Source organism: Hemitrygon akajei, unplaced genomic scaffold, assembly GCF_048418815.1.
Source record: "Hemitrygon akajei unplaced genomic scaffold, sHemAka1.3 Scf000076, whole genome shotgun sequence".
NCBI lineage: Eukaryota > Metazoa > Chordata > Chondrichthyes > Myliobatiformes > Dasyatidae > Hemitrygon > Hemitrygon akajei.
In genome coordinates, this window is record NW_027331962.1 from 482,912 (window position 1) to 627,090 (window position 144,179).

The window sequence follows — 144,179 nt, forward strand, 5'->3', positions numbered from 1 at the left end:
ATTATCCACAACACCTCCTACCGTAGTATCATCAGCATACTTACTAATCCAATTTACCACCCCATCATCCAGATCATTTATGTATATTACAAACAACATTGGGCCCAAAACAGATCCCTGAGGCACCCCGCTAGTCACCGGCCTCCATCCCGATAAACAATTATCCACCAGTACTCTCTGGCATCTCCCATCTAGCCACTGTTGAATCCATTTTATTACTCCAGCATTAATACCTAACGACTGAACCTTCTTAACTAACCTTCCATGTGGAACTTTGTCAAAGGCCTTGCTGAAGTCCATATTGACTACATCCACTGCCTTACCCTCGTCAACATTCCTCGTAACTACTTCAAAAAATTCAATAAGGTTTGTCAAACATGACCTTCCACGCACAAATCCATGCTGGCTACTCCTAATCAGATCCTGTCTATCCAGATAATTATAAATACTATCTCTAAGAATACTTTCCATTAATTTACCCACCACTGATGTCAAACTGACAGGTCTATAATTGCCAGGCTTACTTCTAGAACCCTTTTTAAACAATGGAACCACATGAGCAATACGCCAATCCTCCGGCACAATCCCTGTTTCTAATGACATCTGAAAGATCTCCGTCAGAGCTCCTGCTATCTCTACACAAACTTCCCTCAAGGTCCTGGGGAATATCCGGTCAGGACCCGGAGATTTATCCACTTTTAAATTTCTTAAAAGCGCCAGTACTTCCACCTCTTTAATTGTCCGAGTGTCGTTAATGTACCTGCCCCGACCACTTCCTCTGGCAGCTCCTTCCACAGACGGACGACCCGTATCCCTCTAAACCTTTCCTATCCGTGTCGCTGTCCGAGTGTCGTTAATGTACCTGCCTCGACCACTTCCTCCGGCAGCTCCTTCCACAGACGGACCACCCGTATCCCTCTAAACCTTTCCTATCCATGTCCCTGTCCTAGTGTCGTTAATGTACCTGCCCCGACCACTTCCTCTGGCAGCTCCTTCCACAGACGGACCACCCGTATCCCACTAAACCCTTCCTATCCGTGTCGCCGTCCGAGTGTCGTTAATGTACCTGCCTCGACCACTTCCTTCGGCAGCTCCTTCCACAGACGGACCACACGTATCCCTCTAAACCTTTCCTATCCATGTCCCAGTCCGAGTGTCATTAATGTATCTGCCCCGACCACTTCCACTGGCAGCTCCTTCCACAGACGGACCACCCGTATCCCACTAAACCTTTCCTATCCATGTCCCTGTCCCAGTGTCGTTAATGTACCTGCCTCGACCACTTCCTCCGGCAGCTCCTTCCACAGACGGACCACCCGTATCCCTCTAAACCTTTCCTATCCGTGTCCCTGTCCAAGTGTCGTTAATGTACCTGCCTCGACCACTTCCTCTGGCAGCTCCTTCCATAGACGGACCACCCGTATCCCTCTAAATCTTTCCTATCCGTGTCCCTGTCCGAGTGTCGTCAATGTACCTGCCTCGACCACTTCCTCCGGCAGATCCTTCCACAGACGGACCACACGTATCCCTCTAAACCTTTCCTATCCGTGTCCCTGTCTGAGTGTCGTTAATGTACCTGCATCGACCACTTCCTCTGGCATCTCCTTCCATAGACGGACCAACCGTATCCCTCTAAATCTTTCCTATCCGTGTCCCTGTCCGAGTGTCGTCAATGTACCTGCCCCGACCACTTCCTCTGGCAGCTCCTTCCATAGACGGACCACCCGTATCCCTCTAAATCTTTCCTATCCGTGTCGCTGTCCGAGTGTCGTTAATGTACCTGCCTCGACCACTTCCTCCGGCAGCTTCTTCCACAGACGGACCACCCGTATCCCTCTAAACCTTTCCTATCCATGTCCCTGTCCGAGTGTCGTTAATGTACCTGCCCCGACCACTTCCTCTGGCAGCTCCTTCCACAGACGGACGACCCGTATCCCTCTAAACCTTTCCTATCCGTGTCGCTGTCCGAGTGTCGTTAATGTACCTGCCTCGACCACTTCCTCCGGCAGCTCCTTCCACAGACGGACCACCCGTATCCCTCTAAACCTTTCCTATCCGTGTCCCTGTCTGAGTGTCGTTAATGTACCTGCCTCGACCACTTCCTCTGGCAGCTCCTTCCATAGACGGACCACCCGTATCCCTCTAAATCTATCCTATCCGTGTCCCTGTCCGAGTGTCGTTAATGTACCTGCCTCGACCACTTCCTCCGGCAGCTCCTTCCACAGACGGACCACCCGTATCCCTCTAAACCTTACCTATCCGTGTCCCTGTCTGAGTGTCGTTAATGTACCTGCCCCGACCACTTCCTCTGGCAGCTCCTTCCACAGACGGACCACCCGTATCCCTCTAAACCTTTCCTATCCGTGTCCCTGTCCGAGTGTCGTTAATGTACCTGCCTCGACCACATCCTCCGGCAGCTCCTTCCACAGACTGACCACCCGTATCCCTCAAAACCTTTCCTATCCATGTCCCTGTCCGAGTGTCGTTAATGTACCTGCCTCGACCACTTCCTCCGGCAGCTCCTTCCACAGACGGACCACCCGAATCCCTCTAAACCTTTCCTATCCATGTCCCTGTCCCAGTGTCGTTAATGTACCTGCCTCGACCACTTCCTCCGGCAGCTCCTTCCACAGACGGACCACCCGTATCCCTCTAAACCTTACCTATCCGTGTCCCTGTCTGCGTGTCGTTAATGTACCTGCCCCGACCACTTCCTCTGGCAGCTCCTTCCACAGACGGACCACCCGTATCCCTCTAAACCTTTCCTATCCGTGTCCCTGTCCGAGTGCCGTTAATGTACCTGCCTCGACCACATCCTCCGGCAGCTCCTTCCACAGACTGACCACCCGTATCCCTCAAAACCTTTCCTATCCATGTCCCTGTCCGAGTGTCGTTAATGTACCTGCCTCGACCACTTCCTCCGGCAGCTCCTTCCACAGACGGACCACCCGAATCCCTCTAAACCTTTCCTATCCATGTCCCTGTCCCAGTGTCGTTAATGTACCTGCCTCGACCACTTCCTCCGGCAGCTCCTTCCACAGACGGACGACCCGAATCCCTCTAAACCTTTCCTATCCATGTCCCAGTCCGAGTGTCGTTAATGTACCTGCCCCGACCACTTCCTCCGGCAGCTCCTTCCACAGACGGACCACCCGTATCCCTCTAAACCTTTCCTATCTGTGTCCCTGTCCGAGTGTCGTTAATGTACCTGCCTCGACCACTCCCTCCGGCAGCTCCTTCCACAGACGGACCACCTGTATCCCTCTAAACCTTTCCTATCCGTGTCCCTGTCCGAGTGTCGTTAATGTACCTGCCTCGACCACGTCCTCCGGCAGCTCCTTCCACAGACGGACCACCCGTATCCCTCGAAACCCTTCCTATCCATGTTCCAGTCCGAGTGTCGTTAATGTACCTGCCCCGACCACTTCCTCTGGCAGCTCCTTCCACAGACGGACCACCCGTATCCCTCTAAACCTTTCTTATCCGTGTCCCAGTCCGAGTGTCGTTAATGTACCTGCCCCGACCACTTCCTCTGGCAGCTCCTTCCACAGACGGACCACCCATATCCCTCTAAACCTTTCCTATCCATGTCCCTGTCCGAGTGTCGTTAATGTACCTTCCCCGACCACTTCCTCTGGCAGCTCCTTCCACAGACGGACCACCCGTATCCCTCTAAACCTTTCCTATGCGTGTCCCAGTCCGAGTGTCGTTAATGTACCTGCCTCGACCACTTACTTCGGCAGCTCCTTCCACAGACGGATCACGCGTATCCCTCTAAACCTTTCCTATCCGTGTCCCTGTCCGAGTGTCGTTAATGTACCCGCCTCGACCACTTCCTCCGGCAGCTCCTTCCACAGACGGACCACCCGTATCCCTCTAAACCTTTCCTATCCGTGTCCCTGTCCGATTGTCGTTAATGTACCTGCCCCGACCACTTCCTCCGGCAGCTCCTTCCACAGACGGATCACCCGTATCCCTCTAAACCCTTCCTATCCATGTTCCAGTCCGAGTGTCGTTAATGTACCTGCCCCGACCACTTCCTCTGGTAGCTCCTTCCACAGACGGACCACCCGTATCCCTCTAAACCTTTCCTATCCATGTCCCTGTCCGAGTGTCGTTAATGTACCTGCCCCGACCACTTCCTCTGGCAGCTCCTTCCACAGACGGACGACCCGTATCCCTCTAAACCTTTCCTATCCGTGTCCCTGTCCGAGTGTCGTTAATGTACCTGCCCCGACCCCTTCCTCTGGCAGCTCCTTCCACAGACGGACCACCCGTATCCCTCTAAACCTTTCTTATCCATGTCCCAGTCCGAGTGTCGTTAATGTACCTGCCCCGACCACTTTCTCTGGAAGCTCCTTCCACTGACGGTCCACCCGTATCCCTCTAAACCTTTCCTATCCGTGTCGCTGTCCGAGTGTCGTTAATGTACCTGCCTCGACCACTTCCTCTGGCAGCTCCTTCCATAGACGGACCACCCGTATCCCTCTAAATCTTTCCTATCCGTGTCCCTGTCCGAGTGTCGTCAATGTACCTGCCTCGACCACTTCCTCCGGCAGCTCCTTCCACAGATGGACCACCCGTATCCCTCTAAACCTTTCCTATCCGTGTCCCATTCCGAGTGTCATTAATGTTCCTGCCCCGACCACTTCCTCTGGCAGCTCCTTCCACAGACAGACGACCCGTATCCCTCTAAACCCTTCCTATCCGTGTCGCTGTCCGAGTGTCGTTTATGTACCGGCCTCGACTACTTCCTCCGGCAGCTCCTTCCACAGACGGACCACCCGTATCCCACTAAACCTTTCCTATCCATGTCCGTGTCCGAGTGTCGTTAATGTACCTGACCCGACCACTTCCTGTGGCAGCTCCTTCCACAGACTGACCACCCGTATCCCTCTAAACCTTTCTTATCCGTGTCCCAGTCCGAGTGTCGTTAATGTACCTGCCCCGACCACTTCCTCTGTCAGTTCCTTCCACAGACGGACCACCCGTATCCCTCTAAACCTTTCCTATCCCTGTCCCTGTCCGAGTGTCGTTAATGTACCTGCCTCGAATACGTCCTCCGGCAGCTCCTTCCACAGACGGACCACCCGTAGCCCTCTAAACCCTTCCTATCCATGTCCCAGTCCGAGTGTCGTTAATGTACCTGCCCCGACCACTTCCTCTGGCAGCTCCTTCCACAGACGGACCACCCGTATCCCTCTAAACCATAACCATATATCCATATAACAATCACAGCACGGAAACAGGCCATTCCGGCCCTCCTAGTCCGTGCCGAACTCTTAATCTCACCTAGTCCCACCTACCCGCACTCAGCCCATAACCCTCCACTCCTTTCCTATCCATATACCTATCCAATTTTACCTTAAGTGACACAACTGAACTGGCCTCTACTACTTCTACAGGAAGCTCATTCCACACAGCTATCACTCTCTGAGTAAAGAAATACCCCCTCGTGTTTCCCTTAAACTTTTGCCCCCTAACTCTCAAATCATGTCCTCTCGTTTGAATCTCCCCTACTCTCAATGGAAACAGCCTATTCACGTCAACTCTATCTATCCCTCTCAACATTTTAAATACCTCGATCAAATCCCCCCTCAACCTTCTACGCTCCAATGAATAGAGACCTAACTTGTTCAACCTTTCTCTGTAACTTAAGTGCTGAAACCCAGGTAACATCCTAGTAAATCGTCTCTGCACTCTCTCTAATTTATTGATATCTTTCCTATAATTCGGTGACCAGAACTGTACACAATATTCCAAATTTGGCCTTACCAATGCCTTGTACAATTTTAACATTACATCCCAACTTCTGTACTCAATGCTCTGATTTATAAAGGCCAGCGTTCCAAAAGCCTTCTTCACCACCCTATCTACATGAGACTCCACCTTCAGGGAACTATGCACTGTTATTCCTAGATCTCTCTGTTCCACTGCATTCCTCAATGCCCTACCATTTACCCTGTATGTTCTATTTGGATTATTCCTGCCAAAATGTAGAACCTCACACTTCTCAGCATTAAACTCCATCTGCCAACGTTCAGCCCATTCTTCTAACCGGCATAAATCTCCCTGCAAGCTTTGAAAACCCACCTTATTATCCACAACACCTCCTACCGTAGTATCATCAGCATACTTACTAATCCAATTTACCACCCCATCATCCAGATCATTTATGTATATTACAAACAACATTGGGCCCAAAACAGATCCCTGAGGCACCCCGCTAGTCACCGGCCTCCATCCCGATAAACAATTATCCACCAGTACTCTCTGGCATCTCCCATCTAGCCACTGTTGAATCCATTTTATTACTCCAGCATTAATACCTAACGACTGAACCTTCTTAACTAACCTTCCATGTGGAACTTTGTCAAAGGCCTTGCTGAAGTCCATATTGACTACATCCACTGCCTTACCCTCGTCAACATTCCTCGTAACTACTTCAAAAAATTCAATAAGGTTTGTCAAACATGACCTTCCACGCACAAATCCATGCTGGCTACTCCTAATCAGATCCTGTCTATCCAGATAATTATAAATACTATCTCTAAGAATACTTTCCATTAATTTACCCACCACTGATGTCAAACTGACAGGTCTATAATTGCCAGGCTTACTTCTAGAACCCTTTTTAAACAATGGAACCACATGAGCAATACGCCAATCCTCCGGCACAATCCCTGTTTCTAATGACATCTGAAAGATCTCCGTCAGAGCTCCTGCTATCTCTACACAAACTTCCCTCAAGGTCCTGGGGAATATCCGGTCAGGACCCGGAGATTTATCCACTTTTAAATTTCTTAAAAGCGCCAGTACTTCCACCTCTTTAATTGTCCGAGTGTCGTTAATGTACCTGCCCCGACCACTTCCTCTGGCAGCTCCTTCCACAGACGGACGACCCGGATCCCTCTAAACCTTTCCTATCCGTGTCGCTGTCCGAGTGTCGTTAATGTACCTGCCTCGACCACTTCCTCCGGCAGCTCCTTCCACAGACGGACCACCCGTATCCCTCTAAACCTTTCCTATCCATGTCCCTGTCCTAGTGTCGTTAATGTACCTGCCCCGACCACTTCCTCTGGCAGCTCCTTCCACAGACGGACCACCCGTATCCCTCTAAACCCTTCCTATCCGTGTCGCCGTCCGAGTGTCGTTAATGTACCTGCCTCGACCACTTCCTTCGGCAGCTCCTTCCACAGACGGACCACACGTATCCCTCTAAACCTTTCCTATCCATGTCCCAGTCCGAGTGTCATTAATGTATCTGCCCCGACCACTTCCTCTGGCAGCTCCTTCCACAGACGGACCACCCGTATCCCACTAAACCTTTCCTATCCATGTCCCTGTCCCAGTGTCGTTAATGTACCTGCCTCGACCACTTCCTCCGGCAGCTCCTTCCACAGACGGACCACCCGTATCCCTCTAAACCTTTCCTATCCGTGTCCCTGTCCAAGTGTCGTTAATGTACCTGCCTCGACCACTTCCTCTGGCAGCTCCTTCCATAGACGGACCACCCGTATCCCTCTAAATCTTTCCTATCCGTGTCCCTGTCCGAGTGTCGTCAATGTACCTGCCTCGACCACTTCCTCCGGCAGATCCTTCCACAGACGGACCACACGTATCCCTCTAAACCTTTCCTATCCGTGTCCCTGTCTGAGTGTCGTTAATGTACCTGCATCGACCACTTCCTCTGGCATCTCCTTCCATAGACGGACCAACCGTATCCCTCTAAATCTTTCCTATCCGTGTCCCTGTCCGAGTGTCGTCAATGTACCTGCCCCGACCACTTCCTCTGGCAGCTCCTTCCATAGACGGACCACCCGTATCCCTCTAAATCTTTCCTATCCGTGTCGCTGTCCGAGTGTCGTTAATGTACCTGCCTCGACCACTTCCTCCGGCAGCTTCTTCCACAGACGGACCACCCGTATCCCTCTAAACCTTTCCTATCCATGTCCCTGTCCGAGTGTCGTTAATGTACCTGCCCCGACCACTTCCTCTGGCAGCTCCTTCCACAGACGGACGACCCGTATCCCTCTAAACCTTTCCTATCCGTGTCGCTGTCCGAGTGTCGTTAATGTACCTGCCTCGACCACTTCCTCCGGCAGCTCCTTCCACAGACGGACCACCCGTATCCCTCTAAACCTTTCCTATCCCTGTCCCTGTCTGAGTGTCGTTAATGTACCTGCCTCGACCACTTCCTCTGGCAGCTCCTTCCATAGACGGACCACCCGTATCCCTCTAAATCTATCCTATCCGTGTCCCTGTCCGAGTGTCGTTAATGTACCTGCCTCGACCACTTCCTCCGGCAGCTCCTTCCACAGACGGACCACCCGTATCCCTCTAAACCTTACCTATCCGTGTCCCTGTCTGAGTGTCGTTAATGTACCTGCCCCGACCACTTCCTCTGGCAGCTCCTTCCACAGACGGACCACCCGTATCCCTCTAAATCTATCCTATCCGTGTCCCTGTCCGAGTGTCGTTAATGTACCTGCCTCGACCACTTCCTCCGGCAGCTCCTTCCACAGACGGACCACCCGTATCCCTCTAAATCTTTCCTATCCGTGTCCCTGTCCGAGTGTCGTCAATGTACCTGCCTCGACCACTTCCTCCGGCAGCTCCTTCCACAGACGGACCACCCGTATCCCTCTAAACCTTTCCTATCCCTGTCCCTGTCTGAGTGTCGTTAATGTACCTGCCTCGACCACTTCCTCTGGCAGCTCCTTCCATAGACGGACCACCCGTATCCCTCTAAATCTATCCTATCCGTGTCCCTGTCCGAGTGTCGTTAATGTACCTGCCTCGACCACTTCCTCCGGCAGCTCCTTCCACAGACGGACCACCCGTATCCCTCTAAACCTTTCCTATCCGTGTCCCTGTCTGAGTGTCGTTAATGTACCTGCCCCGACCACTTCCTCTGGCAGCTCCTTCCACAGACGGACCACCCGTATCCCTCTAAACCTTTCCTATCCGTGTCCCTGTCCGAGTGTCGTTAATGTACCTGCCTCGACCACATCCTCCGGCAGCTCCTTCCACAGACTGACCACCCGTATCCCTCAAAACCTTTCCTATCCATGTCCCTGTCCGAGTGTCGTTAATGTACCTGCCTCGACCACTTCCTCCGGCAGCTCCTTCCACAGACGGACCACCCGAATCCCTCTAAACCTTTCCTATCCATGTCCCTGTCCCAGTGTCGTTAATGTACCTGCCTCGACCACTTCCTCCGGCAGCTCCTTCCACAGACGGACCACCCGAATCCCTCTAAACCTTTCCTATCCATGTCCCAGTCCGAGTGTCGTTAATGTACCTGCCCCGACCACTTCCTCCGGCAGCTCCTTCCACAGACGGACCACCCGTATCCCTCTAAACCTTTCCTATCCGTGTCCCAGTCCGAGTGTCATTAATGTACCTGCCCCGACCACTTCCTCTGGCAGCTCCTTCCACAGACGGACCACCCGTATCCCTCTAAACCTTTCTTATCCGTGTCCCAGTCCGACTGTCGTTAATGTACCTGCCCCGACCACTTCCTCTGGCAGCTCCTTCCACAGACGGACCACCCGTATCCCTCTAAACCTTTCCTATCCGTGTCGCTGTCCGAGTGTCGTTAATGTACCTGCCTCGACCACTTCCTCCGGCAGTTCCTTCCACAGACGGACCACCCGTATCCCTCTAAACCTTTCCTATCCGTGTCGCTGTCCGAGTGTCGTTAATGTAGCTGCCCCGACCACTTCCTCTGTCAGCTCCTTCCACAGACGGACCACCCGTATCCCTCTAAACCTTTCATATCCGTGTCGCTGTCCGAGTGTCGTTAATGTACCTGCCTCGACCACTTCCTCCGGCAGCTCCTTCCACAGACGGACCACCCGTATCCCTCTAAACCTTTCCTATCCATGTCCCTGTCCGAGTGTCGTTAATGTACCTGCCCCGACCACTTCCTCTGGCAGCTCCTTCCACAGACGGACCACCCGTATCCCTCTAAACATTTCCTATCCATGTCCCTGTCCGAGTGTCGTTAATGTACCTGCCCCGACCACTTCCTCTGGCAGCTCCTTCCACAGACGGACCACACGTATCCCTCTAAACCTTTCTTATCCGTGTCCCAGTCCGAGTGTCGTTAATGTACCTGCCCCGACCACTTCCTCTGGCAGCTCCTTCCACAGACGGACCACCCGTATCCCTCTAAACCCTTCCTATCCGTGTCACCGTCCGAGTGTCGTTAATGTACCTGCTTCGACCACTTCCTCCGGCAGCTCCTTCCACAGACGGACCACCCGTATCCCTCTAAACCTTTCCTATCCATGTCCCTGTCCGAGTGTCGTTAATGTACCTGCCCCGACCACTTCCTGTGGCAGCTCCTTCCACAGACGGACCACCCATATCCCTCTAAACCTTTCCTATCCCTGTCCCTGTCCGAGTGTCGTTAATGTACCTGCCTCGAATACGTCCTCCGGCAGCTCCTTCCACAGACGGACCACCCGTAGCCCTCTAAACCCTTCCTATCCATGTCCCAGTCCGAGTGTCGTTAATGTACCTGCCCCGACCACTTCCTCTGGCAGCTCCTTCCACAGACGGACCACCCGTATCCCTCTAAACCATAACCATATATCCATATAACAATCACAGCACGGAAACAGGCCATTCCGGCCCTCCTAGTCCGTGCCGAACTCTTAATCTCACCTAGTCCCACCTACCCGCACTCAGCCCATAACCCTCCACTCCTTTCCTATCCATATACCTATCCAATTTTACCTTAAGTGACACAACTGAACTGGCCTCTACTACTTCTACAGGAAGCTCATTCCACACAGCTATCACTCTCTGAGTAAAGAAATACCCCCTCGTGTTTCCCTTAAACTTTTGCCCCCTAACTCTCAAATCATGTCCTCTCGTTTGAATCTCCCCTACTCTCAATGGAAACAGCCTATTCACGTCAACTCTATCTATCCCTCTCAACATTTTAAATACCTCGATCAAATCCCCCCTCAACCTTCTACGCTCCAATGAATAGAGACCTAACTTGTTCAACCTTTCTCTGTAACTTAAGTGCTGAAACCCAGGTAACATCCTAGTAAATCGTCTCTGCACTCTCTCTAATTTATTGATATCTTTCCTATAATTCGGTGACCAGAACTGTACACAATATTCCAAATTTGGCCTTACCAATGCCTTGTACAATTTTAACATTACATCCCAACTTCTGTACTCAATGCTCTGATTTATAAAGGCCAGCGTTCCAAAAGCCTTCTTCACCACCCTATCTACATGAGACTCCACCTTCAGGGAACTATGCACTGTTATTCCTAGATCTCTCTGTTCCACTGCATTCCTCAATGCCCTACCATTTACCCTGTATGTTCTATTTGGATTATTCCTGCCAAAATGTAGAACCTCACACTTCTCAGCATTAAACTCCATCTGCCAACGTTCAGCCCATTCTTCTAACCGGCATAAATCTCCCTGCAAGCTTTGAAAACCCACCTCATTATCCACAACACCTCCTACCGTAGTATCATCAGCATACTTACTAATCCAATTTACCACCCCATCATCCAGATCATTTATGTATATTACAAACAACATTGGGCCCAAAACAGATCCCTGAGGCACCCCGCTAGTCACCGGCCTCCATCCCGATAAACAATTATCCACCACTACTCTCTGGCATCTCCCATCTAGCCACTGTTGAATCCATTTTATTACTCCAGCATTAATACCTAACGACTGAACCTTCTTAACTAACCTTCCATGTGGAACTTTGTCAAAGGCCTTGCTGAAGTCCATATTGACTACATCCACTGCCTTACCCTCGTCAACATTCCTCGTAACTACTTCAAAAAATTCAATAAGGTTTGTCAAACATGACCTTCCACGCACAAATCCATGCTGGCTACTCCTAATCAGATCCTATCTATCCAGATAATTATAAATACTATCTCTAAGAATACTTTCCATTAATTTACCCACCACTGATGTCAAACTGACAGGTCTATAATTGCCAGGCTTACTTCTAGAACCCTTTTTAAACAATGGAACCACATGAGCAATACGCCAATCCTCCGGCACAATCCCTGTTTCTAATGACATCTGAAAGATCTCCGTCAGAGCTCCTGCTATCTCTACACAAACTTCCCTCAAGGTCCTGGGGAATATCCGGTCAGGACCCGGAGATTTATCCACTTTTAAATTTCTTAAAAGCGCCAGTACTTCCACCTCTTTAATTGTCCGAGTGTCGTTAATGTACCTGCCCCGACCACTTCCTCTGGCAGCTCCTTCCACAGACGGACGACCCGTATCCCTCTAAACCTTTCCTATCCGTGTCGCTGTCCGAGTGTCGTTAATGTACCTGCCTCGACCACTTCCTCCGGCAGCTCCTTCCACAGACGGACCACCCGTATCCCTCTAAACCTTTCCTATCCATGTCCCTGTCCTAGTGTCGTTAATGTACCTGCCCCGACCACTTCCTCTGGCAGCTCCTTCCACAGACGGACCACCCGTATCCCTCTAAACCCTTCCTATCCGTGTCGCCGTCCGAGTGTCGTTAATGTACCTGCCTCGACCACTTCCTTCGGCAGCTCCTTCCACAGACGGAGCACACGTATCCCTCTAAACCTTTCCTATTCATGTCCCAGTCCGAGTGTCATTAATGTATCTGCCCCGACCACTTCCTCTGGCAGCTCCTTCCACAGACGGACCACCCGTATCCCACTAAACCTTTCCTATCCATGTCCCTGTCCCAGTGTCGTTAATGTACCTGCCTCGACCACTTCCTCCGGCAGCTCCTTCCACAGACGGACCACCCGTATCCCTCTAAACCTTTCCTATCCGTGTCCCTGTCCAAGTGTCGTTAATGTACCTGCCTCGACCACTTCCTCTGGCAGCTCCTTCCATAGACGGACCACCCGTATCCCTCTAAATCTTTCCTATCCGTGTCCCTGTCCGAGTGTCGTCAATGTACCTGCCTCGACCACTTCCTCCGGCAGATCCTTCCACAGACGGACCACACGTATCCCTCTAAACCTTTCCTATCCGTGTCCCTGTCTGAGTGTCGTTAATGTACCTGCATCGACCACTTCCTCTGGCATCTCCTTCCATAGACGGACCACCCGTATCCCTCTAAATCTTTCCTATCCGTGTCCCTGTCCGAGTGTCGTCAATGTACCTGCCCCGACCACTTCCTCTGGCAGCTCCTTCCATAGACGGACCACCCGTATCCCTCTAAATCTTTCCTATCCGTGTCCCTGTCCGAGTGTCGTCAATGAACCTGCCTCGACCACTTCCTCCGGCAGATCCTTCCACAGACGGACCACACGTATCCCTCTAAACCTTTCCTATCCGTGTCCCTGTCTGAGTGTCGTTAATGTACCTGCATCGACCACTTCCTCTGGCATCTCCTTCCATAGACGGACCACCCGTATCCCTCTAAATCTTTCCTATCCGTGTCCCTGTCCGAGTGTCGTCAATGTACCTGCCTCGACCACTTCCTCCGGCAGATCCTTCCACAGACGGACCACACGTATCCCTCTAAACCTTTCCTATCCATGTCCCTGTCCGAGTGTCGTTAATGTACCTGCCCCGACCACTTCCTCTGGCAGCTCCTTCCACAGACGGACGACCCGTATCCCTCTAAACCTTTCCTATCCGTGTCGCTGTCCGAGTGTCGTTAATGTACCTGCCTCGACCACTTCCTCCGGCAGCTTCTTCCACAGACGGACCACCCGTATCCCTCTAAACCTTTCCTATCCATGTCCCTGTCCGAGTGTCGTTAATGTACCTGCCCCGACCACTTCCTCTGGCAGCTCCTTCCACAGACGGACCACCCGTATCCCTCTAAACCCTTCCTATCCGTGTCGCCGTCCGAGTGTCGTTAATGTACCTGCCTCGACCACTTCCTTCGGCAGCTCCTTCCACAGACGGACCACCCGTATCCGTCAAAACCTTTCCTAACCATATCCCAGTCCGAGTGTCATTAATGTATCTGCCCCGACCACTTCCTCTGGCAGCTCCTTCCACAGACGGACCACCCGTATCCCTCTAAACCTTTCCTATCCGTGTCCCTGTCCGAGTGTCGTTAATGTACCTGCCTCGACCACATCCTCCGGCAGCTCCTTCCACAGACAGACCACCCGTATCCCTCAAAACCTTTCCTATCCATGTCCCTGTCCGAGTGTCGTTAATGTGCCTGCCCCGACCACTTCCTCTGGCAGCTCCTTCCACAGACGGACCACCCGTATCCCTCTAAACCTTTCTTATCCGTGTCCCAGTCCGAGTGTCGTTAATGTAGCTGCCTCGACCACTTCCTCCGGCAGCTCCTTCCACAGACGGACCACCCGTATCCCTCTAAACCTTTCCTATCCGTGTCCCTGTCCGAGTGTCATTAATGTACCTGCCCCGACCACTTCCACCGGCAGCTCCTTCCACAGACGGACCACCCGTATCCCTCTAAACCTTTCCTATCCGTGTCCCTGTCTGAGTGTCGTTAATGTACCTGCATCGACCACTTCCTCTGGCATCTCCTTCCATAGACGGACCACCCGTATCCCTCTAAATCTTTCCTATCCGTGTCCCTGTCCGAGTGTCGTCAATGTACCTGCCTCGACCACTTCCTCCGGCAGATCCTTGCACAGACGGACCTCCCGTATCCCTCTAAACATTTCCTATCCATGTCCCTGTCCGAGTGTCGTTAATGTACCTGCCCCGACCACTTCCTCTGGCAGCTCCTTCCACAGACGGACCACCCGTATCCCTCTAAACCTTTCCTATCCGTGTCGCTGTCCGAGTGTCGTTAATGTAGCTGCCCCGACCACTTCCTCTGTCAGCTGCTTCCACAGACGGACCACCCGTATCCCTCTAAACCTTTCCTATCCGTGTCGCTGTCCGAGTGTCGTTAATGTACCTGCCTCGACCACTTCCTCCGGCAGCTCCTTCCACGGACCGACCACCCGTATCCCTCTAAACCTTTCCTATCCGTGTCCCTGTCTGAGTGTCGTTAATGTACCTGCCTCGACCACTTCCTCTGGCAGCTCCTTCCATAGACGGACCACCCGTATCCCTCTAAATCTTTCCTATCCGTGTCCCTGTCCGAGTGTCGTCAATGTACCTGCCCCGACCACTTCCTCTGGCAGCTCCTTCCACAGACGGACCACCCGTATCCCTCTAAACCTTTCCTATCCGTGTCCCTGTCCGAGTGTCGTTAATGTACCTGCCTCGACCACTTCCTCCGGCAGCTCCTTCCACAGACGGACCACCCGTATCCCTCTAAACCTTTCCTATCCCTGTCCCTGTCTGAGTGTCGTTAATGTACCTGCCTCGACCACTTCCTCTGGCTGCTCTTTCCATAGACTGACCACCCGTATCCCTCTAAATCTTTCCTATCCGTGTCCCTGTCCGAGTGTCGTTAATGTACCTGCCCCGACCACTTTCTCCGGCAGCTCCTTCCACAGACGGACCACCCGTATCCCTCTAAACCTTTCTTATCCGTGTCCCAGTCCGAGTGTCGTTAATGTACCTGCCCCGACCACTTCCTCTGGCAGCTCCTTCCACAGATGGACCACCCGTATCCCTCTAAACCTTTCCTATCCATGTCGCTGTCCGAGTGTCGTTAATGTACCTGCCTCGACCACTTCCTCCGGCAGCTCCTTCCACAGACGGACCACCCGTATCCCTCTAAAACTTTCCTATCCGTGTCCCTGTCTGAGTGTCGTTAATGTACCTGCCTCGACCACTTCCTCTGGCAGCTCCTTCCATAGACGGACCACCCGTATCCCTCTAAATCTTTCCTATCCATGTCCCTGTCCGTGTGTCGTTAATGTACCTGCCCCGACCACTTCCTCTGGCAGCTCCTTCCACAGACGGACGACCCGAATCCCTCTAAACCTTTCCTATCCGTGTCCCTGTCCGAGTGTCGTTAATGTACCTGCCTCGACCACTTCCTCCGGCAGCTCCTTCCACAGACGGACCACCCGTATCCCTCTAAAACTTTCCTATCCGTGTCCCTGTCCGAGTGTCGTTAATGTACCTGCCCCGACCACTTCCTCTGGCAGCTCCTTCCACAGACGGACCACCCGTATCCCTCTAAAGGTTTCCTATCCATGTCCCTGTCCGAGTGTCGTTAATGTACCTGCCCCGACCACTTCCTCTGGCAGCTCCTTCCACAGACGGACCACACGTATCCCTCTAAACCCTTCCTATCCGTGTCGCCGTCCGTGTGTCGTTAATGTACCTGCCTCGACCACTTCCTCCGGCAGCTCCTTGCACAGACGGACCACCCGTATCCCTCTAAACCTTTCCTATCCATGTCCCTGTCCGAGTGTCGTTAATGTACCTTCCCCGACCACTTCCTCTGGCAGCTCCTTCCACAGACGGACCACCCTCTGGGTGAATGAGTGTCCCCTCGGGTCCCCTTTTAAATCTCTAAAATCTGTGCCCTCTGGTTCAAGATTACCCGACCCTGTGGCAACGACTGTTCACATTCACCCTATCTGTGCCCCTCGTGGTTTTCACAGCACTGTCAGGTCACCCCTACTCTCCAGGGAATGAAGTCCCAACCTGCCCGAACTCTCTCCGTAACTCAGCCCCTCGAGTCCCGGCGACACCCTCGTCAATCCTCGTGAGCTCCCGCCATGCCAAACGCCGTTGTCACCGCCCCGTCTGCCTGCGACCCCGCTTCCAGGGAACCATAAATCCAGGAAAATCTTGGAATCTAGGAATAATAGTGCATAGTTCCCTGAAGGTGGAATCTCATGTCGATAGGGTGGTGAAGAAAGCTTTTGGTATGCTGGCCTTTATAAATCAGATCATTGAGTATAGGTGTTGGGATGTAATGTTAAAATTGTGCAAGGCATTGGTAAGGCCGAATTTGGAGTATTGTGTACAGTTCTGGTCACCGAATTATAGGAAATGTGTCAACAAAATAGAGAGAGTACAGAGGGGATTTACTAGAATGTAACCTGGGTTTCAGCAACTAAGTTACAGAGAACGGTTGAACAAGTTAGATCTTTATTTGTTGGAGCGTAGAAGGTTCAGGGGGGACGTGATAGAGGTATTTAACATTATGAGGGGGTTAGATATTGGAGTGGATAGGCTTTTTCCATTGAGATTAGGGGAGATTCAATCAATAGGACATGAGTTGAGAGTTAAGGGGCAAAAATTTAGGGGTAACACGCGGGGGAAGTTCTTTACTCAGAGAGTGGTAGCTTAGTGGAACGAGTTTCCAGTAGAAGTGGCAGAGACAGCTTCGATTTTGTCATTTAAAGTAAAATTGGATAGGTCTATGGACAGCAAAGGAATGGAGGGTTATGGGTTGAGTGCAGGTCGGTGGGTCTAGGTGAGAGTAAGCGTTCGGCACAGACTAGAAGTGCCGAGATGGCCTGTTTCCATGCTGTAATTGTTATATGGTTATAAACCAAAACTTGGCGTGTTCCGTTCATCAAAGGCTAAAGTTCTGCGTCTAAAGTTCACCCGCTCCCTCTTTCATCCCTCTCCGTCTCTCACCCTGTCCATGTCTCACCTTCTCTGTCTCTGCCCCCCTGTTTTCCACCATTCTCTCCCCTCCCTGTCCGACCTCTCTCATCTTCTGCCTCTCTCCTCTCTCTCTCCCCCATCTTACTTTCATCAACTGTCCTCTGCCACCTCTCATTTTCTCCCCCTTCCCTACCCTCATCTCTCTCCCACCCACCCCTCTCTTCCTCACCCATTGCCCAACTCTTCCTCCCGGTCTGGGTCTCCCCAGCTCCGCCTACCCCAATACCCACCCTCCCTTACCCTTCTCTCTTCCCCGGCCATCTCCACCCATGCCCCTCCTCCCTCTCTGTGTCTCCTCTCTGTCTCTCACCTCTCACTCTCACCCCATTTTTCTCTCCCCCCCTCCACTCCTCTCTTTCCGTCTGGCTCTCTCTCCCCCTCCCATGCTCCCTCCGCCAAACACCGAATCTCGCAGAGGTTTGTCAGCGAGATGACGGTGATCTTCCTGGTCAACTGCCTGGTCTCACGGCCATCGCCAACTGTAGGGACAGCACAGCACAGCGCCGCACAGCCTCCGGTGGAGAGTGGGATCTTCCTGTGCACGGGGGCGGTGTGTGTGGGCGGCGAGGAATGGGGCATGGGGACAAGAGATGGGGTAGGTGAACAGCGTGGGCAGGGCGCAAGAGCGCGCGAGGGGTAGAGAAAGAGATGCGGGCAGAAAAGGAATAAAAGGGTGGGGAGAGGGATAGAAAGAGGAGGATAGGGTGGGGAGAGAGAGGTGGGGGAAGAGATGGAGAGTGAAGAGGGGACAAAGCAGACAGACGGAGAGAGAGGCTGAGGGAGTGGGCAGTGGGTTTCATCTCCTCTCCTTAACTTATCTTTCTCCCCTCCCCTCCTCAATCTGACCCCTCACTCTAACCCACCCTGCAGAAAATGGTGGTGATCTACGCCAACCAGCCCGCACCGCCAGACCTCGCCTCAGTCTTCTCCGGCAAGCCGGCGCCCACTTCTGCCTTTGACGGGCCCCGGTGACGACACGTCCCCCTACTCCACGGGACAGCCTGAAGGGTTCGGACCGAGCGACCTGAGGCTCAACCCGAAAGAAAAATCAAAGCAGGACTTTCGAGACTGAGAAGGGGAGGGGAGAGTAACGGTGGTTACCTCTTCCCGTAGTCACATTCCGCCCCCGTGGGAACCCCCCAGTTCTTGCTCCCTTGTTACGAGTCGCCCTCTCCCACCCTCGGCTCCCGTCATTCCTGAAGTACTTCGCTCTCTGTCCCCTCTATCACCGCCCATCTCACCCCGGCTTGCGGCCATTTTGTGATGGCTACCATTGACAACCGCTCTCCCACCATTGTAGAATTTTCCTTTTCCTCACCTTCCACTCACTTCCATTTCTGTTTATTCAATCTCAACTCATCCTTCCTCCTCTCCTTTCCCTCGCTGCCCGATCTCCTGACTCTCCATTTAACCTTCTGCCGACAGCCATTGTGAGACAGTGTGAGACCCTCCATCCCACTTCCTCCACCACGAAGTGTGTCACACCCTCACACTCACCATCTTGTCACCCTCCATCCCATCCCATCACTCGCAAACCCCTTCCCTCCCCTCGCTGCTCGATGCTCTGCATCGTATGCTGTTTGGCTGCTAATTTGCGATGCCAACCCTCGCCTCTCCTCAACGCCCTCTCTCTCTCTGTTACCCAGTGAGTTACTCCCTACTCACCCTGTCACTCCTGACACCCTTTCCCCTCTCTGGCCCCTTGCCCTTTCTCCCGCCATCCACCACATTTTGGTGAACATTTTCTGATGGGAAATTTCGCTCCCCCACCCAATCCCTTCTCCCCCGTCCGTTGAGTGAGTCGCTCCCTTCTCCCTCGTTGAGACAATGAACTCCCCGACCCATCAGCCCTGACCGCGTCCCCGACCCCCGCTCCCCCTTTCTCCCGCCCACGCCCCACTTCTTTGCAGCTCGTCTTATTTGTGAAGGATATTCATCCGCCACTATTGAAAAAGTCACTCTCCCACACCCCCCATCCTGTCCAATCAGACCACTCTCTCCCGTCCCTTCACTCCTCCTCACCCCGTCTTTCTCTTCTCCATGTCGGCCACCAGTTTGTGACAGGAACTTTCGCCCCTCCCCTTTCCGTCTCCTATTGAGTCAGTGGCTTCGCCACGTTCACCGTCTCATCAGTCCACTCCTCGTCCCATCACTCCTTTTCCACCCAAACCCCTCACCCCTCCTCCCCAAAACCCACATGTATATGTCTATGTGTGAATATCTGAGATATATACATTAGTTTATTCAATGACAACATTATTAGAAATAGAACATATAAACAATATGGAAGACGATATAAAACACAAATTAAACTACTGTTATTACAATCAATAACACACTCGATCCCGGGATTGTATCCATGGACACCGCAAGTTCCCTCGCCATTCTGTGTGTGACAGTGGCCATTGTAAGTCAGTGCTCACTCCCTCCCTAGCGGCCATTTCAAGTGAAGCGTCGGACATCCCACCTTTCCCGGAAGTTCCGGGAGTCTCCCGCATATTGATAGTCGCTCCCTGACGAACAAGAATTATATACAATATCCCGGAAATCGATTTTTTTGAGAACGAGATTGAGAGAGAGTGAGAGACAGAAAGAGAGACAGACAGAGAGAGAGAGAGAGAGAGAGAGAGAGAGAGAGAGAGAGAGAGAGAGAGAGAGAGAGAGAGAGAGAGAGAGAGAGAGAGAGAGAGAGAGCGCCATGGCCGAGTATTCAAAAAAAAAAGAAAATACAAATCGTACTTCACCCCAGAAAGTGTACCCCTGCTTAATAGGGGTCAGGAATAATGACAGTGTCACTCTCTGCACTGTTTTCAACAGTGACTTTTCTATTGACCATGGTGGGTTTAACGGGTGTCATTCGTTCATTAGCATAGCTAACGCTATTTAAACTAGCTGGCTGGCTGCTAAGGAGCTGCTCCATTGCAGACATCCCACATCTCCCGGGAGTTCGGCGAGTCTCCCGCAAATTGATGCTGCTACCTCCCTGAAATGAGATGGAATTAATTGAGTGATGGAATGGTGCTTCACTGTGTGTTTGGCATTGCAAGTGTGTCTGACCCCGGGAGTGTGTGATGGGACGATGCGGAGGGAGATTCACTCTGTGTCTGACCCCGGGAGTGTGTGACGGGACGGTGCGGAGGGAGATTCACTCTGTGTCTGACCCTGGGAGTGTGTGACGGGACGGTGCGGAGGGAGATTCGCACTGTGTCTGACCCCGGGAGTGTGTGACGGGACGATGCGGAGGGAGATTCACTCTGTGTCTGACCCCGGGAGTGTGTGACGGGACGATGCGGAGGGAGATTCACTCTGTGTCTGACCCCGGGAGTGAGTGACGGGACGGTGCGGAGGGAGATTCACTCTGTGTCTGACCCCGGGAGTGAGTGACGGGACGGTGCGGAGGGAGATTCACTCTGTGTCTGACCCCGGGAGTGAGTGACGGGACGGTGCGGAGGGAGATTCACTCTGTGTCTGACCCCGGGAGTGAGTGACGGGACGGTGCGGAGGGAGATTCGCTCTGTGTCTGACCCCGGGAGTGTGTGACGGGACGGTGCGGAGGGAGATTCGCTCTGTGTCTGACCCTGGGAGTGTGTGACGGGACGGTGCGGAGGGAGATTCGCTCTGTGTCTGACCCTGGGAGTGTGTGACGGGACGGTGCGGAGGGAGATTCGCTCTGTGTCTGACCCCGGGAGTGAGTGACGGGACGGTGAGGAGGGAGATTCACTCTGTGTCTGACCCCGGGAGTGAGTGACGGGACGGTGCGGAGGGAGATTCACTCTGTGTCTGACCCCGGGAGTGAGTGACGGGACGGTGCGGAGGGAGATTCACTCTGTGTCTGACCCCGGGAGTGAGTGACGGGACGGTGCGGAGGGAGATTCACTCTGTGTCTGACCCCGGGAGTGAGTGACGGGACGGTGCGGAGGGAGAGTCACTCTGTGTCTGACCCCGGGAGTGAGTGACGGGACGGTGCGGAGGGAGATTCACTCTGTGTCTGACCCTGGGAGTGTGTGACGGGACGGTGCGGAGGGAGATTCGCTCTGTGTCTGACCCCGGGAGTGTGTGATGGGACGGTGTGGAGGGAGAGTCACTCTGTGTCTGACCCCGGGAGTGTGTGATGGGACGATGCGGAGGGAGATTCACTCTGTGTCTGACCCCGGGAGTGTGTGATGGGACGGTGTGGAGGGAGAGTCACTCTGTGTCTGACCCCGGGAGTGTGTGATGGGACGGTGCGGAGGGAGATTCACTCTGTGTCTGACCCCGGGAGTGTGTGATGGGACGGTGCGGAGGGAGATTCACTCTGTGTCTGACCCCGGGAGTGTGTGATGGGACGGTGCGGAGGGAGATTCACTCTGTGTCTGACCCCGGGAGTGTGTGATGGGATGCTGTGGAGGGAGAGTCACTCTGTGTCTGACCCCGGGAGTGTGTGATGGGACGGTGTGGAGGGAGAGTCACTCTGTGTCTGACCCCGGGAGTGTGTGATGGGACGGTGCGGAGGGAGATTCACTCTGTGTCTGACCCGGGAGTGTGTGATGGGACGCTGTGGAGGGAGAGTCACTCTGTGTCTGACCCCGGATTGTGTGATGGGACGGTTTGGAGGGAGATTCACTCTGTGTCTGACACCGGGAGTGTGTGATGGGACCGTGTGGAGGGGGATTCACTCTGTGTCTGACCCCGGGAGTGTGTGATGGGACGGTGCGGAGGGAGATTCACTCTGTGTCTGACCCCGGGAGTGTGTGATGGGACGGTGTGGAGGGAGATTCACTCTGTGTCTGACCCTGGGAGTGTGTTTTGGGACGGTGTGGAGGGAGATTCACTCTGTGTCTGACCCCGGGAGTGTGTGATGGGACGGTGTTGAGGGAAAATCACTCTATGTCAAGTGCCGGGTGTGTGTGATGGGACGGTTGGGAGGGAAATTCACTCTATGTCAGGTCCCGGGTGTGATAAATTTACAAATGTAAATCAAACCAGGATGAAGAGATCAATACTCCCCAATGCCATTCGGCTTTACAATTCAACCGCCAGGAGTAAGATATGTTAAAGTGCCGGGGTTTGTACTCAATGTATTTAATTAAACTACTTAAGAACTTTTTAAAAGCTATTATTAATGCTTTTTGAGAGGGTGATTTTAGATGCATATCATATGTTTACTGTTAAGTATTTTTATGTAATTAGTTTTGCTACAATAAGTGTATGGGACATTGGAAAAAATGTTGAATTTCCCCATGGGGATGAATAAAGTATCTATCTATCAATCTATCTATCTGGTGGAGATGAGATCCTGGGCTCCTAGTCTCTGCTTGTCCGACCTCCCTCAGCCTGGAACTGAGACGCTACTGTGTCAAAGTGAGGAGCTCCGACCCACTGTTGCAGTGCACAGGGTGTGGAGGGCAAGAGAAACCTCAAATAAAACTCGAGTCCGACACAAGACAGGAAGATACAGTGGTTTATTGATTTTTTATGAGAAATATAAATGAAACAATGTGTGAGCTGCTAACGTGCGGGAATAAATAATCTGCTCACAGTTACACACAATTAACTGACCGGCGACAAGGAGTGACCGGTTGAATAATCAGTCCCGTTTCTCACCGTCACTCTGCATCGGGGAACCGATGATTATAAAATCACACTTCAGGACCGTGTCCGGGATCGCTGCAGATCCAGGGTCACTGCCGAGGGATTTGTCCATTTAACATCATTATATCTGCCAGGCTGCCGAATGCACCGTCCTCAGCAAAGGGGGCAAAAGGATTCTCCCCCGGGATCATCCCTCCCACCCCGGGACACCGGTGTCTCAGACTGAACCCTGGACCCCGGGGTCTCACGTGGGGGAAGTCTCGTACACGCACATCCGGCGGAAGCTGCGCCGCCGGACAACAGGCGGAAATATGTCACTGCGGGACCGCTTCCGATGTCACCGAGCTCGGGACTGGTGCCGGTTCCGTTAAAACCGTTGGGAATCAGCCCCGGCGCGCGGCCATTAAAGGTAGGGCGGGAGTTAAAGGGGAGGGCGGGGAGTCGGCCAAAATGCCGCCATCCGGCAGGCGGGGATGTGTTCACACATTCAGATGTTCACAGATACACTCTCAGTCCGGGTCTGAGTTCCTGCAGAGATCCCAGTTCCTCCTTCCCGGTCGAACTGAACCGATTCCCCGCCAGCCTGAAACAGATGGGAGAATAAAGATGAAATAAACAGATGACACAACAGTGTCAGTAACAGGGGACCGGGGTTAATGTTTCAACAACACTCACAGACAAATATCACCAGAAAACCCGCGGATCCGCTGATATTTTATCACATTGAACATTAACACAAACACTCACCCGATCCACTCCAGACTCGGGAGGGTCAGTATGAGGCGGCGGAGAGCGGGGACAGATCCGTCTGTCAGAGAGTTTGATCCCAGGTCCAGATCCGTCAGTGATGGTTTTGTATTGAGAGCGGAGACGAGATCCTCGGCACCAGAATCTGTGAGACCGACATCCCACAGCCTGGAGATGAGAGAGAGTGAGGGTGAAGGACACAGAGAGACATGAGACGGTACAAATCCCCAGTGTTTATCAGTAACACAATTACTGATCACATTAATGTTCAGTGTCAGACACCCAGTAACTGTAAACACAATCTCCCACAGTCTGGTACTTACTCCAGTTTCTGTATTTTACACTCCTGGTTCCTCAGAGCCGCAGACACCAGTTTCACTCCTGAATCTTCCAGTTCATTACCATTCAGTCTAAACACAAACAGACAGATTGATGAACGTAGAGATTAAAACCGTGGGTCTGAGGCAATTTCTCTCACTCGGATATTTCAGCAAACATTAAACCCTTTATTAATTCACTGATCGTAGTTCCCATCACTGTCAATGTCCCTCACTGCCCAGCTCCAATGAATTCACCGAATGTCAGTAATTTCGTCTGTCGGTGTGACCCTGTAAACTCCACATATTCTCTCTCATTCCCTGATGGAGAGAAAAGGGTTCCTGACCGAAATGCAGAAATGTCAATGGAACACAGTGAAAGAGACCCACCCGAGCTAAAGGGACGGGGAAGAGAGATACCACAGGAATAAGAGGGATTGGGAACACAGGACCAACAGCGGGATGCGAAAGAGAGATCCCACAGGAAGAAGGGGGATGGGGGAGTGAGATCCCACAGGAGGATGAAGGAAGGAGAAGAGAGTTCCCACAGGAGGAATGCGGATGGGGAAGAGAAATCCCACAGGACGAAGGAGCATGGGGAAGTGAGATCCGACAGGAAGAGGGGGCATAGGAGCACAGGACTCCCAGGAGGAAGGGGGATGGGGAAGAGAGATCCCACAGGAGGAAGGGGTATGGGGAAGAGAGTTCACACTGGAGGAACGGGTAAGAGGAAGAGAGATCCCTCTGAAGGAAGGGGGATGGGGAAGAGAGATCCCACAGGAGGAAGGGGGATGGGGGAGAGAGAACCCACTGGAGGAAGGGGGTTGCGGAAGAGAGATTCCACAGGAGGAAGTGACGGGGAAGAGAGGACCCACTGGAGGAAGGGGGATGGGGAAGAGAGATCCGACAGGAAATGGGGGCATGGGAGCAGACTCACAGGAGGAAGGGGGCAGGGAAGAGAGATCCCTCAGAAGGAAGTGGGATCGGGAAGAGAGCTCCCACAGGAGGAAGGGGGATAGGGTAGAGGCATCCGACTGGAGGAAGGGGGATGGGGAAGAGAGATCCCACAGGAGGAAGAGGGATGGGGAAGAGAGATAGGATGAAAGTGGATGGAAAAGACAGCTCCCACAGGAGGTGGGGTGATGGGAACAGAGGCCCCACGGGAGGATGGGGGATGGGGAAGTGGGATCTCACAGGTGGAATGGGGGTGGGGATGTGAGCGCCCACAGGAGGAAATCGGATGGACGAGCGATCCCGAAGTAGGAAGGAGGATGGGGAAGAGATATCCCACAGGTGGAAGCAGAAAGGGGAACAGAGATCCCGCAAGAGGATTTGGGATGGGGAAAATGGATCCCACGGAAGGTAAGGGGATGGGGTAGAGAAACCCCCAGGAAGTGGGGGGGGGGATGGGAATAGAGGCCCTACACCGTGGATGGTTAGAGAGATCCCATGGGAGGAAGGGGGACGGGGTACAGAGATCCCACAGAAGGAAGGGGGATGGGGAAGAGAGATCCAACAGGAGGAAGGGGACGGGGAAGTGAGATCCCACAGGAGGAAGGGGATGGGGAAGACAGATCCTACAGGAGGAAGGGGGATGGGGAAGAGAGATCCCATAGGAGGAAGGGGGATGGGGAAGAGATCGCATAGGAGGATGTGGGTTGGGGAAGAGAGATCGTACAGGACGAAGGGGGATTTGGAAAAGAGGCCCAACAGGAAGAAGGGCGATCGGGAAAGGAGATCGCAGAGGAGGGTTAAGGAAGGGGAACATAAATCCCACAAGAGGAAGGGGGATTGGGAACAAAGGCCCAACAGCAGGAAGCGGCATGCGGAAGAGAGATACCTCAGGAAGAACAGATCCAACAGCAGGAAGGGGGAGTGGGGCAGAGAGCCCAGAGGATGAATGGGGGATGGGAAAGTGTGATACCACAGGTGGATTGCTGCCCGTGCCACGTGCTAGTGAGGCTGGAAATAATGCAGCTAAATACGTGGATGAGGGGATGGTGCATGATGGAGGGGTTCATGTTTCTGGACAATTGGGCTTTCTTCCAGGGGAGGTGAGACCAGTTCGAATTGGACAGTTTGCACCTGAACTGGAGGGGGACTAACATATTTGCCGGTAGGTTGGCAAGTTCTGCTCCGGGGGTTTTAAACAAGGTTGCAGGGGGAGGGGGCAGAGTGTAGAGCAGATAGTGATGTGGAGGAGGATAATGGTCATGCGAGGATTGCCTGTATAGACAGATATCAATGGTTTGTACGTGATAGAAATGTTCTCAGGTTCATCTATTTCAATGCAAGGAGTATTGTGTGTAAGGCAGATGAGTTTAGGGCGTGGATTGGCACATGATGATTTCGACATTATTGCTATTAGTATGACTTGGTTTGCAGGAGGGGCAGGACTGGCAGCTTCATGTTCCGAAGTTACGTTGTTTCAGACGTGATAGAGGGGGAGGGATGAAAGGGGGAGGAGTGGCATTACTAGTCAGGGAGAATCTCACAGCTGTGCGTAGACCAGACAGCCCGGAGGGCTCGTCTACAGAGGCCGTATGGGTGGAGCTGAGGAACGGGAAAGGAGTGACCACACTAATAGGATATTATTATATACGGTCCAACAGTCAGAGAGAATTGGAGGAGCAAATCTGTAGAGAGTTAGCACACCAATGTAAGAAACAGAAAGTTGTAATCGTAGGGGATTTTAACTTCCCACATATTGACCTGGACTCCCACTCTGTGAAAGGGTTAGATGGCGTGGAGTTTGTCAAATGTGTTCAGGAAAGTTTTCTAAATCAATATATTGAGGTACCAACGAGAGAGGGTGCAGTACCTGATCTCCTATTAGGGAATCAGACAGGTCAGGTGACAGAAGTATGTGTAAGCGAACATTTTGCGTCCAGTGACCATAATGTCATTAGTTTCAAGATAATTATGGGTAAGGATAGGACTGGTCCACCAGTTAAGGTTCTGAATTAGAGAAGGGCCAATTTTGTGGAAATGAGAGAGGATCTGGGAAGAGTGGATTGGGATAAGTTGTTTCTGTAAAGGATGTATTCAGTAAGTGGAGTTACTGAACTTCGCTTACATCCAGAGTTTGCATGTTCCTGCCAGGATTAAAGACAAAGTTAACAGGCACAGGGAACCTTGTTTTTCAAGGGATATTGGCGATCTGGTTAAGTAGGTGTTTAGCATTTGCAGGAAACAGGGAACAAATGAGATACTTGAAGAGTATAGAAAATGTAAGGGAATACTAAAGAAGGAAATCAGGAAGGCAAAAAGAAGACATGAGGTTGTGTTGGCAGATAATGTGAAGGTAAACCCGAAGGGTTTCTACAAGAATATTAAGAGCAAAAGGATAGTAAAGGAAAAAATTGGTCCCCGAGAAGATCAGAGAGGTCGTCTATGTGTGGAGCATCACGAGATGGGGAAGATCGTAAACAGTTTTATTGCGTCAGTGTCTATTCAGGAAACTGCAAAGCGGATATGGAATTAAAGGAAACAAACAGTAGTGTCATGGAACGCGGCCAGTGAGTGAATGGGCCTGTGAAGGAGTGGAAATTTGAGGCTTTGACTCGAGAGATTCTGGCAGTTTTGGCAGTTGGACTGTGCAAATCAAGACAACCAAGATTTGAATAGCTCAGACTCAGCAGAAAGCAGCTGATTGACCAAGCAGTTTGAAAAGCTCAAACAAATAAACAGAGGGGTAGCTCAAGCGGAGCGGCCTGTGGAAAGCGGCCAGTGAGTGAGTGGAGATTTGAGGCTTTGACAGGTCCTTACAATGCCTCCTGAGACGGTGATGTGCCTTTCCTGTGAGATGTGGCAGTCTTGGGGCAACTCCCCTCTCCCGCAGAGTCACATCTGCCAGAAGATGAGGAGTTGGTGCATGGGGCAGGGTTTTAGATTTTTGGACCATTGGGATCTCTTCTGGGGAAGGTGGGACCTGTACAGATTGGATGGGTTGCACCTGAACTCGAGGGGGAGCAATATCCTTGCTGTTAGATTTGCTAGCATGGTTCGGGAGTGTTTAAACTAATTTGCAAGGGGAATGGTACCCGGAGCGATAGAGCAGTGAAAGAAGTGCATGGAGTAAAGCCAGATCTGACACATAGAGAGGCTTTGAGGAAAGAACAGCAGAATAAAGGGTGTAAAGGCAGTAAGGTAGAAGGGCTAAAGTGCGTGTGCTTTAATGCAAGAAGCATCAGGAACAAAGGTGATGAACTGAGAGCTTGGATACATACATGGAATTATGATGTAGTGGCCATTACAGAGACTTGGCTGGCACCAGGACAGGAATGGATTCTCAATATTCCTGGATTTCAGTGCTTTAAAAGGGATCGAGAAGGGGGAAAGGGGGAGGACGGGTGGCATTACTGGTCAGGGATACTATTACAGCTGCAGAAAGGGTGGGTAATATAGCAGGATCCTCTTTTGAGTCAGTATGGGTGGAGGTCAGGAACAGGAAGGGAGCAGATACTCTACGGGGGTATCCTATAGGCCCCCTAGTTGCAGCAGAGATACCGAGGAGCAGATTGGGAGGCAGAATTTGGAAAGGTGCAAAAATAACAGGGCTGTTATCATGGGTGAATGTAACTTCCCTAATATTGATTGGCACTTGATTAGTTCCAAGGGTTTAGATGGGGCAGAGTTTGTTAAATGTGTCCTGGATGGATTCCTGTCTCAGTATGTTGACAGGCCGACGAGGGGGAATGCCATACTAGACCTAGTATTAGGTAACGAACCGGGTCAGGTCACAGATCTGTCAGTGGGTGAGCATCTGGGGGGCAGTGATCTCCGCTCCCTGCCTTTAGAATTATCATGGAAAAGGATAGAATCAGAGAGGACAGGAACATTTTTAATTGGGGAAGGGGAAATTATGAGGCTATAAGACCAGAACATGCGGGTGTGAATTGGGATGATGTTTTTGCAGGGAAATGTACTATGGACATGTCGTCGATGTTTAATGATCTCTTGCAGGATGTTAGGGATTAATTTGTCCCGCTGAGGAAGATAAAGACTGGTAGGGTGAAGGAACCATGGGTGACAAGTGAAGTGGAAAATCTAGTCAGGTGGAAGAAGGCAGCATACATGAGGTTTAGGAAGCAAGGATCAGATGGGTCTATTCAGGAAAATAGGGTAGCAAGAAAGGAGTTTAAGAAGGGGCTGAGAAGACCACGAAGGGGGCATGAGAAGGCTTTGGCGAGTAGGGCAAAGGAAAACCCGAAGGCATTCTTCAATTATGTGAGGAACAATAGGATGACAGGAGGGAAGGTAGGACAGATTAGAGATAAAGATGGGAAGATGTGCCTGGAGGCTGTGGAAGTGAGCGAGGTCCTCAATGAATACTTCTCTTCAGTATTCATCAATGAGAGGGAACCTGATGACGGTGAGGACAATATGAGTGAGGTTGATGTTCTGGAGCATGTTGATATTAATGGAGAGGATGTGTTGGAGTTGTTAGGACGGATAAGTCCCCGGGACCTGCCGGAATATTCCCCAGGCTGCTCCACGAGGCAAGGGAAGAGATTGCTGAAACACTGGCTAGGATCTTTATGTTCTCGATGTCCACGGAAATGGTACGGGAGGATTGGAGGGAGGCGAATGATTTCCCCTTGTTCAAAAAAGGTAGTAGGGATAGTCCAGGTAATTATAGATCAACGAGCCTTACGTCTGTGGTGGGAAAGCTGTTGGAAAAGATTCTTAGAGATAGGATCTATGGGCATTTAGAGTATCATGGTCTGATCAGGGACAGTCAGCATGGCTTTGTGAAGGGCAGATCGTGCCTAACAAGCCTGATAGAGTTCTTTGAGGAGGTGACCAGGCCTGTAGATGAGGGTAGTGCAATGGATGTGATCTACAAGGATTTTAGTAAGGCATTTGACAAGGTTTCACACGGTAGGCTTATTCAGAAAGTCAGAAGGCATAGGATCCAAGGAAGTTTGGCCAGGTGGATTCAGAGTTGGCTTGCCTGCAGAAGGCAGATGGTCATGGTGGAGGGAGTACATTCAGATTGGAGGGTTGTGACTAGTGGTGTCCCGCAAGGATCTGTTCTGGGACCTCTTCCTTTTGTGATTTTTATTAACGACATGGATGTGGGGGTAGAAGGGTGGGTTGGCAAGTTTGCAGACGACACAAAGGTTGGTGGTGTTATAGACAGTGTAGAGGATTGTCGAAGATTGCAGAGATACATTGATAGGATGCAGAAGTGGGCTGAGAAGTGGCAGATGGAGTTCAACCCGGAGAAGTGTGAGGTGGTACACTTCGGAAGGACAAACTCCAAGGCAGAGTACAAAGTAAATGGCAGGATAGTTGGTAGTGTCGAGGAGCAGAGGGATCAGGGGATACATGTCCACAGATCCCTGAAAGTTGCCTCACAGGTAGATAGGGTAGTTAAGAAAGCTTATGGGGTGTTAGCTTTCATAAGTCAAGGGATAGAATTTAAGAGACGCGATGTAATGATGCAGCTCTACAAAACTTTAGTTTAGAGAGTATGGATTATGATCAGAGATGAAGGGAACTAGGGCTTTACTCTTTGGAAAGAAGGAGGATGAGAGGAGACATGATAGAGGTGTACAAGATATTAAGAGGAATAGACAGATTGGACAGCCAGCGCCTCTTCCCCAGGGCACCACTGCTCAGTACACGAGGACGTGGCTTTAAGGTAAGGGGAGGGAAGTTCAAGGGGGATATTAGAGGAAGGTTTTTCACTCAGAGAGTGGTTGGTGCGTGGAATGCTCTGTCTGAGTCAGTGGTGGAGGCAGATACACTAGTGAAGTTTAAGAGACTACTAGACAGGCATATGGAAGAATTTAAAGTGGGCGGTTATATGGCAGGCTGGGTTTGAGGGTTAGCACAACATTGTGGGCCGAAGGGCCTGTACTATTCTATGTTTTATGGAACATATAGAGATTAAAGAGGAGGAGGTGCTTATTGCCTTACAGCAAATAAAGGTAAAAAATCCCCCAGGCCTGACATGATATTTTCTCGGACCTTGAGAGAGACTAGTGTAGAAATTGCAGGGGTCCTGGCAGAAATATTTAAAATGTCCTTCACCACAAGTGCGGTGCCGGAGGATTGGAGGGTAGCTCATGTTGTTCCGTTGTTTGAAAAAGGCTCCAAATGTGCACCAGGTAATTACAGGCCAGTGAGCCTGACATCGGGATTAGGTAAATTATTGGAAGGTGTTCTGAGAGATCGGATATACGAGGATTTGGACAACCAAGGGCTGATTAAAGATAGTCAGCATGGCTTTGTTCATGGCAGATCGTGTTTAATGAATCCTGTAGTGTTTTTCGAGGAGGTTACCAAGAATGCACATGAAGGAAAGGCTGTGGATGTTGTCTACATGAACTTTAGTAAGGTTTTTGACAAAGTCCCACATGGGAGGTTAGTTCAGAAGGTTCAGACAGTAGATACCCATGGAAAGGTTGTAGATTGGATTCGAAATTGGCTGTGTGTGAGAAGACAGAGAGTGGTAGTGGATCACTGCTTCTCAGACTGGAGGCCTGTGACTAGTGGTGTGTCTCAGGGATCTGTGCTGGGACCATTGTTGTTTGTTGCCTATATCAATGATCTAGATGATAGTGTGATTAATTGGATCAGCAAGTTTGCTGATGACACTAAGATTGGAGGCGTTGTGGACAGCGAGGAAGGCTTTCAAAGCTTGCAGAGGGATCTGGACCAACTGGCAACATGGGCCAGAAAATGGCAGATGGAATTTAATGCAGGCAAGTGTGAGGTGTTGCATTTTGTAAGGACAAATCAAGGTAGGACATACACAGTAAATGGTAGGGCACTGAGGAGTGCGCAGGAAGAAAGGGATCTGGGAGTTCAGATACACAATTCCCTGAAAATGGCGTCACAGGGAGACAGGGTTGTAAAGAAGGCTTTTGGCATCCTGGCATTCATAAATCAAAGTTGAGTATAGGAGTTGGAATGTTATGGTGAGGTTGTATAAGACATTGGTGAGGCCAAATTTGGAGTATTGTGTGCAGTTCTGGTCACTGAACTATAGGACGGATATCAGTAAGACTGAAAGTGAGCAGAAAAGATCTGCGAGGATGTTGCCGGCTCTTCAGGAGTTGAGTTACAAGGAAAGATTGAACAGGTTAGGACTGTATTCCTTGGAGCGCAGAAGAATGAGGGGAGATTTGATAGAAGTTTACACAATTACGAGGGGTATAGACAGGGTAGATGCGAATGGGCTCTTTCCACACGGATTAGGAGAGATAAATTACAAAAGGACTTTGCTTCAGGGTGAAAGGGGAAAGGTTTAGGGGGAACGTCCTCACTCAGAGAGTTGTGAGAGTGTGGAACGAGCTGCCATCTGATGTGGAAAATGCGGACACACTCTTAAGTTTTAAGAATAAATCTGATAGATGCATGGATGGGAGAGGTCTGGAGGGTTATGGACTGGGAGCAGGTCAATGGGACTAGCGGAATAAAGTTTTGGCACAGAGCAGAAGGGCCGAATGGCTTGTTTTCTGTGCTGTAGTGTTCTATGATTTTACAATTCTATGAAGGAATATGGGGAGGTCAGTTCCCACAGGAAGAAAGGGGATGGGGAAGAGAGATCCCACAGCAGGAAGGGGGATGGGGTAGAGAGATACCACAGGAGGAAGGGGGATGGGGAGGAGAGATCCAACAGGAGGGAGGCGGATGGAGAAATGAGATCACATAGGCGGATGGGGGATGAGAAGGGATACCACTGGAGGTAAGGGAATGGGGAAGAGAAATCCCACGGGAAGAAGGGGGATGGGGTAGAGAGATCCCACAGGTGGAAGGGGGATAGGGAAGAGAGATTCCACAGGAGGAAGGGGGATGGGGAAGAGAGATCCGACAGGAGGAAGGGGAATGGGGAGGAGAGATCCAACAGGAGGAAGGGGGATGGGGAAGTGAGATCCCACAGGATGAAGGGGGTTTGCGGAGAGAGATCCGGTAGGCGGATGGGGGATGGGAAGGGATACCACTGGAGGGAAGGGAATGTAGCAGAGAGAACCCACAGGAGGAATGGGGATGGGGACGAGATCCCTAAGAATCGAAGGGGGATTGGGATAAAAAATCCCACAGGAGGATTCCAAAGGTAAACGATAATCCTACAAGCCGAGAGGATGCAGAAAATTTTTGTACGTGTGTGTCGGGTCTGAACAGTGACCCAGAGGAGATGCGGCCTCGTCTCTGTGTATCTGGTAGTGAACAAAGTCACACACTATCAAGGGCAGGGGAGGACAATCTCACAATGGTATTTCTTTCCTTCTCACTGGGACAGTCTGCTGACAGTCTCTTGTCCCTCACCGGGAAGGGGGTGTGAATCTCCGACCTACCTACTGCAGTCAGTGTCGGTCTGGGTGTCAGTAACAGTGAGAAGGAACATTGTCAATGGACGTGTCACAGGCAGCAGGAAACACGGCCATTCTTGTGATTTACTACCATTAAACCAATGGTCGTTGTTCACTGATCTGATGAAGTCTCCATCATCCCTTCACAAGGAACCACGGAACCCTCCCGTCCTTGGGGAATTACTGACTGATCCCCTGGGCATTTGTCACAATTCTTCACAATCTGATTTATCACAGTTTAACCCAAATCCCTTTACATTGAAATGACACAATAGAACAGTTTCACAGTTCCGAGTGAGAGATAAATCAAGTTACCTCAACTCCTGGCACTTGTGCAGCCCGGGTCCCAGCCGCTGGATTCCTTCACACTGAATGTGGCAGTTATGCAGGTCGAAGTGTTTTATTGTATCACAGAGTCCGATGACATGAGACAGGACAGCGCAGTCAATCGGGTTCAACGTCATTCCACGGAATGAAAATGTTTCCACAGATCCCAGTGCGGCCTGAGCCAATCCACGATTCTGAGACTCAAACAGATAGTGCAATGTGTTCAGGAGCCTCCTTTTACCAGCTTCACTCCCCGTGTTTCTACTGTGGCGTTTAACCTCCTCTTTCACCCAGTCAATCACCCGGCAGGTTGTTTCATTAGGAAATGGACCCAGAAACTCCTCTAGGCCCCGAACTGTCTTTGGGTTGGAGAGACCAGCAACAAAACGGAGAAATACCTCAAATCGCCCATCCGTCGTGTTGTGGGCTTCAGTGAGGAATTTCAGGATACCCCCGGGATGTGGTTTCAGGAATTGTGCGACTGCAGCTACAAACTCTTGGATGGTGAGGTGTGGGAATGTGTACACCACACTCTGGGCAGAATCCTCTCTCTCCAAAAGCTCCATCAGGAACCCGGACAGGAACTGGGAAGGCTGCAGATTGTAGTTGATCAAATCTCCATCTGTAAACACAATCTTTTTCTCGGACACTCCTTTGAAGGCCATCTGACCAACCCTGAGTAACATATCACGGCGGTTCTCAATCTCACGGCCGTGGTTTTTCAGGATGTTATAAATATAGTAGGAGTACAGTTGGGTGATGGTCTTGGGAACTCGCTGTGGGTCCCTGACTCTTTGGGTGAAGAAGGGGCCCAGTGTCAGAGCGAGGATCCAGCAGTAGGAGGGGTTGTAGCTCATGGTGTACAGGATCTCATTCTCCTTCACGTGTTTGAAAACAGCTTCCGCCACCGACTGATCTTCAAAATGTTTGTTGAAATATGCCTTCCGTTCCTCATCAACAAATCCCAGGATTTCAGCCCAGAAACTGATCTCCGCCTTTTCCAATAAATGTAACGCAGTGGGACGGGTGGTCACCAGCACTGAACACCCTGGGAGCAGCTTGCCCTGGATTAAACTGTACACAATGTCCGACACTTCACACTTCCACTCGGGATCTGGGCACTGGTGCTTGGGTTCTGTTTCTCTCCGACTGTCCGCAAAATCGATTTTGTGTTTGATTTCATCTAAACCATCGAATATAAACAATAATCCCTCTGGGTTCTTCCAGACTTCTCTCAGAATATTCCCAAAGTAAGGATACTGATCCAGAACCAGTTCCTTCAGGTTTATTCGACAGTTAATACTGTTTAAATCTCGGAATTTGAAACTGAAAACAAACTGGAACTGTTGGTATATTTTCCCCATGGCCCAGTCATAAACAATCTTTTGTACCATCGTTGTTTTCCCGATCCCCGGGACTCCGGCCACTGCTGCTGAACTCCCAGATTTGGATTTACGCCGGGAAAAGCTGCTCTGGAACAACTGATCAGTCCGAATTTTTTCCAGCTGTCTGCGGAGTTGTTCCTCTCTATAATCCTCATGTTCTCTGCCTCTCGCCAGCAGCTCATGTTCCACCAGTGTCCGATCTCGAACAGTAGAAATGACCGTGAGCTCAGCGTATCGATCAGCCAGCTGGAAAACCTTCACCTTCTCCGTCATCAGGATCGTGTTCACTCCCAGGGTTTCAGTTTGTGCCCGCAGAGTCTCCTTGTGTTTCTGTTGAACATCTTCCATGGGAACAGAGAACATATTCAAAACGTTAAATGGCTCATCTGACAAAGAACTTTATAACGGTATTTCAGCATTCAGTGTTTGAGATTACATGAATAAATTCAATGCTTCCATGGACAGAAAGTAAAATTCTGTTCACAGACACGGAATGGACAGCAATGGATGTCCCTGAAAATGTCCAATCCTCATGTTCTGGTTCTAGTTATTTGTGAAGGTGAACATTCCCCTGATTGCACTTTCTGAGGAAGCTTAAACAAGCATCACTCCCCACTAACATCTTAACTACATTCTACAGAGGCGTGGTTGAGAGTGTGCTGACCTTTTGCATCACAACCTGGTACTCCAGCTGCAGTGCTGCCGACAAAAAAGCCTTGCAGGGGGTGGTTAGGGGAGCAGAGAAGGTTATTGGGGTCTCCCTACCTTCTGTCCAAGACCCCTTTCAACGTCGATGCCTCCAGAAGACACGGTACATCATTAAAAACCCCTCACACCCTCTCCATGAACTGTTTGTTCTTCTGTCATCAGGCAAACGTTACAGGAGCATCAAAACTAAAACCACAAGGCTACTAAACAGCTTCCTCCCACAGGCAGTCAGACTGCTAAATAGCTGCTCTACCTGACTCTGCTTTGGACACTTTTAACTTGGACCGGACACTTACAACTTGATTTAAAGCGACATGTGGCTGTTGTGTTTTACTATTTATTGTTGTGTTTATTATTTAGTGTTGCGTTTGTTATGTTATGATTGCACTGCTCCTGGGAAACGCTGTCTCATTCTGCCCTGAAGAGCTGATGTACGGTTGGAATGACAATAAAGTTTTTGAATCTTGAATATCCTATTGCAATCCTGACTGCACTCCCGTTACAACAACATTTCACTATATTTAAAGCATTGTTTGCCTCATTAACAGAGGATGTTAATGTTGATCTGGTGTGGAACTATGGAGAGCAGGACACTGTGCATTTTGGCCGATCTGCACACTGGGGAGTCACAGGTGTCCACTGCTCTTGCATCAAAACAGGAGCAGAATACGCGGGAAATACTCAAGTCGGGCAACTTCTTGGGGAGAATCACAGTGAAGTTGCGGATCGATAACCCATCGGAATGACAGGAATGAAAATGGGTAGTTTTCAATCGCAGTGATGGAGGATTGGTGGAAAGGTGGAATCTGTGTTAATGGAAGAAGCCACAAGCGTCTGTCTCAGTGATGTACATCGTGTCTGTGGGAGAGGGTGGTGAAGTCTTGGCAACTGCTACTCATCAGTCTTGCTGTGGGGGTGTGGGGCTCTGTCTAATGAGGCCTCCGTCTGTCAGAGTCGACCATGGATGTCCTGCCCCTGCAAGCCGGGACACTCCGATATGGAGAGGAAGCTTCTGCCGATGTAGCAAGCTCCCTCTCTCCATGCATCTGATGTACACAAAGGAACGGCAGAGACTGACACAGCTTGGCACCAGAGGTGTCGCAGGAGATGCCAGTCTGCGTTGAACACCATTTAACACTGACTCAGGGACTCCAGCTCCAGGCTTTTCCCACTGGATTTACTCCGAAACTCTTCCCCATGAGGGGTTACAGTTACAAGGCAGTGGAGGTTTGAGATCAGAGTTTTCTTGTTCCTGGGTGAGCTGCCAATCACAGCCGACAAGCCCCATCTGCCCAAAGTGACTGGTTGTAAGGCACCAGTAACCCGCCTCTGCCCCTTCTCCTGTCAGAAGAAACGCTTCCACCGGGATTAGTGGCTAAACCGCACGTGAAGGCCAAGAGCTGGACAGAGGCTACTCGCCACTGGGAGCATTTAATAGGTCGTGGCAGCTCATCCGCACTGTCACCCCCCCTACCCCCCCCCCCCGGCTATAACAATCTTAAGCAACCAATGGGCACTGTATTATTGACAATGAATCGGTAAATTGGTTTATTATTGTGACAGCCCCACTGTAAAATGGAAAACTTTTCTGCATGCGATCCAAATAGATCATTACATCACATCGGGGCAATGAGGTTGTACAAGGAAAAATGGAACAGAATAGTTCAGGGAAACAGTGCTTCAGTTGCCGAGAAAATGCAGTCCAGGCAGACGATAAGGTAGAAGGCCAAAGGATCATTGGGAGGTCAGCGTTGAGTTTTTTTGGGACTATGTTCCTAAACTGTAGAAATCAACACCTTAAACTACAGTACTGTGCAGAAGTCTGAGGTGTATATTAGGACTGACACATTTTGTCTTTTATTTTCCAGTTTGCACTTTATCCCGTTGTGATGCGGTTTGAACGGCATCCTCTGGATGAAAGGTGCTTTATAAATAAGTCATTATTATTATTATTATTGTTATTATTATTATTATTATTATTATTATTATTATTATTATTATTATTATTATTATTATTATTATTATTATTATTATTATTATTATTATTATTATCTTAGCCTAAACTGGTAAAACTTGAGGTACAGGCATAGCCAAGCACACTCATGTCTCAATTGATAGGAGATTTCAGACTATTCTCGTGGTGTATAGTGTTATGGGTTTTCGAAGATTTACACAAGTATCGCCGTGTGTGCCTAATTTATTAATACTATTCTGTAAAGCCTTTAGGATGATACCAGTTATTGATATTACGATTGGGATAAATAATACCCTGTTCGTGTTCCATAGTCTTTCATTTTGCCCTTTCAATTCAACATATTTCTGGTATTGTTTTTTACTAATTCATTTCTGTAAGTTATGTGTGTATGGAATGGCTATATATATTTCAAAAGTTGCTTTTGCTTGTTTATCCTGTAAAATTACATCCGAACGCAGATCATGTATTATCCTATCTGAAATCATGATCGGACGCAGTATGATATGAAGGACTCTAACTCTAAAAGTGGAGCAGGCTTGTACTTATTGTAGGTTATCGTGTTTTTCATCAGTTGTAGTTCAAGCAAGCTTTTTGGGAATGTTGTCCACCACTTGATTGTGCTTGTGCAAGTCATGAGATTCAGTTAAATTACTGCAGGATGTTGGAAAGTGTTGGATTGTTTCTGGTTTCCCTTGTAATTTTCAGCATTTATCGTCCTGAATCTATTGGTCGTTTATTCTGTATTATTGATAACGACATGTGTCAACAACCTTGTCCTGTATTGCTACAATGATCTCTTCTGTTTCTGGGAAGAGGTCTCCAACTCTGAGCCAGGGGCTCGACGCTTCCTTGTCGACATCTAATCGGCTCAGATCGTGGGGATGTCCTCCGTGGGGAGTCAGACTCTTCCATTGGTTAACGTTTTCTACTATTATGATAGTTTCTTCTCTTTTATGGGTTATGTTTTCATTTACGTTCAGTGATGTGTACCCCTTATCAGATTTGCATATGCTTGTATGGAGTGCTGAATCCTGCTAGCGTTATGAAAGTATGTCAATAGAGCTAATTGTGGATTTCAGAAAAGGCGAGATGAGGGAACACGACACACCAGTCCTCATAGAGGGATCTGATGTGGAAAGAGTGAGCAATTCCAAATTCCTGGCTGTCAATGTCTCCGAGTATCTAACCTGGACCCAATATATCGATACAGCTACAAAGAAGGCACAACAGTGGCTATAGTTCATCAGGAGTTTCCAACATCACTGGAATATTTCTACAGATGTAACTTGCAGAGTATTGTAACTGGTTGCATCACCGTCTGCTTCATGGGGACTACTGTACAGTATCGGATTAAGGCGCACACTCAACGATTCAGAACAACTTCATCTCTGCCATCCAGTTTCTGAATGGACATTGAACCCATCGATAGTGACTCACTAATCTCTTTTTAAATTTCTATTTCTACACTAATTTATTTTAATATTTCATATAATCACACAGACATGCACAGCTATATATGTTCAACTTCCAGGCCCTGAAGCCACTTCGCTGCTCAGCCAGATCCACCGTCTGACAGGCCACATGTCTCGCATGGATAACTCCAGGTTACCGAAAGCAGTACTCTACGGAGAACTCTCTCAGGGCAAGAGAGATCGTGGTGCCCCGCGCAGGAGGTACAGGGACCAAATTAAGCAGAGGCTCTCTCAGGTAAATATGGAGGTCAACGAGTGGCAGCCGCTGATCCACGGACAAGCCAGGAATTTTGAGGAACCCAGGAGCGACTGCTGAAAAGAAGAGGGGATGCAAGAAGGATCCAACTACCCAAGCGCCTGCAACCCAGCTGTCCCTCTGTCCCAACTGCTCCCGAGTCCACAGATCCAGAATTGGCCTCTACCGTCACCAACAATTTTGTCGTCATCCAGTACCACCACCCCCCCCTCACAGACACACAGACACAGACACACACACACCCACACACACACACACACACACACACACCCACTCACAGACAGACACACACACACACACCTATTTGGGAAGAGAACAGGATTTAGGGTATGTTTCATGATCATTAATGCTTGGTGGAACCCCGGAATGTCCATGCCCTCAAACCCTTTTGTTCCCCGGATCTGGAGTACCTGGTGCTGCTGTGTAAACCTTTCCGGCTGCCAAGGGAGTTCCCGGCTGTTATTATCACAGCTGTGTAATAACAACATCCCCCATTTGTGTGTTATTGTCACAGAGGGGAGATGATTTCCTTCAGAAATCGGTCAGTACTTCCAAAACCACAAAATTTGTATCAACAGTTCTGTGTGAACAGCACTTGCCGTGTGACCGACTGCTTACATTGCCGGTGATCAGCAGGAGCTCAAGAAATTCAGCTCCGATCTGTGCAAAGTCATCCAGGCAGCGAAACGACAATACAGAGATCGTATTCAGGCACAGCTCTCCACCAACAACACACACAGCTTATGGCAAGCTCCGCACCCCAATGCAGACTTCAGAGCTAAGTGCAGTGGTGCTGCCAACATCGCTGCCTGTCTCCCAGAGGATCTAAGTCTCTTTACGCTCGGTTCGATATCGCCAACACTGAGACCCCGAGGAGAGCCGACAAAGCGACCTGCACATTGGTCATCTCTGAGGCTGAAGTTCGCAGGTGTTTCCAACGAGTGGACAGTCGCAAGCCTGCGGGATCGGACGGCGTCCCAGGGCGGGTACTCAGGATGCGCGCGGCACAACTGGCAGGTGTATTTACGGATATTTTTAATCTCACCCTCTCCCAGTGTAGAGTTCCCTCCTGCTTCAAATCATCCACCATTGTTCCTGTACCTAAAACAATTAAGGCAACATGCCTGAACGTCTGGCGTCCTGTCGCACTCACCTCAATAATAAGCAAATGCTTTGAGAGACTGGTCAAGGACTGCATCTGCAGCTTGTTACCACCCACACTGGACCCCCTACAATTCACCTACCGACACAACCGATCAACAGATGACACAATAGCCACTGCTCTGCACACCTCCTTAAACATCTGGAGCAGAGGGATGCTTATGTGAGAATGATGTTATTAGACTACAGTTCAGCATTCAATACCATCATTCCCTCCAGGCTCGACAAGAAGCTCAGAGACCTCGGCCTTCACCCTGCCTTGTGCAGCTGGGTCCTGGATTTCCTGTCAGATCGCCAGCAAGTGGTAAGAGTGGGCTCTCTCACCTCTGCCCCTCTGACCCTCAACACAAGAGCCCCTCAGGGCTGTGTCCTAAGCACCCTCCTTTACTCTCTGTATGCGCATGACTGTTTCGCTACCCACAGCTCCAATCTGCTAATTAAATTTGCTGAGGATACTATATTTATTGGTCAAATCTCAAATAATAACGAGGCAGCCTACACAGAAGAAGTCACCACCCTGACACAGTGGTGACAAGAAAACAACTTCTCCCTCAATGTCGCAAAAACAAAGGAGCTGGATGCAATGTTGCAAAGACAAGAGGAATGGAGACGGGCTAACCCCTATTGACATCAATGGATCTGGGTTGAGAGAGTGAACAGCTTTAAGTTCCTCGGCATTCACATCACTGAGGACCTCACGTGGTCTGTACACATCAATTGTGTGGTGAAAAAAGGCACAACAGCACCTCCTTCACCTCAGATAGAACCATAGAATCATAGAACATTACAGCACAGAAACAGGCCTTTTGGCCCTTCTTGGCTGTGCCGAACCATTTTTCTGCTTAGTCCCACTGACATGCACCTGGCCCATATCCCTCCAAACCCCTCTCATCCATATACCTGTCCAAGTTTTTCTTAAATGTCAAAAGTGAGCTCGCATTCACCACTTCATCTGGCAGCTCATTCCACATTCCCACCACTCTCTGCGTGAAGAAGCACCTTCCCCAATGTTCCCTTTAAACTTTTCCCCCTTCACCCTTAACCCATGACCTCTGATTTCTTTTCTCCCCTAGCCTCAGTGGAAAAAGCCTGCTTGTATTCCCTCTATCTATACCCATCATGATTTTATACACCTCTATCAAATCACCTCTCATTCTCCTACATGCCAGGGGATAAAGTCCTAACCTATTCAAACTTTCCCTGTAACTCAGTTTCTCAAGTCCCGGCAACACCTTTGTAAACCTTCTCTGCACTCATTCAACCTTATTAATATCCTTCCTGCAATTAGGTGACCAAAACTGCATACAATACTCCACATTCGGTCTCACCAATGTCTTATCCAACCTCACCATTACGTACCAACTCTTATACTCAGTACTTTAATTTATAAAGGCCAATGTACCAAAAGCTCTCTTTACTACCCTATCTACTTGTGAAGCCACTTTTAGGGTATTATGTATCTATACTCCCAGATCCCTCCGTCCTACTGCCCTCCTCATCCTACCATTTACCTTGTATGTTCTAACTTGGTTTAACCTTCCGAAGTGCAATACCTCACACGTGTCCGCATTAAACTCCATCTGCCATTTTTCAGCCCATTCCTCCAACTGGTCCAAATCCCTCTGCAAGCTTTGAAAACCTTCCTCACTGTCCACTACACCTCCAATCTTTGTATCATCAGCAAATTTGCTGATCCAATTTGCCACATTCTCATCCAGATCATTGTCATATCATTTGTCATAGATGATCATCCAGATCATTTGTCATAGATGACAAATAACAATGGACCCAGCACTGATCCCTGTGGCACATCACTAGTCACAGGCCTCCACTCAGAATAGCAATCCTCCACTACCACTCTCTGGCTTCTTCCATTGAGCCAATGTCAAATCCAATTTACTACCTCTCCATGTATACCTAGCGACTGAATCTTCCTGTCTAACCTCCCATGCAGGACCTTGTCAAAGGCCTTACTGAAGTCCATGTATACAACATCCACTGCCTTCCCTTCATCCACTTTCCTGGTAACCTCCTCGATAAACTCTAATAGATTGGTTAAACATGATCTACCACGCACAAAGCCATATTGACTTTTTCTAATAAGTTCCTGTCTATCCAAATACCTGGAGATCCTATCTCTTAGTATTCCTTCCAATAATTTACCTACTACCGATGTCAAACATACCGGCCTATAATTTCACTATTTACTTTTTGAGCCTTTTTTAAACAACGGAACTACATGAGCTATTCTCCAATCCTCTGGCACCCGATCCGTGGATATCGACATAATATTTATGCCAGGGCCACTGCAATTTCAACATTAGACTCCTTCAAGGTCCGAGGGAATACCCTGTCAGGTCCCGGGGATTTATCTACTCTGATTTGCCTCAAGACAGCAAGCACCTCCTCCTCTTTAATCTGTATAAGTTCCATGACCTCCCTACTTGTTTGCCTTGTTTCCAGTTTCTCTAGTAAATACAGATGCAAAAAACCCATTTAATATCTCTCCCATTTCTTTTGGTTCCATACCTAACCGACCACTCTGATCTTCAAGAGGACCAATTTTATCCCTTATTATCATTTTGCTCTTAACATACCTGTAGAAGCTCTTAAAATTATCGTTCACCCTGACTGCCAAAGCAACCTCATGTCTTCTTTTAGCCCTCCTGATTTCTTTCTTAAGTATTTTCTTACTCTTTTTATACTCCTCAAGCATATTATTTCCTCCTTGTCGCCTATACATGTTATACATCTCCCTCTTCTTCTTTATCAGAGTTCCAATATCCCTCGATAGCCAAAGCTCCTTATTCTTATTCATTTTGCCTTTAACCCTGACAGGAACATACAAACTCTGCACTCTCAAAATTTCTCCTTTGAAGGTCTCCCACTTACCAATCACATCCTTGCCAGAGAACAACCTGTCCCAATCTACGATTTTTAGATCCCTTCTCATTTCTTCAAATTTGGCCCTTTTCAGGTTTAGAACGTCAACCCGAGGACCAGATCTATCTTTATCCAAGATCAAGTTGAAACTAATGATGTTATGATCACTGGAACCAAAGTGATCCCCTACACACACTTCCGTCACCTGCCCTAACTCATTTCCTAATAGGAGATCTAATATTGCATCCTCCCTAGTTGGTACATCTATATATTGATTTAGAAAACTTTCCTGAACACATTTTACAAACTCTAACCCATCTAGACGTTTAAAAGTATGGGAGTCCCAATCAATGTGTGGAAAATTAAAATCCTCTACAATCACAGATTTCTGTCTCCTGCAGTTGTCTGTTATCTCTTTGCAGATTTGCTCCTCCAATTCTCGCTGACTATTGGGTAGTCCATAATACAACCCTATTAATGTGGTCATACCTTCCTGTTTCTCAGCTCCACCCATACGGCCTCAGTAGACAAGCCACCTAATCTGTTCTGCCGAAGCACTGCTGTAATATATTCCCTGACTAGCAAAGCCACCACCCACCCTTCATCCCTCTGTCTCTATCACAGAAGAACACTGAATTAACTTCCCTTTCCCCTTCGCTCGCCTGATGGTAACCCAATTACCTGTGCCCTGTTCCTTAGGTGTAACTACCTCCCGGAAGCTACTATCTATAATCTGCTCAGTCTTTCGAATGATACGGAGGTCATCCAGCTCCTGCTCCAGTTCCCTAACACGGTCTGTTAGGAGCTGCAGCTGGATGCACTTCTGGCAGGTATCGTTGTCAGGGACACCAGAAGTCTCCCTGTCTTCCCACATCCTGCAAGAGGAGCATTCCAACATCCTGCCTGGCATATTCTCTAGTCTGAACAAAAAAAAAAGAAAAACAGAAAAACAGATGGTTGAGATGGCTGAGAACGGTTGGGATGGGCCCCTAAATGCTAACGATTTTCTATAGGGGCACAATTTTGTGCATCCTGACTGGCTGCATCACTGCCTGGTATGGGAACTGTACTTCTCTCAATCGCAGGACTCTGCAGAGAGTGGTGCGGGCAGCCCAGTGCATCGGTAGGTGTGAACTTGCTACTATTCAGGTCATTTCAGAGATAGGGGGCAAAAAGTGCCCGAAGGATCATTCTGGACCCAAGTGTCACCAAACACAAACTGTTCCAGCTGCTACCATCCGGGAAATGGTACCGCAGCGTAAAAGCCAGGACCAACAGGCTCCGTGACAGCTTCTTTCACCAGGCCATCAGACTGATTAATTCACGCTGATACAATTCTATTTCCACAATTGTATACATAAAAACAGACTCACTGCACACACTTTACTGTAATCGTGCTGCTGGTGGAGAAAAACAATTTTCACGACATGTGTCCATGATATTAACCCTGATCCTGAAAATTTTTATCTGGCTGTTGTCTCATTTTTTTAGATCTGTTATTCATCATCCTCATACTGTCCTCGTTCATATCAATCCAAGTGCGCTCCAGTGCACACGGTGTTTTCCAGAAATTGCTATTTAAGTTCTTTGTTTTTTTGCATATTTTCCAGATCTGTTTCAGACCAGGATATTTTACCAAAATTATACATCAATATGGGCACAGTGAGTGTTTACTACCTTTGTTATATTTTTACTGTTCAGCTCTGTTTGGCAGATTTTCTTGATCCTTGATGTAAATTCAAAGTTTGTTCAGCCTTGCAGTAAATTCAGATTTTCTTCAGCCTTGAAGTAAATTTTGTTGGAAGGTTTTCCTTTATCACACTATTATCCATTTTCTTTGCTTATTGATATCCTAAATATCCGTTTCATATTCTGTTACATTGCATCCTGATGCTCTGTTTGATATTCTACCGGCTCTATTGCATCTTTCTTTATGTTTAATCATGTTCTGTACTTTCCTAGTCTAAAGTTCATGCTTATATATTTGGAAATTAGTTCCATTATTTGAATTATTTGTTTCAGCTTTACTGCTGCAAGAGCAAATAATTTCAAATCATCAATGTATAGCTGTGTCAAGGTATAATTCGTATTTTCTTCTGATTAGATACCTGATTTTTATCTGTTTCAGTAAATTATGAGTGGGCTTAAAGCTAGACAAAACCACAGTGGGCTTAGTGAGTCGCTCTGGAAAATCCCTCCATTTATTTTGATAGTGGTCGTTGTTCCTCTGTGGTTGTTAATAGGATGATTATTTTACGCGAATGCTTCATCAGTTGTAGAAATTTCACAAGTATTGTATGAATTTTATATATATTTGGAACTTCTCTTAAACACAAGGAACAGAATCAGATGTGATTTCTTTTATTGACAATATAACACTGAAAGTTTTCTGCTTTCCACAGGGTTTGAAATAGAATTACATAATCTGTTATCTGTTGTTCAAACCCGAATGGTATTCTGTCTGCTCTCCTGTGAGTATATTGTGGTTATCTAGGTTGTTATCTGAGTTTTTATTAGTTACGAGATGTACGATGCTATAATTTTAGATATAAAATTGTCTTATTATTATTAAGAGCCAATAATAACATAGTAGGTGACCATTTAGTAGTCTTATAAATCCAGAATAAAGCTGTCGTTGAGACTGGTGGTACATACCCTCAGCCTTTTATATGTTCTGCCCCATGGGAGTATGACACAGAGGATGTATGAGGTGGTTTGGGGTTCAGTAGCAAGGCTTTGGCTCGGGTTTGTGTCTTGCCAGCTTGATTGAGTTCCTCCAGGAGGTGACAAAGGTGATGGATGAAGATACACATGGATATTGTCTACTTGTGTATTGGTACAGTGTTTGACAAAGTCCCACATGGGAGGCTCATACAGAATATTAACATGCTTGAGAACTGTGGGGAATTGTCCTGGCTGCCGGGGACACAAACTGGGAGAAATGTCTTGGCTGGCGGGTGGTGAATCTGTGAAATTATTGTCATAGACGGCTGAGGAAGACACTTCCTTGGATATATTTAAAATGCAGGTTGATATGTTCCTGATTAGGAAGAGTGTCAACGTTTACTGGGATAATGGGGTAGAGAGTAATTGAAGAGCAAATTCACTGAGCCGAATGGCTAAATTCTGCTCCTAGGTGTTATGGTTTCAGGGAGCATCTGGAGTATTGTATTCACTTCTGATTGTCCAGCTCTTGGAAGGATTGGAGAGGGTGCAGAACAGGTTCATCAGGATGTTGCCTGGGTTCGGTGGCATGTGCTACAAGTAGAGGTTTGATAAACTTGGTTTGTTTATTCTGGAGTTAGAATAGAGATCTGACTGAGGTGTACAACTTTGAGAGGTAAGAGTTTGGGGCATCAGCCTGTGTTTTGTTTGTTTATTTTTACGTAAGACTGGTGTCTAATACCAGAGGGCATTTGGTTAAGGTGAGATGGGGTAAATTTACAGCAATTGTGGGTAATTTTTTTAACAGAGTTGTGAGTGGCTAGAATTTACTGTCTGGGTCAACATGGCTTTGTGAAGGGTAGGTCGTACCTTACGAGGCTAATTGGGTTTTTTAAAGCGGTAACAAAAAGCAATTGACGGAGGTACGGTAGTAGTTGTGGTCTACATGGATTTTAGCAAGGCATTTGACAAGGTCTCTCGCGAGAGACTCATCCAGAAAATCATGAGGCACGGGGTAAGTGGAACCTTGGCTGTTTGGATAAAAAATTGGCTTAAAGGAAGAAAGCAGAGGGTAGTAGTGGAAGGAAAGTATTCTGCCTGGAGGTCGGTGACTAGTGGACTATTTGTGATTTTTATAAATGACCTGGATGTAGAGGTGGAAGAATGGGTGAGTAAATTTGTGGATGACATGAAGATTGGAGGAGTTGTGGATGGAGCTGTAGGTTGTCGAAGGTTACAAGAGGATATAGACAGGGTGCAGATTTGGGCAGAAAAGTGGCAGATGGGGTTCAATCCGGATAAGTGTGAGGTGACGCATTTTGGAAGGACAAACCAGAATGTTGAGTACAAGTTTAATCGTTGGTTACTTAAGAGCGTGGATGAACAGAGGGACCTTGGGGTTCAAATCCATACATCCCTTAAGGTCGCTGCACGGGTTGATAGGATAGTTAAGAACTCCTACGGGAGGCTAGGCTTCATTAATAGGGGGATTGAGTTCAAGAGTAGAGAGGACAAGTTGCAAATCTACAAATCTCTGGTGAGACCGCACTTAGAGTATTGTGTTCAATTCCGGTCACCTCATTATAGGAAGGATGTGGAAGCCATGGAGAGGATGCAGAGGAGATTTACCAGGATGTTGCCTGGTTTGGAGAACAAGTCATGTGAAGCAAGGTTAGCAGAGCTGGGACTTTTCTCTTTGGAGCGTAGAAGGTTGAGAGGGCACTTGATAGAGGTCTAAAAAATTATGAGAGGCATAGATAGGGTGGTTTGCTAGTACCTGTTTCCCTGGGCACCAACAGCAAACATTACAGGGCATATGTACAAAGTTAAGGGAGGGAAGTTTAGCGGAGACATCAGGGGTAAGTTTTTTACAGAGGGCTGTGGGTGCCTGGAACAACTTGCCAGGGATGGTGGTGGAGGCTAAAACATTAGGGGTATTTAAGAACCTCTTGGACAGGCACATGGATGAAAGAAAAATAGAGGGCCACGGGGTAGTGTGGGTTTAGTACTCTTTTTAAAGGAATACATGGGTCGGCACAACATCCAGGGCGGAAGAGCCTGTACTGTGCTGTAGTATTCTAGTGTCTAGAGTCTAGTGACTAGGGTCATGTCGGAGGCAACTATGTTATAGATGCTCCTAGTTATACATGAATGTGCAGGAAATGCAAGGAAATGCTCAACAATATAAGAAAAGATAGCAACATTCTTTTTACTTTCCCAGATATATAAAGAGTGGAAAAAGGGAGAGGGTCGATATCGGATCACTAGAAACTGCTGTTGTAGTTGCAGTAACGGGTGGAAAGGAAATGCCAGACAAACTCTGTGCAAGTCACTGGCAGAATTCCAAAAGGTAAAGAACATCAGCAAACAGAATTGCGTGTAGTGCTATTACAAAGGAAAAGGGGCTTGGAAGATGAAAGGTCTGAAGATAGAAAAGTCACCTGGACTGGGTCATACAGTGTATCAGGAGCCTGCCTAGGGTGTGTTGGGATTCCCAGAGCGTTAGGACCTGGAGTGTAGGCTTCATCAGAACCAACAGCTGGATTAATAGAAAAATACAATGTAGAATATTCAAGTTGCAAAGATAGATTCTTTGAATTGTTACTTGAATCCAGAGATCAGTAAATGATTAATGGCGAATTTTGATTCCCAGGCTTTGCCAAGTCACAGACTAACACTTGAGATGTGGTTTGAACTGTGCATTTGATCACTCACCTTTCAGCTGAGTTGGTAATTCCGATAAACCTTGGCCGATGTTCATGTATTCCTGTGGATCAGGACCTGTTTAAATATAAAAACAAAATCCATGGAAACAGAGCTAAAATAATTAAAATAACTAAAATGTTTATCTCAATGTGCCTTTGTGTTCAGTGGGTGGTTTTAACATACCGAGCTCCTGTATTTCCTTCAGTATCCTGTCCAGCTTCGGTAACTCAGTCCTCCACATCAGAAAGGATTCCCACATCGCCCTCCGGGCCCGGGAGCCTTTGCCATTCACCAAACTGAGGAAGAGTCTGGAACTCTCTGTCCGGTTTCCCTTCTCTGTCAATTCAGTGACTTTCTACAAAAGGAAACAATGGACTTATTGTGGAGCAGACAGACAGACATGGAGAATATGCAGGAAAGTATCTGTTCATGGTCCCAGTAGCTTCAGAACAGATGCAGTCACTGGGCTGCTGCCTCACCCTCTCTGTGTTCAGTCATTAACAGAGAAACAGTAACTGAAGGAAATTCTAAATCAATAGTGTGTAAGAATAAGGATTTACTGACACCCTGCAGTAGATGCAATGTGATTAATTTCCTTGATCTGTCAATGTGCAGCATTACATCAACAAGATGTGACAACAAGAACGGAAGAGAGGGGAGAGAGAGCAAAAACAAATGGATGGCGGGCATCACTGAATCGTGGCTGACAAAAGTTTATAGTTGGGTGCTTAAATCCAAGGATAAATATTGAATCGGAAGGATACGCAGGTAGTTGAAAGTGTTGGGTCGAAGCTGCTGTCATTAAAAATGAAAAGTCCTGAGAAACAGGTGATGTCGGATTAGACGATGTGGATGTTAAGAAACTGCTTAGGTAAAATGACCCTGATGGAAATTATATACAGGCATGTTAACAGTCGCCAGGATGTGGGCTACAAATTACAACGGGGGAGAGGAGAGGCATGGAAAAAGGTCAATGCTAAAATTGTCACGGGGAGTTTCAATATCCAGGTAGCTTTGGAAAATCAGGTCGGTGCTGAATCCCAAGTGAGGGAATTTATAGAATGCCTATGAGATGGCTTTTGAGAGAAGCCTATGGTTGAGCCCACTATAGGAAAGGCGGATCTGGATTCTGTGTTGTGTATTGCACCAGATTTGATTAGGGAGCTTCAGCTAAATAAATCCTTAAGAGGCAGTGATCATAAAATAGCAGAACTCAGCCAGCAGGTTGAAAGGGAGAAGGTAAAGTTAGAGGTATCAGTGCTACAGTAGAATAAAGGAATTACCTCGGCATGAGAGAGGAGCTGGGCAATAATAAATTCGAAAATGACACTAACAGGGACAATGGCAGAGCAGGAATGGCTGAAGTTTCTCAGAGGACAAACAATCACAATGATGAAGAATTATTCTAAAGGGAGGATGATCAACCGTGGCTGGCGAGGTAGTCAAAGCAGCACAAAAGCAAAGGAGTGGGCACAGAGTATTACAAAATATAGTAGAAAGCTGGAGGACTGGGATGTTTTTACAAATCAACAGAAGGCAATTCAAAAATCGTAAATAGAGAAAATATGAAATAGGAAGGTAGGCTAGAGAATGATGTAAAATAGCTTACCAAAACGTCCGTCTGATATATGAAGATTGAAAGAGAGGAGAGTGGATATTGGACCACTGGAAAATGACAGTGGAGAGGTACTGTCAGGGGACAAGGAAATGCCGGAAGATATTGGTCGACATTTTGCGTCAGTCCTCACTGTAAAAACACTAGAACGTGCCAGATATTTGAGAATGTCCGGTGGCAGAAGTGAGTGTATTTGCAATTATTGCGGAGAAGGCGCTCGGAAAGCTGAAAGTTCTGAAGATAGATGAGTCCAGATCAACTCACCCGATTGCTTCTGAAGGAGGAGGCTGAAGAGATTGTGGAGACATTAGTAATGATCACTCAAGAATCACTAGATTTTGGAATGGTTCCGGAGGACTGATCATTTTAAACTATAGGCCAGTTAGTCTGATCAGCGTTTGGGAAGATGTCAGCAGTCGATAATTGAGGATAAGGTTTCGGGGTATTCGGACGCACATGATAAGAAAAAGGCCAACATCCATGGAAGGGAATCCTGCCTGACAGTTGTAACAGAGAGAACAGCATGCTGGGTCGACAACGGAGAGTCAGTGCAAGTTGTTTACTTGGACTTCCCGAGGACCTTTGACCAGGTGTCCCACATAGACCGATGAAAAAATGGACACATCAGTGGCAATTGGAATGTAGTATAGTGAGGTACGTGGCCATATACTTTAGCAGAAATAATGAAGACGTAGACTATTTTTGAATCTGGGAGAAAATTCAGAAATCGGAGTTGTAAAGTGTCTCTGGAGACCTGGTGCAGGATTCCCGTGCAGTTTGAGTCCGTGTTCGGAAAGGCAAATACAATGTCAGCATTCATTTCGAGAGGATCAGAATATAAGAACAAGCACTGGCCAGTCCGCACTTGCATATTTTGATCCCCTGATCAGAGAAAATATGTGATGGCGTTGTGAAAAATCCAGAGAAGAATCTAAACTAACAGAACCTGTGATATTAAACCAGATTTTGATGGTAATGGTTCCTGGATGCACCTGTACTGGCCGGAGTGTGGAAGGATGAGGGGGAATCTAATTGTAACCTGTGGAATATCGAAAGACATTGAGAGGATGTGGAGATGTTGTTTTTACGTGGGGGAGTCTAGAACCAGACGGAACAGCCTCAGATTAGAGGGACATCCATTTAGAACAGAAATGAGGAGATTATTTAACCGAGGAGTAGTGAATCTGCAGAATCCATTGGCACTGACAGCTGCGGAGACCAGGTCATTGGGTATATTTAAAACAGAGGTTGGTACCTTCTTGACTAGTCTGGTCAGCAAAGTTCACTGGGAGAAGGCAGGAGAATGGGGTTGAGAGGGATAGTACATCACCCATGATGTAATGGCAGAGCAGAATCGATGAGCCTAATGGCCAATTGCGTTCTGATGCCTTATGGTCTTATGATGTGTAAAGACAAAAAGAAGATTAAGAAATGTCAGTGCGGCTATCTTATAATGGAGATGGTTACTGCCTGGCACTCATTCCGTAAAATGGTAATGACTTCCTGAATGCAGGCATGGGTTTCCGGATTAACTGAGGAATTATGAATTAATCATTGAATAGTCTTCAAGCAACATACACCTATGATGGAATTAAGATAACTGAATATGGATGGGCTTAGGACATCGCTCGGAGAAATAAGAGAGGCAGTGTTTAAGGGTAAGCACAACATTGTGGGCCGAAGGGCCTGTACTGTGCTGTACTGTTCTATGTTCTATGTTCTGTGTCCTGGATTTGAATGATTGATCTCCTCGAACAGATATCTGTAGGGAATTGGTAAGGTTTTCCATAACACGATTAATGGACAACAATTATGGAACAAATCCGCATAATTCCCTGATGGCCCACTGCACTGTGAAATAATCCCTGTTTCACTGCTACCAGGTCTGAGGAGTTACAGTTGTGAAGGAAATTTAACCAGTAAAGCAGACGTCTCCAGATGAGGAATTTATAGATCAGCATCATATTTACAGATTACCTCTTGCCTTTGGATAATGCCTGTGTGATTCATTACAGACAGCGCCAATGAATCCCAACGAGAACAGGGTTACTCACGGGTGTAACACACTTGATTTTCTAATACCACTCATGGCAGAATAGGTCAGATCTAGGACAAGACAATCACTGTTTGTGAGCTCCACGGAGAGTGACCTGAAATGGTGTGTCCCTGTCTCTCATTAGTCAGATATTCAGCAAGTTAGCAGATTTTGTTTTGTTTGCCCCTTCCCTTTCAGGAAATCCTATTGATCTTCTTCCCTTTCAGGACAACCTGTTGATTTCTTGGGATCATGAGATATCAGCCAGTCAGCAGATTTATTTTATGTTTTGTGCTTTCTTCTGCCCTTTTAGATCAAACTATTGATGTTTGTGGTCATAAGATATCAGCTTTGTGCGTGATCTTTCACATCTAATCAATCTCAGAGTTTTTCGAGGAAGTTACCAGGAAAGTTGATGAAGGCAAGGTTGTGGATGTTGTCTACATGGACTTCAGCACGGTATTTGACAAGGTCCCGTATAGGAGGTTGGTCTAGAAGATTCAGTCGCTTAGCATTCAAGATAAAGTAGTAAACTGGATTAGACACTAACTGTTTGGAAAGAATCCGGAGTGTCACTATAGACTGTTGCATTTCTGATTGGCGCCTGTATCTCGTGCAGTGTCACGGGGATCGGTGCTGTTCCCGTTGTTGTTTGTCATCTATATCAATGATCTGGATGAAATTACGCTTAACAGCATCAGCAAATTTGCTGATAACTCCAACATTGGGAAGGTTCAGTGGACAAAGAGAAAGATTACACGAGCTTGCAGTGAGGTCTGGACCAACTGGAGAATGGACTTTTAAGGGGCCGATGCAATTTAATGCAGACAGGTGCAAGATGTTGCACTTTGGATGGACCAATCAGGGTAGATCTTACACAGCGACCGGTAGAACAAAGTGATCTGGGAATACAGGTACATAAGCCATTGAAAGTGGCAGCAAATGTTGATAGGCTCTGAAAGAAAGTTTCTTAGCGCATTAACCTTGGTAAATGAAAATATCGTGTACGATGTGATGTTGTATAAGACGTTGGAGAGGCCTATGGAGAGACAGATGGAAATAAGTTTGAAAGAGTACAGAAAAAAACATTACAAGGATGTTACCTGGACTGGAAGACCTAAGTTATAAGAAAAGAGTGAACTGATTAGGACTTTATTCATTGGAACATGAAAGACTGAGCGGAGATTTGATAGAAGTGTACACAATAACATTGGGATTTAGATAGGATAAATGCAAGCAGGCATTTTGTACTGAGGTAAAGAGGTACTACAACAAGAGATTATCACTAAAGGCTGAAAGGTGAAAAGTTCAAACGGTACAAAGGTGAAACCGCTTTATTCAGAGGGTGGTGAGAGTGCGAAACTAGCTAGCAGGGCAAGTAGTGCAAGTGGTTAAGAGAATTCTGAATAGATGCATGCGTAATGAGCGTATAGAGAGCCATGGCCCGGTGCAGGTCAATGGGAATAAGTAGATTCAGTAGTCTGGCATGGAATAGATGGGCCAAAGGGCCTGTTTCTGTACTGTACTTTGCTGTGACTATGACAAGTCAGCCACACATTGTTTGGGAAGTCACGGATCCAAGACAAGCTGTGGTTAGCTGGTTTCCCTACCTCAGGTACCGCAGTGAAGCCGGTTGGCCCAATTGACAGTTTAATACTCATCCTGGATTAATGAGATGAGGTGAAGCTACCCGACGGTTCAGCCAAGATTTGAAATTAGTTTCAGACCGAATGCCTTTTGGAAGTCCAGATATGCAGCCACTGCTCTTACTTCACATTGATAAATACAGCAGGTGATACAAGAAAAGGTGATGCTAAACCAGCAGTTCCCAGTGCTCCCCACCTTAAAAACTGAAACCAGATCTGCGAGAGACGAGTCAGAGATCAAAGTCTCCATTCCCAAGTCGATCTCCTAAAACGTGCAGGAGATTAATGTTGATCACTATTCCCTCTGATACCAGCAGATCAGTGACAATACACGAACTGCACTCACCTCATTTTCTTCTCTACTGAAAAGTCCCTCCTCTGTCAGCTTCAAACCCAGTCTCTCAACCTTTTCTTCAATTGCTTGTTTGAGTCTGTCTCTGTAGAACTTTGTCAGTTGGTACAGTCGATATTCCTCCCCCTGTGCCAGGAGGTCAGAGATTGTAAACTGTGGCTCTGTGAATATAAAAAGGAAAATGTAGGCTTGAACTCAGATATCCCTCGTCTCCACCGCTCTCACCCAACTCAACAAAAAAACCGTGTCTTGAACCTGCCGACAGATACAAAACTGGATTAATTCTCCATCTCCAACACCATCACACTGAGCACGGGGTCCCCCTACGGCTGTGTGCACAGACCACTGCTGTTCATTCTGCTGACCCACGACTGTGCTGCAACACACAGCAAGAACGACGAGTCAGCTTACAGAGAGGAGGTGCAGCGGCTAACGGACTGGTGCAGAGCCAGCAGCCTGTCTCTGAATGTGAACAAAACAAATTTCTTGGTGTTCATCTAGCGGAGAATCTCACCTGGTCCCTCAACACCAGCTCCATAGCAAAGAAAGCCCAGCAGCGTCTCTACTTTCTGCGAAGGCTGAGGAAAGTCCATCTCCCACCCCCCATCCTCATCACATTCTACAGGGGTTGTATTGATAGCATCCTGAGCAGCTGCACCACTGCCTGGTTCGGAAATTGCACCATCTCAGATCGCAAGACCCTGCAGCGTTTAGTGAGATCACCTGGGAAGACCATCGGGGTCTCTCTTCTCGCCATTACGGACATTTACACCACACGCTGCATCCGTAAAGCCAGCAGCATTATAAAGGATCCATGCACCCCTCATACAATCTCTTCTCCCTCCTGCCATCTGGGAAAATGCACCGAAGCATTCGGGCTCTCACGGCCAGACTATGTAACAGTTTCTTCCCCCAAACTATCAGACTCCTCAGTACCCAGAGCCTGGCCTGACACCTTACTGCCCTATTGTCACGTATATTATTTATTGTAATGTCTGCACTGTTTTGTGCACTTTATGCAGTCCTAGATAGGTGTGTAGTTTAGTGTAGTTGTGTGTTTTTTTTTCTTTTCCTCTGTTGTTTTTTTTTACGTAGTTCAGTCTAGTTTTTGTAATGTGTCATGCAACACCATGGTCCTGAAAAGTGACTCATTTTTACTATGTACTGTATCAGCTGTTATGGTCGAAATGGCAATATAAAAGTGACTTGACTTGACTTGAATCTAACACTTGCCTTAAAGCCTACCCAACAATGTTCTAGGCATTGCGTAATAGAAGGACCACATTTAATATAAACCAGTCCACCCCCCATCAGACCCATTCACCTATTTAAATTTGGATGGGCATAAACGTTGGGACTGTCGGTAATATTCGCTTCCCAGAGATACTTTCTCCATCCTGGCGAATACATTTCCCCTGATGCACATCCCAGAAACACTCTCCTCTTCTGGACAGCTGCATTTCCTCCAATTCACATCCTGGAAATCCTCAGAGCAGGTAGTACATTTCCTGTAGTGGGGTAATGGCTGCCCAGTGCACCACATGTACCACACCCACACATTTCCCCTCTCCTCTGACCAACCCTCCAACAAGGCCTCACCTTAACCCTCCACCCTGCCGCATTCTGTGAGCACATCACCCTCATATTTCACTCACCCGCTCCTTCTTGGGGACTTGACAGTTCTGTGTTCAATGAGCTTCCGAGCCGACAGACAGTCGCCTCACTTGTGCCGGTTCCAGGGTCCTGATCGGTGTCTCTGACGTCACTGTCTCTGGGCTGACAGGCAGTCGCCTCCCTTGTGCCGGTTCCAGGGTCCTGATCAGTGTCTCTGACGTCACTGTCTCTGGGCTGACAGGCAGTCGCCTCACTTGTGCCGGTTCCAGGGTCCTGATCGGTGTCTCTGACGTCACTGTCTCCGGGCTGACAGACAGTCGCCTCACTTGTGCCGGTTCCAGGGTCCTGATCGGTGTCTCTGACGTCACTATCTCTTGGCTGAATTTTCTCCTCCTCATCTGCGGCCGGACCGCATTCCATTGGGACATCGCTCTCAATCTGACCCTGCTTTGGTACCTTGCTTCCCGTGTCCAGATCATCTTCCCTCGATGATCCGCTTGGTAAAATCCTCTTCAGTCGTTTCGCTACTCGTTTCCATTTCCCACCTGAAATAAATGATGAATTGCAGGTTATACAAGTATGATTTAGATCTGAGCAAAACTGATTCAGATTGCAATGGAGCCGAGACACGGGCTGACCAGATTTGGAGGGGAACTGTGCTGGTTAATGTGACCCGTACACCCTGTCAGGTGATCATCCCGATAAGCCGGTGACTCGACACATTTACTCCCAGTAAAATAGCAGGATAGGCACAGTAATACTAATCACAGCAGTTGAACGCACGGATGACCACGGGATCATAATGTACCGGTGTCCGGTGATACTGGGAAATATCACTGTGATTATCTTCCACAAGCTAAAATCTCCCTCGGTCACTAACTGTCACACAAAGACCAGCAACGGGATTACACATGGTCCAGTCTGCTGGATCACACATTCTCCAGTTGCTTTGTCACACGAGGGGCTGGAGACTGGACAAGGGGACTGGAGTTGCTTTCTCCAGTGCCCTTGGCCACCGACTGACCATTCCCTTGAGACGCACGTCCTCCGGTTCCCTGGGTCGCAGGCTGACCATTCCCTTGAGATCTATGCTGACCTATCCCCTGGTTGCCATCTTCTCCCCCACCTGCTGATCATCATGTAACAACTATGCATGTCATTGGCAAAGTCTTGGTTATAGAGTTTTGTGTGTAGTTGCAGTTGCTAATCTATAGGATGGAGGTGATGAAGCTGGAAAGTGTGTAGTGAAGAATGAACACTACGGTACTGGGCTAGGGTGTTGTTTTTTGTGTTATATGGTTGGGCTGGGACAGCTTGCCCTGGAGCTCAGGAGCTTGAAGGGAAACCTTACACACACACACACACACACACACACACACACACACACACACACACACACACACACACACACACACACACACACACACACACACACACACACACACACACACACACACACACACCAATCAGGGGTGCAGATAGGGTAGATGGTCACAGTCTTTTTGCCCGGGTAAGGAAGTCTGAGACTCGAGGGCAGAGATTTAAAAGGGACCAAAGGGGCATTTTTCACGTGGTGGCTGATGGGTATAAATTACATGCATCCAGAGGAGGCCGCAAACACAAATAAAATTACAGAATTGAGAACATGTGGGCAGGAAAAGGGGGAGAAGAAGTTTACGAGGGAAGTTTGGGAAAACTGCAGGAAAATGGGACATTTAGATCAGCATGAATTATATGGGCCAAAGGACCCGTTTCCAGGCTGGAGCATCGTTTTTTATTCCAGCTGGAATCTCAGATTTGAGCACAATCACAATGTCTACAGGTGACAGAGACATTTGGTCATTGGTTATGCCGGGTTTCCCAGCCAAGATCCTGGGAATTTAAATTCAGGTAGAAGATCATATCAAGAGGGAAATATTTAGAAACTCAGGTTCACCATTTCTCCACAGCCCAGACATTCACTGGGGTGTTAAAACTCCGAAGCAGATCACAAATGTATCTACAATGAGCTGCCTCCTGATCCTCAGCCATTCCCAGCACCGGCAATGATCTCCGCTCCGCTACAGAAAACAGATTTCGGTGACACCCCTCCTCCTTTGCGTAGCAGGCAAGAAAAACCAGGGGGGAGTTGGTAGCTTTCCTTCCAAAACCTGAAATGCTGTGTTATCATAGAATCTCGGGAATCCCGGAAATGCTCCTATCATCTGATTCTGAATTTTATAAATGAAAGTTGAGGATATCTTACACATCAAGGCCTGTCTGAAGGTGAAATGGACCCTGACCCTGAACATTCACATAAACCACAAGATCGCTGTCACATTCCTGTCTGTGTTTCACTCACGACCACCTGATTCAGGAGCCCCTGCTCCTTTCACTCAGCTGAAGCTTTGTATGGTGAGCGGAGTGATTCGACCATTACTGGTGTCAGGTCCCTGCGCTGGAACTGTTGGGTTGATCAATTACTCAAGGCCGCTTTACCAGTGGGATAAATGACACTGCTGGATTAAACTTTTCTATGCACTGTTAACACCTGTGTCAGTTTTTTCATCTGAACTATTGCGTACAAACGCAACAAAAGTTTAATTCAAAGATCCCTGTGATCATACCTTTGTCCATTCTGATTCTGACTGGCGATTGTTGATTGTCGTCGTCTTGATAACACTTTGGTCGCTCTGCAGGACGGCTCCACCTGCTGGTGAGGCTCTAAATTTCACAACAAGCAGACAGTGAGTCAGAGAGTACGACTACTTTGCAAATATGACAGTATTTCCATCCCCTGTAGCATTTGGCATGGGGACCAAACATTCCCTGTTAGTAACCACTTCCACACCATATCTGTCCACTGATACCTGGCGCATCTGCTGACAGAGTCACAGAGCAATAATGGCATCTTTCCAGCTGTGGACTTTTCTTCCAATAAATCTCTCACCGCAGGTCTAACTTTAACCAGAGAGATAATGAAGCACATTAACAATACAAAGGAGAAAAAAATATTTCTGCTCAATTTTTTCAAAAGCGAATCTCACTGAAATTTAAACGCTGAAGACAAATAAAAGAATCTCATTGAACAAATCTGTAATTGTCCCTCACACGTCACAAATCCTCATACGGGATATGAAGGACTCATCATTCAGTCATGATAAGATATCAGAGCAGAATGAAGTGATTCAGTCCATCGAGTCTCCTCCATCATTCAAACATGGTTGATTTTTTTTTTCGCCCCAATGCCATATTCCTGCGTCCTCTTATAAAGTGCTGGAATCTCGGTACATCAGATTGGATCTGTGGAACAAGACACTGTGGAAGACCCAGTATCAGAACTGGGATTATCCAAGATGATGCGTGATATGCTGAACGCTTAATTGCGCAATTTGGCCCAGATCTCATCCTTGCTCATACTTATAATGGGGGAGGTACTACACCCAGTGTTCTGAAAAGGTAGTAAAAGTGATTATCGGGGCATTAATAGTGATCTTTCGAGAAACGAAAAGGAAAAGCTCTTGAATTTATAGTAAATGGACCTTCTATGTATTCGCTGCTGAACGTTAGTTCTGTATTGTTAAGCACTTGAGCCTCATTGCCTCACAGTACGCTCTCACGGACAAGGCGAAATAATTATTAATTTTTCTTGCGTTATTCATTACTATTTCCTGGATACCAGAGAGGCTCCCGGTGAAACTGCTTTGTCCACTCTATTGACTTTTAACATCTCCTCTATAACAGGAAGCACGATAATGTACCATATTCAATCGTGATTAATATGCATAGAATGTAACATGGTTCGGTCTCCAATGTTCCCTCTAATTACTATTTTTGCAGCTACATGGATCAACCATTGCTCTGAGCCGGAAATTTTCACACGGACTGAGAAAAGCACAACATCGTAGATGTGTCCTCTTTTGTAAAATGCATCTATGAATATTTAAGGATGAAGACATACAAGAGAAAAACATTTTTTTATTTTCACACAGCCTCAAAAAAAGAACAACATCGTAGATATATCTTTTTTGTAATGTGTATCTAGGAATATTTAAAATGAAGACTGACAAGAAAGAAACATTAATTTGATTTAATGATTAATTAAAGGATAGGATTAAAATTCAGTACAAAAAAGAAAAACTTTCAGGTTTCATAAACGTTTATCCGACAGTGTTTAATTCCATCTGCGCTGCAACAAAGGCTCCGTTCGCGGGAGCATTTTGGTTACGCAGACGCGCAGTTTAGAGGGAACAGTGACGGGTCTCTCTCTCCAGATTACCCCCACCTTATAACAGTGTTTTGTCCACTGCCTTGACAGCGACAGGCTGTTGTTACAAACATGCAAATCATCAACAATCATGCCCAGATCTCATCCGTGTTCATATTCGAGATGGGTGAGGGTTTGCCTAAATGGGAAATGCACTAAATGGCCTCTTTGTTAGGTACAACTCTATACCAGCTTATTAATACGAATCTGTTAATCATCTGCCTGCAGCTCAAAGCATAAACACATTCAGGTATGGTCAACGAGTTCACTTGTTATTCAGGCCAAAAAACTGAATAGGAAATAAATGCGATGTAAGTGACGTTGACCGGAATATACACTGGAATTTAGAAGGATGAGAGGGGATCTGATTGAAACATATAAGATTATTAAGGGATTGGACACGCCAGAGGCAGGAAAATTGTTCCCGATGTTGGGGGAGCCCAGAATCAGAGGCCACAGTTTAAGGATAAGGGATAAGGGGTAGGCCATTTAGAACAGAGTTGAGGAAAAACCTTTTCACCCGGAGAGTTGTGGATCTATGGAATGCTCTGCCTCAGAAGACAATCGAGGCCAATTATCTGGATGCTTTCAAGAAAGAGTTAGATAGAGCTCTTAAAGATAGCGGAGGTAAGGGATATGGGTAGCAGGCAGGAACAGGGTACTGATGGTAGATTATCAGCCATGATCACATTGAATGGAAGTGCTGGTTCGAAGGGCCGTACGGCCTACTCCTGCACCTATTGTCTATTGTCTGTTGACCGTGGAGTGATGGCTGGTGCCAGACCGGGTGCGTGGATCAACCATTGCTCTGAGCCGGAAATTTTCACACAGCCTGAAAAAAGCACAACATCGTAGATGTGTCCTCTTTTGTAAAATGCATCTATGAATATTTTAGGATGAAGACCGACGAGAAAAAAACAAACATTCTTTTGATTTTAATTACTAAATAAAGTATAGGATAAAAATGCAGTACAAAAAGAAAAAACTTTTAGGTTTCATAAACGTTTATCCGACAGTGTTTAATTCCATCTGCTCTGCAACAAAGGCTCCGTTCGCGGGAGCATTTTGGTTTTGCAGACGCGCAGTTTAGAGGGAACAGTGACGGGTCTCTCTCTCCAGATTATCCCCACCTTATAACTGTGATTTGTCCACTGCCTTGCCAGCGACAGGCTGTTGTTACAAACATGCAAATCATCAGCAATCAGGCCCAGATCTCATCCGTGTTCATATTCGAGATGGGTGAGGGTTTGCCTAAATGGGAAATGCACTAAATGGCCTCTTTGTTAGGTACAACTCTATACCAGCTCATTGATACGAATCTGTTGATCATCTGCTTGCAACTCAAAGCACAAACACATGCAGATATGGTCAACGGGTTCAGTTGTTATTCAGGCCAAACATCTGAAGAGGAAATAAATGTGATGTAAGTGACGTTGACCGTGGAGTGATGGCTGGTGCCAGACCGGGTGGTCTGAGTGTTACGGAAACTGATCAGCAGCTTGGATTCTCAAGTATAAATCTCTCGGTTTACTGAGAATGGTCCGGAATCAAACCAAAGGAAAATCCAGTGAACAGCGGTTCTAAAGGCCCTGTTAATGAGAGAACTCAGTGAAATTGGGCAGACTGATTAAATCCGACAGGAAAGCGGCAAGAACTCAAATAACCACGCACTCCGACAGCGGAGTGCAAGAGAGCGTCACTGAGCACCTAACATAGAATGTGGACGGGGTGCAGCCGCAGTAAACACCGAGCATTCACTCAGTGTCACATCATTAGGTACAGGGGTACATAAAAACGTACCCCCTGAGTGTAGACTTCCATACTTTTATCAACTGTCAGTGAGATTTATTACAGGAATTTTTATCCTAAATATCACTGCCGGATATATAAAGTCTTTGTTAAAAATACACACACAAGCAGAATAAAACACACATATTCGTTAATCCGCGCAACCCTAAAGACAATATTGAACTGATAGAAACAATAGCATTACTAGGGCGACCAGTGGACGTAATAAAGCACCATAGCATTTCCCCTATGACCCTGTCCTTACCTGGTGCTGGACTCCTGATTCTGTTTCCAGCGAATCAGAGCATCTGAATTTTATGTCCCTACCAGTAAGTGAACACACCCTGAGCAATGTTCAGTTGATAACACGCTCATAAACCTGAACTTCAGCCTATTCAGCATGTAACGCCACACTCTGTTCCACAACGCTTGTGTTAAACCACATAAAAGCTTAATTTGCATGAACAAGTCACTCTTACAAGCGGTCTGAACCAGAATTAATACTACAGTGCAAGCGGTGCAGTAATTTCCTCTCTCGAGAATACTTGATCTGCTCTGGAGAGGAATCACAACCCGCATCCTGGTCTGGTTGGGTTGGCGTCGTCACTTCAATTTATTGTACCAGTTAGGGCCAGTTTATTGTCAGATTATAAACTCCAGCGACAGCTCAGGGCAAAGATCGCTGTGGGTTTATTGCACAGAGACAGCAGAAGGAAGGGCGCTCTCAACTCTGATGGAATATTATGTATTTGGAATAATGTTCTCTTTTGAACAGGAGGCATTCGTTTTCTCCAGATTTTACTGTGACCCCTCTGCCTGGAGCAGACTTCAAGGTCACCCCGTTTATAACGAGCCATCTTTAACTGTAGTCCGCAGTTGGACCATTGCAGTAATGGGCCGACTGGAGAGCAGCTGTCCCGAGATAACCATCTCCCAGAGATAACTACCGGTCAAAGTCGACAGCGAGATATGGACGCCCTTCCCCTTCAGTTTATTGCTCACTGACTGGAAACAAGTTGCCACATCAGAGTAGCAATCATATGGAATTATCATCATATCCCGCTGGCGAATTTGCCTGGCAACCCGTTCACTTCACACATACATCCACCAGCCTCGCATTTATTTTAAAGGAACTTGTACAGCTCCTCGTCAGAGAACGATGGGTAAAAACATTAATTTCACTGCATTTCTTCTCTGTCAGAGTGTGCTGTTGGTATGTTGAATTAGTAACAGGGCATTCGCCCCCTCAGTCCTGTTCCGTCATTCTCTGTGATCACAGGGGACAGTGATCTCAGTGACCCATCCCTGCCACCACCTAGACCAATTCACTCCCTTGCCTGTCAAAAATCTCTCCGCTGCGGAATTAAACTCACAGAAAATAATCCCTGCTTCTCGTTTCCTTTGAGGAAGAGCATTCTAAATACACACAAGCTCCACCACATAGAGTGTGGAATTAGTAACAGGACATTCACTCCCTCATCCTGTTCCGCCATTCTCTATGATCACAGCTGGACTGAGAACTCAGTGACACATCCCTGCGACCGTCTGCAACACTTCACTCCCCTGCCTGTCCAGAATCTGTGCATTGCGGAATTTAAAACATTGCAAACACCAAACTCTGCTTCTCATTTCCTTTGAAAGCAGTTCCATCTCATAACAATACCCCCATCTATCTTCACTTGTTACAGCTTCCCCTGGAACAGCAACTGAAAGTATTGATACGGTAGAAAAACTAGAAATACTTGCCGTGACAAGTGGGCTTATTGAAACACCATAACACAGCCCAGTACAGTCCCTGTTCTTACCTGGTGCTGGACTTCTGAGTCTGTTTCCAGTGAATCCGAGCATCTGAATTTTATTGGCCCGAACAGTAAGTGAACACACCCTGAGCAATGTTCAGTTGATAACTCGCTCATAAACCAGAACTTCAGTCTATTCAGCATGTAACGCAACCCCTTGTTCCACGACGCTTATCTTAAACCACATAAAAGCTTAATTTGCATGAACAAGTCACTCTTGCAAGCGGTCTGAACCAGAATTAATACTACAGTGCAAGCGGCGCAGTAATTACCTCTCTCGAGAATACTTGATCTGCTCTGGAGAGGAATCGCAACCCGCATCCTGGTCCGGTTGGGTTGGCGTCGTCACTTCAATTTATTGTACCAGTTCGGGCCAGTTTATTGTCAGATTATAAACTCCAGCGACAGCTCAGGGCAAAGATCGCTGTGGGTTTATTGCACAGAGACAGCAGAAGGAAGGGCGCTCTCAACTCTGATGGAATATTATGTATTTGGAATAATGTTCTCTTTTGAACAGGAGGCATTCCTTTTCTCCAGATTTAACTGCGCCCCCTCTGCCTGGAGCAGACTTCAAGGTCACCCTGTTTATAACGAGCCATCTTTAACAGTATTCCGCAGTTGGACCATTGCAGTAATGGGCCAACTGGAGAGCAGCTGTCCCGAGATAACCATCTCCCAGAGATAACTACCGGTCAAAGTCGACAGCAAGATAAGGACGCCCTTCTCCTTCAGCTTATTGCTCACTGACGGGAAACAGGTTACCACATCAGAGTAGCAATCATATTAAAATAGTGATCGTATCCCGCTGGCGAATTTGCCTGGCAACCTATTTACTTCACATATACATCCACCAGCATCGCATTTATTTTACAAGAACTTGTACCGTTCCTCGTCAGAGGACGATGGGTAAAAACATTAATTTCACTGCGTTTCTTGTCTGTCAGAGTGTGCTGCTGGTATGTTGAATTAGTAACAGGGCATTCGCCCCCTCAGTCCTGTTCCGTCATTCTCTATGATTACAGGGGACTGTGATCTCAGTGACACATCCCTGCCACCGACTAGACCAATTCACTCCCTTGCCTGTCAAAACTCTCTCCGCTGCGGAATTAAACTCACAGAAAATAATCCCTGCTTCTTGTTTCCTTGGAGGAAGAGAATTCCAAACATACACAAGTTCCACCATAGAGTGTGGAATTAGTAACAGGACATTCGTCCCCTCAGTCCTGTTCCGCCATTCTCTATGATCACAGCTGGACTGAGAACTCAGTGACACATCCCTGCGACCGTCTGCAACACTTCACTCTCTTGCCTGTCCAGAATCTGTGCCCTGCGGAATTTAAAACATTGAAAAAACTAAACCCCGGTTCTCATTTCCTTTGAAAACAGTTCCACCTCATAAAAATAACCTCATCTATCTTCACCTGTTTCAGCTTCCCCTGGAACAGCAACTGATAGTATTGATACGGTAGAAAAACTAGAAACACCTGCCGTGACAAGTGGGCTTATTGAAACACCATAACACAGCCCAGTACAGTCCCTGTTCTTACCTGGTGCTGGACTCCTGAGTCTGGTTTCAGTGAATCCGAGCATCTGAATTTTATGGCGCTACCAGTAAGTGAACACACCCTGAGCAATGTTCAGTTGATAACACGCTCATAAACCTGAGCTTCAGTCTATTCAGCATGTAACGCCACACCATGTTCCACAACGCTTGTAGTGAAAAACGCAAAAACTCGTTTCTAACATGTGGTTCGAGCCAAAAGTACGAGTTCACTGCCCGATGCAATGATTACCTTTCTCTCGAAAATTTGATCTGCTCCAGGGAGGGAGCACTACCCATATCCTGGTTCGGTTCTGTTGGTGTCGTCCCTTTGATTTATTGTTCGCCTTGGGACCAGTTTATTGCCGGGTTATAAACTCCAGGTACAGCTCAGGACAAAGATCGCTGCGGTTTTATTGCACACAGAGAGCAGAAGGAAGGGCGATTGTAAAATATTATGCATTTGGAGCCATTTATATATATTTTTTTCCTTTTGAACACTGGGCATTCCCTGAATCTACCCCGGCTGCCTGGAGCTGACTTGAAGGTCAGCCTGTTCAGAAAGAACCATTTTTAACAGAAGTCCGCAGTTGGTCCATTACAATAATGGGCCGATTGTGGAGCAACTGTGCCGAGATAACCATCTCCCAGAGATACCAACCGGTCAAAGTCAACAGAGAGATATGAACGCCCTTCCCCTTCAGATTATTGCTCGCTTACTGGAAACAAGTTACCATGTCAACCTAGAATCAGATGAAATTATGACCATATCCCGCTGGCCAATTTGGCAGGCATTGCACTTATTTTACAAATACATCTACCGTTCCTCGTCTGAGATCGAAGGGAAAACATCAAATGTTAAATACACCGGGTCCCTTATTTGTCAGAGTGTGTTACTGGCCTATTGAAGTCGTAACAGGACATTCGTCCCCTCAGTCCTGTTCCGCCATTCTCTATGATCACAGCTGGACCGTGATCTCAGTGACACATTCCTGCGACCGGCAGCAACACTTCACTCCGTTGCCTGTCGAGGATCTGTGCGCTGCCGAATTAACCACATTGAAAGAAAACTCTTCTTCTCTTTCCCTTTGAGGAAAAGAGGCACTAGTTCCACCTCAGTGGAAAAAAAAACTGTTTCCCCTTACAGCAGCAAACATGTTCCCCACATTCCTGTTCGGAATCCAGGTGATGTTCGATGTCTCCAGCATAAGCTTAATTCATTTATGTAACCACCAGGGGATAAAATCTCCTCACCTTCATCTAAATGACAGAGAATACAATCAACTCCCCGTCTTTATCGAGTTGCAGCGAACACAGAGTAGAGGTCAGCATTGATGCCGACGGGTAACAGCAGCAGATGCTCCCGGACATGCATTCAGTGGCCACATTATTAGGTACAGCAGGTACACAGTAAAGCGCCCACTGAGTGTAGAATTTGCTATTTTTGTCTACGGCCAGTAAGAATTATCACATTATTTGTTAATATAAATATCACGGTCAGATCTACCTCGTCTTCCCTGAAAAAACACATACAGAATAATCGAGCCCGCAGATCCGTAAAGCCGCGCGGTTTCAATGGTAATATTGATATGGTAGAAATATTAGAAATACTGCCGTTAGAAGTAGGCTTATTAAAACACCATAACATTCCCGAATACAGTCCATGTTCCTACCTGATGCAGGACTCCTAGCTCTAGTTTCCAGCGAATCCGAACATCTGACTTTTATGGCCCTAACAGTAAGTGAACACACTCTGAGCAATGTTCAGTTGATAACACGCTCATAAACCAGAACTTCAGTCTATTCAGCATGTAACGCTACACCCTGTTCCACAACGCTTGTGTTAAACCACACAAAGACTCACCTTGCTTGAATGAGTCTTTCTAACTTGTGGTCCGAACTAGAATTAATACTTCAGTGCGCGATATTTTACCAGCTCCAGAGAGGAATCATAACCCGCATCCTGGTTCCGTTCGGTTGGTGCCGTCGCTTTGATTTATTGTTCACCTTGTGACCAGTTTATTGTCAGATTATAAACTCCAGCGACAGCTCAGGGCAAAGATCCCTGTGGGTCTATTGCACAGAGTGAGCAGAAGCAAAGGCGCTCTCAACTCTGATGAAATATTATGCATTTGGAATAATGTTCTCTTTTGATCAGCGGACATTCCCTTTCTCCAGATTCAACTGTGCCCCTGTAACCTGGACCTGCACTGATTTAAGTTGGCCCATTGAAAAGCCATCTTTAACAGTTGCCCGCAGTTGTTACCTTTGGGTAATGGGCAATTGGGGAGCGGTTGTGCCGAGATTACCATCTCCCAGAGATAACAACCGGTCAAAGTCGACAGCAAGATACGGATGCCCTTCTCCTTCAGTTTATTGTTCACTCACTGGAAACAAATTGCAGGATCACAGCGCCATCATATGAAATTTAGACCATTTCCTGCTGGTGAATTTGCCTGATATCGCATTTACTTTATACATACAGCAACCGTTTTTCATCACTGAGTGATGGAAACATTCGAAACATTAAATTCACGGGGTCTCTTATTTGTCAGAAGTTGTTGCTGGCATATTGACTTAGTAGCAGGATGTTCGGCTATTTTTATTTGAAGAATGAACAAGCAGGATAGAGAGAGGTGAATACGTTGATGTTGGGTACTTGGATTTTCGAAAGGCCTGTGACAAGGTGCCACACTTGAGGCTGCTAAGCAAGCTAGGAGCCCATGGTATTACAGGAAATATCCTAGCATTGTTAAATCAGTGCCTGTTTGGTAGGAGGTCTTATGGTCTTATGGAAATGCAGCTTCCCTGGAGCTGGAGGAAAGAGGACACACCAACAGGTGGAACGGGCTGCGGGAAGACATGGTTTGTCAGGGCTGAAAACGAGCTGTATGTACCATAACCTTCAGACCGAATCGGAAAACCATTCTGAGGGTATTTGAAATGTCAGAAGCAGCGGAGATGTGATCGTATGAGTAGAGGACAGAGTCTGTGTCTCCATCAGACCCGCAGTGGGATGGTTCAAGTTACAATGTGCAATGATGAAAGCACAGTGTTTGGGGTCGGATTTAATCACCGATTCTGACACAGTCAGAGGGTTAGTTTTGCTGTATTGAAGCAACATTAATGGAAGAAGACACAGGGACTTCATCAGTTGCCAGTTGTTTAGCTGACGTGTCCAGTCTGTATGTTCCCTTGACAGAAACAGATATTCGCAGTGGGGACGAGTGGTACAGGCTGGTTTATTTCAAATTGGACAGGGATGTGGAGTTTTGAAATCAGTGCCCTGTGGTGCCACCATCGTTAATTTAGCGTGTCCAGAGTGGAGGGTCTCTTAGCACGGGAACAGCCTTTGGCCGGACATACCTGTTCTGACCATCCACTCACTGTCTACACTGGCCCCATTTATCAGCACTTGGCTCATAGCCGACTGTCTCTTGGCAGTTTCAATGCTCATCAGGATTATTCCCTGGATCATGTCTTGAATAATGCATCAATATGAGGTACTAGCCAGGTCTCTCGGAGTCTGCTGGTGTCTAGGCAGGTCACAAGAATATTGGTCAAGGCCCCAGCAATTTCTTCGCTTGCCTTTCTCTGTAACTTGGGTATATCCCGTCAGGCCCTGGAGAATTATACGCCTTGATGCGCTTTAAGAGACCCAACACTCTCTCCTTCTTTATTTCAAAATGCCCGAGCATACCAGTACTCTACGCACTGATCTCCCTATCCTCCGTGTCTTTCTCCTTGGTAAGCATTGATGTAAGTTACTCATTAAGGACCCACACACATTCTCGAGGGCTCTGTTTGATTCGACCTTCCTGAGCTTTACGTACTTCTCCTTTTCCTGCTTGACTAAATTCATCACTTCTCACGATATTTAAGGTTCTCTGACGCTGCCAATCTCGTCATTTCTTCATACTGGAATATAGCCGTCCTATACTCCGTGCAGATGGACTTTAAACACCCTCCTGATGTCAGTTATTGGCTTGCCAGAAACAGTTGTCTCCCATTAACTCTCCATAGTTCTCGCTTAGTGAATTAGTAATTTACCCTGATCCAATTCTTTACTCTCCCGCAAAGTCTACACTTACCTTCTCTATAGCTCTCTTAAACTTAAGGAGTTCTGCCCTAACCATTCACCCACCAAATGGTCGGGTATCTAGCTAGCATAAATACCCAACATCAGTTTCAGTACAGCTCCTGCTTTTGTTGGACTACCTACATACTGATTTAAAATGAAATCCCAGATAGAAAAAATAGGTGAATCGGGCAGCTTTTAATAATTAAAAGAAGGCAATTAAAAAAGGAATAAGCAGAGAAAAGGTGAAATATAAAGGCAAGCTAGCTAATAATAGAAAATAAGATACCGAAATAAAGTATCATAATGAAGCACAGTAATGTGTCATATTCAATCGTGATTAATATGCATTGAATCTAACATGGTCCAGTCTCCAATATTTCCACTAAATTACTATTTTTGCTGCTGTGTGGATCAGCCATTGTTCTGAGCCGGAAATCTTCACACGGCCTGAAGAAAGCGCTGCATCTCTGATATGTTCCTTTTTGTAATGCGCATCTATGAATATTTCGAATGGACTGACAAAGAATATATACTTTTGTCTTTATCTATTAATGGAAGGATGTGATAAATTATAGTGCAACAAAGAAAATCTCTCAGATTTCGTGAACTTTTTTCCAGCTGCATTATAATCCATCTGCGCTGCAACAAAGGCTCCGTGACGCGAGAATTTTAATCACAGCGCAGCCGCACACCGGCGCAGCTCAGAAGGGACAGTGACAGTCTCTCTCTCCAGGTTACCCCCAACTGCCTTGTCAGCGACAACCTGTTGTTGGAAACAGGAAAGTCGCACAAATCAGCACCACATCTCGCCCATATTCAAATTCGTGATAGTTGAGGGCCCCTATAAATGCTAAATGCACTAAATGGCCGTGTTATTAGTTACAACTGTACATCCGATCATTAATGGGAATCTGTTAATCGCGTGGCAGCAACTCAAAGGATAAAACATGCAGATATGTTCAAGGGGTTCAGTTGTTGTTCAGGCGAAACATCGGAATCTGGAATAAATGTGGTCTGAGTGACCTTGACCGTGGAATGATATCTGGTGCCAGACAGGGTAGCATGAGCATTACGGAAACTGATCATCTCCTTGGATTTTCACGCACAATTCGCTCGGTTGACAGCGAATGGTGCGAAAACAAAATGAAAGGAAATCCAGTGAGCAGCAGTTCTGAGGGTGAAAACGCCTCGTTAATGGGAGAGATCAAGGAGATTGACCAGACTGATTAAATCCGACAGGAAGGTGACAGTAACTTAAATAGCCATGCGCTCCAAAAGCCAGGGTGCAGAAGAGCGTCACTGAACGCCGAACATCGGATTTGGACGGGGTACAGCCGCGGTAAACCCCGAACGTGCACTCATTGGCCACAATATTAGGGACAGGAAGTAGATAAGAATTGCCCACTAAGTGTAGACGTCCATAATTTTAACAACGGCCAGAGAGATTTACTAATGGATTTTTTATATTTTAAATATCACTGCCAGATATACACCGTCTTTGCTCACAAAATTACACAGAATTAAAAAAAAACACGCATCCGTAAATCCAGGCAATCTTCAGGACAATATTGAACTGGTGGAAACTCTAGAAATACTACCGTAACAAGTGGGGTAATAAAACACCATAACAGCACGATTTTAGAATGTTAAAATACCCCATGACTATCGTAACGTTGTCCCTTTAACATACATTTTCTATCTCCCGTTGTAATTTTCAGACCATGTCATTACTACTGTGTGGGGGTCTGTATATAATCCCCATTAGGGTCTTTGTACCCTTGCAGTTTCCTAGCTCTACCCACAAGGATTCAAAACCTTCCTACCCTATGTCACCTCTTTCTAATAATTTGATTTCATTTTCACCAAGAGTCACGCCACCCTTTCTGCCGATCTGCCTGTCCTTTCGATACAGTGTGTATCATTGGATGTTAAACTCCCAGCTAAAATATTCTTTCAGCCACGATTCAGTGACGCCCACAATCTCATGCATGCCAATCTGTCAATATGCTGCATCCCTTTGTCTTCACCATCTACACCTCGGACTTCAACTACTGCACAGAGTCTTGCCATCTTCAAAAGTTTTCTGATGACTCTGCCATAGTCGGATGCATCAGCAAGGGAGATGAGGCTGAGTATAGAGCTACGGTGGGAAACTTCGTCACATGGTGTGAATAGAAACATCTGCAGCTTAATGTGAAAAAGACGAAGGAGCTGGTGGTGGACCTGAGGAGGGCTAAGGCACCAGTGACCCCTGTTTCCACCCAAGGGGTCAGTGTGGACATGGTGGAGGATTACAAATGCCTGGGGATACGAATTGACAATAAACTGGACTGATCAAAGAACACTGAGGCTGTCTACAAGAAGGGTCAGAGCCGTCTCTACTTCCTGAGGAGACTGAGGTCCTTTAACATCTGCCAGACGATGCTGAGGATGTTCTACGAGTCTGCGGTGGCCAGTGCTATCATGTTTGTTGTTGTGTGCTGGGGCAGCAGGCTGAGGGTAGCAGACACCAACAGAATCAACAAACTCATTCGTAAGGCCAGTGATGTTGTGAGGGCCAAACTGGACTCTCTGATGGTGTGTCTGAAAACAGGATGCTGTCCAAGTTGCATGCCATCTTGGACAATGTCTCCCATCCCATCCATAATGTACTGGTTAGGCACAGGAGTACATTCAATCGAGATTCAACACTGAGCGTCATAGGAAGTCATTCCTGCCTGTGGCCATCAAACTTTACAACTCCTCCCTCGGAGTGTCAGACACCCTGAGCCACTAGGTTGGTCCTGGAATTATTTCCACTTGGCATAATTACTATCATTATTTAATTATTTATGGTTATATATTGCCATATTTCTACACTGTTCTTGGTTGGTGCGACTGTAACAAAACCCAATTTCCCTCGAGATCAATAAAGTATGTCTGTCTGTCTGTCACGTCATGATACATGTTGGTACCAAAGATATAGGCAGGAAGAGGGATGAGGTCCTGAAGTGTGAGTTTCGGGAACTAGGCAGAAGGCTGAAGAACAGGACCTCAAGGGTGGCGTTCTCAGGATTGCTGCCAATGCTACGTGATGGTGATGGTAAGAATTGGATGAGTTGAATGCGTGGCTGAGGAGTTGGTGCAGGGGGCAGTGTTTTAGATTTTTGGATCACTGGGATCTCTTCTGGGGAAATCGGGACCTGTACAGATTGGATGGGTTGCACCGGAACTCAAGGGGGAGCAATATCCTTGCAGGTAGGTTTGCTAGCATGGTTCGGGAGGGTTGAAACTAAATTGCAAGGGGGAGTGGAACCCGGAGCGATACAGCAGTGAAGAAGTGCTTGGAGTAAAGCCAGATCTAACATATAGAGAGGCTTTCAGGAAAGAGAATCAGAATAAAGGGTGTAAAGGTAGTAAAGTAGAAGGGCTAAACTGTTTGTACTTTAATGCAAGAAGCATCAGGAACAAACGTGACTAACTGACAGCTGGGAGACATACATGGAATTATGATGTAGTGTCCATTACAGAGATTTGGTTGGCACCAGGACAGGAATGGATTCTCAATATTCCTGGATTTCAGTGCTTTAAAAGGGATAGACAGGGTGGGGGAGGGGAGGAGGGGTAGCATTACTGGTCAGGGATAAAATTACAGCTACAGAGAGGGTGGGTAATGTAGCAGCATCCTCTTTTGAGTCAGTATGGGTGGAAGTCAGGAACAGGAAGGAAGCAGTTACTCTAATGGGGGTATTCCTTAGGCATCCTGGTAGCAGCAGAGATACCGAGCAGCAAATTGGGAGGCAGATTTTGTAAAGGTTCAAAAATAATAGGGTTGTTATCATGGGTGACTTTAACTCCCCTAATATTGATTGGCACCTGATTAGTTCCAAGGGTTTAGATGGGTCAGAGTTTGTTAAGTGTGTCCAGGACGGATTCATGTCACAGTATGTTGACAGACCGACTGGGGGAATGCCATACTAGTTCTAGTATTAGGTAACGAACCGGGTCAGGTCACAGATCTCTCAGCGGCTGAGCATCTGGGGGACAGTGATCACCGCTCCCTGCCTTTAGCATTATGATGGAAAAGGATAGAATCAGAGAGGACAGGAAAAATTTTAATTGGGGACGGGCAAATTATGAAGCTATAAAGCTAGAACTGTGGGTGTGAATTGGGATGATGTTTTTGAAGGGAAATGTACTATGGACATGTCGACGATGTTGAAGAATCTCTTGAGGGATGTTAGGGATAACTTTGTCCCGGTGAGGAAGATAAAGAATTATAGGGTGTGTTATGAAGGATGAACAACTCTGATGGGCAGAAGGGTACAGAGTTGCCCATGTCTCCCCCACCCCCCACCGCCCCGGGAGAATTACAAACTGTTACTGTTACCACGCTGCTAATGAGAGAGAAAGAGAGGCAAGGGGGAAAACATACTGGGACTGGAACATTTGCTTCAGATAAGGGAGAGATAACACCGGGAGAGAGAGACTTGTTGTTCCACCATATTATGACTCCTGAAAGTCTTATGGCTCCGGAGAGGGCTCATTACTTGGTACCATTCTGTTCATTAAAATTCCTCAGTGGACAGCCGGACTGGGCTGGTTTGATGGACTAAGCCATTCAAAACTGATTGACACCTGAGACCCCGTGAGTAGGGATAAAAGTGAGGTCTGGGGAGACACCTCTCAGACACACCAGGAGACACACTATTGAGCACTGCTTGAGTGTTGGAACCCACGAGAAGGTGTGGGGCATCGGGGACCGAACAAAGGATCGGTCAATTTAACTCAGTGTTTTTTGCAGGGCCGGTGGGGGCTTGTGTATTTGCCCGCCCTTGCCTGGGTGACGAGTCCACCACAGAAGAACGGTCTAGCTGAAGGGCAGTGGGGTCATAACTGAATGGCCACAACTCATCGAAGAATCAAGAACGTAAAGGAAGGTTTGACTGACTGAAGTTGTCACTGTTCGCTCGCTCTCTCTCTCTCTCTCTCTAACAATTACAACAAAACCACCAACAACTAACTGAGCACGTATGAACTGAACTGAAGTTTATATTCACATATGACAATTCATTATCCCCTAGACATAGATAGAGCTTGTTTATTATTTATTATTATTATACCCACACTTTTGCTAACGTGTATTATCTACATATTTGCATTGTTGATATTGATTTGTATATTTTACTAATAAACATTGTTTGAAAATAGTACCACCAGACTCCAACGGATTCTTCTATCTTTGCTGTTAAGACACCCGGTTGCGGGGTACGTGACAAATTGGGGGCTCGACCGGGATCTGTTTAAAATGGGGGGCAACTGAATCGGGCTACAAGTCCATCATTTGATCTGGTTGCGTGGGTAACCAGACGGGAATTCTGCACTGATGGATATAGACAAATTTATAGAAAGCCCGACTTTGAAGGCGCTTGAGGAGGCCACAAATGCAGACTTGGTGACTATTGCAAAACGATTAAATCTCCCAGAGGTGAAGTCGTCAATGAAAAAGTGGGAGATACAGAGGGCCATAGCCCAGCACTATATATCGGTGGAGGTGTTTTCGGCTGGGGTATTGGATCTGTTCCCTGAGAAGTAACCAGACAAATTAAGGTTGGACACGGAACAGAAGAAAAGGGAGTATGAGCTCCAGCGAAAGGGAGTTGGAGGAAAGGAAAAGGGAGAGAGATAGGCAGCATGCGCTGGACATGGAGAGATTAAAGCAACAGGGAAAAGAGCGAGGGGAAGGCTCAATTGAGAAGTTTAATGTTAGTAGAGTTTAGGTTAGTACCTCTGTTCGATGAGACAGACGTTGATAGTTACTTCTTGCATTTTGAAAAGGTGGCAGTGAATCAGAAGTGGCCCAGAGATCAGTGGGTGGCGTTATTACAAAGTGTATTAAAAGGGAAAGCTAAACAGGCATATGCGGCGTTGTCCGGGGGGGAGTCTGAGGATTATGAGGAAGTAAAACAGGCTATCCTTCGGGCCTAAGAGTTGGTACCTGAAGCGTATAGACAAAAGTTCAGAGATTTAAATAAACTGTGGAATCAGACGTATGCAGAGTTTGCCTATGAAAAGGGTGTGCTCTTGGATCGCTGGTGTGCTGCAGAAAGGTGGAGGAGGAGTTCCATCGTTTCAGAGAGTTAATTCTGATTGAGAAATTTAAAGCTTATGTTTCGGTTAATATCCGGATATATCTGAACGAGACGAATAAGTCTATATCGGAATTTGCCAGGTTCGCAGATGAATATGCCCTAACCCACAAGACAAAGTTTACCCCAAATAAGAGTTACCAGAAAGGCAGTAGGGACCGTAGAGAAAGTCCACCGGCTAATGTAGAGAATAAGCCGGGAGCTAGTGGTAAAGATAAGGAGGAGGACAAGCAGGCTGGCAGGAAGGTTCCTGGCTTGACCTGTTATAATTGTGGAAAGGTTGATCATATTGCATCTAAGTGCTTTGCTCCGAAGAAGGAGACAGGAAAAGGGAAAACAGCAATCACGAGAGGTTGCATTAGCTGATCGATGAGGGAGGCAAGTGAAGACAGAGTACAAGAGGGCCGTGAGAAATTTATTTCGGAAGGGACAGTGTCTGTGAAAGAAGGAGAAACCCCAGTTCCTGTGAGAATCTGGAGGGATACTGGGGCTGACCAGTCAGTGATCCTAAGTAAGGTGCTAGATTTCGGTCCCGAAACTGGAGAGGTGGTATTAAGAGGTATAGGAAAAGGGACAGAAGCTGTACCTTTGCACAAGATCATTTTAAAATGTGACCTGTTATCTGGCCCGGTCGAAGTAGGGGTGCGGTCAGAATTACCAAGAGACGGCGTGGACGTCCTTCTTGGTAACGACTTAGCAGGTGGTGACGTGTGTTCAGCAGTGAAGCTGACAAGTAAGCCTGTGAGTGCTGAGGACCCGCCCATAGACTCTAAGATCTATCCCGCATGCGCGATCACTCGCAGCATGTCGAGAAAAGCGGCGGAGAAAGAGGACAGTTTAAATGAGTCCAGTGTTGATTTGGCTGAGACGTTTTTACCGACCCTGTACCAAGAGGGGTTAGGGGATGGTAAAGCGGAGAATAGGGAGGTGAAAGAGAATAAAGGAGAGGAGGAAGACCTACCCTTAGCAAGGAAGGAAATTATAAAGGCACAGAGTGAAGATGAGAAACAAATAAGGTAGTTAGAAGATCCAGGGTTGGACACGGATGATCTGTCTGGTTTGACAGAGCTGTTTTCAGCTGAAGAATTTCAATGTGTTCCCGATGATATAAAGGCAGTCCTAGATGAAAAGGATGCCGCTACCTTGAAGGAGTCTGCTCGGTTAGCAGATGAAGTTGTTTTAACCTGCAGGGTTGAGTTTACTCGGGATAGGAGTTGCCCAGAGAGTAACTGGGAGGATCAGGGGAACTTAGAATTTGAAAAAGGGACTGGTTTTGGAAGCCTAGAAGAGGCAGATGTCCCGTTTGCTTGTGTTCAGGATGTGGATGCACAGGGTACTGAACCTAGTATTGAAACTCAGGAAAAGGATGAGCTATCTGATTTAGTTGAAAAGGAATGCAGTACTTTTGGGTCAGATGGACTTGGTTCAGTGAAGAAAGGGTTAACCTAGGTACCAGTGGAAAGTGAAAATTCTCAGTTGTTTGTGTTAGAAGGTGTGTTAAAGGTTAGTGAGGAGATGAAAGCTGGTGATGTGAATATTATTGAAGGGAAAAGTATTGTTCCTGGACTATTGAATAAAGAAAATTTAAAGTCTGGATTGGTTTTAGAAGCAGTAACCAGGCTGAAGAAACAATGGTTTGTTAACAAGATGCCTGTGAATCAATTACAGTTTGTTTTGGAATTTAAAGGTAAACAATTCGCTGATGTTATTCAAAGATGTGATTTGGAGCGACAGAACCGAAAGTGTTGTTTTGACAAAGAGGGATCACTTGCAGATGTTAAACTGAAAACTAATAGAATGAAGGGTCCTGAAGATAAAATTAATGACTTGCTGAAAAATAAAGAATTGTGTGGAAGTTCAGAAAATGGGCTAAGTTTGGAAAACATTGGTGATAAGATAACTCCTATGAACGGAGTATGTGAAAGCCTATTCCACACTGGTGAGCAAGCTAACCACGTGAGAGTTAAGTGGAAAAGGGGCAAAGGTTAACAAAATGCCACTTTGAATAACAGGATCTGGTTTTGAGGGAATTTGACAAAGCATGTGAAAGATAAAAACACCATGGAAGATTGACTGTTAAGGTTAAAAGTAAAATAGAGATTGGTATTTGCACAAACTTCTGTAATGTACCACAATATAATTACACATGTATTGGTTCACATTTTGTAATATACACTTAAGCTAAGATCATAACCCTTTAAATTGGAGTCTGATGCTACAAGTGTTTGATATTCAGATACAACATATTAAAGGAAGTGACAATCTAATCGCTGATTGTTTATCTAGATGCTAAGTTGAAGGAATATCTGTATTGCTTTGCAGTTAAAACATTTCTGTATTTTGTTACTTTCTGTAATTCTGTAAGACGCTGTATTATTTAATTTTCCCCTTTGGTGAAAATTCCTAGAAGGATGGGGGTGCTATGAAGGATGAACAACTCTGATGGGCAGAAGGGTACAGAGTTGCCCATGTTCCGCCCCCCCCCCCTCCCCGGGAGAATCACTAACTGTTACTGTTACCACGGTGCTAATGAGAGAGAAAGAGAGACAAAGGGAAAACATACTGGGACTAGAACATTTGCTTCAGATAAGGGAGAGATAACACCGGGAGACAGAGACTTGTTGTTCCACCATATTATGACTCCTGTAAGACTTACGGCTCCGGAGAGGGCTGTTTACTTGGTACCATTCTGTTCATTAAAATTCCTCAGTGGAGGCCGGAGTGGGCTGGTTTGATGGACTAAGCCATTCAAAACTGATTGACACCTGAGACCCCCTGAGTAGGGATAAAAGTGAGGTCTGACACCCCTCAGACACACCAGGAGACACACTAGTGAGCACTGCTTGAGTGTTGGAACCCACGAGAAGGTGTGGGGCATCGGAGACCGAACAAAGGATCGGTCAGTTTAACAGTGTTTATAACAGGGCCGGTGGGGGCTTGTGTATGTGTCCGCCCTTGCCTGAGTGACGAATCCACCACAGAAGAACGGTCTAGCTGAAGGACAGAGGGGTCATACCTGAAAGGCCACAACAACACATCGACGGATCAAGATCGTAAAGGGAGGTTTGACTCACTGTAGCTGTCACTGTTCGCTCTCTCTCTCTCTCTCTCTCTCTCTCTCTCTCTCTCTCTCTCTCTCTCTCTCTCTCTCTCTCTCTCTCTCTCTCTCTCTCTCTCTCCCTCCCTAACAATTACAACAAAACCACCAACAACTACCTCACTACCTCAGCACGTATGAACTGAACTGAACTTTATATTCGCATATGACAATTCATTATCCCCTGGATATCGATAGAGCTTGTTTATTATTGATTATTATTATACCCACAATTTTAGGTTTAGAATTGCTAACGTGTATTATCTATATATTTGCATTGTTGATGTTGATTTGTATATTTTACTAATAAACACTGTTTGAAAATAGTACCACCAGACTCCAACGGATTCTTCTATCTTTGCTGGTCAGACACCCAGTTATGGGGTACGTAACAGGTGAAGGAACCAATAAGAGAGAACTTGATGATGGTAAGGGAGGGAGGGAGGGAGAGGGACAGGGAGAGAGAGAGAGAGAGAGAGAATTTGCCGACGTCCCTATCAGGATGCTGTAGGATACTTTACTTCTCATCAAATATCCCACTGGTTTCACCAAACTACTACGGATACAATCAAGTACATTGTTATTTAAAAAAAAAAACTGCAATGTATACACCACCCTGTAAACTCAGGTCATATCGAATTCTTCTCAGTCACTGAAAAAAAGCCAAGATCACAGACATTTCCTCACAGGACAACTCACACGGTGCGGATGTCTCTCTGTTAAACCTTCTTTTGATCTCCCACCTACCCACACACTTCTGACAGAAGGGTATCAACACTGCAGGCGGTGATCCACAACAAGTCTCAGCAACCGATTCTATAATGGAACCATCACATCTTTACACACCTCCCCGCTCCCACCCCGCCCCCCATAAACTGCAGTGTGAGCAGTTCTCATAATTTCGCTCTCTCTCAGTAGCTACCTACCGAAATGTCGTAAAGGGTAGACAGATAGTGTCGATCCCGCCTGCGATGGAATGAACAAAGCAAATCCTCAGTTCCCTCGGTCGGGGATCGGTAAAGCACCGAGTGTGGACGGATCGGCTTCCCGCTGTTGCAAGCGGTAGCCCGGGGACAGTTCCGAGATGCGGGAAGCTCGCACCTCCGGAGCCTTTGCTGATGATTCGGAGCTGGGCTGAAAGAGCGGCGTTTCCGATAACACCTCCAACTACACCGGTTTCCCGCGGGACATGCACAGGAAGTCGATGCATTCAATTAGCTGAAGGGAATTATTAATCCTTTCAAAAGCGATTCGCTGCAGTTCAATTGTTGAACAACTGAATAAGTTCTCAGTCTCATTTAAGTGGCTAACTGCCTTTGTGATGTTTATATTTCAGTAAAAAAAGCTTCTTACCTTGTACCGCGGCTCCAGATTCTGTTACCACCCTGTCCCAGTGAGGCTGTGTTACGGGTTCTGTAAGTAATGAACACACCCTGGTTAATGTTCAGTCAGCTCCTGGTGATAATCATTAACTAAACCCACAGCGTTATCAGCGGTTCTCTCCGTGTCCTATTCCTTAGCACAGGGTACGTTCTGTCTCCAAACAAACATCACCATGGAGGTGAAATGTGATCCCAGTGATTTTAGGAGTGGAATGTTTGTCGGTGCCAGACAGTGCAGTTTTCTAGGCAATAGACAATAGGTGCAGGAGTAGGCCGTTCCGCCCCTCGAGCCGGCACCGCCATTCAATGTGATCATGGCTGATCATTCACAATCATTACCCCGTTCCTGCTTTCTCCCCATATTCCTTGACTCCGCTATTTTTAAGAACTCTATCTAACTCTTTCTTGAAAGCATCCAGAAACTGGCCTCCACTGCCTTCTGAGGCAGAGCGTTCCATAGATCCACTACTCTCTGGGTGAAAAAGTTTTTCTTCAACTCTGTTCTAAATGGCCTCCCGCTTATTCTTAAACTTTGGCCTTTGGTTCTGGGCTCCAGACGGAACCTGGTTTCAGGTCCTCACACAACAGGAACTATTTTGTCCACGTCCCTATCAAACTCCGTGTATACTTTATGTCTCATCGAAGTTCCCACTCGTTTTACCAAATTTCCGCGGATACAGTCAAGTACATTGTTAATTTAAAAAAATGTAATGTCTCCCCTGTTTTAAGTCACACCACAAGTCAAGATCACAACAGAATCCTCATAGAAAAACTCACGGGGGTAGATATCTGTCTGGTAAACCTTCTTTTGATTTCCCACCTGCCCACTCGCATCTGACAGAAGGGAAACAGCACTGCAGACGGTGATCCATAACAGGTCTCGCCAACCGACTGTATAATGGAACCATCAACTCCTTACACCGCCTTCCCCCACGACGACCCCCGCCCCGGCTGTAATCTCCAGTATGGGTGGTTCCATACATTTGATCACGAACCGCAATGACGTCTAGGATGGAGAGATAGTGTCGATCCCGCCAGTGAAGGAATAAGCAAAGCCAATCCTCAGTTCCCTCGGTCGGGGATCGGTAAAGCCCCGAGTGTGGACGGATCGGCTTCCTGTTACTGCAAGCGGTAGCCCGGGGACAGTTACGAGATGCGGGAGGCTCGCACCTCCCGAGCCTTTGCTGGTGATTCAGAGCTGGGTTGAAAGAGCGGCGTTTCCGATAACACCATCGACGGCCTCGGTTTCCCGCGGGACCTGCACAGGAAGTCGATGCGTTCAATTAGCTGAAGGGAATTATTAATTCTTTCAAAAGCGATTCGCTACAGTTCTAATGTCGATCAACACAATACGTTATCAATCCCATCCAAGTGCTCATAACAGGGCTAATTATCTTTATGATGTTTATATTTCAGTATATAGAGCTTCTTACCGTGTACAACGGCTCCAGGTTCTGTTACCACCCTGTCCCGGTAAGGCTGTGTTCCGGGTTCTGTAAGTAATGAACACACCCTGGTTAATGTTCAGTCAGCTCCTGGTGATAATCATTAACTAAACCCACAGCGTTACCTGCGGTTCTCTCTGCGCCCTGTTCCTTAGCACAAGGTACGTTCTGTCTCCAGACAAACATCACCATGGAGATGAAATGCGATCTCAGTGATTTTGAGAGTGGAATGTTTGTCGGTGCCAGACGGTGCAGTTTTATTGACAATAGGCAATAGGTGCAGGGATAGGCCGTTCGGCCCTTCGAGCAAGCACTGCCATTCAGTGTGATCATGGCTGATCATCCATAATCATTACCCCGTTCCTGCTTTCTCCCCATATTCCTTGACTCCGCTATTTTTAAGAGCTCCACCTAACTCTTTCTTGAAAGCATCCAGAGAACTGGGCTCCACTGCCTTGTGAGGCAGAGCATTCCACATATCCACCACTCTCTGGGTGAACAAGGTTTTCCTCAATTCTGTTCTAAATGGCCTACCCCTTATTCTTAAACTGTGGCCTCTGGTTCTGGGCTCCCCCGACATCGGGAACATGTTTCTTGCCTCTAGCGTGTCCAAACCCTTAATAATCTTATATGTTTCAATCAGATCTTTCCCACTGAGGTTGGGTGGGACTGATGGTCATAGGTTAAGGGTGCAAGGTGAAATGATGAAGGGGAACATGAGTTTGGTGAGAGTGGAACAGGGTGTCTGTGGAAGTGACGAGCGCAGGATGGATTACAACATTTCAGAGAAGTTTGGATAAGTACTCGGACGGGAGTGGAGTGCAGGGCTATGGTCATGGTGCAAGTCGATGGGACTCGGTAGAATAGTTCAGCATGACTACACGGGCCGAGTGGCCTGTTTCTCCGTGTCTTTGGAAATTTCCACCCAGCCTACCACACGACACCATGGGATAAGATCTCCCTCCGCCCTGGGGATTTGTTCTTATTTACGGACATGAGAATATCCACATTATTTATGAAGAACAGCGGCAGAATTTCCCCTTCCCTTCAGTGAACACTGCAACTGTAATGACCGCTTTCCTGACGAATGATGACGGGAAGTATTACTTTTGTGTCCTCCCTCTACGTTTAGAACTTCTACTCTACGTTTAGATTGCACGTATCGTCCCCCTGCAGTACCAGCACTTCCCACCAGCGTTTCTATATCCAGGTTATGTTGGGGGGGAAAACCCTTCGCTTTAATCTTAATAACGTCAGCCAGGGAATTCCGTTCATCTGCAATGGATCATATTGACAGTTTCCTGATCTGCACAGGTTACCACGACTTCACGCAAACAATATTCTATAGATTCGGGTATTTCACGAACGAAAGCAAACTTTCACCATCGAGCGTGAGGATGAACAATTAATTTTATTGCATTTCTGGAACATGACTGAAATCACTGGCAGGCCTTCCTCCTTCAAAGTGACCCCACCACGTCAACATAAAGTGAACAGAACGATCACGTCAGCTGGTGGCGCATCACTGACCTCCAGATTAGTTATTGTTTTCTCTTTAAGTAATTTCTCTCACTTTCACTGAAACTGGTTGATATGCATCAAGCCCGGACCTCTCTGACCCTGTAACTCAGTAACTCTTTCTCTGAAGCTTTCTGCTCCTTTTGGGGCCGTTTGTGTTCTCCTCCTGACCTCTCTCGCTCGGCGTCAGCTCTTTCCCGGTATTCCGGGACTTCCTGTTGTAACCTCTCTCGCTCGGCGTCAGCTCTTTGCCGGTGTTCCAGGACTTCCTGTTGTAACCTCTCTCGCTCGGTGTCAGCTCTTTGCCGATATTCCAGGACTTCCTGTTGTAACCTGTCTCGCTCGGCGTCAGCTCTTTGCCGGTGTTCCAGGACTTCCTGTTGTAACCTCTCTCGCTCGGTGTCAGCTCTTTGCCGATATTCCAGGACTTCCTGTTGTAACCTGTCTCGCTAGGCTTCTGCTTTATGTTGACATTCGTTTTCCCTCTCTAATCTGTGCCATTCTGCCTTGATCGTAATAGTTAATTTGTAGCTCTTCCAGAAATTTAGTTGGTGTATTTTAAACTATGTAGTTAGCTTTTAACTGGTAGTCTTTTGTGTCCTGATTTGAAAATAAAATACAGCATTAGGTTATTCACAATAGATAGTATAGAGTATGTTTCACACTATTAAGAAAATTTAGTATCATTTAACAACGTAAAATATAGTTTTAGTGAGGGTACTTACAGATCGTTTTGAATCAAAAATTTATGAGTATGCCAATCTCATAAGTATCATTTGTACGTAGGATTTCTATCCAATCCGTTGAAAAGTTATTAAATTTAATCATGAATAGCTCATACACAAATAGTTTGGGGACCAGGGCATGGGTAATGTCAAAACCAGCATTCTCAGGCACAGCACAGCCAGAGAGGAAAATATTTATAGAACATTAAAGAGAAGTGAATTTATTCAAGGCCAAGAACTGCACTGGCAGCAGTATGAAGCCATTTGGTAACATTTTTCTAACTATTTGTCAACATTTATCTCATTTTATTAACTTTAACAATCTTAATAAAACTTAGGGTGATCTTAAATGAATAAGTATTAGTTAACAAAACTTAAAGAAATTGCTCTTAAAATCTGAGGGAACATTTTTCAAAACTATTTCAGGAATTTATATTGTTAGACTAAAATAGACATTAGAATCAAGCCTGTTTTTTTCCTCACTGGTTAGACTACAACCTGCTTATAAAATTAGCACATTCTTTATTACTTTTATTCTACTGATAAAACCAAGGATCTTAATTACCATTATCTAAAGAGCTTTCTTAAAATGTCCAGTCATCTTCAATGATTGCTGTACATACATCCTCAGACTTTACTGTTCCTGCATCACTATTAGACTTGTACCATGTGGGTCAAATTGTTGCTCCTCACAGATCAGAAAACAAGATACCTGAGCATCAACATTGTTCATTACTGACTTATTACAAAACTGAGGTATGGGCTTGAATACTCTAGGACTCAATTCACACCAATGTTAGCAAATAACACATTTCTATGGACAATGCTCCGAAATAAATTACAGAAAAAAATAGATTAAATTTACCTGTCAAAGGTAAGATCTTTGCAAGGAAAAGATTCTCTTCAATATGTAATGTTGAAGCATTGTAAACTTAAACCTTGGTTTAGATTGCACTTCTTACATTCATAAAAAAAAGTTCAGATGTATCAAAATAGCAAAATCTCTAGTTTTCTGTTGAGAACTCAATTAATTTTGATGATCGATGGATAATTATATTTATAGGAGTTTAATATTAGTGCCACATCTCCGATTTAATGAGAAGAGTGATGTCTTCCAGCAAGGCCAGAAAATAATTCTTACTCTCAAAATATGGCATACATGCTTTAAACTTCTCCCAATGCCTGTACTTATTTTTTATTCTGTCAGTTGAACACGTTTGTAATATTTGTTTGAAAATCATCTGAGGATATTTTCTGCTTTCTAATCCTTTATTGGCAGGGAAGTTAAGATATTGTAATATTGAACAAGAGGAATGACAGTAATCTGTAATGCCATATTGCTCCCCAGTGTGAACACACCTGACCAGTTTTTCTTATCGACCTACATTATTTCAGTTAGGAACCAGTTAGAATGCAGCAAATTTACATTATTTTAGATATACATAGCAAATTGCATTCAAAGTATTATCCAGTTAATTTTTCTTGAATGTTTGGCTAAGCAATACCAAGTGACAAAGTTTGTGTTTACTGTTTATAATGGGACTGAAGATTTATGCTCTTCCCATTGTGGTCAGGTTAGCTCCATGCAAGCCGTGCTATTTCCAGCTTACAAAACGATGTGCATCATATTACCATTTTACTAGCCTACTCTGTGGTGATGTCTAATATAACACTTTCATTGCAGTTTAGAAAGGCATTCTGGGGAGCTTCTGGCTCATTAAAATGTTCAATTTTGACGTTATATAGATTTTAAAGGGATGGTATTTGATCATAGCCAATAGCCTTCCATTGTCCTGAGGGCGAAGAGAGAAATATTAGCTGGGCTTTCTGCTCCTGACTGTCATCCAGCAGCATTAGCTGCAAGGTTTGTGTATGCACACAGCAGGAGAAGGATAAATTGGGTCAGACTTCATGAATGAATAAGCTGACAATTTTCACTGGCATGGCTCACAGAAGAAAACTGGTCTGAAGCATATTGGATGGCTGTCCTCAGAAAACATCAGTGCCATCGTGAGAGGGGTAAGAAGAGAACCACTTGGAAGTCGGGTGAGGAGCCAAAGACTCATCATTTACTAGGAAAGAAATGATGTAATTTTACGACAGGTGTTAGACCACTCCACTCTTTTCCTGAGCCATATTGATCAAAATTGTAATGTTTCACATTCAGAAGACAAAAAAAAACTTTGATATCCTTCATTTTAAGGGGAAAAAAGTCAGTTCCTCTTTCAATATAAATAAACCAAAGACAACTAGATAGATAGGTTAGTGCCATCTGTACAGCCAGGGTTAAAACCCACACATAATTTTGTTAAATAAATAAATGGAATGTTTTATTAAGACAAGCTGATTAAATGTTTAAAATGTACACAAATACAAATTCAAGAACAGAAAATTGCATTTCATAAGGTTAAGAAAGCAAATGAAGCAAACTCATTCAACATTTTGTATAATTCTTACCAAGAGGCAAAAGAGGAAAGAAAATGATGTGGTCAAATGCTACAAGTGTACTGATTCAATAAACTGTTCCCAAAGTAAATAGAAGAGCATATCAAATTTCATTCTTTTATTACCTACTCTACTCCCAGGGAAGATCAGAGGTATGGAGGAGAACTAAAAGGAGTCTTGCCCAGGCTCATCTTGTGAGTTCACAAAGTTCAAAGACAAAAGTAATGCTTGGCCTATAAAACTGAACATTTTATTTTATGTGATCAACAGCAAATTACTCTGAGATAATTGCCTTAATGTTAAAACAGTGTGGAAAGAAAATTGAATAGTAAAGTATTATTTACTTATTATAACCACACATATTATTTGAAAATATGAATCATTTACTAAATTAACACTACATTATTGAAAATTTAGAGATGGTATTTTTTCAAATGAAAACGCTAAATGGGAATTTATTTTTCCTCGCAGTAATCCTGTCTTCCAAGACTGACGGGAGAGCAGTTCATGGTGTTGAAAATCTGTTTCTTAGGAAATTATCCCTTTACCAAAGGACCATGTGAAAAATGAAGCAATCTCCTTGAGTACCATTGGTTAGCTAGAAGCATCTTCATAGCATCTTCATACATCTTCATAGCAGTAATAATAGCAGCTCAATTAATTTTATCAGCATATCCAATAAGAAGAGTTTTCCAATTTATGAAACCTATTGTTTTGACTTCCTTGTTGTGAATGTTTCTTCAAGTATAATTGCTGTGATTATAGGCAGACTCCTTCATCCTGTGATTTCCATCAACAAATTGTCAACTAATCATACATAAATTAGAAGATGATTAAATTCTGTTACAGTGGCATTGTTGCTCAATAGTTGCTAGTTTTCACATTTGCAATGCTGAAGTAAGAGAGTATTTCCCCCGCCTGTAATTTAGCTCTAATCCTGATATACTGGTTGCCTGTAAAACAGCAGGAATAATTTAGATTCTTGCATTTCTGCGACTCCAACTGGGCTGGAGTGACTGAGGAGCAACTGAATAAGACGTTGTTTCCCGCCGCACCTCCAGCAGTGCCCTTAAATCTGCTGCAGGGTAATCAGCTGGAGACCACCATTCATCGATGCTTCACTCTCCTAGCCCTGGTATATCTCCTGATGGCGGAGCATTGGCAGCTACATCTCCCTACCACCCCCCTCTCCTTTCAATGGGGTTAGAATATCCCCAAATTTCTGTCCTTCCTCCTCAGCCACAGCCAAAATCCTCACTTTTCTGCCTCTTCAGCCACCTCTCTGGTGGCCCTCCTAAACCTTGCTCCAGTCACTGCTATATCACTGAGTAACCTTCTTAAACAAACTGCAATAAGTTATTCTGCGCACTTTCATTGTCTCATGTTTCAAGTGAACAAAAGATTCCCTAATAAGCCTGTTAAAATAAAATGCTCATCAGTTTATGAAGTCAAATAGGTAGTGAGTGATTATTTCTGGTTTAGTACTTGGCTTTGCAGTACACGAGAGACAACGCAGATATCTGTAGCACTGATGTTATTACTTCTCAGCCTGAGTTTTCTGGTTTCTGGACCCAGGGACCTTCCTTCAAGTGGTCATTGAAAATTTGCATGCAGTGAAACGTCATTCCGTAAGAGCTTAAAGAGGGTCATAGAATATACAACGCAGAACAGTACAGCATAGGAACAAGCCCTTCGGCCTGCAATGATGTGCAGAACCAATTAAATTAGTAATTAAATAAATAAACTAAATTCTTCTGCCTACATAATGTCCATATCCTTCCATTTTCTGCTCATTCATATTGCCTATCCAGATGTCACTTAAAACTCCCTAAGTGTTGTAATAGTCTTGAATTCCTATTATCAAGGTGGTAGTGACTGTTCCTCTTTCAGTGTCTTCATTTCTAGTAATATTCCTCTGTGTTATTTCAGTTCGCATTCAAGGTGGATAATGGAAGTGAAGGTGTTGATCTGCAGTACCAGGGCTAGCTTATTCATCGGGATAAGTCTGAGCAATTTCATCAGCAGCTTGAGTACACGTCCTTTAAAGAGCATTGGTAAGAGCACTGAACTTTGGGTGTTTGAAAAACCAGAGTGAACTGAACCCGTCTCAGTCCAAATCTATTATTCAGCAGGTGCAGTGCTTCGAGGCAAGACGGCATTGTAAAAATGCAATATCAGACCTTTAATCCAGGTTATGACAAGTCTGCAGAGACTAAACTGATTCCAGATATCTGCTAGAAATTAGTTCTGATGTGCAGGTTGCACCAGAAGAAGTCACACATGATTTATTGAAGTGACGAAAATTCAGATGTGATGCATTACTGGAATCCTAAGTTCCACCACAAGATTCTAGGTGCCCATGTTGTCACACATTGCTCTCCACCCACTCATTGTGAAGCAGCAGTCTACCTAATCCCTGCAAACTAAGAAATCAATTGTCTCCCCGCTCTTCACATTTGATTAAAGCTGCTCAGGCCTTTCCATAAAACCATAAGACATAGGAGCAGAATTAGGCCATTCAGCCCATCGAGTGTGCTCTGCCATTTGATCATGACTGAGTTTTAGCAGTCATGATTGTCCTTCAGTCACACAAACTCAACCCCAATGAACTAAAACAGATAGAAAAAAACTAAGCCAACACCTTGTTATTGGTCCAATGCTCACAGACTATTGATCCAATGATGTCCAATGATCATTCATACAAATGTAGAGAAATGGTCAAATGTAAATGAAGTCTCCAGTGTACAACCCCAGTCAACCAGAAGAAGCCACAGACCATATAATCCACAACGATCTTCAAACAAGAAGGGGTACTCTTCTCATATTTGTTTTGTTTAAATATTAAAAATAAATTATGGTTGCTGATCTACATCAGCTCCATTTGTGTTTATTTACTGAATCTATTTGCTTTAATGGGTGGATGAAAGTAGAAAACTACTCTGAATGCATGGTCAATTTCCAGGCCAAAAGTTACTTAGGTCTCAATGCAACATTTTGGCTCAACTAGGTTGTTCTGCATTTACTTCAGCCTTTTGAATGGAGATGAAGCTCATAATCATTTATTTGTTCACAGAATCCTTCTTTGCACTCAAGTTAGTTTATCCCATCCCTGGGTCCTGCATACTATCTAGTAATGGCTATTGAAAAAGTTAATACACATCATTTCCAGAACTCTGCAACAGAGGTAAACAAAAATAGCAATTTGCATACCAGGTTCCTTTGTGAATAGGTATCTGATCTCCAACATACAAACTGAACCTTCAAAATAAGTATCTTTTGTTTATGTTCTGAAAAGGAGCCTCAAGCTATTTCTTTTGTGAGTACTGGTTAGCTCAACACCAGATGTAACTAATTGTTAAGTTATATAGCTCATGCTTTAATGTTTTCTACTGGAAACTGGTATCCTACAGTTTGTAAAGGACAGCAATTTGCTATTTCAACAGCTTTATTCCTCGAACTTGAATTGTGATTAAGAAACCCAACGATTGTCATCGAGTTATCCAAGAGGCTCAAAGCGCTATGGATTCCGGGCTAATCGTCAAGCAGTTGCAAATCATGCAAACTCCAGACAGCACTGGACTTCAGGGTTCAACCTGGGCCACCGGAAATGTGAGGTAGCTGTCACAGCACCCAGATGGCCTATAGTTTCAGCCTTTGGATGGGTGGTTTTCAGCAGAAAAGTAAATGACCATTTTGAAATTTATGTGACAATTGCTTAGAAAGTATTTGTGGGATGCAGACACCTAGGCATTAGATGACAATTGACAAAATTAACACAAGGACAGATATCATTCATGTTAGCTTCCAATGATTCAATGAAATAAGAAAAAGATCTGAAATTGATTCATTAAGGAGTCAACTGCCTGGCCTTTAAGTATTATTACAGTATTACAATGAAAGGACAATATAACAGGTAAATTCACACCTGTTAGAATTTGTCTATTTTTCTATACTTAAATTGATCAAAAGGAAATTTTCCAAGATGAGTTGTAAGCATATCATCTCTCACGATCAGCTTTCTGCCTGACATTTTGCACAGATATCTCATAAGGTCACTAATGAAGACCAAAATTCATGTTTTTGACATGATTTAGGAATAAATATTTAATGCACAAATGAACATGTTACACGGAACTGTCCAGCAGACTCAACTTTAAATGTCTGATTCACTACTCTCTTTATTTCCACTATATAAACCTTAAATACAGTATTTCCCTCATGAAGTAGTGTTTTTATTTTCCCCATGTATGAGTTTTAGGTTCTACCAGGACAAAGATAATATCTGTTACTCCTCATTGCAAAAATCTGATTCATAATAGTCTGACTTTTGCTCAGCAGGTAGGGCTTCACAACATTTATATTTACTGGCCAAGGAAAACATTAAAGAATAAAGCCAAAGATTTATAGTGAATAAGTCAATTTCTAACATTTCGTGAATGGATTTTTAATAGGTGTTTTAGAGATCAAATTCTTTCTGCTTTTATATTGTGAAAGAAATGCTTATCCGTGGCCTTACCCGTCAGAAAACCTGACGAGCTATCAAAATGAACAACATTATGCAAAGGCACACGAGTGAATCTGCAGATGCTGGAAATAAATAAAAATACAAAATGCCGGCAGAACTCAGCAGGCCAGACAGCGTCTACGGGAGGAGGTAGTGACGACGTTTCGGGCCGAAACCTTCATCAGGAGTGAAGTAACATGGAAGGGTTTTGGCCCGGAACGTCGTCACAACCTCCTCCCATAGATGCTGTCTGGCCTGCTGAGTTCTGCCAGCATTTTGTGTTTTTAACATTATGCAATTTAATCTCTGCTGTTGTTGTGTTAATGAACTGCACTATCATAGCAAATGGAGGAACTATTTTCAGAGACTATCTTGAGAGTGGTATGTTGGAGAATAGTACAACTTGACAATGCGTTGATTATTCTTTTGAACATGCTAAACAGTAGATGTATTTTGCATCTTCTCAGGCCATCATTGATTGTTAACATTTTATGAATGGCCAGATCTTGCTGGGTTTGCCCATCTGCACTTACTTGTATTCATTTGGAGATACAGCATGGTAATAGGCCTTTCGGCCTAATGAGCCTGTGTCTCCCAATTACAACCATGTGACCAATTAACCTACTAACTCGCACATCTTTGGAATGTGGGAGGAAACTGGAGCACCCAGAAGAACTCACACGGTCAGGGGGAAAGAATACAAATTGTTTAAAGAGAGTGGCAGAATCGAAACAGGGTCACTGTGGCTGTAACAGTGTTACACTAACTGCTACGCTACCGTTCCGCCCCCTTCCCAGGGGTCGTTTCTGGAGGACTGATTTCCACATGCTCCTGCATCATTGAGGTAGGTGATTTATGGAATTATTCTCTTGGCCTCAACAAACTGAACAGAAAAAAAAACCCTTTCTTTCAAAGTACAACTTACAATTGCTGAAAACCATTAGACTAGATCCTAGTATTGATTTGTACTTTATTTTAGCAACTGAAAGACGATTTAGAATATACAAGAGAACAGTAGTCTAATAAATCTTGCATGAGATTATCCAAGACATTGGAACCTAGGCCTATGTAACAAGAAAACAATGAGCAAACATGACCAATTGGGAGAACATTGTTTTGGTGGTCAATGGGAATAAAGGTAAGGAGGTATGAACATTGCTACTGCACTCAGAACAAGAGCTGACCTGATTAGTCAGAGGAGTCATCATCCCGTTCAGTCAAATTCAACAAGTCCTTCCAGTCAAACGGACAATTCCAAGAATAATCATATGCAGCAAACAGCTAAGATAAGGATCTATACGTAGAATAGTTTAAGCAATTTGTTATAGTCAGTGAGGGTACTAACACGACTTGCTGAATGTTGCAATGCACAACTCAAAATAAAATTATTCTGCCCCTTTTTCCCCAGTCCTGATGAAGGGTCTCGGCCCAAAGCGTACACTGTTCATTCCATTCCACAAAAGCTGCCTGACTTGCAGAGTTCCTCCAGTATTTTGTGTGTACTGCTCAAGGTTTGCAGCACCTGCTGAATCTTCTGTGATTGTATTTGATTACTGGATACAACTTGGCTGCGTTTTGTAAAAGTATAAAGTTGAAATTCTAAAATGGTTAGGTTAGCGAGGTAATACTCAGATGAAGATAGATAGATAGATAGATAGATAGATAGATAGATAGATAGATAGATAGATAGATAGATAGATAGATAGATAGATAGATAGATAGATAGATAGATACTTTATTCATCCCCATGGGGAAATTCAACATTTTTTCCAATGTCCCATACACTTATTGTAGCAAAACTAATTACATACAATACTTAACTCAGTATAATATGATATGCATCTAAAATCACCCTCTCAAAAAGCATTAATAAATAGCTTTTAAAAAGTTCTTAAATAGTTTACTAAAATACATTGAATGGTAAGTTAAGCTCAGTCCTAACCCCGGCACTTTAACATATCCTACCCCTGGCACAATAGCTCTGTGCTGACACACTCCTTGCAGATGAAAGGTAAAGACTGCGCGTGGAGCTTCAACTTCTGTCAAAGGTATCACCACTGATAATAGTTATTTAACAATTATTGTAAATCAAATAATAACTTCTTTAAATATTTTGAGTTGCTAACGGGAACAAATTAAACCATTTGCAAATAATTAAATATATTACACTGAGGTAAAATAATTAAAATAAAAGCCTGCTTCTTTGCCTATGAATCTGCAGGCAAAGACTCTTCACTGAAATCAACGGAGCCTCCAATTTTATACCAGATCTGAAATAACCTAGGATCCGAGAGGTGAAGCCCCAGCACAAGATGATGCTCTTCAGTTAGATACCCCATGGAGTGGCATATGCAGTACCGTTAGTGATTCAGTGACTCTTGGCTTCTACCCTTGATAGTGTAAAAACTTTGAAGAATTCTCAAGTTTAAACGCCCGTAATTCCAATCAGCAAAACTTAACTATTGCACTAAGCTTATAGAGGACTGGACGATACTAATCAATATCCCTGAAGGTTTGGTTTGTCACCCTGAGTCAGCTCGTAGCAGTCGCACCTCTAGATCTTCAGTCCCACTCCAGTGCATCTATGCTGCCTCCCCAGGGTAACAGTCAGACTCTGTTAGATGTCCATCTATTAATCCAAGGTTTACGCTGCTCTCATACGAACATGAAGACTCAAACATCATGGTGTAGCATGATGAGCGCAGTACGATGCCATTGTACTGACTGCTACTTATGAGTCTATCACTGCAAATGGGGCTGTTCAGACTTTGCTGAATCGTCACTTCTGGAGCCCTTTTGTGCAAAGCTGATTACATGAAGGCTGGATACTTAGAGATGTGGGCAATTAGAGAAGGCTTCCACACCCAGTCAGAGTCTGTGATCGGCTTGGCTTTTGGAGTTTTGATCAATGGAGTATTTGGGCCTTAGGACATTGGAAAATGGTTATTATGTGGCATTCCGATGAAAGCGCACTTTCAGTTGCTTAGCACTGAATCCTACAGCACATCAGCACTACAGTACATCAGCTCTCTAGGCCGAAGAGTGTCATGGACTCGCTTCAATGATGAAGCAGCAGCTGTCCCAAGTATCCCACAGACATCATCATCATCATCATCATCAGGTGCCGTGTCCAGTGTGAGCTTTGACTGTCATGGCCCACACACTCCTGTTCCGGGTCAAGTGGATCAATTCATTGGTATTCATTTCCAGTTCTCTGGCTGCTGTCTCCATCATCATTTGTCTTTGCTTTCCTCTTGCTTTCTTCCCTTCAATCCTTCCCATAGTCATCGTGCATTCTAACTCCTCTTTCCTAATCACATGTCCAATGAATCCCACAGACAACTCTAAAACACAACTACCTATTCATTATCACATTTTGGTCTGGAAGAGCTTGATAAGCACAAATATGAAAATGTATTTCCTGCATTGGAAATTGTGGCTACACTTCAGAAGTACTTCGTTATCTAGGAAAGCATTTTCGGACTTCAGGAAAGGATGTGAATAACTAATTTTTTTTTCTTGAAACTGGCTTAATTCAACCTGCCTGGCTGAAGCAATATGACGAGACAAATGGGAGAAAAGGTGAGAGTTGTGCACATAAATAAAGCCTTAAGTTAAAAAAAAAACACCAACCTATCCAAAGAGGGAAAATGAAACCCCGCTTTATGGGTTAAGTAAAAACGTCTGCAATGGTTAGAAACATACTGACTGGCTGATAAATATCACATCATTTTAGTTTTCTAAGTTTGGGTTGGGAGAATCTGAGATAACAGAACAGCTCAAATGTCATCATGTGCACAAATTAATAACTTAAACCAGCTTAATTTAAAGTGGATAATTTATCTGGTTGGATTTAACCAAATATCAAGTGAAAATAGGATGATCCTTCTGATATGAGGCAGGTCAGGGATGGCAGGGCAGATGTTTTTGGAATTTCAGTGTGTGGTAGCTAGTGGAGACCAGGAACAACCTTCAGTAATTTGCTTTATAACTCTAGCAGTAGTGCAGTCAAGGACCCAGGAAGAGTGAATGCTGCAACCGAGATGTCAGGGTTCAGTTTTTGACTTGGAGAGTGGTGAGTGCGTGGAATGGGCTGCTGGTGACAATGGTGGAGGCGGATGCGATAGGGTCTTTCAAGAGACTCATGGCCAGGTACATGGAGCTCAGACAAATAGAGGGCTATGGATAGCCCTAGGTAAGGTAAGGTAAGGACATGTTGGGCACAGCTTTGTGGGCCGAAGGGCCTGTATTGTGCTGTAGGTTTTCTGTGTTTCTATGAACCTTGCAGGTGGTGAATCCTCATAATCCAGGTACCAGTATCAGTAGCCAGGATGCACTGCGTCATTACTCTTCACATCTTCTTCATCCCACTAAATATCATCTGAGGAGGATATCATTTATATGCCTCGTTTCTCCTGCGCGCAATTTCAGCTCGTTTGCTGTGCAATTATGTTAAGATCATATAATGTTGGACAGTTCAAGGTTTACTCAGGCATCTTCGTCATTCCTTTGACCTGTTCAGTCACCCTTCATTTTAACACTGACCACCGTCACTGTATCATAGTCCCAAACCGAACTACACAACGACAATTCCCAACCTCATGCCCCTACAAAGACCCCCCGCCACCCCAATTCCGGGCAACGCACCCGGTTATACTGAACTTTCCCGCCCCCTGACCCTCAGCAACACCGAATGATCTTCAGGACCCGGACCCACTCCGCAAATGTTCCAACACATATACAATTCCAACACAAAGCCAGACCCGATCCCTCCCCCACCCTCGGGACCACAATTGTCAGCTCATTGGTTATGGGACGAGCAGGAGGAGAATATGTGTAGTTATTCCATTTTGTTCAAGCGTCCGATGGCTGAGGGTGAGTAACCATTCTTGACCCCGGCGCTCCGAGCCCTGAGACTCTCGTGCCTTCTCCCTGATGGCAGCAGCGAGCAAAGAGCGTGTCCTGGCTGGTGAGCGCATTTGCTGATGGTTGCCACCTCTCCAGGGCAACGTTTCAAATAATGTTCTCAGTGGTTGGGGGGGGGGCTTTCCCCGTGATTTACTGGGACAAATCCACTATCTTTTGCAGGGGTTTCCGGTCAAAGGCATTGATTTCCCCACACCAGGCCGGAATGCAGACAGTCAGCACCTTCCTGCCGCACCCCTGCGGATATTTGCCAAGGTTTTCGATGACATGCCGAATCTCCACAGACCCCTGAGGAAGAGGAGGCGCCGCTGTGCTCACCTTGTAATTATATTTATATATTTGGGCCAGGACTGGTCCTCTGAGATGGTTACATCCGGGAACATAAAGTCACTGAACCTCTCCACCTCTCATCCTCCGATCAGTACTGACTCATTCATCTGAGAGTTCCCCCCTCTCTCTCTCTCTCTCTCTCTCTCTCTCTCTCTCTCTCTCTCTCTCTCTCTCTCTCTCTCTCTCTCTCTCTCTCTCTCTCGCTCCCTCTCTCTCCCCCTCTCTCCCTCTTTCTATCTCTCTCACCCCTCTCCGTCTCCCTCTCCCTTCCTCTCTCTCTTTCTCTCCCTCTCTCTTTCTCTCTCTCTCTTTCTCCCTCTCTCCCTCTCTCTCTTTCTCCCTCTCCCTTTCTCTCTCTCCTTAATGTAAAGGCGCGATAATGCAGAGGTGTCTTTCATTTATAGCCCAAACAGAATTCCCTGCATATGAGAAGGGTATTTCTGTATCAGGCAGCTTCACTTCGAAGAATTTCAGCAGCTGGGCATGACAAAAGGAGAAACACAACTGCACACGGTGATAAATGACACCGGCGGAAACACAGAGACGGCCAGACTTTCACTGGCAAGGTCCTAAGGGCATCAGTGCAGAAGTCAGGCAGGACGCTGTCACCACCAGGGGGCAGTGTGGAAGATACAGACTCGAGGTGAGAATGGGAGCATTGGTCACGCGCGTCCCTGAACCGCTCCACCTAGCAGTCTCCTTCAATCTCGAGTATCATTTCTGTCTCCTTAACATCGCCCGTCCGATTTAAAACCATTGCACCACTGGCGATATAGGGCGACAATTTCCGGCAGCTCACTGATCTACAAGACGTACATTTTCTGAGCTGTTATCGCCGCAGTCTTTTGCCAATTAAGCACAAAAACAGACACGCGAATTCTCTACATGCACCAGCGATCATACGAACTCCACGTGAACAGTAACGACTCGTCGAAGATAAACTCCCAGCAATGCAACCATTGCACCTGGAAGAGAGGGGAATTCCGCCAGAGAAGCGAAGTCGACCAGGGGAGGACGGAGTGCGGTGGGTATCAGTCCAGAGTGAAGCTACGGGAACACGACCACTGTTCAATCGCATCTTCCTGGCCAATGTACATTCACTAGAGAGCAGAGCACAGGGCCTAAGGACAAGATTGCTGTTTCGAAGGGACACAAAGGATTTCTGAGTCCTCACTTTCACTGAGACGGCTCACCTGCCACGCTCTGGTTGTCGCGCTCCAGCCCAAAGGGTTCTCAGTCCACCAGGCAGACCGATAGGCTGCATCAGATAAGAACAGAGCAGCGGCGACTCCTTCATGATAAACCATGAATTTGGAGCGCAACTGGGTTTCTCTTCCATGTCCACTGAATATGAGTTCCGATCCTCTAACTGAGGATCCCCAATCGCTATTGCACTCCGCTTTCACCATCTCCTTCTGGGTCACAGAGCCCGTCTCAGTACCTTCCTCCCGGTAATCTCCACAACCGGCAACCCACCAAATGCATCTGAAGCGGTACTCCTATTATTGAGGGGTACGGCCACAAGGGGCACTGTTCTGGCGGTCCTATCTGCTTTGCCTCTCGTGCAGGTCACCCGTGATAGGGTCGCCTTCACTCGGGTGGCTGCCTCCCTGTAGCTCCTACCTATCACCTCCTCATTGTTCCGTGTGAATCGAAGCTCATGGACCAGCAGCTCCCGTTCTTTAACATGCTCGCCCAGGAGCTGCACCGGATGGACATTGTCCGGATCTATTTATGCGGGACAGAGGCGGTATCTCAGTTTCTCTAAATCTCACACAAATCTCACACATGACACTGACTCGGCATCTACTCTCAGCGCACTAGCTATGTAATTACAAAAATAAAATCAACTTCCTTGGAACTTCACTCCTTACTTCGAGCATGCGGCTGTGTTTGTCCAAGCGTGTTCTCGCCTAAGCCTGTTTCACAAAAGCTGGACCACTCTAACAATTCACCACTCCAGCAATAGCCGTTCCAACAATGGAGAATCCTACATCTGACTGGCCAATTCAGAGAAGTCCCGTCATTGCTGTCATAACCGCCAGGTGGCGCAACGCGTCCTAGGTTCATTAATAAGTAATATATGCATAAAAGATGCAAAGTATTTCGGTAAATAAACAAACGAATGAACGAATAAATTAACTAGTGAAAAAGTAAATGAACTAACAAGTATAAAAGGAATTATGTGGTCGCTTTCATGGGTCCATGGACCGTTCAGAAATCTGATTGCAGAAGATTTAGGTAAATCTCTGAACGTGGGTCTTCAGGGTCATGTACCTACTTCCGGATGGTGGTAAGGACACGAGAAAATATCCTGGATGATAGTACTGAGCCAAGAAAATAATGAAAATATCCCGAATGGCAGTAATGAGACAATAGCATGTCCCGACTGGAAGTAATGAGACGCGAGCATATCCCGGATGGTACTGTTGGGAAGAGAGCATATCCCGGATGGTACTGTTGGGAAGAGAGCATATTCCGGATTGTATTTATAGGAAGGGTGTATATCCCGAATGGTTGTAAAGAGACAAGAGCATACACCTGACGGTGATCACCCTTAATTATTGACCTGGTATTCCGGAGGAACCACCTTTTGAAGATTTTCATCGATTATGAAGAGGCTTGCACGGTGATGAATGTGATTGTTGTACACAAGCCTCTGCAATCTGTGTCGATCCTGTGCATTGCAGCCTGCACACCAGACGGTGATGGAAACAGTCAGAATACTCTCCGCCTTGCATGTGCGAACATATCCCGGTTTTTGGTGACATACCCATACCAAATCTCTTCAAGCTTAGTGGGCCGAAGGGCCTTTATTTTGTTGTAAGCCTTCTGAGTTTCAGGAACAGGCGCCGCTCTCTCGGGATCGCGCGGATGACGTTCATTTTACTCTCTCTCTTTCTCTTCATGTCGGTGGGTGAGAGAAACTCTCTTTGAGATCAGTATCGGATTCCACACAGCAGCAGATAGTTGTAGAACAGCACACAGGATCTGATGTAGATCTGAGCAAAGTACAGACTCTCTGATCCAATCAGCGCTGCCGCTTGTGACGTCAGAATCCAGATATCTGACCCGCAAACCAGGAAGTGCGGCTCACTCTCCGAGTGTAACAGAGATCGGCGCTGCTCTCTCGGGATGTCGGGACTGCCCTTCGCAGCTCTCGTTCTTTGTCTCCTCATAACGACGGGTGAGGATCATTCTCTCGAACCCTCAGTGGTCGGAAAACCATCGGAGTGGCGGGTGGTAGGAGGCATGAAGATCAGGTTATAAGGATCGACCTTACTGAGCTAAGAACAGATCCCTGGAATCTGTACAGATTGAGTTAAGTGCAGTTCCCAAGTCTATCCGCGTCTGTCGCTTTTCCCTCATATGATTTTCTCTTTCTCAGGTGAGTCCCAGCAGTTTACCATTATCGTTGAGCACAGCCAGATAAATGTCACCGCTGGGGGTGATGCGCTTCTTTCAGTCCGGCCGTCGTCCACGTCAGCAGTGGAAGCTGGAGTTTTAATGGGAATATAATCGCCCAGTGGATCGGTCAGACCGGGTCTGGTAGATCATGAATACCGAGCACGGGCAGAGCTATTTCCACACAACGGGTCGTTTCTGCTGAAGTCGGTGAACGTGTTGGACAGGGGGGAATACCGTGTGAATATGGTTCCAATTAGTGGCTCCCAAACCTCAGCGACGATCTCTCTGCGTGTCACTGGTAAGTGAGACGAGTCATGCGGTGTCGGACTATACCTTTCATTTTATTCCTGTGGTGAAAGAATACAATACAACCTTTACGGGGTCGCAGAACTTGTCTCCACTGAACTCTGCCAGACCTGCTCTCGGACTGTTCAGTTCTCACTGTTGTGCGTGGCTGTGTATCGCCGTTTCTGTTTGCGGGCTGCTCGCACTTGTCCGTGCCGGATGTCAGTTCCGTCTCAAGGCCATCAAGTAATCATTTGTGCTGTATTTTACTCTATTTTTGAAACGACTGTTTCACAAGTCAGCTGGAAATGATTAATTCTAATCACCTACTTGAACGTTTAACGATGTTCCCCTCCCCAGTGCCACCTACATGTCTATGACTGTATAGAAACATAGAAACATAGAAAAACTACAGCACAATACAGGCCCTTCGGCCCACAAGGATCTGCGAACATGACTCTACCTTAGAAATTACTAGGCTTACTTATTGCCCTCTATTTTTTCTAAGCTCCATGTACCAATCCAAAAGCTTCTTAAAAGGACCCTATCCTATCCGACTTCACCAACATTGTCAGCAGCCCATTACTCTCTGAGTAAAACACTGACCCCTGACATCTCCTCTGTACCTACTCCACTGCACCTTAAACCTGTGTCCTCTTGTGGCGACCATTTCAGCCCTGGGAAAAGCCTCTGGACAAACCACATGATCAATGCCTCTCATCATCTTATACAACTCTATCAGGTCGCCTCACATCCTCCGTTGTTCCAAGACGAACAGCCGAGTTCACTCATCCTGTTTTCCCTCATCTAGGCAATACACCTGTGAATACCCTCTGCAAACTTTCGATGGCTTCCACATCCTTCCTGTAGTGAGGAGACCAGATATGAGCATGGTACTCCAAGTGGGGTCTGACCAGGGTCCTATATAGCTGTAACATTACCCCTCGGCTCTTAACCCAATCCCACGATTGATGAAGGCCAATGCACCGTACGTCTTCTTAACTACAGAGTCAACCTGCTCAGCTGCTTTGAGCGCTTCTATGGACTGGGACCCCAAGATCCCTCTGATCCTCCACACTGCCAAGAGTCTTACCATTAATACTATATTCTGACATCATATTTGACCTACCAAAATAAACACTTCACACTTATCTGAGTTGTATTCCATCTGCCACTTCTCATCCCAGTTTTGCATCCCATTAATGTCCCACCGTAAACTCTGACTGCTCTCTACACTATATTGACAGTATTCTGTAGTTTTATCTCTGATCGTGCATCTGTAGTAATTTGCTTTAAGCAGAATATATCTCCTTGGAGCCATCATTTCAGTACAGTACGTTACACGTGATACATGATCTGTGGTATTTTTACAGAAGCCGTATCCAGGCCCAACACCACATCGAATGACGCTGACTCGGTAGAACACAATGACACTGTTAGTTTGGAGTGCACGGCAAGAGGGAGACCATGCTTCCTATTCGTGCTTAATGGAAACGCAAGCAGATAGCTGTAACGTTAGGATTACCGTGAGCAGCACATCGACAAAACGTTTACCGCCAGTATCAGTGTATTAGCCCGTGTGTCCAACACTGATTATAGTTTAAATGGAGAAAATACAACAATAAGAGAATGATGTGCAACGGGACTTGACTGTCCTTTGTCTAGGATTAGCCTAAAGGTTAATTTAGAGGTTGAGTCTGTTGTGAGGAAGGGGAATGCGATGTTAGCATTAATTTCAAGGGGACAAGAATATAAAGTAAGCATAGAAGATTGAAAATTTATAAAGCACTGGTGAGGCCTCATTTGGAGTATTGTGAGCAGTTTCTGGCCGGGAATGGATGTTGTAACATTGGAAAGGGTTCAAAGGGGGGTTCACGAAATGATTCTTTGATGTCTCTGAGCCTGTATTTACTAGAATCCAGAAAGGTGAAGGGTGACATCATTGCAACTTTTCGAATGGTGAAAGGCTTCCTATAGTGGGGAAGTCTAGGACCAGAGGACACAGATAGAGTGGATGTGGAGAGGATGTTTCCTATAGTGGGGAGTCTAGGACCAGAGGACACAGATAGAGTGGATGTGGAGAGGATGTTTCTGTAGTGGGGGAGTCTAGGACCAGAAGACACAGATGGAGTGTATGTGGAGAGAATGATTACTGTGGTTGGAGAGTCAAAGACAAGATGACACAGCTAACTATAGGGAGACTTCCTTTTAGAACGGAGCTGAAGAGTTATTTCTTCAGAAGAGATGGTGAATCTTTGGAATTGTTTGCCACAAGCATCGGTAGAGACCATGTCTTTATCTATATTTAACGCAGAATTTGACAGATTCTTGATTGGTCAGCGCATCAAGGGATACGGGGAGAAGACAGGATGTTGAACAAATTAGTTTTTTATTCTTTGGAGCGTAGAAGGGTGAGGGGGTACTTGACAGAGGTTTTTAAAATAATGAGGGGATAGATCGAGTTGACGTGGATAGGCTTTTTCCATGGAGAGAAGGGGAGATTCAAACAAGAGGACAGTATTTGAGAGTTAGGGGGCAAAATTTTAAGGTTAACAAGAGGGAGGATTTCTTTACTCAGAGAGTGGCAGCTGTGTGGAATGAGCTTCCCAGTAGAAGTGGTAGAGGCAGGTTCGGTATTGTCATTTAAAGTAAAATTGAACTGGTATATGGGAAGGAAAGGAATGGGGGGGTTATGGGGCTGAGTGCAGGCAAGTGGGACTAGGTGAGTGTTAGCGTCGACACGGCCTAGGAAGGCGGAGTTGGCCTGTTTCCGTGCTGTAATTGTTATATGGTTATATGGTTATTCGGGTTCAGAGGAAAATCGGATCAGTCATGATGAAATGGCGGCGCAGGCGCGATAAACAAAATGGCCGAAATCTGCCCCTGTACTTTTTGATCCTATGGTCTTATAGAATCAAAATCCGGTTTAATGTCACCTGGCATAGTTGGTAAAATAAGTTTTTTTTTACGGCAGCTTGCAGTGTGTTACTCAATAGTAAAACTATAAATTACACATTTAAAACATTTCCCATCTAACCTGTGAATAACAGCCTGCCATTTCATTTTTCTGTTCGCTCCTTGGAAACTGGTTCCTGAATTCCAGTGGTATGTTAATGGCTCACAGTTTTTAACAAACGAACAACGCCTCACCCTTGTTGACGTGTCATCTACTGACACATGCAAATAAAGACATTTATCAGTATAACCAGAGGATCGAGTTCAGCAACACAAAACTCTCCGTATTCGGTGTGCTTTGTATGCAAAGGCTGTGGAGGTGTCGGATTTCTCTACGTTTCAACAGCGAAGTTGTGTTTGTGTTTTCTTGATGAGCAGCTGGTGTGGTGCAGTCTCCCATCGAGTCAGGGATCCTCGCTGATTGTTAAGCTCTGTTCGGCTTGCAATGCACGGTCACAGATATTGCCCCGACAGGTCGTTACCTGCTGATGGGCGTGACGAGTGTAATTGTCTCCATAGCACCAATGATGACACTGAAGTTTGTTTCCTTGCTGGGAATGAAAGATGTAACCGAGTTCAGACCATAGCGGGGTGTGTCTGGAATTCCCCTCATTATCCCTGTGTTTATGTAATTGACCCTTGGCTCAGTGGAACTGGTCAATATTTCCTCCTTCTGTACTCCACTTTTTGTGACACTCTCTCAGTCTGTTCATGAATTGTGGGCCTTGACTGAGTCAGGGATGTTGATCACGGAAACAGATTCTGCGCCCACCTGCTCCCTGATAAAGCCACAGCTTCTTTTATTGCTTGTCCCAGTTTCGTCTATTTGGGCAATAACCCTACAAGCCCCTCCCACCCATGTCGCCTCCCAAATGCCTCTTAGCTATTGTAATTCTTCCAATTCTTCGGCAGTTCACCCCAGAGGCCTCTTCCTCAGCACCCTTACCAATTTGGTTCACCCAATCTATATGTAGATCAAAGTCACCCATTATAACTACTGTTCCTTTATTGCACGATCAAGATCATTAATGTATATGACAAACAACATTGGACCCAGTACAGATCCCTGAGGCACACCATTAGTTACCGCCCTCCAACCTGACAAACAGTTATCCACCACTACTCTCTGGCATCTCCCATCCAGCCACTGTTGAATCCATTTTACTACCTCAATATTAATAGCCTAACGATTGAGCCATACTAATTAACCTTCCGTACGGAACCTTGTCAAAGGCCTGACTGAAGTCCATATAGACAACATCCACTGCTTTACCCTCGTTAACTTTCCCGGATGGTAGTAAAGGGGCAAGAACATATCCCGGATGGTAGTAAAGCGGCAAAGCATATCCCGGAAGGTAGGAATGAGACGAGAGCATATCCCGGATGGTAGGAAAGAGACAAGAGCATATCCCCGATGGTAGTAATGAGAAGCAAGCATTCCCCGGCTGGTAGTAAAGGGACAAGGGCATATCCCGGATGGTAGCAATGAGACGAGAGCATATCCCGGAGAGTAGTAATGGGAAGAGCGCACATTCCCGATCGTGCCAATGGGCAGGGTGCATATCCCGAAATCTAGTAATGACAGCAAGACGATATACAGCGATAGCCTTAATTATTGACCAATACCAAATCTCTTCAATGACGTAATACAACACAACCGCTGACGTGACTTCCTTTGTGAAAATATGGGGCCGAACAGAGAACCTCTAAGAAGGAACTTAAAGCTCCTCACTCTTACCACAGCTGACCCTTCAATGAGGACTGGTTTTGTGTTCTCCCGACTTCTCCTTCGTGCAGCTGCCATCAATTCCCTGGTCTTGCTGTCGTTGTGTGAAAAAACAATGTCAGCAGTGGATACTGGACTTTTTAATGGGAGAACACTCGCCCAGTGGATCGGCCAACCGGGTTTGTAAGTAAAGAGTATTCATGTCCAACGGGTCGCTTCCGCTGAAGTCGGTGAACGTGATGGACAGTGGGGAATACCGTGTGAATATGATTCCAACTAGTGGCTCCCAAACCTCAGCGACCGTCACTCTGCGTGTCACTGGTAAGTGAGACAGAGTCATGCGATCTTGGACTATAACTTTCATTTTATTCCTGTGGTGAAAGAATACAAAACAACCTTTACGGTGGGTCGCAGAACCTGGACTCCAGTGAACTCTGCCAGACCTGCTCTCGGACTGTTCAGTTCTCACTGTTGTGCGTGGCTGTGTATCGCCGTTTCTGTTTGCGGGCTGCTCGCACTTGTCCGTGCCGGATGTCAGTTCCGTCTTCAAGTGATCATTTGTGCTGTATTTTACTCTATTTTTGAAAACGGACTGTTTTCTCAAGTCAGCTGGAAATGATTAGTTCTAAATCGCGGGCAGAGTTATTTCCACAAAACGGGTCCGCTTCTGCTGAAGTCGGTCAACATGTTGGACAGCGGGAAATACCGTGTGAATATAGTTCCAGCTCGTGGCTTCCAAACCTTAGCGACCGTCACTCTGTGTGTCATTGGTAAGTGAGACAGAGTCATGCGATCTCCGACTATACACTCCATTTTATTCCTGTGGTGATAGAATGCCAATTAATCTTTAATATTCGTTGCTGGGTAACGTATGTTTTCAGAATGAAAAACTATACCGAGTGAACAACACAGCTCCGCATGAGATTCAATTTGGTGTTTCCCTTGGACAGGCATCGGCGATGATCGGTTACTCTGGATATAGCACCTGGCCTCTAGTTAACCCTACCAGTGCCCGCTTTCCGGACTGCTCAACTCTCACTCGTCTCAGTAGAGCTGTAGATTAGTAACTGAAACAAGATCCATGAAAAATCCATGAAAGTGACAAGACAACACACTCTGCAGAATTCAAATATAAAATAAATGATAATAAATAATGAGACCACGAAATGACGAGATGGAGTGTCCTTCAAGTGAGGTAATTGATTGTGGGAAGCATATCACTGGATGGCCAAGTGAGTGTAGTTATTCGCTTTTGTCAAGAGCCTGATCGCTGAAGGTTAGTAACTGTTTTGAACCTGGTGGTGCGAGTCCTGACGTTCTTCTACCTTCTTCCCGATGCCAGTATCGTGAAAGAGGATATCCTGTGTGGTGAGGATAATTGATGATGGATACTGTTTCTCTACGACGGCGCTTCATGTAGATTGCTCTCAATGGTGGGAGGGGCTTTAGCGTGATGAACTGGGCTGTATCCATTAGTTTTTGCAGGATTTCCCATTCCAAGGCATTGGTTTTCCTCATACCAGGCCGTGAGGCAAGAAGGTCGATACACTCGCCATTACACATCTATCGAACTTTGTCGCAGCTTTAGACGTCATGACCAATCTCCGCAGTCTCCTAAGGAAGCAGGGGCGCTGTCATGCAATCGTCGCTATTGCACTTATTCTGGTACAAGACCAGAATGTCCTGCAAAACAGTTAGAATGCTCCCCACGGTACATCGTCTCGTCCAGGCCTGGATCTTGTCCAGCGTCGTTTCTTCCCCAATTCCCTTTGCTTTCTTGATACAACCTAATCCTTTCCCTAGAACTTCAGTGTCTGTGTCTTGCATTTGGGTCCTCTCTCAACGCCCACATTACGAACGCACGTAGTCGGGTGTGGAGAGAGACGTATATCAGTGGGCTAAGGAACCGTCTTTGAGGTGAGATAGTGTAGATTGTCAACGAGGAGGCGATATTATTCCCGATCCGCAATGACTGTCGTCATTTTGCAAGAGAGAGAGAGAGAGAGAGAGAGAGAGAGAGAGAGAGAGGAGAGAGAGAGAGAGAGAGAGAGAGAGAGGAGAGAGAGAGAGAGAGAGGAGGAGAGAGAGAGAGAGAGAGGGAGAGAGAGAGAGGGAGAGAGAGAGGAGAGAGAGAGAGAGAGAGAGAGAGAGTCAGGGAAGGTTGCAACAAATGTAAACTTTGCCCATCCAATCAGTGGACGACAGCTCCCACATTAGGACATATATGTACCAGACCTTGCGGAAGTCACAGCAGGTCCGATGTCCAGATTCCGCTGAACGTATTTAGCGGAAGTCAGAAAGTCAGGAACAGGAAGTGAGGAGTTACTCTGTTGCGAGTATTCTATAGGCACCTTGGTCGCAGCAGAGATACCGAGGAACAGATTAGGAGGCAGATTTTGGAAAGGTGCAAACGTAACAGGGTTGTTATCATGGGTGACTTTAACTTCCCTAATATTGATTGGCCCTTGATTAGTTCCAAGGGTTTAGATGGGGCAGAGTTTGTTAAGCGTGTCCAGGACGGATTCCTGTCACATAATGTGGACAGGGCCACTTGGGGGAATGCCATACTAGATCTGGAATTAGGTAACTAACTGGCTCAGGTCACAGATCGGTCATTGGGTGAGCATCTGGGGGACAGTGATCACCTCTCCCCGGCCTTTAACATTATCATGGAAAAGGATAAAATCAGAGAGGACAGGAAAATTTTTAATTGGGAAAGAGCAAATTACGAGGCTATGAGGCTGGCATTTTAGTGTGTGGATTGGGATGATGATTTTGCAGGGAAATGTATGCTGGAGATGTGGTCCATGTTTACGGATCTCTTGCAGGATGTTAGGGATAAATTTGTCCGGGTGAGCAAGATAAAAAATGGTAGGGTGAAGGAACCATGGGTGACAAGGGAGGTGGAAAACCGAGTCAGGTGGAAGAAGGCAGCGTACATGAGGTTTAGGAAGCAAGGATCAGATGGGTCTATTGAGGAATATAGGGTAACAAGAAAGGAGCTTAAGAAGGGGCTGAGGAGAGCAAGAAGGGGGCATGAAAAGGCCTTGGTGAGTAGGGTAAGGGAAAACCCCAAGGCATTCTTTAATTATGTGAAGAACAAAAGGATGACAGGAATGAAGATAGGACCGATTAGAGATAAAGGTGGGAGGTTGTGCCTGGAGGCTTTGGAAGTCAGTGACGTCCTCAATAAATACTTCTCTTCGGTATTCAACAATGAGAGAGAACTTGATGTTGGAGAGGACAATATAAGTGGGGTTGATGTTCTGGAGCATGTTGATATTACGTGATACAAAGAGGAGGTGTTGGTGTTGTTACAATAGAGTTAGGACAGATAAGTCCCCGGGGCCTGACGGAATGTTCCCCAGGCTGCTCCACGAGGCGAGGGAAGAGATTGCTGAGTCTCTGACGAGGATCTTTATGTCATCGTTGTTCACGGGAATGGTACGGGAATATTGGACGGACCGGAATGTTGTCCTTTTCTTTCAAAAAGGGTAGTAGGGATAGTCTGGGTTATTATAGGCCAGTAAAGCTTACGCCTGTAGTAGGAAAGCTATTGGAACAGATTCCTAGAATTGGGATCCATTGGGATTTAGAGAATCATGGTCCGATCTGGGACAGACAGCATGACTTTGTGAAGTACGGATCGTGTCTAACAAGCCTAATAGAGTTCTTGGAAGAGGTGACCAGGCATATAGATGAGGGCAATGCAGTGAATGTGATCTACATGGAGTTTAGTAAAGCATTTGACAAGGTTCAAAACGGTAGGATTATTCAGAATGTCAGAAGCCATGGGATTCATGGAGATTGGCCAGGTGGATTCAGAATTGGCTTGCCTACAGAAAGCAGAGTGTTGTGGAGGAGGGAGCCTATTCGGATTGCAGGGCTGTGAGTAGTGGTGTCCCACAAGTATCGGTTGTGGGGCCTCTACTTTCCGTGATTTTTACTAACGTACTGGATGTGGGTGTACATGTGTGGGTTGGCATGTTTTCAAACGTCACAAAGGATGGCTGTGTTGTAGATAGTGTAGAGGATTGTCGAAGAACGCAGAGAGACATTGATAGGATGCAGATGTGGGCTGAGATGTGGCAGATGGAGTTGTGTCTCCATCTCCATGGAGATGGAGTCTCTGACACTCAAGGAAGTGTGCATTGGGACATCTTGGAAGGACAAACTCCAAGGCAGAGTACCGAATAAATGGCAGAATACTTGGTAGTCTGGTGGAGCAGTGGGAAATGGGGGTACGCGTCCACAGATCCCTGAAAGTTGCCTCACAGGTAGATTGGGTAGTTAAGAAAACATATGGGGTGTTAGCTTTCATAAGTCGAGGGATAGAGTTTTAAAGTCGCGATGTAATGATGCAGCTCTATAAAACTCTGGTTAGGCCACACTTGGAGTATTGTGTCCAGTTCTGTTCGCCTCACTATAGGAAGGATGTGGAAGCATTGGAAAGGGTACAGATGAGATTTAGCAAGATGCTGCCTGGTTTCGAAGGTATGCATTATGATCAGAGATTGAGCTAGGGATTTACTCTTTGGAGAGAAGGAGGATGAGAGAAAACACGATAGAGGCATACAATATATTAACAGGAATAGATAGAGTGGACAGCCAGCGCCAGTTCCCCAAGGCACCACTGCTCAACAGAAGGGGACATGGCTTTAAGGTAAGGGGAGGGAAGTTCAAGGGGGATATTAGAGGAAGGTTTTTCACTCAAAGAGTGGTTGGTGCGTGGAATGCACTGCCTGAGTCAGTGGTGGAGGCAGATACACTAGTGAAGTTTAAGAGACCACTAGACAGGTATATGGAGGAATTTAAAGTGGGTGTTTTATGGGAGGCAGGGTTTGAGGGTCGGCACAACATTGTGGGCTGAAGGGCCTGTAATGTGCTGTACTGTTCTATGTTCTATGATCTAATTTATTTGTAAAAAGAAGCAAAACAGTCGTCCGGCAAAAATTGACAGATATTTCTGCAATACACACACACACACACACACACACACACACACACACACACACACACACACACACACACACACACACACACACACAGACACACACACACACTCACACACACACACACACATACACACACACATACACACACACACACACACTCACACACACACACATACACACACACTCACACACACACATACACACACACACTCACACACACACACACACATACACACACACACTCACACACACACACACACACACACAAACACACACACACACACACACACACACACACAGACACACAGACACACACACACACACACACACTGAGAGAGAGAAAGATAGGTGGAGAGACAGTGACAAGGAAAATTGCAACATATGAAAACTTTGCCCATCCAATCAGTTTACGACAGCTCCCAAGTCAGGACATATGTGTCCCAGACCTTGCTCGAGTCACAGCAAGTCTGATGTCCGACTCTTCTGCACATGTTTCGCAGAACAGACGGTATCACAGTTTGTTCACGTGACCGAGCATCACTTGCTGAAAGAGATATGTTTCAATGCCAACTATGTTTCAATTTTTGGTGACATACCGATACCAAATCTCTTCAAGCTTTGTGGGCCGAAGGGACTTTATTGTGCTGTAGGCTTTCTCTGTTTCTATGTTTCTATCACGTAATGGAATACAGCCGCTGACGTGCCTTTCTTTGTGAATGTATAACTATGTGAGGCCAAGCAGAGATTCTCTCAGAAGGTGCTTAAACCTGCTCACCCTCACCACCGCCGACCCTTCAATGATGACTGGTGTGTGATCTCCCGACTTCTCCTTCGCGGCGTTCACAGTCACATCCTTGGTCTTGCTGTCCTTGTGTGCAAGATTATTGCGGCGACAACACTCAGCCAGTCTAGCTATCCCGGAGGGAAGTAGTTTTGAGGGAAATTCCACATGATCTGGTAGACGACACCAGAGTATCGAGGGCCGAAATCTCAGCGACGGTCACTTTGCGTGTCACTGATCTCGGACTATAACTTTCATTTTATTCCTGTGGTGAAAGAATACAATACAATACAACCTTTACGGTGGTCACAGAACCTGGACTCCAGTGAACTCTGCCAGACCTGCTCTCGGACTGTTCAGTTCTCACTGTTGTGCGTGGCTGTGTATCCCCGTTTCTGTTTGCAGGCTGCTCGCACTTGTCCGCGCCGGATGTCAGTTCCGTCTTCAAGGCCATCAAGTAATCATTTGTGCTGTATTTTACTCTATTTACCCTTCGGCCCATAAAGTTGTGCCGAACATGTCCCTACCTTAGATATTACTGGTCTCCCTTATGTTTGGTGACAATAAAGTGAAGTAATGATTCAAGATTCAATAACTTAACCGTCATTCCACCGCAGGGCAGAATGAGACAGTGTTTCCCAGGGGCAAGTGAAATCATAGCATAACAAACGCAGCAATAAATAGTAAACACAACAATAAATAGTAAACACAACAATAAATAATAAAACAGAACAGCCACATGTCGGTTAAAATCAAGTTATAAGTGTCTGGTGCAAGTTAAAAGTGTCCAAAGCAGAGTCAGGTAGAGCAGCTATTTCGCAGTCTGACTGCCTGTGGGAGGAAGCTGTTTAGTAGCCTTGTGGCTTTAGTTTTGATGCTCCTGTAACGTTTACCTGATGGCAGAAGAACAAACAGTTCATGGAGAGGGTGTGAGGGGTCTTTAATGATGTACCGTGTCTTCTGGAGGCATCGACTCTGAAAGAGGTCTTGGACAGAAGGTAGGGAGACCCCAATAACCTTCTCTGCTCCCCTAACCACCCCCTGAAAGGCTTTTCTGTCGGCAGCACTGCAGCTGGAGTACCAGGTTGTGATGCAAAAGGTCAGCACACTCTCAACCACGCCTCTGTAGAATGTAGTTAAGATGTTCTTGGGGAGTGATGCTTGTTTAAGCTTCCTCAGAAAGTGCAATCTCTGCTGGGCCCGTTTCACAATCCCAGTGGTGTTCCTGGACCGGGTGAGATTGTCCGAGATCTGCACACCAAGAAATTGGATGTTTTCCACTCTCTCCACTGTGGAGCCGCTGATGCTGAGGGGCGAGCGCTCCTTATTTTTTTAATACTCTGTACATTGAGATATAACACTTTGAGTTCTGTACTTGCTAACCTTTTAGATTCTGCGTCACGAATGGGAACCGGATTGCTCCTGAGCTGCCTGTATTTCAATGCAAGAAGTATGGTAGGAAAGGTGGACAATGGCGATGAAGATGAGGGAGCTGGTCTGCAAACAGAGGCAGTGTGTTGTGAGGGGAACCTGCTGACAGGGCAAAATTGCAGCCAACAGGATGAGTTACCATGTGAAGGGCGGGCAAAATCGACAAGTGCGAATACAGGACTGCAGGTGTGATATTTGAGCGCGTGCAGTACACGGAATAAGGAAGATGAGCTTGCAGCACAGTTACAGATTGGCAGGTATAATGTTGTTGGCATCGCTCAATCATGGCCGAAAGAAGACTATAGGTGGGAGCTTAATGTCCATGGATACACATTGTTTCGAGAGGACGGGCAGGTAGGCAAGGAGGGGGGCGTGATAATGTTGGTAAAAATTTGAAATCAAATCCTCAAGAGAGGAGACATTGAAAATAGAAAACCTACAGCACAATACAGTCTCTTCGGCCCACAAAGCTGTGCCCAACATGTCCTTACCTTAGGACTACCTAGGCTTACCCAAAGCACTCTATTTTTCTAAGCTCCATGTACCTATCTAAAAGTCTCTTAAAAGACCCGATCGTATCCGCCTCCACCACCGTTGCCGGCAGACCATTCCACGCACTCACCACTCTCTGAGTAAAACACTTACCCCTGACATCTTCTCCGAACCTACTCCCCAGCACCGTAAACCTGTGTCCTCTTGTGGCAACCATGTCAGCCCTGGGGAAAAGCCTCTGACGATCCACACGATCAATGCCTCTCATTATCTTATACACCCCTACCAGATCACCTCTCATACTCCATCGCCTCAAGGAGAAAAGGCCGAGTACACTCAACCCTATTCTCATAAGGCATGCTCCCCAATCCAACCTCGTAAATCCCCTCTGCACCCTTTCTATGGCTTCCAAATCCTTCCTGTAGTGAGGCGACTAGAATATTTACAGCATTCTGTAGTTTTATCTCTGATCTGTGCGTCTGCAGTATTTTGCTTTAAGCAGAATATATCTCCTTGGAGCCATCATTTCAGCACAGTGCGTTACACGTGATCCATAATCTGTGGTATTTTTACAGAAGCCGTATCCAGGCCCAACACCACATCGAATGACGCTGACTCGGTAGAACACAATGACACAATTAGTTTGGAGTGCACGGCAAGAGGGGAACATGCTTCCTATTCGTGGTTAATGAAAAGCAGGACAGTTAACTCTGACGTTACGAATATAAAGGAAAGCATATAATATTGAAAGTTTATAAAACACTGCCGAGGCCTCAATTGGAGTATTGTGAACAGATTTGGCCCCTGACACAAGAATGGATGTGCTGAAATTGGAGAGGGTTCAAAGGGGGTTCACAACAATGATTCCAGGGTTGAAAGACTTGTCATATGATGCGCCTATGGGCATGATGAGTCTTTGATTTCTCTGGGCCTGTATTCACCAGAATCCAGAAAAGTAAAGGGTGACGTCATTGAAACCTGTCGAATGGTGAAAGGCTTTCATAGAGTGGATGTGGAGAGGATGTTTCCTATAGTGGGGGAGTCTAGGGCCAGAGGACACAGATAGAGTGGATGTGGAGAGGATGTTTCCTACAGTGGGGGAGTCTAGGACCAGAGGACACAGATAGAGTGGATGTGGGGAGGATGTTTCCTAAAGTGGGGGAGTCTAGGACCAGAGGACACAGATAGAGTGGATGTGGAGAGGATGTTTCCTATAGTGGGGGAGTCTAGGGCCAGAGGACACAGATAGAGTGGATGTGGAGAGGATGTTTCCTATAGTGGGGGAGTCTAGGACCAGAGGACACAGATAGAGTGGATGTGGAGAGGATGTTACCTATAGTGGGGGAGTCTAGGACCAGAGGACACAGATAGAGTGGATGTGGAGAGGATGTTACCTATAGTGGGGGAGTCTGGGATGCTTCCTCCATGAGGTTCCAGTGCTGGGCTGGTCGGATATGAAAGGCCGGTTACCGCCGTGTAATAACAACTAAATCATAATAACATTCAAAATCAAATTCATCAACATGAAGCAGAGGATATGGTTTAATATGAATTCTAGTAAGGTCCCTGACAAAGAACCCTTCATTGCTCATTCAGTATAGAACATAGAACGTAGAACAGTACAGCACAGTACAGGCCCTTCGGCCCACAATGTTGTGCCAACCCTCAAACCCTGCCTCATATAACCCACTACAATAAATTTCTCCATATACCTGCCTAGTAGTCACTTAAACTTCACTAGTGTATCTGCCTCCACCACTGACTCAGGCAGTGCATTCCACGCACCAACCTCTCTCTGAGTGAAAAACCTTCCTCTAATATCCCCCTTGAACTTCCCTCCCCTTACCTTAAATCCATGTCCTCTTGTACTGAGCAGTGGTGCCCTGGAGAAGAGGCGCTGGCTGTCCACTCTGTCTATTCCTCTTAATATCTTGTACACCTCTATCATGTCTCCTCTCATCCTCCTTCTCTCCAAAGAGTAAATCACTAGCTCCCTTAATCTCTGATCATAATCCATACTCTTTAAAACCAGGCAGCATCCTGGTAAATCTCCTCTGTTCCCTTTCAAATGCTTCCTCATCCTTCCTATACTGAGGCGATCAGAACTGGACACAGTACCCCAAATGTGGCCTAACTAAAGTTTTATAGATCTGCATCATTACATCGCGTCTCTTAAACTCTATCCCTCGACTTATGAAAGCTAACACCCCAAAAACATTCGTAACTACCCTATCTACCCGTGAGGCAACTTTCAGGGATCTGCGGACATGTACCGCTACACTATCTACAACACCACCAACATTTGTGTCGTCTGCAAACTTGCCAACCCACCCTTCTAACCCCGCATTCAGTACTTTAATAAAAATCACAAAATGTAGAGGTCCCAGAACAGATCTTTGTGAGACACCACTAATTACAACCCTCCAATCTGAATGTACTCCCTCCACCACAACTCTCTGCCTTCTGCAGGCAAGCCAATTCTGAATCCACCTGGCCAAACCTCCCTGGATCCCATGCTTTCTGACTTTCCGAATGAGCATACCGTGTGGAACCTTGTCAAATGCCTAACTAAAGTCCATGTAGGTCACACCCACTGCACTACCCTCATCTATATGCCTGGTCACCTACTCAAAGAACTCTATCAGGCTTGTTAGGCACTACCTGCCCTTTACAAAACCATGCTGACTGTCCCTGATCAGACTATGATTCTCTAAATGACCATAGATCCTATCTCTAAGAATCTTTTCCAACAGCTTTCCCACCACAGACGTAAGGCTCACTGGTCTATAATTACCTGGACTATCCCTAATACCTTTCTTGAACAAGGGGACAACATTCGCCTCCCTCCAATCCTCCTGTACTATTCCTGTGAACGACGAGGACATAAAGATCCTCGCCAGAGGTTCAGCAATCTCTTCCCTTGCCTCGTGGAGCATCCTGGGGGATATTTCGTCAGGCCCCGGGGACTTATCCGTCCTAAAGTATTTTAACAACTCCAATACCTCCTCTCCCTTAATATCAACATGCTGCAGAACATCAACCTCACTCATATTGTCCTCACCATCATCAAGTTCCCTCTCAGTGGTGAATACCGAAGAGAAGTATTCATTGAGGACCTCGCTGACTTCCACAGCCTCCAGGCACATCTTCCCACTTTTATCTCTAATCGGTCCTATCTTCACTCCTGTCATCCTTTTGTTCTTCACATAATTGAAGAATGCCTTGAGGTTTTCTGTTACCCTACTCGCCAAGGCCTTCTCATGTCCCTTTCTTGCTCTTCTCAGCCCTTTCTTAACCTCCTTTCTTGCTACCCTATATTCCACAATAGACCCATCTGATCCTTGCTTCCTAAAACCTCATGTATGCTGCTTTCTTCCACCTTACTAGATTTTCCACTTCACTTGTCGCTCATGGTTCCTTTACCCTAACAGTCTTCATCTTCCGGGACAAATTTATCCCAAACATCCTGCAAGAGTTCCTTAAACATCGACCATATGTCCATAATACATTTCCCTGCAAAAACATCATCCCAATTCACACCCGCAATTTCTAGCCATAGAACCTCATAATTTGCCCGTTCCCAATTAAATAAATTCCTATCCTCACTGATTCTATCCATTTCCATGATAATGCTAATGGTCAGGGAGTGGTGATCGCTGTCCCCCAGATGCTCACCCACTGACAGATCTGTGACCTGACCCAGATCGTTACCTAATACTAGATCTAGTATGGCATTCCCCCTTGTCGGTCTGTCAACATACTGTGACAGGAATCCATCCTGGACACACTTAACAAACTCTGCCCCATCTAAACTCTTGGAACTAATCAAGTGCCAATCAATATTAGGGAAGTTAAAGTCACCAATGATAACAACCCTATTATTTTTGCACCTTTCCAAAATCTGCCTCACAATCTGCTTCTCGGTATCTCTGCTGCAACCTGAGGGCCTATCGGATACCCCCGTAGAGTATCTGCTCCCTTCCTGTTCCTGACTTCCACCCATACTGACTCAAAAGAGGATCCTGCTACATTACCCACCCTTTCTGTAGCTGTAATAGTATCCCTGACCAGTAATGCCACCCGTCCTCCCCTTTTCCCCCTTCTCTATCCCTTTGAAAACACTGAAATCCAGGAATATTGAGAATCCATTCCTGTCCTGGTGCCAGCCAAGTCTCCGTAATGGCCACTACATCATAATTCCATGTATGTATCCATGCTCTCAGTTCATCACCTTTGTTCCTGATGCTTCTTGCATTGAAGTACACGCCCTTCTACCTTACTACCTTTATACCCTTTATTCTGCTGCTCTTTCCTCAAAGCCTCTCTATGTGTCAGATCTGGCTTTACTCCATGCACTTCTTTCACTGCTCTATCGCTCCGGGTCTCATCCCCCTTGCAAATTAGTTTAAACCCTCTCAAACTCTGCTAGCAAACCTACCAGCAAGGATATTGCTCCCCCTCGAGTTCCGGTGCAACCCATCCGATCTGTACAGTTCCCACCTTCCCCAGAAGAGATCCCAATGATCCAAAAATCTAAAACACTGCCCACTGCACCAACTCCTCAGCAACGCATTCAACTGCCATCTCCTCCAATTCTTACCATCACTATCACGTAGCACTGGCAGCAATCCTGAGAACGCCACCCTTGAGGTCCTGTTCTTCAGCCTTCTGCCTAGTTCCCGAAACTCACCCTTCAGGACCTCATCCCTCTTCCTGTCTGTGTCGTTGGTCCCAACATGTATCACGATTTCTGGTTGCTTTCCCTCTCGTACCAGGATGTCATGCACCCGGTCAGAGGCATCCCGGACCCTGACACCCGGGAGGCAACAAACCATGCGGGTTTCCTTCTCACGTCCACAAAATCTCCCGCCTGCTCCCCTGACTTTAGAGTCTCCAATGACGACAGCTCTCCTCTTCTCCGGAAGAGGAAAACATGAAAACTTGGCTACTTGGCTGCGTTTGTAAATGGTGCCGGCGAAGCGAGGCAGCTTGCTGATGGCAGCCAAAAACAAAAAAAAACTAACTACGCTATTAAAGGCCCTCTTTCTGGAGCACGATCTTTGAAGACATCACCCTGCAATTTCCCGTTCAGAGTTGCAGTTTTGAACCGCCTGTGCGACCCGGTATTTTTACGGTGTTCTGGCACTTCCAGCGAACTGGAGTTTCCAAGGGGCAGTCCGGTCCGGTACATTAATATTGAATGTACTTTGAACCTTGACCTCTGAATTGGGCTTGTGCACAGGAGTCAGAGGTGAGTTGCAGGTGGAGTGGGTGCTTTCTGGAAGTCTGTTCACAGTGCTCTCCAGTGCAGTCTCTTCTGACATACCGGCTTGCGGTATTATATTATGTATATGAGTTCGATGAAGAAGAGAAGCGGGTGGGTTAGGAAGATTATGGTTGACAGGAAGTTTGGTGGAGTTCTTGACAGTGTTAAAGATGGACAGTAAAATATTTGTTAGACTGTACAATTTTCCGTAGATTCTACCTGGCCCGTTGAGTTCCTCCAGCATTTTATGATATGAGGAAATTGCAGCTACTGTTTCAATTCTCATCCCTGTTCTGCAAACAGTCTTTGCATTTGTTTTAGACGCAGCTCGAAAACAACTATATCCATCAAATCAGAATGTGCTGCGTACGGGACGGAGTCAAACACGATTTACCCCTGTTTGGCTGTTTCTGACCCCTCTGGTATTTTAATGGTTCATCACTTAATAATTTGGACAACGCCTCATATCTGCCGATTTATCGCTGAGTGACACCGGCATTTATACTTGTGAGGCGTTTAACAAAGTAATCAAACGATCCAGCTCAACTACACGAGACTATTTCTTCTTCGGTACAGTATGTATTATCCCGAGAGTTGGTCGGAAAGTGTCGGAGTTGTGTGTCTAAAACAGAGACTTCATTTTTATTTGAATTATCAGCATCTGGTGAGGCAGAGATCGCTGCTGACTGAGGTATTCTGATCCGTGTTACTGCAGTTTTGGGTTTGCAATGCATGCCTTTAAGACGAACCCCACTTTGTATTTGTTCCTCTGTATGAGATAACAATTTCCATTGGCTCCATAACATTGATAGTGAAACTGAACTTTGCATCATTTCAGTAACGATAGCTTATCTGGGTGATATTACAAACTGTTGTCAGCAATTCTCCTCTGTGTTTACCAATGATTATGCGTCACCTTTCTCATTGCCAAGTGACCCTTGCCTGAAGTGAATTATTTCCTTCTTCTGCCTTCACCAGATCCATTTATTTGATATTTCTCTGGGGTCTGTTTTTGAAATGAGAAATTTCGAAACACCATGGAGTCACAGGCTGAAACAGCGAGGAAATATTCCCTTCGGCTCATCATGTCCATGCCGACCCCTGAATCTGCTTGATATTCGCAGTTGCTCCGTTCTGTCAATAACACTCCAAACCATTCCGCTCCAATTGTTTATCCATGTTCGCCTTAAATGTAGCAACTGTGTCCACCTCCACACCTCCTCAGGTAGCTCACTGCAGGTACTCATTATCTTCTGTGATTCGCGCCTTTTGACCCCTTTTAAATCTCCCCCTCTTATCGTGTATCGCTGTCCCCTAACTCAGGTGAATTTGTCACGTGGAACCTTGTTAAAGGCTTTACTGAAGACCATGTAGACAAAATCCACTGTTCCAGCTAAACCGACCCCCAGCAAATCCAAATGTTTTCTCAGACGCGCAGATTACCACACTGACCATTCGCGATCAAGCCTAGACTATCAGAATGTCGGCAGACCTTGTCTCCTGCAGGGCGCCCATTCAGAACAGAGATGCGATTTGTTTTTAGCCAGAGGGTGGTGAATCTATCTGAGTAGTCAGGGCATCAAAGGTTATGGTGAGAAGGCGGTGGAAATGGGACTAAATGGGAGATTGGATCAGTTCATGGTATGACAGAGCACATGGGCCGAATGACCGACTGCTGCTCCTCTGTCTTCTGGTCTTATGCTCTTAGGAAACCCGTAAATACTGTCCCTGTAACTGAAAGCCCGCTCTCCGGCCTGGGGTTCACAGCTTGTACTTCCCCCTCGTCGTGATAAATGGAACACAATTACCCAATGTCCAACCTTTGGAGCATTTCCCCGTAACGTACATCTGCTTCAAGATCTCACAATGATCACAATTCCTTCATCTTTAAGCTAGCAATGAATGAGGTTCGGTGTCGACATTGCGGGGGAAATTGAACTTGATCAGTGTGAATGACGACTCCATTAGACGGGAACTGGGGAGGGTTATTGGAAACAGCTGACTTTAGGGAACCCACAGCTGCCATGTGGAAGGCCTGAGGCTCCAGCTGCACAGTCCACAATAGACAGCACGCTTGTTCCAGTAGAAGGAAGGACAAGTGCCTGACTATCAGGGCTCTTCAAATTATCAGACGGCAATGAATTTACCCAGGAGATAAAATGTAAGGATCAGGAGGCTGAAGTAAATTATGGCTCTCGATTATTTAATAGTTTAAAAAATAAACTGCCAGAGAACTCAAAATGAAGCTGGTAGTATTGACTCTCCTGAAGTACAACGCAGTGGATAAATCCCCGCATCAGGGGTAAGTTTTTTACACGGAGGGTTGTGAGGGCCTGGAATGACTTTCCAGGGATGGCGGTGGAGGCTAAAACATTAGGGGTATCTAAGAGCCTCTTGGACAGGCACATGGATGAAAGAAAAAAATAGAGGGTTATGGGGTAGTGTGGGTTTAGTAATTTTTTATGGATTATATGGGTCAGCACAACATGGAGGGCTGAACGGCGTGTACTATGCTGTAGTGTTCTATGATTCTATGGTTTTATGGTTAGGGACTGCCACAGGGAGTGCAGGTGGTGCGTACAAATGTAATGTTCAGAAATCATTTATACAGTAGAAGGATATAACAGTTTGTGCATGGTCCAGTCGTAGGCAAATGGAAATAGTTCAGGGAGAGATCTTGGTCAGCATGAAGGAAATCGGCCGAAGGGCCTCTGAGATTATCTATGACGTCATGGATAGGCCTGAAGGGGGAGAATTCCAAAATACCGTCTCTGAGTGGGCGGAGAATGAAGGATGAAATGATGTGTCTCATGTCCAGTGTTTTCATCTCAAACCTTATGTCCAACAAGTGGAATTATTTTTTAATGTTTACTTATTATGGAATAATAAATGTTGGATCTCATTTTCAGATACGGAACGGAATCCATTAACTTCCGGATTATATTCCTGAGCTGTGCAGTAACCGATCCCCTCTGTTTTAACAGAACCTGTTTCCAATGTCACTGTAACATCTAACGCCAACATGCTGATTGAGTACAGCGACACCGTCAGACTAACCTGCTCCGCAAGAGGCACGGATGTCTCTTACCTGTGGCTTGAGGAGAACAGCGTGATCATTCCCGGTGGCAGGTTTGAGCTGAGTGCCGATCACAGCACACTCACTGTTTCTGGAGTGCTCCGGACAGACGGAAGTTTCACCTGTAGAGCAAGCAACTTGATTAACGAAATCACAAGCGACCCGTTGTATCTCGATGTCAACTGTAAGTGTCCCGAGTCTCCGGTAGTTACACACAATATTACAAGTCTTGCTGAATACGGGGTTCCGGGAGAGTGGGATTATATTAGTGAACGGTACCCTAGAAATAAACCATTGTAGGCGAGCACCGAAGTAACTGACCAGTTGATTGGGAGACGGATCCGGGCCTCTCTCGGGCGCTGGTGAATTCAAATTGAAATTTTGAACTTCCAACCTCGAATCCGAGTTGAATTACGGCGACGATGTCGCTCCCACAGAGTCGGTTCACTTCTGGACTTCAGGTGTAAGAATTGTGCCGGACAAACTGGTCTGTCCTGCATGTCTCTTCACACAGAGCAATGCGTTTTGAGCTTTTCCAGTCACCACAGTTCAAAGGCAATTGTGATGTACCTGAGATTTGGGTGGGGTGGACATCTCGGAAGCACAAAGTAGGACTTGCAATATCATTCGAATAGCCTGGCCGAGGTGCATTGATATCGCGTCTGCCTTTTGGTCTCCACGGAGTTCTGACTATCACTTCAACTCTATCCGTTCAAATCAAATTTATCTCTTCAGAATTCTAATCTTGCTTTGATTCTATGTCAACGCAATGGAATCTGACCCGTGTTTGGAACAGTGAGTGCAAATGAGTGTTTTTTTTTTCGGACAAATGGTTTGAAATGGACCATTGAAATTCCAGCGCTGTCTAAGGCCGTTTAGAAACTTTGATGATAATTCCGTTCCCCGGAAGCGAGGGACGGTTCTGAGCTGAAACCGCCCGCAGTCCTTTCCGGCCCCGCTAACCCCCCGACAAATGCCCACAGCTACGAATAGGCGGGGACACATTGCTTCTGTGCACCTGTTGATGCGGGAGGTTATAGCTTTTAGATCGGGATAAACATCCCATTGTGCAGTGGTGTTCCGGCGACTGTCTTCACAGTTAGAGACTGAACAGAGAATATTGAATCTGAAAATGGGCCCGACCATAAAAGCTGTCATTGCTGAGTTCCTTTATTTCCACACAAGGTCAGTGACGTCACAGTATTGTGTAAGCCCCACGTGACATTCTGCCCGATCCCTGATTACATTAGTTATTGCATCCACACTCTAAGCTGCCTTACCGCGGAGAGACGCTGGTACATTGTTCTGGAAAGGGTTTCCTTAATTCCTTCCCACAAACCACACACCTAGAGAAGTTACAAAACGATCCGCTCTCCTGTGCTATTTACCGCGGGAGGCTTCCAGCCGAATGCACTCGCCGGTGTGTAGGACACTTCCACTGGTGATGGGCTGTTCCTCCTCTCTCGATAAGAAACTCTGCTGCACTTCCTGTGTGATTTGTTGCAATCCGTTTTGTGCGTTTGTTTTAGACGGACCGGATCGTCCACATATCATCACTGAACCGGACTCCCCTTTTCACGTTGCCGGAAGCACCATACGGTTAACATGTTTCACAGAGTCCCGTCCAGGCGCTGAATTGAATTGGCAACTGAACGGTGCCCACCTACACAGTGGGCAGGAGGTAATCCTCGACAACATCACTGTGAGCCACACGGGAAAGTATACTTGTGAGGCCTATAACAGCGTTACAAAAAGGAACAATGCCTCAACCACGGAAATCATTGTGTTCGGTAGGTAGTCCGTTCTTCCCTTTGTTGAGGTCATAAAATTAATGTTGTTGGTGGAGACAGGCCCGTGTAATTCAACTAAATGCCTGAACCCGATTATAATACTAACTAACAATATCAATCCACAACGTTGCATATTGATGAATAAGAGTATTGATTAAGATGAAAATTGGAATTGTTTTGACTTGCGGATTAAATTACAAATGTTCACCTGCTGCAGTTGAGACCACACAGCTGTAAGGCTCAGGAAGAATTACACCATTTGGCCAATGGAGTCCGCTCCGCCATTTCATCATGGCTGATCTAATATTCCTCTCAGTCCCAATCACAGCCGTTTCCGCATATCCCTCATGCCCTGACCAATCGAGAGTCTATCATCCTCTGCTTTAAACTTTCGCCTTGGTTCTGAAAGGAAACCACTCTATTCAGTGTCCCGGGCAGTGTTCTTTTTCAATTAAATCTGGCCAACCCCTCTCTGGTGCTTTTCTAATACCTTTTCACCCACTGTAACACTGGTGCATCCGACTTCAGCTTCTCCTTCTCACATTTCAGGATGAATTCGATCATATTATGAGATCACTCACCCCGACGTTCTTTGTTCTTTTAATTCAATTCCGACTCATTGCACAGTACCCAATCCAGAGCAGCCGACGTCTTACCGATATCTGTCTCCACAGCATCTCCACGAACCCTTCAACAGTCTGGTTCCCACCCCCCGTAACTCCAGTTTAGACCCTACCGAGCAGCAACAATAAACCTTCCCGCAAGGACATTCATGCCTCTCCAGTTCAGGAGCAAACCGTCCCTCCGGTCCCGCCCGCAACTTCACTGGAAGGGAGACCAGTGATCATCATTGGCATGTCCTCCATCTTACGCTAACTCCTTAACCACGTATTAAGTACGAAATCTTGCTGGTTCTGACCTCAACAGCACATGGCACGAATAGCTTATTTTCACCAGCTCTACGGAACAATTAAACTGCAGCCAAGTGCATTTCTGTTTTATTCTGCTTTGATAGGTAATGTACATTCTCGGTGCAGGAAAAAATAGCATTGGGTAACCTCTGGATGGGGAATATATTTCTCACAGTCCCCTTGGGTAACGGCAGTAAAACTTTAAACTCAGTGCCGGCGTTTAGTTAAGCTGGAATCTGAACTGATATCGAAACACATAGAGATAACAGCGAGGACTGGCGACGATATTGAGTTGGGGGCATCCAAATATTATGTACACTTTGTAGATGAAAGTAAGGGCATTTTAATTGTATTTACAGGGCCAGTAACCGGGGTTGCCGTGGTGACCAATGATTCCACTCCCCTGGAAAACCTCGATACCATCGCACTGAGTTGTGACGCGTCGGGCACTGTTGAGACACGGACATGGTTCAAGGATGACCAACCCATCCAGGAAAACGGCAGAATATTTACATCTCCCGACAAGGCGAAACTGACTATAATCAGTGTTAATAGAAACGACGCAGGGACGTACAAGTGCATCGCCAGCAACTCTTTCAGCAATGGCGCTGGAGAGACCTACGTGCAAGTTTACTGTAAATACACAGTTAGTAAACGGCGTTCATTTGTATCGGATGTGACATTTATTAACATATATTTTCATTGTATAGATGACCAGAGAAGGTCAGAACATCAGATTCACCAGGATAATACTCTAATCAATATTTATTTATTTATTCATTTATTTATTTTAATTTTTTTATTTTACAGATGGACCAGAGAAGGTCAGAATTGTACCGAAACGTCCAGTTGTGTCCAATATTGCGTCAAACCTGACATTAGCTTGTTTTGCTCTGTCAGTCCCCTGGGGTGAATATACATGGTACAACGGCAACAATCTCCTGCAGACAGGGCAGGAACTCACCCTTGTATCAGTGAGCTCGGTTGACGTTGGGAGTTATACATGTCGGGTTACCAACGGCGTAACCAATAGGAACAGTTATCTCACTGTCCATGTTACCGCACAAGGTGAGTAAATGAGTCTCTCATTCGTCCATGTAAACCCGATGATCAAAGATCCAAACCATTTCCCTCTCACGCTCTCCTCACGCCCTACCTTCACTCCCCCTTCTAAATGGCCTACCAGAATAAAGTAATAATTGATATAAATTGATGCAGAGTCGAGGTCAGGGACCACGACATTGCGGAGCTTGGATCAACAATCGTTTCTAAAAAAAAGAGAGATATGTTCCTGCAATGTAAAATTTATGTTTGTTTCCTGTGTTAGCAACAAAAACAGATGACAATATTACCCTCACCACTGGCGCGATCGTGGGCATTGCACTTGGTTTACTTGGCATGGGCCTGATCGGCGGAGTCAGTGGATGGTTGATCGCGAGGAAAACTGGCCGGTAAACACATTTTTATTGGAATGTCGCTTCTACCTTTAATTATTGTTGGAGAATTTCGGCAGAATCGACTTCAGCTGGGATCAGGGGCCCATCTGTGGACAGAGTCGGCATTCCGCCTTCACGGCGAAGTTGTTTGTCTGAAACAGGTTTGCGTTCATCAATATTTGTGTGAACAGCATTAGATGTCAAAAAAGCCAAAGCAATTTTCTCCACTTAACCCATTATGGCCACTGCCGTTGCGATCGAGAAGGACTGGAATAGGGCATCCGATATCCGGAACAGTATCAAGCAATAACCCGAGAGAATCAAATGGAATTGTCAGTGCAGGAAAGTAACCTCCTGACGAATTCACGTTTCGACCTTTGTTTCTGTTTGTTCAGGGTCAAGAAATCACCGCCACCCCAATATGAGACGAGCAGCAATTTCGGAAGAAATGGTGAGTGAAATCCGTTTCAACTGTTCTATTACTGAGCCCTTGGAAATATAATCATCTGATTGAAATATGGGAGCTCATAGTGCACGGAAGCTGGAAGTTTTTAATTTCGCGAATGGTCACGAATTATGCGACCTTTGCCGCTGAATTTTCCATTTAAATAAGGTGATATTTTCTGCTCAAGATTACATTATCAACGGAGGAATGGAATACAATTTAATTTCTCTTCATATTGATCAAAATCGGCCCTGGCTTCCTACTCTGGCGATTTGTGGGACGGAAGCTCATGCTGTTAATGGCGCTTTGTTTCTGGCCGGATTGACGTCGACTGTGTTCAACAACGGCTCCTGATGCTCTTCACTGCTGTGACATATCTGTTTTCCCCCACAGGCACCTTGGATACAAACACCGTGAACGTATCGCCAAGCTATGTGAATTTCCCGAGGAATGAACAGGTAAGGATGGTCATGATTTCAGCCATTAGTTTGCAAAGAGAAGGTGAGAACATAAGTAATGTGACCGATAGAGTCCATTGGTCTATTCTGTTCTCATTGGGCATTTAATAAGATCCTGGATGATCGATCCCAGATCTCATGTTCAGTTAATTGATTAACAGCACATCATATTCCTAAAGTAGACACAAACCAGATGAGCTTATCCCACAGGTATTTTTGTTCAGTTTCCTCTTCTTCTGTTGTCCACTCTGGCCTCTTATCTCTTCTCCTCACTTGCCCATCAACTCCCGCTGGTGCCCCTCCGTCTTCCCTTTTTCCTGTGGCACACTCGCCTCTGTAATCGGATTACTTTTTCTTCAGCCTTTCCCGTTCCCACTCATCCGGCCTCACCTATCAGCTCCCAGCCTGTCCTCCTCCCCCTCCCCACCATTTTGTTCAGGCGTATTCCTGCCCCCATCCCAGACTAGTGGAAGGGTCTCGGCACAAAATGTAAACGGATCAGTAAATTCTATGAATACAGCCCGACCCACTGAATTCCTCCGGCATTTTGTGCGTGTTACTCTGGGCTTCCAGCACCTGCAGAATTTTCCACAGAATTCCCCAGAATCCGTAATTCCTGTATAATGCAAGATCATACCTACTCTTTCATGAAAGAGTCTTTTATAACGTCTGGTCAATGTGAGTAACGGCGGAGACTCCACAATCACACATAGAGTGAAGCCAGGGTCAGGTTTGTACGTTTCTGTCTGTGATCAACAGTGATCTCTGTGAGCGTTTAACAGAATTAGCATCTTTCGGTAAACAGCCTGAGGCCACGGGTCCACATCCCCAATCGGCCACGTACACGTTTCTAATTCAGATTTATCTCTCAAGGTGAGTGGTTCTGAATCCGCCTAGTGAACGTTCTGATCCAGGCAAATCTCTCAGCAGGAATGGTTTTGAAGGCGAATTCCTCCTCAAGTAAAATTCATCATGCTCCTGTGTGACTGAATATTGACGAATGATTGAGTGACATTCGGAAGCATTCCTGATGTCAGAGACATTATATGTATTGCACTCACACTGACACAGAAACACGCGGTGCATCGAACGGTGAACGATGCCAATTAGATACAAGCAGCAACGAATGTGAACATTGATACCCTCGGGGCTTATCTGTGCAGAGTCAGAAAACAATTACTGTTCACTTGTTTAAAGGCACGATAAAAAAATCGCCTTTTTCTCTTCGCAGGGCGCAAATAACAATGTACAGGGTGAACGCCACACTTACATGGTAAGAGGAATATTTGCGTCAATCTCTTTTTGAAGTAACTGTTTCCACTTCATTGAGTAAGAAACAGACCCTGAAGTGAGACATCCGATAGTCTGCACTGTCGAGCACAGCAGTAATATGTCAGTGTCAGGACCCGAAAGTGATTGCAGTCACTATAATAAGGGGAAGATTCATGGGAATCTGAAAGGGACGAAGGTAGATCAGTCACCGGGACTAAATGGGCGAGATGATCTACACCTCAGGATTCCGAAATGGGCCGCTGAAGATGTAGTGAATGAATTAGCACTGATATTCAAAGTTTCACGTTGTTGTTGAACTGTTCTTGGGGACTGGGAAGTTGCAAATATCAGTCTGCTCCTCATGAAGAAAGGGGCTCCAAAAACAGGGTGGCGTTAGATTACACGATGAACGAAGAGGTTTCCGACACTTGGAGGCAGGAGACAAAGCGGGTCGCAGGCAGCAATGTTTGCCCCTGCGAAAATCTTGCCTGGCAATGCTGTTGGAATTCTTGGAGGAAATAACATGCGCAATCGACAACAAAGAGTCCGAGGGTGGTGTGCGCCTGGACTTTCAGAAGGCCTTAAACAAGTTAACGCACATCGGGCCAATGAACGTAAGAGCGCGTGGTGTTACTTGGCGGAAAACAGAGGTTTCGCCGACTGGGAGGAATTGAAGAGTCGGACTGAATGGGACATGTTTCCAATGGGCTGCCGATGACCAGTGCTATTCTGTGGGAGTCGGTGCTCGGCCGCCACTTTCCACGTTTGCAGTCAATAATCTTGACAACGAAGTGGCCAGGATTGGGGACGATACAAAGATAGTTGTTGGCAGTGCGCAGGACTCAGGAAGCAGCGGGTCAGCCGAAGGTGTTGGAACAATGAGGGGAACAGACAAACAAAGACAAATAAAATCTAGTATATGGAGGAATTTGTTCTTGCACTTTGACAGGAAGAGTGAAACGGTGGTCTATTTTCCAAAAGAGATCGAATTTATAAATCGGACGTGTAAATCGACTTTGGTGTTGTAGTGCAGGATCCCTGAAAGTTTATCTTTTATGTTGAATTAGTGGTAAGGAAGGAAGGAAATTGCAATGTTATGATTGATTTTGACAGGTACGGAGCACAAAAATGAAACGATGGGATACGCAGGATTTTAAAGTCATTTTAAATGCATAACTGGCATAGCGTATGTGGAAGAAGGGGAAACATATAGAGATTAAAGAGGGAGAGTTGCTTGCTGCCTTACAGCGAATAAAGATAGATAAATCCTCCGGGCCTGACATGTTACTTGAGGGAGGCTAGTGTAGAAATTACAGGGGCCCTGGCAGAAATATTTAAAATGTCCTTAGCCTCGGTCGCGTGTCGCAGGAGTGGAGGGTAGCTCATGTTGTTCCGTTGTTCAAAAAAGGCTCCAAAAGTAAACCAGGTAATTACAGGCCGGTAAGCCTGACATCAGTAGTAGGTAAATTATTGGAAGGTGTTCTGAGAGATCGGATATACAAGTATTTGGACTGCCAAGGGCTGATTAAGGATAGTCAGCATGGCTCTGCGCGTTGTAGATCATGTTTAACGAATCCCGTAGAGTTTCTCGTGGAGGTTACCAAGAAAGCAGATGAAGGAAAGCCTGTGGATGTTGTATACATGGACTCTAGTAAGGCCTTTGACAAGGTCCCACATGGGAGGCTAGTTCAGAAGGTTCAGATACGAGGCATCCATGGAGAGGTTGTAAACTGGATTCGAATTTGCTGGTGTGTCTCAGGGATCGGTGCTGGGACCATTGTTGTTTGTTGTCTATATCAATGATCTAGATGATAGTGTGATAAATTGGATCAGCAAGTTTGCTGATGACACTAAGATTGGAGGCGTTGTGGACAGCGAGGAAGGCTTTCAAAGCTTGCAGAGGGATCTGCAGCAACTGAAAAAATGGGCCAGAAGATGGCAGATGGAAGTTAATGTAGATATGTGTGAGGAGTTACATTTTGGAAGGAAAAATCAAAGTAGTGACACAGTAAATGGTAGGGCGCTGAAGAGAGCGGAGGAAAAAAGGGGTCTGGGAGTTCAGATACTTAATTCCCTGAAAGTGGCGTCTCAGGGTTGTAAAGAGGGCTTTTGGCATCCTGGCATTCATAAATCAAAGTATTGAGCATAGGAGTTAGGATGTTATGGGGAGGTTGGATAAGACATTGGTGAAGCCAAATTTGGAATATTGTGCGGAGTTCTGGTCACCTAACTATAGGAAGGATATCAGTAAGATTCAAAGAGTGCAGAGATTTCCCAGGATGTTGCTGGGTCTTCAGGAGATGAGTTACAGGGAAAGATTGAACCGGTTAGGACTTCATTCCTTGGAGCGTAGAAGAATGAGGGGAGATTTGATAGTTTACAAAATTCTGAGGGGTATAGGCAGAGTAAATCTGAATCAGCTCTTTCCACTTAGATTAGGACAGATAAATACGAAAGGACATGTCTTTAGGATGAAAGGGGAAAGGCTTTTGGGGGAACATTAGGGGGAACATCTTCACTCAGAGAGCGGTGGGAGTGTGGAACGAGCTGCCATCTGACGTGGTAAATGCGGGCTCACTCAAGTTTTAAGAATAAATGGACAGGTACATGGATTGGAGAGATCTGGAGGGTTATGGACTGGGTGCAGGTCACTGGGACCAGCGGAATAAAGTTTCGGCACAGATTGGAAGGGCCGAATGGCCTGTTTCCGTGTTCTATGGTTCTATGGTTCTTGTCGGACCCCATTCTGAGAATTTTTAAAAGTTTTGAAGCCTCATCTATGAAAGGCCGGGATGTCTTGGAGACGGTCCAAAGGAAATAAACGAGATTGATCTCAGGAGTGAGAGCGTAAAGGGATGAAGAACGTTTAATGACTCTGAGTCCTCTACCCACTGTCGTTTGGGAGAGTCCCTTCTTTGACACATCCCTGTACAGAGTGGACGTGGAGAAAATGTCTCTAATCGTAGGAGTGCCTCAGACCAAAGAGCACAGCTTGAGAGTATAGTGAACTCCCTTTGGAACGGAGAGATAAGGAGGCATATCATTAGTCAGAGCGTGGCTTATCTGTGCTATTTATTGTGGAGGCCAAAGTCCTGAGTTATGAAGCGCTGATAGCGCCGAATGTTACACAGTGAAGGCGGGTGAATGGGGATGAGGGTGAAAGTAAATCAGGCATGATGGAATGGCGGAGCGGGATCCATGTCGAGATTGCCTAAATCTTCTCCTGACTCTTATGGACGTCTGGTGCCTACTGCAATATCTAATAACTGTGTGTCTCAGTAAATCCTCTTTCCATCACGGCCCGGCTGTTCCGCGGTTTAATTCAGGGCCAGTTTGTTAAATACGGGCAGGTCCTTTCCAATATTCTTCCGGATCCCTTCTACCACGTCCAGATTTTGACAATATATTCTTTTGCTAATCATGATGATTTCCTCACGTTTACAGACACTTAATCTGGGCGATCGATCTGCTTACAGTGATCTGAAGAGGTAGGTGAACAGAATATTGGGCTGTCGATGTAAACTGTTACCTGCAAAAGAAACATATCCATTACGTTCAAGACTATGAATCGTGGAGGGTCATGATTGTTCCCGTGTACACGTCACATTTTGATGACGTAATAGTTCAGGGCGAGAGTCAGGCGGCGATGGGAAGCGATATATTCATAACCAGAAGAACAATTTTCGTGCGGCGGGGGGTGATATGAAACATGTAAATTGTATGAAAAGTTGCTTTGTCACGATGATTGACACGGACTGAGAAAACACCACTCGTATTTCTCCTCCCCAACAGTAGCTCCCTCGGGTTGCCTGCGTAGTCAACATGGACTGTGTACTGTCTCCGCAGGTGACGTCACTGGTGATGGTCGGAACGTGGACGGACACATCAGAAAGACAACCGTCGAGGATGTTCACTGAAAGCATCTCTGACTATTTCTTTGCCATTTTTATCCATGTCTCCGTTAGATGTCCTCTGCGCGTCACAGTTTGACGACGGAGACATCCCTGAATATTTTGACTCATTTGTTTCCTAGTTCTCTCACCTCAGTCCGGACTTCTACATCCCAGACTTGGCATCGTCACTCTACCACAAGAATCTGTCCTCTCAACATCGTGGTGCGATGTATTCTCTATAAACTCTCAAACAACATCATCGACATGTGTTTCCAGGAGCTTCCCATGAGCAAAGAGTAGGTTTCTATTGCAGGGCGTGGCTGCGGACGAACGCCGGTGCCGGACACAGGCGCGGAGACGGAGTCGGGAGGCGTTAGCACCGCAGCGAGCGTGGAGTGGGTATCCAGGAGAGTCTTTACGCGGAGACAATGTTGACGTAGATCAGCCGGGAGACGAGCACAGGCGGGAGAAGTGCTATTCCCGCAATATGGAAATATATATTCGGCGTTAGCGTTTGGTAAATAAATAGCAAATCAACCTTGTTCATTTGTTCTTCATTTTCAATCAATGAGTATTGTAGAGAAAAATAAGCATTGTTGTCAACAATACACAAAGAATTATCAAATCCTGGCTTAGAGCATTCACGTGAGTAGAACATTTATATCCCGATGACGTGCTTCAGGCGTCTGAAATATTTGCAAAATGTCAGAATAGAGAGGTGATTGAAAAAGAAAACACGGGGATGTCTCCTGGGATTGCAGAAGGCGAATTCTTTGACGTGGAGCATGCTCCTCTTCAATTCAGTTATTCGGATTAATGCTAAGCGACTGGTACATCGACGTGTACAGTGGGCTTTGATAAAATCACCCCTGCTCCGATTGCTTCTCCGTTCGTTCTCTATTCATGTCATAATGTGGGCGCTGGGAGCGGAACCAAATGCAAGACACAGACACTGAAGTACCAGGAAATGAACTGGACTGGAGTTAGGGACGGGACAGGACACAGACTAGGAATTGAGACAGGAACACAGACTTTGGCTGGGAAAGCGGGACCAAGACAAGGAACTGGGAACCAAGAGCCTGGGGTTGGAATCCGAGACAGAGACTGGACAAAGAGCCAGAACTTTGGTCTTGACTCGAACTCGGACCCCGGAACTAGGCGAGGACTGACGTGGCTACAGGACTGGATATGTCTTGGGTCCGTCCAGGCTTGGCTACTGGACTAGGCGAGGCTTGGGGTATTTGAGACTTGGCTGCAGGACTAGACATGGAACTCCTGCACAGGGCGATGCACATGGACAGGGCAAGAACCCGAAGCTTTGACTCGATCTTGGGATACCCGACCACGGAGCCTTGGTCCCGAGAAAGCAGGACCACAGAGCCTTGGTCTAGAGAGTCCAGGACCACAGAGCCTTGGTCTAGAGAGACTAGGAACACAGAGACTTGGTCTAGAGAGACCAGGAACACAGAGCCTTGGTCTAGAGAGACCAGGAACACAGAGACTTGGTCTAGAGAGACCAGGAACACAGAGCCTTGGTCTAGAGAGACAAGGAACACCGAGCCTTGGTCTAGAGAGACCAGGACCACTGGGCCTTGGTCTAGAGAGACCAGGAACACAGAGCCTTGGTCTAGAGAGAACAGGAACACTGAGCCCTTGGTCTAGAAAGACAAGCAACACAGAGACTTGTTCTTGAAAGACCAGGAACACGGAGACTTGGTCTAGAGAGACCAGAACACAGAACCTTGGTCTTGAGAGACCAGGAACACGGAGCCTTGGTCCAGAGAGACCAGGAACACGGAACCTTGGTCTAGAGAGACCAGGAACACAGAGCCTTGGTCTTGATAGAGACTGGAACACAGGGATATGGAACACAGACTTGGGCTAGGACTTTGGATAGGAAAGCGGGACCAGGACAAGGAACTGGGAACTAGGAGCCTGGGGTTGGACTCCGAGACAGAGACTGGACAAGGAGCCAGAATCTTGGTCTTGACTCGAACTCGGACCCCGGAACTAGGCGAGGACTGACGTGGCTACATGACTGGATATGTCTTGGGTCCGTCGAGGCTTGGCTACTGGACTAGGCGAGGCTTGGTGTATTTGAGACATGGCTGCAGGACCAGACATGGAACTCCTGCACAGGGCGATGCACATGGACAGGGCAAGAACCCGAAGCTTTGACTCGATCTTGGGATACCCGACCACGGAGCCTTGGTCCGAGAAAGCAGGACCACAGAGCCTTGGTCTAGAGAGACCAGGAACACTGAGCCTTGGTCCTGAGAGACCAGGAACACTGAGCCTTGGTCTAGAGAGTCCAGGACCACAGAGCCTTGGTCCTGAGAGACCAGGAACACGGAGCCTTGGTCTAGAGAGACCAGGAACACGGAGCCTTGGTCTAGAGAGACCAGGAACACAGAGCCTTGGTCTAGAGAGACCAGGAACACTGAGGCTTGGTCTAGAGAGACCAGGAACACGGAGCCTTGGTCTAGAGAGACCAGGAACACGGAGCCTTGGTCTAGAGAGACCAGGAACACGGAGCCTTGGTCTAGAGAGACCAGGAACACGGAGCCTTGGTCTAGAGAGACCAGGAACACTGAGCCTTGGTCTAGAGAGACCAGGAACACAGAGCCTTGGTCTAGAGAGACCAGGAACACGGAGCCTTGGTCTAGAGAGACCAGGAACACGGAGCCTTGGTCTAGAGAGACCAGGAACACAGAGCCTTGGTCTAGAGGGACCAGGAACACGGAGCCTTGGTCTAGAGAGACCAGGAACACAGAGCCTTGGTCTTGAGAGACCAGGAACACGGAACCTTGGTCTAGAGAGATCAGGAACACTGAGCCTTGGTCTAGAGAGACCAGGAACACAGAGCCTTGGTCTAGAGAGACCAGGAACACGGAGCCTTGGTCTAGAGAGACCAGGAACACGGAGCCTTGGTCTAGAGAGACCAGGAACACAGAGCCTTGGTCTAGAGAGACCAGGAACACGGAGCCTTGGTCTAGAGAGACCAGGAACACGGAGCCTTGGTCTAGAGAGACCAGGAACACTGAGCCTTGGTCTAGAGAGACCAGGAACACAGAGCCTTGGTCTAGAGAGACCAGGAACACGGAGCCTTGGTCTAGAGAGACCAGGAACACGGAGCCTTGGTCTAGAGAGACCAGGAACACAGAGCCTTGGTCTAGAGAGACCAGGAACACGGAGCCTTGGTCTAGAGAGACCAGGAACACAGAGCCTTGGTCTTGAGAGACCAGGAACACGGAACCTTGGTCTAGAGAGATCAGGAACACAGAGCCTTGGTCTTGATAGAGACTGGAACACAGGGATATGGAACACAGACTTGGGCTAGGATTTTGGATAGGAAAGCGGGACCAGGACAAGGAACTGGGAACTACGAGCCTGGGCTTGGACTCCGTGCCAGAGACTGGATAAGCACCGAGAACCTGGGTCTTGACTCTGGTTCGGACCCCGGAATTAGGCGAGGAAATGACATGGCTACAGGACTGGATGTGACTTGGGTCCTTTGAGGCTTGGCTGCAGGACTAGACATGGAACTCGTGCACAGGACGATGCACACGGACAGGGCAAGAGCCTGAAGCCTTGAGTCGATCTGGGGACACCTGAACACAGAGCCTGGGTCTTGAGAGAGCAGGAACACGGAGCCTTAGTCTAGAGAGAACAGGAAACGAGAGCCTTGGTCCAGAGAGAACAGGAACACAGAGCCGGGACCCCTCCTTAGGAACAGGACTTGAGGCCTGGGCTCTACACAGAGTCAGGACCCCTCCGTGGGAGCCGGACGTAGGGCCGGGACTCGTAGACAGAACACAGAATAACTGTTCCCAACACAAGGCAGCGGCTAGGCTCTGGATCTAGCGAAGGATTGGACATAGAGACGGTTCCCAGCACAAGGCAGTGGCAACGGCCGGACCTACCTCGGAAAGACCTGGACACAGAGACAGTTGGAAACAATGATAGACAGTTCCTTATCTAGACAGAGCAAGGCTCCGGTCTTGCTCCGGCGGCAGAACTTGACAGCGATACAGGAGAGGACGCAGGCGAGGCTTCTGACAAAGGCTTCAGACAAGGCTTCAGGAGGAAGGTGAAGGGAAGAGAAGCGAACAGTCCAGCAAAAGAAGCTGAATCCAGGAGCTATTTATGCAGCCGGACCAAAATGCGAATCGGGTGCCTCAATCAGAGCACCCAGCAGAACAAGGGAAAACCGGAAAACCTGGAATAAGGAGTAATGGACCGGACCGTGAACCGGAATGCGGACTAAACGAACCGGACCATGACTATTAATGCAACCTGATCAATTGAGTATGTGCTGCATTGACCATAAGACAAAGGAGCAGAAGACGGCCATTCTTCCCATAGAGTCTGCTCCGCCAATTCATCATGTGCTGATCCATTCTCCCATTTAGTCCCACTCCCCCGCCTTCTCACCATAACCTTTGATGCCCTGGCTGCTCAGATACCTATCAATCTCTGCCTTAAATACACCCAATGACCCGGCCTCCACTGCCGCCCGTGGCAACAAATTCCACAGATTCACCACCCTCTGGCTAAAAACAAAAATCGCATCCCTGTTCTGAATGTGCGCGCTGCAATCCTCAAGTCATGTCCTTTCATGCGATACTCCCCCACCATGGGAAACAACTTTGCCGCATCCACTCTGTCCATGCCTTTCAACATTAGAAATGTTTCTATGAGGTCCCCCCTCATTCTTCCAAACTCCAAGCAGTACAGTCCAAACCCTCTCATTAACGGAATCATTCTCGTGAATCTTCTCTGAACCTTCTCCAACGTCAGCACATCCTTTCTTAAATAAGGAGCCCAAAACTGCACACAGTATTCCAAGTGAGGTCTTACCAGTGCCTTATAGAGCCTCAACATCGCATCCCTGCTCCTATACTCTATTCCTCTAGAAATGAATGCCAGCATTGCATTCGCCTTCTTCACCACCAACTCAACCTGGAGGTTAAACTTAAGGGTATCCTGCACGAGGACTCCCAAGTCCCGTTGCATCTCAGAACTTTGAATTCTCTCCCCATTTAAATAATATTCTGCCCTTTTCTTTCTTCTACCAAAGTGCATGACCGTGCACTTTCCGACATTGTAGTTCATTTGCCATTTCTTTACCCATTCCCCCAATCTATCCAAGTCTCTCTGCAGACTCTCTGTTTCCTCAGCACTACCGGCCCCTCCCCCTATCTTTGTATCATCAGCAAACTTAGCCACAAAGCCATCTATTCCATAAATCAAATAGTTGATATACAACGTAAAAATAAGCGGGCCCAACACGGACTCCTGTGGAACACCACTGGTAACCGGCAGCCAACCAGAATGGGGTCCCTTTATTCCCACTCTCTGTTTCCTGCCAATCATCCAAAGCTCTATCCACGTAGGTAACTTTCATGGGCTCTTATCTTGTTTAGCAGCCTCATGTGCCGCACCTTGTCAAAGGCCTTCTGAAAATCCCAATACACGACATCCATTGCATCTCCCTTGTCCAGCTTACTTGTAACTTCCTCAAAAATTTGCAATAGGTTTGTCAGGCAGGATTTTTCTTTAAGGAAACCATGCTGAGTTCTGCCTATCTTGTCATATGCCTCCAGGTACTCCGTAACCTCATCCTTGACAATCGACTCCAACAACTTCCCAACCACCGATGTCAAGCTAACAGGTCTATAATTTCCTTTTCGCTTCCTTGCCCCCTTCTTAAATAGCGGAGTGACATTTGCAATCTTCCAGTCCTCTAGAACCAGGCCAGAATCTATCGACTTTTGAAAGGTCATTGCTAATGCCTCCGCAATCTCCACAGCTACTTCCTTCAGAACAGGGGGGGGTGCATTCCATCTGGTCCAGGAGATTTATCTACCCTTAGACTATTCAGCTTCCTGAGTACTTTCTCCGTCGTAATTGTGACTGCGCACATTTCTCTTCCCTGACACCCTTGAATGTCCGGCATATTTCTGATGTCTTCCTTAGTGAAGAGAATTAAAATTTCTCCAGCATCATTTTCTATCGGTCCTATATCTACTCTCACCTATCTTTTACTGTTTATATACTTGGAAAAAAAAAGCTTTTAGTATCCTATTTGATATTATTTGCCAGTTTCCTTTCATAGTTCATCTTTTCCCTCTGAATGACCTTCTTAGTTTCCTTTTGTAAGCTTTTAAACCTTCCCAATCCTCTGTCTTCCCACTAATTTTTGCTTCCTTTTATGCCCTTTGCTTTGCTTTTACTTTGGCTTTGACTTATATAACCACATAACCATATAACAACCACAGAACGGAAACAGGCCATTCCGGCCCTCCTAGTCCGTGCCGAACTCTTAATCTCACCTGGTCCCACCTACCCGCACTCAGCCCATAACCCTCCACTCCTTTCCTGTCCATATACTTATCCAATTTTACCTTAAATGACACAACTGAACTGGCCTCTACTACTTCTACAGGAAGCTCATTCCACACAGCTATCACTCTCTGAGTAAAGAAATACCCCCTCGTGTTTCCCTTTAACTTTTGCCCCCTAACTCTCAAATCATGCCCTCTCGTTTGAATCTCCCCTACTCTCAATAGAAACAGCCTATTCACGTCAACTCTATCTATCCCTCTCAAAATTTTAAATACCTCGATCAAATCTCCCCTCAACCTTCTACGCTCCAATGAATAGAGACCTAACTTGTTCAACCTTTCTCTGTAACTTAAGTGCTGAAACCCAGGTAACATCCTAGTAAATCGTCTCTGCACTCTCTCTAATTTATTGATACCTTTCCTATAATTCGGTGACCAGAACTGTACACAATGTACTTCTCTTGTCAGCCACGGTTGCATCCTTTTTCCATTCGAAAGTTTCTTCTTCTCTGGAATATATCTGTCTTGCACCTTCCTCACTTCTCGCATAAACTCCAGCCTCTGCTGCTCTGCCGTCCTTCCCGCTAGTCTGTTTGAAATGACAAAACATCACCGAGGATCTCACGTGGTCTGTACACACCAGCTGCACACAACAGTGCCTCTTTCACCTCAGACGGTTGAAGAAGTTTGGTATGGGCCCACAAATCTTACGAACTCTCTACAGGGGCACAATTGAGAGCATCCTGAGTGGCTGCATCACTGCCTGGTATGTGAACTGTCCTTCCCTCAATCACAGGACTCTGCAGAGAGTGATGCGGACAGCCCAGTGCATCTGCAGATGTGAGCATCCCTCTAGGTCATGTTGGTTACGAGGACAGGTGTGTGAAAAGGGGCCGAAGGATGATTGGCGACCTGAGTCACACCAACCACAAACTGTTCCAGCTGCTACCATCCGGGAAACCGTACCGCAGCATAAAAGCCAGGACCAATAGGCTCCGGGACAGCTTCTTCCACCAGGCCATCAGACTGATTAATTCGTGCTGACACAACTGTATTTGTATGTTAGATTAACTGTCATAATACGTGGTTTATGTAGTTCAGTGTAGTTTTTGTATTGTTCATGTCGCACCCTGGTGCTGAAAAACGTTGTCTCGTTTTCACTGTGTACTCTACCAGCAGTTATGTTCGAAATGACAATAAAAATGGACTTGACTTGACTTGATAATATTTATTATAAATTACACATTGCATATTTAGACGGCGACAAAACGCGAGATGTTTTGCTCCTCGTGTATACGAAGGAAGTAATAAGGCCAAGTCAATTCAGTTCAGTTCACATCAATGGTATTCTATTACAGCTGGAGTCGATCCGGAGTTCGGAGATCAACTCCGGTGTCGTCTGTAACATGTCCTTAGATCTCCCTCATGGTATGTGTGTGTTATTCCCGGGCGATCCGCTTTCCACCCACTCAGCGAACCTAGATACAGTACACTTGGTTCCCTCTTCCATATCGTTATTGAGTATCGTAAATATTTGTGGGATCCAGCACCGACCCCTGCAGGGAAGGAAAACGCTCACCACTGGTTGCTAACCAGCGTAGCACCCATATATCACAACTCTCTGTTTTCTACCAGTTAACCAATCCGCTATCCATGCTGATGCATCACCCACAACTCTATGCATCCTTACCTTATGGATAAGTCTTTTATCCGGCACCATACCGAACGCCTTCTGGAAATCCAAGTAACTACCACCCATCTGTCCCCCTCTATCGACTGTACTCGTTACATCCTCAAGGAACCCCAGTAAGTGTGTCAAACAGGACCTGCCTTTGCTTAATCCATGCCGCCTCTGCCTGATGGATCCATTGCTTTCGAGGTGGCTCGCTATTTTTTTTTAGATTGAAGCATTTCCCCAACTGCAGATGTTAAACTAACAGGCTTATAATTAACTGTCCCAAATATATAGCCTGTGTTACCAGTGTACGCGGGCCAAACCCTCCCTCATCGCAATATTGTCTCTGTTGTTCAGGCAGAATACGCTGGGATTAGATTGAATTATTGCACCCTCCATTTGTATGAGAAATTCAATCACACTGTGATCACTCTTTCCAAAGAGGATCCCTAACCACAAGAGCAATGATGTTCCCTGTCTCTTTGCACGGAACCTGAACAAAGACAACACATTTCCTTGTAGGTTCAGGAACATGCTGTTCAGGAAAAGCATCACGGATGTATTCCATGATGTCCTCCTCAATTCTGTCCCCAACAACTCGAGTCACCCAATCCGTGTGCAAGTTAAAGTCTGCCGTGATCACCGATGTTCCATTCTTACATGCCTCAGATATTTCACTGTCAATTGCCTGCGCCACTGTCATGTTATTATTCCGTGGCCGATGGACAACTCCCTCCAGTGATATTTTCACATTACTGTTCCCAAACTCTACGCAGAATGATTCAACCTTCTGCTCCTTAGATCTTATATCATATCTCACTATCGCCGTGATATCTTTAATTAAGAGCCCTGTCCCATCTCCCTTACCTTCTTGCCTATCCTTCCTTATTACCTGATATCCTTTGAAATTTAATTCGGAATCCTCTTCACCCTACAACCACGTTTCTGTAATGGCCTCTAAATTTTACCCCCTGTAGTTATTAATGCCGCACGTTCACTGACCCCGCTTCGAATAAGACGGGCATTCGGTTAAAATGTCCTCACACTCATTGCACATTTGAAATCTTATGAACTTTTATCTCTTTCGCTCTTGACTTGTCTTCACTACACTCTTACGTTTCTCTTATCTTATCTTTTGCGTTCGCTATATCTGTGTCCAGACTTTTCTCTTTTGCTGGATTCCAAGTGGAGCCCGTTCCATTTGGACATCTCCCTCCTTCCCGATACTGGTGCCGGTTTCCCCAGGGATTCAAACCCACTTCTTCCACATCAATCCTTGAGCCACCCGTTTAACTCTCCAGTCTTCTTGGCCCTCCGCCGATTAGCACGTGGCCCTGGTAGCAATCCAGAGATGACCACCTTTGTGTTTCTGTTTCTTTAATTTAGACCCTAGCTGCCCAAATTCACTCAGTAGAACCTCCTTCCTCGTTCTACGTGTTTCGGGAATACCCACATGGACCAGGCCATTCTGGATCTTTTCCCTCCTACTGCAAATTCCGTTGCTGGACGGAAAAGGTGTCCCGCCCCCGGGCACCAGGCAGGCAGCACAGCTTCCGCGACAGGGATCTCTTTCTGTTCCTCTTACTACCTTATCCCCAATTACTACTGCCTTTCTGTTCTCTCCCGTCCTGAATGGCACCTGATCTACGGGGCCACAGTCAGGTTGCTCATGCTGTCAATAGGCCCCACTCTCATCCACACAGGGAACAAGTATCTCAGGCCTGTTGGACAAGCTCAAGAGCTGAGGCTCCTCCAGCACTGTCCCGTGGATCCCACTTCCCGCCTCACTCGCAGTCACAACCTCTTCTCCCTGAGCACAGACCTAATGTGAGGCAGCTCATCTAATGGGCGTGACTACCTCCTGAAACAGAGAATCCAGGTAACTCTCCCCCTCCTCCCCGATGTGCCGCGGTGTTTGACATCAACCCTGAGCCCGAGTTCCTCGAGCAGCCAACACTTAGCAGACGTGGTCACCAGGAACCACACCGGGGTCCGCCAGCTCCCACATCATGCAGTCACACCAGATCAGCGATCGTGCCCATCCCTTCTTTATGTAATTCGCTGTAATTTAGCGACTTTTTAATTCAACCACCGGCTACTTACCTGTGCCTCCTCGCCAAAGGCCTTGAGCCAAAGCCTCAAGTTCCCACTCCTACAATGGTTCAGTCATACAACGGCCGCTCCACGTGACCCTACTTTACCCTCATTCTCTCCTGCTAATGAATCGCGATTCGATTAGTCAGTCGCAGATACGCCGAGCCTCGTTTTTTTTCGCCGCAAATTCGCTCAGATATATATACACACACACATACATACATATATATATACACACTAACACTCATGTAGGACAGGATCACTATCACTAGTACTAACCCTAATTCTCCCTCGGTCTCTCTCTCTCTCTCTCTCTCTCTCTCTCTCTCTCTCTCTCTCTCTCTCTCTCTCTCTCTCTCTCTCTCTCTCTCTCTCTCTCTCTCTCTCTCTCTCTGTCTCGTTCTTTCTCTGTCTCTCTCAATCTATCTATCTCACCCTATTTATCGATCGATCTACCTAAACTGTTTACACAGTCTCCAATCTGTGCTGGACAATCCCGTATTTTGACGACATTGAAGTTTCTCAACTCTAAACTTGTTCTCTTAACTCTGCACCGGCATCTCCCAAGGCGAGAAATTTTATTGCCTGCCATCTAATTGTGAAGAGTTCTGGCCATTACCTTTACAGCGATGCTCTGTGTCTGATTATTTTTCCTGCAAGTAAATATTTTTCCATTCAGTAGATTTTGAACCAATAAAACCCGCAGGTTAAAGCCCTTTGCGAGAACCATCACAGAACCGCATGACGTCAGCTATTAAACTACAAGGTCACACAACATGGAGGTGGGGCAGTCGGCTCATATTGTCCATGCCGGTTGTAACATTACTGTCTCGTGAATCCTAATTTCCAGGCCGAATTCCATAACCTTCTTGGAACTGGTATTCCATGTGTTCATCCAACCATTCGCTTTATACTGACAAATTTCGATGTGCTTCAAATACACTTCCTCCTCAGTCAGTACTTGTGGCAGAAAAATGAATTCAAATGAAACAACTTGCAAAACTTTGACAAAGCGCGGAATAAAAAAAAACATTGCTAGAGATGTATACCCCTTTGTGCTGATTTGTGCCACAATTCATTGCCCTTGTTTCGAATATGGCAATATCCCGTATTTTGACGACATTGAAGTTCTCAACTCTAAACTTGATCTCTCAACTCTCTGCATCGCCATCTCCCAAGGCGTGAAATTGTATTGTAGGCAAACTGACCGTGAAGAATTCTGGTCATAACTTTTTCTGTGATACTCCCTATCTGATTATTTTCTCCTATACCTAAATACGTTTCGCTACAAGGAGATTTACAACCAATAAAACACGCAGGTTAAAGTATTTTGTGGTGACAAGTGCAAAACCGCATCATCAGCCTTTAAACTACAGGGCCACAAAACACAGAGGTGGGCATTCGGCTCATATTGTCCATGCCGGTTGTAACTTTACTGTCTCTATCTGTCTGAATCCGAATTCCCAGGCGGAGTTCCACAACCTACCTGCACCTGATATTTGATATATTCATCTAACCATTCGCTTTATACGGGCAAATTCGGGTGTCATCATATACACCTCCACCTCTATCAGTACTTCTGGCTGAAAAATCAATCTCCCATCTCCTTTCCACACGCCCTTCTTCTCCTTCCGTGAATCGCATGGTGCCTGGTTACAGATTAACCCGTCTGTTTATTTCTCAGGCGATAAGATAAAAATAAACATGCGGAACTTTGCTGAAGTAGACCAGATTACAACTTCACTGCTGGACTTTGCTTACTGGGGGAGTTTATCGCTTTGAACTTTGAATGGCATCCTGTGAGCATTAGAAACACCTGAAGTTAATATTTAATTCTGAACAGAGGTCAAACTGCACAGACATGCTGACAATGAGATTTCAGGCAGAGAAAAATGATGTTGTTGGATTTTTAACTTCCATGATAACTTTCACCTCGTTGCTGTTATTCGTTCATGAAATATGTACAACGAGGCAAGCAGTCGACATTCGGCCCTTCTACCCAGTTTAGCCTTTTAGGAAGATGTTTACTGATTGGTCAGCGGCATCTGCTCTATTTTCCGGCCTGTTCAATGCGACAATTGAACAACAACACCAGTATAACATGTAAAGGTTAGAGCGCAGGTTTAATGGAAGTATGTAGAATTATCAGCGATTTCGAGAGGTTAAATGCGAGTAGGCCTTTTTGGTGAGACTACAATAGAAGACTTGGGTTCAGGTTAAAAGCTGAAATTTAAAAGGAACAACCATTTTCTGCCAAATATAAACTAACCCTGCTGCCTAAAACCTTAAACACGGTGGATGCATTGTTTTGTGATGACACGTCTGTCGTCGCCATGAGGTTACCATCGAAACCATCAGGTTGGAGTATCGGATGATAACGCCTTTCGGTAAGCAGCAGAAATCAGTTGATGATCCCAAAGATGGACAACCCCAACAAGCTTTATTTGTTGGGTAAGCTGTTTCTTTCCGCTGGCCCATAAACTGAGATATATTTGGGCTCATTCACACCAGGGTTTCAGGGAATAGGCAATTAAATTAGGCATTACTGGGGCAGAATTCCACCTGTTAATCAATCGGTCATGAGTCTGCAATCACCTGTTGCAATTAGACCGCAATAAGATCATAAGACCATGAGATATAGGAGCAGAAGTAGGCCATTCGGCCCATCAAGTCTGTTCCACCATTCAATCATGGGCTGATCCAATTATTCCAGTCATCCCCACTCCCCTGCCTTCTCCTCATACCCTTTGATGCCCTGGCAAATCATGAACCTATCTATCTCTGGCTTAAATGCACCCAATGACTTGGCCTCCACAGCCACTCGTGGCAACAAATTCCACAGATTTACCACCCTCTGACTGAAGTAATTTCTCCGCATCTCAGTTCTAACTGGACGTCCTTCAATACTGAAGTCGTGCCCTCTTGTCCTAGACTCCCCTACCATGGGAAATAACTTTGTCATAACTAATCTGTTCAGGTTTTTTAACATTTGGAATGTTTCTATGAGATCCTCCCTCATTGTCATGAACTCCAGGGAATACAGCCCAAGAGCTGCCAGACATTCCTCATACGGTAACCCTTTCATTCCTGAAATCATTCTTGGTAATGTTCTCTGAACCCTCTCCAATGTCAGTATATCCTTTCTGAAATAAGGAGCCCAAAAATGCACACAATACTCCATGTGGTCTCATGAGGACCTTATAGAGCCTCAACATCACATCCCTGCTCTTATATTCTATACCACTAGAAATG

The 144,179-nt window shown here is 46.3% G+C and overlaps 2 protein-coding genes across 5 annotated transcripts; one reads left to right on the plus strand and one right to left on the minus strand.

Annotated features, from left to right (window-relative positions):
• Positions 1–22,943: 22,943 nt before the first annotated feature.
• LOC140722400 (NACHT, LRR and PYD domains-containing protein 3-like) lies at positions 22,944–81,822 on the minus strand. 4 transcript variants are annotated; one of them, XM_073037151.1, is made up of 12 exons: positions 81,772–81,822; positions 81,334–81,596; positions 80,310–80,369; positions 58,884–58,980; positions 56,319–56,822; positions 54,658–54,824; positions 49,199–49,370; positions 49,025–49,090; positions 33,794–35,531; positions 24,159–24,245; positions 23,836–24,003; positions 22,944–23,671 (listed from the first exon to the last, which is right to left on the minus strand). In XM_073037151.1, exons 4-12 carry the CDS (start codon positions 58,891–58,893, stop codon positions 23,584–23,586), a joined length of 3,000 nt encoding a protein of 999 aa, XP_072893252.1. In that variant the 5' UTR covers positions 58,894–58,980; positions 80,310–80,369; positions 81,334–81,596; positions 81,772–81,822; the 3' UTR covers positions 22,944–23,583. The 4 variants fall into 4 exon arrangements, with proteins under 4 accessions (XP_072893252.1, XP_072893251.1, XP_072893253.1 ...); XM_073037150.1 differs by having other exon boundaries at positions 81,320–81,596; XM_073037152.1 differs by lacking the exons at positions 81,334–81,596; positions 81,772–81,822 and adding an exon at positions 81,116–81,297.
• Positions 81,823–99,335: 17,513 nt separating this feature from the next.
• LOC140722372 (cell adhesion molecule CEACAM5-like) lies at positions 99,336–131,312 on the plus strand. Its single transcript, XM_073037128.1, has 12 exons — positions 99,336–99,418; positions 99,620–99,937; positions 120,515–120,790; positions 122,136–122,396; positions 123,667–123,942; positions 124,118–124,375; positions 124,635–124,758; positions 125,139–125,194; positions 125,582–125,646; positions 126,878–126,919; positions 130,363–130,406; positions 130,765–131,312. The coding sequence occupies exons 2-12, from the start codon at positions 99,883–99,885 to the stop codon at positions 130,766–130,768; spliced, it is 1,461 nt and encodes a 486-aa protein (XP_072893229.1). The 5' UTR covers positions 99,336–99,418; positions 99,620–99,882; the 3' UTR covers positions 130,769–131,312.
• Positions 131,313–144,179: the final 12,867 nt, after the last annotated feature.

What these genes read in the sequence shown, in the direction of transcription:
- LOC140722400 (XM_073037151.1), bottom strand. An exon ending in GAAGGAAATACAGGAGCTCG is followed by an intron (nt 49,091 to 49,198) that starts GTATGTTAAAAC and finishes ATATTTAAACAG; the next exon opens with GTCCTGATCCACAGGAATAC. An exon ending in CCGAGTCTGGAGTGGATCGG is followed by an intron (nt 23,672 to 23,835) that starts GTGAGTGTTTGT and finishes CATCTGTTTCAG; the next exon opens with GCTGGCGGGGAATCGGTTCA.
- LOC140722372 (XM_073037128.1), top strand. Translation starts at nt 99,883, where the DNA reads ATGGTTCCAATTAGTGGCTCCCAAACCTCAGCGACGATCTCTCTGCGT. An exon ending in TGTCCATGTTACCGCACAAG is followed by an intron (nt 124,376 to 124,634) that starts GTGAGTAAATGA and finishes TTCCTGTGTTAG; the next exon opens with CAACAAAAACAGATGACAAT. An exon ending in ATCGCGAGGAAAACTGGCCG is followed by an intron (nt 124,759 to 125,138) that starts GTAAACACATTT and finishes CTGTTTGTTCAG; the next exon opens with GGTCAAGAAATCACCGCCAC.